The sequence below is a fragment of the Ctenopharyngodon idella genome, chromosome 7 (assembly GCF_019924925.1).
Source record: "Ctenopharyngodon idella isolate HZGC_01 chromosome 7, HZGC01, whole genome shotgun sequence".
In the NCBI taxonomy this organism is placed as follows: Eukaryota; Metazoa; Chordata; class Actinopteri; order Cypriniformes; family Xenocyprididae; genus Ctenopharyngodon; species Ctenopharyngodon idella.
Window position 1 is genome coordinate 46,073,911 of NC_067226.1, and position 112,002 is coordinate 46,185,912.

Here is a 112,002-nt window from a genome sequence, read left to right on the forward strand (position 1 = left end):
AGTTATGGCTTCAGCTATAATATGTAGTCTTGTACCCAGTATTGATCCAGCGCTGCTTCATAACCCATGCAGTATTGCCGTCTGCTGGCACAAACTCTTGTCTCAGACGTAACCTTATGCTCTTTACCGAATGATGGAAATGAATGCAAACGTTTGCACAGATATTTTTGCATTTTGTGCAACTTGGCACAACTTCCCAACAATTATGTATCACACTGGCTCTGTGCAACTCCAAACTCATAAGTGATTTTTTTTATGAGTTGTCCTCAGTAACACTTTGCTTTGTTGGCAATCTTACAAACAATGACATTGCACTCAATAATTTTATACAAATGCAGATAGAGATTAATACACAAACCTTAATCAATAGGCAAAAAATATGAGCTCCTAACAGCACCAAAAACCACATAGCAAATAAACATCAGTGATGGCAACAACAACAGCAGCATAATAACAAATGCAGCAAACAGCAAAAGAATAAGCCTATATAACACCAACTGCATTAATTAGTCATGCAGCAATGCATGCTGGGAGCTCGCAAATCACCAACATTATTCAATACGAACTTGCTTGTTCAGGAAACTGTAGGGGCTGTGAAATATTGTTGGTCCAACATGTGATTCAGAGTAATTAATTCCTTAGTATATGTGATTTAAAAAGCCCCGTAAACTCGATAAACCACACAGATTACTGGAGATTAGCTCATTTAGAGTGTAAGCGTATATGCAGATGAGTGTCCGGTGTGTTTACCTCACAACAACCTGAATGACTCAATGCGCTGTGAACCCTTGCTTGGCATAATACAGTCAAAAATGTGGCAGTTGGTGTTAATAGAAATATTTGTAAAAAATCAAATAGACTTGAATGCACTCAGTTCAGCATTTTTGAATATACTTTGTATACCCTTGTGAAAAAGAAGGCCTACACTTTAGCATACTTTTAAAAAAGTAGGCTACTTATTACAGAAATTATATACTTTAAAATACACAAGCGCAAGTGTTATTTACAATTAAATGACAATGTATTATAGCTTATATTTGTATTAAAGGGGACCTATGCCCCTTTTACAAGATGTAATATAAGTCTCTGGTGTCTCCAGAATGTGTCTGTGAAGTTTCAGCTCAAAATACCCCACAGATCATTTATTATAGCTTGTCAAATTTGCCCCTATTTGGGTGTGAGCAAAAACACACCGTTTTTTGTATGTGTCCCTTTAAACGCAAATGAGCTGCTGCTCCCGGCCCCCTTTCCAGAAGAGGGCGGAGCTTTAACAGCTCACGCTTCGGTTGCTCAACAACAACAAAGCTGGAGAATCTCACGCAGCCAAAATGAGGATTGTCAGTAACGGTGTTCAGCCTTTTTAGTTGCTGTGGAGTTGATTCAACTCATAGACTATCATGTGCCGTCATGTTAATCTTTTGTTCAAATCCAGCGTTGAATTGACCCTCGTTTGTGAAGCAGTCTGGCGTAAAATGACGGCATGGCAACAACACTCTACTACAACAACTCTTCCTCTTCTCTAAAGCAGCTCAACATGGCCCCGCCCCCTTTGTTATGTGTTCCCGGGGGGCTGGGTTTATGTAAATTTTACGGGAAGAAGCTCGTTGTAGTCCCTACCAGCCATTTGTTGTAGTCCTTAAACAGAGAATTCTGTAAAAGAAAATACCTCCCTTTGCATTGAACTTTGAGCGTCGTAACTTTGCAGATGTTGTTTATGCTCAAACACCAACATTACACACTAACTAAAGTTAACAAAGTGAAATAATCAACCATCCCTTTAAATGCAATTAGTTATTTTTGACCCTCTTAAGTAGGACTTAATTAAACCTTTATGCAATTTCATTACTTAGTGTTCTGCCGAATGTACTAACAAGCATTTATGGTAAACTAACATATACTTTAATGTCATTTCGAAACTTGTATGTCATGTATTACACATATTTATAATGATGAAGCTGCAGTTTATTACATTTGAAATATATTAACTTTAAATTATAATCAAGTACTTGATTTAGTATAAATCAACACATCAGTAACGTACTTTAAAGCATGACAAAATATTTTAAAGTCATGAAAGTGGACTCTCGTTAAGTACACTTAAGTGGTCTTTTATTTAATTAATAATACATTATCTGCAAGTACACATTTTATATATATAATAAGTACAGTTTATCACACTTTTCCACACGGGTAGTCATCATTTCATGACTACAACATTTAGGTTATAGCAAATCACTATCTTTATACAGGCCTGTGGGTCTGCTGGCATAGAGCTCAGTCTTATTTGCAAGGAAATTAATCATATGTGACAAAGCATAGGATTTAGCTTCTCACCCATACAGCTGAAGATAAATTATTCATAATGGCAAGCATTTGAAGTGAGTATAATTCATGTAAGCAGCTGTGAGTACAATTTATTATGTTTGCATAGGAGAGTAACAGATTTAATGCATAATTGTGTCCATAGTTTCTCCACTTAAACTTTTTTTCATTGGAACCGAGCTCTTTTGTCCTCTGCTGTGACACAAAACCAATAAACCCTTGTCTCTAATTGTATTTATGGGCTTGTAATAGCGTTTTTTCTGACTTGAATTAAAGGGAGGGTCACTTTGTAAGCAGGTTGACAGGATGAATGGCCCATCTCACTGAATAGCTGCGATCTATCAATCATCTCCTAATGAAACTCTGAAAGAGCACAACAGAAACGCAAAATTATACGCAAGATCTATTCAAACAGTTACAGTGGCCATTCATAAACATTACATTTAGATAATGTATTTAGATTGTCTTCACAGATGTGGATGACGGAGAATTTTACTCAAAAAGAATGACTTTTAAATCTTAAAATAACAGATTGTTATCCCCTAAATTGATTCAAATCAGAAAGAGCAGATAAATAAGGAAGGAAAATCATTAAAAAGTCACTGACCCCATCTGCTGGTTAAATGGAGAAAGTACCTCAGTTCAGCTCAGTCAACATCCAACATCATATAATAGGCCAATAGGCTATCAGGGTTGCCAGGACAGTTTGGTGTGGAAGAACTTGACCCAGAGTCCTGACCTCAACCCCATTGATCACCTTTGGGTTGAACTGGAATGGAGATTGTGAGCCAGGCCTTCTCATCCATCCTCAGTACCTGACTTCACAAATGCTGGATGAATGGGCAAAAATTCCTACAGAACACAAAATCTCATGGAAAGCCTTCCCAGAGGAGTGGAAGCTGTTATAGCTGCAAAGGGGGACCAACTCCATATTAATGTCAATGTATTTAGAATGCGCTGCCATTACAGTCCCTGCTGGTGTAATAGTCAATCGTCCCAATACTTTTGTCCGTTAAGTGTAGGTTGTGTAAATTGAAGGGCCGTTTAATTATTAGAAAAATAATGCACACCAGAGGTGGTGATGCAGGCCGTTACACCTCGGGTGTGCAATATTTTTCAATAATTCAATGGCCTGGAGTCAATTATTCCACTTATACTATGGTTACCACACCTCAAGACATTGTTCAGATTTTGTATTTTAATGTTGTAAGACATTTGTCAGGTTTTTTTCCTTAAAAACGCTCTTGTGTGTGGTACTAATTTCTCATGCATCTCATCCCACGCCTCCATTGCTAATTCCAAAATGCCATTTTAGAGCTAGTAACAGAGGTTTGAGCCATTGATAGCAGAATAATGCAGTTATTAAGGCAGTTATTAGAGAGAGAGAGAGAGATTAAGCGTATGCGATTACCTGCGTCTGTCCGTCTCTCAACAGTGTTCAGCAGCAGTGTTTCTACTAATAGTGAAACTGTAAGTTTATCTGCTTCAAGAACAGTGGCGTTATTACTTGCTAGTGAGAAAAATGTCATGTAGCTTTTAAGTTGTTAAACTATTTTACTGATAAAATCGTCAAGAAAAGCACTGACAACATGTTTCTGTGCGAGTGTGTGTCCATACTGTGTGTGTGTGTGTGTGTGTGTGTGTGTGTGTGTGTGTTTGTGTTTGAGTGGGAGAGCGAGCGGGAGAAAGAGAGGAGCCTATGGCTCACCACCACCCATTGGCTTTAGGAAAACAGTGAACAGTGGGCGGCATGCATGTAAGCGAGTAAATACAGGAGAATTGTGGCAAAGTCATTTCAAAGTGCCACACTTCCTGCTGTCAACAGGTGGTGCTTTGACTGTAACTGAATATTGCCATGTAGATGTCTTAAGGCCAGGACTATTATTAAATGTGAAGTTTGGAGCAGATCGGACATCGTATGCCTGAGTTACAACAACTTACTGTTTCTTGGCGTTAATCGCATACTTTAGCACTTAGTCAAGTGTTGCATGATTTAACGTGTTTCTAGTATGTTTGGTACTTTGTGGCATATTGAAATGTGTTTCTAGGAGTGAATTACAGTGTAAAGCATGCCATTTCCTGTTGACAACAGGTGGCGCTATGACTAAGTGAATATTTGCGTGTAGATGTCTTAAGGCCAGGACACACATGCAAAGCTTGGGGCAGGCTGGACATTGTATACCCGAGTTACAACAACTTCCTGTTTCATGGCAAAACATCAAAATTTGTCAGGCTGCCACGGACACACCCTTCAGCAAAAACTCAAGATCTTTGATATTTATCATCGCTAAGCCCTTATACAGATCAAATATGATGCGCCCTTCAGCGAAAACTCAAGATCTTCACAATTTAACATCGTAGAGGCCTTTAGATTAGACTGACCAAATATGATGTTGATCTAATTAAAGCTCTAGGAGGAGTTTGTCAAAGTACAACATCTGGAAGTGGCAAAAAGTGCAAAAATTTTGCAGGGAAAATTCTAAATATCTCACTTCCTGTTGGTTTTCAGATTTTGCACCCAGTGACTTTTTTGTAGGTATTGGGCTGTTACATGTGTCTACCAAATTTCATACCTGTACATGAAACGTAGCGCGAAGGGCGCCTATTTGAAATTTTGTAGGTGGCGCTATCGAGCCATTTTGCCACACCTAATTCTGAAACCCATATCAGACGTAAATTTTCACCACTTCTGACGCGTGTGCAAAGTTTCATGAGTTTTCGAGCATGTTTAGGCCCTTTAAAAATGCGATTCATTTCGGAGAAGAATAATTGGCAGAGCAATTACAATAGGGTCCCTAATAAATCTGTCTTTGTGTTAGCCAGTCAATAAACTTGGAGATAGTTCTCAAAGGTGTGAGTGTGGGGGTTCCAAAGTATGGATCTGTCCCAATACCCACACCTGCAGTCTTGGCCACTTGAGAACACATGTACGCGACGGCAGTAAATGCGAGACTGTCCCAGGTCTGGAAAATGCCAAAGCTCAGTGCTCTTAATGAACACTAAATCATTAGTACTATCCACACTGTCTATATAGTACCACTTCACAGTCAGCACTGTCATTCATCATGAGCACATGTGCCCTGAAAATGCAAGATTTCAAGGAAAACTTTTCAGTGAAAGTTGAATTAATTAGAAATCAAATATAATTTATATATAAAAGACCACAAGTATGGGTATTGAAACAGACCATATACTTCCTTGTTTATGTGCACACTAGAGTATATGTACAGTGCGCATGCTGTAAATTTCATTATCTGCATATTATGTGTAGGCTATTTATGTATGCATCTAGAATTGAGCTGAGCGTACAAAGCATGTGCGGTTAAAAATTGGCCTGTGTACACAACAGTAGGCTACTCACAAACTATGCTAATGTGCATAATCTGCATCATGTGCACTGAACGCATACCCTAGCATACATGTAAAACCCAAAGAATACTTTGGCCTTCATTGTGGGCTTGGCAGAAGTGTGCATCATCGAGGGCACACTTCTGAAACCTAAACTGACAAACAGAACACCCTATAGTGCACATGAAGTGTGCCATTTGAATGTGAAAAAATACTGATGTGCTTAAACACTTCTTGTCTCTTAGTAAACACACAAATTATAGGATAATATGACTTGTTTTGATTGACACTGTGTTTAATGAATCGGTTAATGATTCGATGACTCACTCAAAAGAATCGATGCCACCAGAGAACAAGATTTATAACATGTATTTAGAAATCAGGGTGAATTTTTATATTTAATGCCGACTTTAAAGTTGCCATGAAACAGAAGTTGCGACAGTCTTTTTTTCCCTGTTGTGACGTATATCTGAAGCAGGGTTGGCAGGTTTTCACAAAAAAACAAGCCAACTTGCTACTCAAAACTAGCCCAAATGCATTTCATGGGGGTTTCCCTGGTAAAAATCGCGTTCTGGTGGGTAAAATCTGCGTTTTTGGCGGGGTTCCTTTGGTAAAATTCACATTCCAGGGGCTAAATATCAGGTTATTTGGGGTAGCTTCAACCCGCGGACGTGAAAAACAACCTGCAGCAACAGTGTTAAAGTAGCCCAATTCCACAGGAAAACCGTGGACTTATGCCGCATTCCAGGCAACCCGTAACCTGTGTTTTTCCAACCTTCTACCCGTGAAAGTGCACTGGAACGGCGTCAAACCCTTGACTTCCCACCCGTGAACTCGTACTAGATCGATGTACTCCCAGTTCCATGCTCTGACGTCACATAGCCCGCGAAACAGCCCCTACAGATGCAGTGTTTATGCAAGTGCACGGTAAAATAACGTAAAATAAAAGGTATAACAGCTTCTCTTGCCTTATGCGCCGTTTTTCCTCCTCCGATTCCCTCAAATAAGCAAGGAGTAAGCACCTTTGGTGATAGAAATAATTGTAAATGAGCATAAGCCCCGTATGGTCCGCCATGCTGGTTTGTTTACACTCAGGCAGTTTGGCGTGACCTGCCTGGAACGCTACAAAGTCGTGGTTTGAAGTCGTGACTTACTGGCTCAAAAACCTGCCAGGAACGCAGCATTAGCAACACTGATCTGAGGGATACGGCTTCTCGAACAAGAAAAAAAATGTAGGGTGGGACTTGATTTTGTCTATCAGGAATTTATTGGATTGTTGGATTATTGTGGTTTGCGATTGCTGGAATCTCATGTGAGTGACAGGTTGTCCCATCCTTGTGCCAAGAGAAGAGATGTTGCAAGGTGGGAGGGGAAGTTATTTTGATTAAAGATTATGAAGGCACATGAATTACAAACCCGATTCCAAAAAAGTTGGGAGACTGTACAAATTGTGAATAAAAAAGGAATGCAATGATGTGGAAGTTTCAAATTTCAATATTTTATTCAGAATACAACATAGATGACATATCAAATGTTTAAACTGAGAAAATGTATCATTTTAAGGGGAAAAAAAGTTGATTTTAAATTTCATGGCATCAACACATCTCAAAAAAGTTGGGACAAGGCCATGTTTACCACTGTGTGGCATCCCCTCTTCTTTTTATAACAGTCTGCAAACGTCTGGGGACTGAGGAGACAAGTTGCTCAAGTTTAGGAATAGGAATGTTGTCCCATTCTTGTCTAATACAGGCTTCTAGTTGCTCAACTGTCTTAGGTCTTCTTTGTCGCATCTTCCTCTTTATGATGCGCCAAATGTTTTCTATGGGTGAAAGATCTGGACTGCAGGCTGGCCATTTCAGTACCCGGATCCTTCTTCTACGCAGCCATGATGTTGTAATTGATGCAGTATGTGGACTGGCATTGTCATGTTGGAAAATGCAAGGTCTTCCCTGAAAGAGACGACATCTGGATGGGAGCATATGTTGTTCTAGAACTTGGATATACCTTTCAGCATTGATGGTGCCTTTCCAGATGTGTAAGCTGCCCATGCCACACGCACTCATGCAACCCCAATACCATCAGAGATGCAGGCTTCTGAACTGAGCGCTGATAACAACTTGGGTAGTCCTTGTCCTCTTTAGTCCAGATGACATGGCGTCCCAGTTTTCCAAAAAGAACTTCAAATTTTGATTCGTCTGACCACAGAACAGTTTTCCACTTTGCCACAGTCCATTTTAAATGAGCCTTGGCCCAGAGAAAACACCTGCGCTTCTGGATCATGTTTAGATATGGCTTCTTTTTTGACCTATAGAGTTTTAGCCAGCAACGGTGAATGGCACGGTGGATTGTGTTCACCGACAATGTTTTCTGGAAGTATTCCTGAGCCCATGTTGTGATTTCCATTACAGTAGCATTCCTGTATGTGATGCAGTGCCGTCTAAGGGCCGTCTACGGCCTTGACCCTTCCGCCCAGAGATTGTCCCAGATTCTCTGAATCTTTGGATGATATTATGCACTTCAAACTCTTTGCAATTTTTCTCTGAGAAACTCCTTTCTGATATTGCTCCACTATTTTTCGCCGCAGCATTGGGGGAATTGGTGATCCTCTGCCCATCTTGACTTCTGAGAGACACTGCCACTCTGAGAGGCTCTTTTTATACCCAATCATGTTGCCAGTTGACCTAATAAGTTGCAAATTGGTCCTCCACCTGTTCCTCATATGTACATTTAACTTTTCCGGCCTCTTATTGCTACCTGTCCCAACTTTTTTGGAATGTGTAGCTCTCATGAAATCCAAAATGAGCCATTTGGCATGACATTTCAAAATGTCTCACTTTCAACATTTGATATGTTATCTATATTCTATTGTGAATAAAATATAAGTTTTGTAAATTATTGCATTCCTTTTTTATTCACAATTTGTACAGTGTCCCAACTTTTTTGGAATCGGGTTTGTAAAATAAAATAATAAATTAATTAAAAAAAAGCTTACAGCACAAGTGAAAAATGAAGTGCACGGATTAATAATTTATAATGAACACTGCAATATTCCATAAAATGTTTCAACTTTAATTTCATGGTGACTTTAACGAAGTAAATGATTCAATGGCTCGCTCAAAAGACTCGTCGCCACCTACTGGCGAAACGATAACCTGCAGGAAAAAGACCACTGAACGAATCTCAGCGGATCTTCTTGATGATCGAGCTCGAGTCACTGAGGAGAATCAAAATCCCCAACACCTCTACTCGGCATCCTAATTTTTTTGTCAAGTGTATGTGCATCGAAACTTGATGATGACGTGCCATCCAGCATGTTTGACGCGTCACGTGAATAAAGTTGCGGCTGTCCGTGACGTCAGACCACACAGTTGTCCTCCTCATACCGGTGCGGCCAGTTATCTCAGGCGCACTGTTCTTTAACCATACTATTATTAACGTTTAAGTAGAAATCGTTTCTTTTTCTCATCTTTTTTCCTTTCCTTTTTGGTAACCCAACACCATCAAAGCTGAAGTTCTTTTAGAAAAGGTAAGATTATTCTGACTTACATTAGCCAGTGGGCTGCTGCTGTAAAATGGCTCCGATTGCTTGCATGTTCTTGCTTTCTACCTTTACTAGACTATAACCGCTTCCAGTCAATTATCCAGGTGAACTGACCGCCGTTACCGGGTTAAACCTAGAGGTGTAGTGCTGTATGTGAGATACTGTGTGTTTATATGTTAATTGTTACTGACTCGCTTTATGATCGCTTATGAGAAAATGGCGTCTGGTTATTAAATCAGCTGTTCTCGCGCACCACCCTGCCGGTAAACCGCACATTTGACCATAAACCGGCAAATATTATAACACCAAGTGATCCGTTATCAAACTTGATGCCTGGTTTTAGTTTCCACTTGTTTATTGAGCTTACTTTAAACGTTGGATGCCCCAATCGTGGCTGTTTTCTTGTGTGATAATTAGCCTCAATGCTAATGGCACGAGAAAAGCTCTATGACAACAACCCAGTGTGATTTAATTGTTGTGTATCATCATCATTGTTGTCATAAAATTTTAATTATTTTATTGCTCAGATGCCGGATTTATTAATTGATCATAAACTTTTAAATAAACACAATTCATAATGCCGCTCAGTGTGTAATGTTTAATAAATCAAGGCTCTTTTGTGAAATCTGAGCTCATGGCAGAGGCCTTGGGCTTTGTTCAGATTTGATGGCAGTTCAGTTCTTTACATTTAACCGCATTGACATTTTTTCCACAATATCTGAAGAACCCTTTAATCTCTGCTATGTTTTAGTTCACGTTCAATGCGTGTCATTTCCATTTATCGTGTAAATCTATTAAATGAAGTGTTTTTCCTCCCTCAGGCCGTGTTTCTACACCCCCACCCTTTCACTCATTCTTTTTGAGGATCTTTCATTGTCAAGCCGCCAAAGTGGAGAGTGTGATTGCAGAGGGGGGTGCTTCTCGTTTCAGGTACACATTTTGCGTCTTATACATTGTTTTTGATGGATTTTATGCCATTTGAGAAGACCATTAATTTAGCTAAAGCTAAATTAGTGAGGAGGTACATATTTGTAGCTTTTTAATTAAGCTGAATGTCTGAAAGAACATGTACATCATACATAGATTCCTGGGGGTGTGCGGTATAAGGAGTTGCAGTTATTTCAATTGAGATCTCAAAACACCAATTTTCACTTTTATAGTGCTTCTTCGGGCGGAGGAGGAGGTAGGGGTGCACCTCAGCACTATCCCAAGTCTGTCGGCAACAGGTACGTTCGGAGAACTTGGTTTATTTTGAAGAGACTGTGCTGTAGACATTGAATAATTTGTAAAAAGCTGTTTGTGTATTACAGGGTTTTCTTTTTTTATTTTATTCTGAGGAAGCAAGGGAGACAGTGCCTCATTATTAGAAAGAGGGGGAAAACGGAAACAGAAGTATTATGAAATTTAACATTGAAACGTGTGTATTTTTATTCATTCATTTTAATTAACACTTTCCAAAAGTGAAGCCTGCAGCTTGGTCACAGTGTCTACACCTGACGCGAACGGCACAACGTGACAAAAGTAAATAGAGCCCATTATAATCAGTGATGCTGTCTACACTGGATGTGATGCAACACGACAAATTCCTGACAGTAAACTGATGACCCATTTTATTTGACGTACTTCAAGAGCTCGCAAAACTGACACGAAGAACAAATTTAATTTGCAACATTCACTTTGTCGCGTCCGACAAAGTCTCAATCTGTTGCAATACGACATGATAACTTTCGCATCCTGTGTAGACATGGTGTCAGAGTGTAATCTTTAATAAAAATAACTTCCCCTCCCCCTTGCAACGACACTTCTGTGTTTACTGGTGCAAAGGTGGGACGGTTACCTGTCACTCTCATGAGATCACAGCAATGGCAAACGGCCTATGAGCCAATCAAATTCTGATGGACAAAATCAAGTCACGCCCTACTTTTTTTTCTTTTCTTTTTTTTTTTTTTTTTCTTCTAATTCAAGAAGCCGTTTTACTCAGATGTGTCACATTAGGAAAGAAAAGATGGACAAACTTGCGGTTAATGCCAACTCTAAAGTGCCCCATTATGCTTTTCAGATATTGCCTTTCATGCAGTGTGTAATACAGCTGTTTGTGAATGTAAAAGGTCTGCAAAGATCAAAGCGTACGATAAATGGAGTTATTGTCTCCCAGAAAGTGGGCAACCAATTTTTTTTGTATCTTTTTATTTATTTTTTGCTGCGGCAGCCAGGGAGTGATTGGGGGTTGGGTACCTTGCTCAGAGCACCTTAGTTGTGGGTAATGAGTGGAAGAGAGCACTGTTCATCCACTTCCCCCACTGACATTTCCCGCCAGCACTGAGACTCGAACCCGCAACCTTCCGGTCCGACTCTCTAACGATTAGGCCACAACTGCCCTGCGTTCCTGAAGCAAGTCGTCAGTAATTCGTCTCACTTCCTGCACAAACCTGTTACAAACCTACAAACGTAGATTTTCATAATGCCCGCCTATGGTCTTCATTGGTTGCCTGTGAACAAAGTCTACTTTGACCCGCCCTCAAACACAATGCATGCACTTCAAAAAAAAAAAAAAAAAAAGGGGCTCGGGCTAGAGTTGCTAAAATAAAACTGACTCCATTGTTCCAAATGCTGAGAAAGAGCTGTAATTCAGATACGGTAATGAGCGTTTGAGCGTTTCATTTCCGACTCGTGCTGTAAACGGTAGACTGATCACAACAAACTGGGCTATCTGACCAATCAGAGTAGGAAAGACAGGGTTTAGGCAAAGTAAGTTTATTTATATAGCACATTTCATACACAATGGTGATTCGAAGTGCTTTACATGAAAAGGAAACAAATGCATAAGAATAAAAATGGAATGTATAAGAAATAAAAATAACAAAAGCAGAGAATACTCTTATCTGGCTGGAAGAGTCAGAGTTTCAGTGAGAATATTTGTCAGGTAGCTGTGCGTTTAAACGGTACCCTTGCTCTGGGACTTCCCCATATTGGCTGTCTTTCTCTGTGGTTTAGAGAGACTGAATCCTTTATTGAACCGTTTTAGAGAACATGAGAAAAGAGCTGATGCTGCACTGAGAAAACGAAAGTGTTTTTTGACCTTGGCTGCATGTAAACTATTAGGAAACCTCCAAAACAAAATTAGGCACCTTTAAAATAGCATAATAGTGGCACTTTAATGTCTTGTTACGAAGTCACATGTTAATTTTAAATATAAACATTATTAGTAGCTTGGTGTCAGGTAAAATGGCTGAGCAGGTTGAGCCCATGTGATAAAACACTAGAGAAGGCATTTAAGTGTCTTTTAGTCATCTCAGGGTAGAATCCTTTCTGACTGGCACAAAGATATTTCAGTAGTGATGTTTTATGTCTGTTTTTATGTTAGTAAGTCACTGAAGATTTTCAAAACAATAACCATGTGGCATTGTTTTCTAGCGAGTTCCTGGGGAAAACCCCAGGGCCTAGCGTTCAGAGATGGGTTCCTTCACGAAGCACTAGACGAGATGTCAACTCCTCCAACGAAAAAGAACGACACGATGCAATCTTCAGGAAAGTGAGAGGGTAAGGCCCTGAAATGAATCGCTTCATTCACCACTGCAGAGATACAGTAGAGTTTGCCCTGATTTAACTTTCAAGACCAATATATTACACTACAGAAAGCAGAATTTGCTCCCTAGTCTTACTGTAAAGTGTACAAGCATCTGGCATAGCAGAACATTTCGTCTTGGATTTGACTATACTTGGTTGCACACACGTGAATTGGCTTTAATACTAGTTGCAATGAAAATTACTGAAGAACTGACCGTTTTGCTTCTGTGTCTTTCTAGCATACTTAATAAACTGACCCCTGAAAAGTTTGACAAGCTATGCCTTGAGCTCCTGAATGTGGGCGTAGATTCAAAGCTCGTCCTCAAAGGAATCATCTTGCTGGTGAGGATTTTGTTCATTATACATGAATAATTTCACAGTACTCAATACCAACTTCAGTTCCACAGCAATATGCAGTAGTATTTGTTATTAAAGGATTAGTTCACTTTCAAATGAAAATTAGCCCAAGCTTTACTCACCCTCAAGCCATCCTTGGTGTGTATGACTTTCTTCTTTCTGATGAACACAATTGGAGATATCTTAATAAATATCCTGACGCATCCGAGCTTTATAATGGCAGTGAACAGGGGTCACAAGTATGAGCTGAAGAAAGTGCATCCATCCACATCCATCAATCATAAATGTGTACTTCACACGGCTCCGGGGGGTTAATAAAGTTTGTGTAAAAAAAAAAAAAATAAATTAAATAAATAACATAAGTTATGAGGTAAAACATCTAGCTTCCGCCAGACCGCCTTCCATATTCAAGTTATTGAGGAAAAAAGAAAAAAAAAATTGAGTTTTTTTGGGTTAACTATCCCTTTTAATATTATTAAATTTAACATGGCAGGTCTGTTTGACTGCATTTACATGGCAAGGCCTAATTCTTATTTTCTTAAGTCGCTTGCCTAAAATACTCAAGCTTTCAAATGATGTTGACCTTTCTACTTGTTCGCTTCAACTAGATTGTAGACAAAGCCCTCGAAGAGCCGAAGTATAGTTCGCTATATGCTCAGCTATGTCTGCGTTTGGCAGAGGATGCTCCAAACTTTGACGGCCCATCAACAGAGATCCAATCATCACAAAAACAGAGCACTGTAAGTAAGAATTTCCCATGTATTCATTCACAAGAAGCTTCAAGTATTGGTACATTTATTTCACCATTTCATCCTGCTCCTACAGACATTCAGGAGACTTCTGATATCCAAACTTCAAGATGAATTTGAGAACCGCACCAGAAATGTTGACAGTAAGGAGACTGTGGAAGTGCTAACATTATTACTGCAGCTGTGCTGAATTGCCAGATATTTACTTATGATTTTATTTATTTTATTTTTAAGTCTATGATAAAAATGACAGCCCTCTCACCTCTGAGGAGGAGGAGCAGCGTGCCATTGCCAAAATCAAAATGCTGGGCAACATCAAATTCATTGGAGAACTGGGCAAACTCGATCTCATTCATGAGTCTATCCTTCATAAATGCATCAAAACAGTGAGTTATCCATAAATGCTCCATTTTAAATATGTGTCAGCTACTCAATTTCCATCCTAATGTTGTTGCGTGTGAAAACTCTAATTAAAGCTTCTGGAAAAGAAGAAAAGAGTCCAACTTAAGGATATGGGGGAGGATTTGGAATGCCTCTGTCAGATAATGAGAACTGTTGGGCCAAGACTAGATCATGAGAAAGCCAAGGTAAGCTGCTTTAAGACTACCGGGACTTTGAATAGTTTAAGACACAGTGTTATTTCCTAACACCCCTCTCTCTCGCAGTCTTTAATGGATCAGTACTTCGGCCGTATGCGATCCTTAATGAACAACAAGGACTTGCCTGCTAGGATTCGTTTCCTGCTTCAGGATACTGTGGAGTTGCGAGAGAATAACTGGGTGCCTCGGAAAGCTTTCATTGATAATGGACCTAAGACTATCAACCAGATCCGTCAGGATGCAGTAAAGGTGAGTGTAGGATGTTACCATTTTAAAACAACACTGCTACTTAAACATGTAGTTCTGTTCCTACATTAGAATTTTCCAAAACTTCTGATTCCAAGAAATTAAGGAGAAAAGTGGGTTTCCAATGCTGATAATTTTTTTTTTTTTTTTTTTTTTTTCTTTCTTTCTTTCTTCCTCACAGGATTTGGGTGTTTTTATTCCACCCATGACTCAAGGAATAAGGACTGACTTCTTTCAAGAAAGCCCTTTCTTGCAGACGAGAATAAAACCTGATCGAGAAACTCTTGGGGGATTAGCGGATATGTTTGGGCAGATGCCAGGTATGTCCTGAAGTGCGTTGACATTTCTGGGACAGGTGGTGCGTGACTGGATCTGCACTATGGTTCATTGCGAGCTTTATAACTCTGTTGTCTGGTTGTAGGCAGCGGGATTGGGACTGGCCCTGGGGTCATTCAGGACAGGTATTCCCCCACCATGGGCCGTCGCACAAACCCTCTTTTCAATGGACATGGTGGTCACATGGCCCCTGCACCCCAGCCTTTCATGAAATCCAACCAGGTAAATGCCAGTCTACCAAAGAACTGTGTCACGGCATCAAAATATTAGTGCAACCTACAAGTGTCTTTTTTTCTTTTCTTTATCAAAGGGGCAGAATCCGCTTTTCCAGAACCAGACTCATTCATCTCAACAGCAAGCTCAGTCCAAGGATATGCCACCACGTTTCATTAAGAAAGGACAGCTAAATGCTGATGAGGTATAAATGATTTTTATTTCAGACGATGAACTTGTATAGCTGTCAATAGCTACGTTTACATGGACACCTTTCGTTCAGTCAGAATTAATTCTTTCTGATTGATGAATCCAAAAGTAGTGTTTACATGAATGCTAAATAAAGTGATTGGGGTGTTGTGCGCATTTGTAAGTCACAAGCTTAAAATCAATTTTTTTTTTTTTTTTTTTTTGACATGCGCCCACTGCAATATACAGAGTTTCCTGCTGTTTGCTTATACTATTTTCCTACATTGCTACTTTTCTTTGTTTTAAAGAGCAGACTTAATATTTATCTATTTCGGGTCCTAATTAGGAGACGACGAGCACATGAACCGTGTTGCTTATATTTATCAAGCAGTAAAAACACCCATTCCTGCGCCCAAAACAAGGCGTCTGTGGATGAGCGTCTGAAACGAGGACTGATGGGGCGTTGTCCTGCTCCGCTTCACAGATGATGAGTGGAATGAGAATTTTAGAATGACACGACAGTCATTTATGACACTTTATTCAACAACAACTGTTCGTTCCATGAGTTACGCATCATTACGCCACCGCTACATCACTGCACATGCGCAGTACTTAGTTTCCAATTTCGGTTTTCAATCCGATCAAGTGTTTACATGTTCTCTCGATCGGATTAGAAAAGGTTTAAACCACCTCTTACAATCCAAATGAAATTTTAATCTGATTTGGCAAATTCATTCCGATTGGCAGGGTTACATGAGACTTCCTTTCTTTTTTTTCTTTTTTTTCTTTTCCTTTTTTTTTTCTTGACTGTGGTACTAGTCCGATTACAGTCGGATTATTAGGGTCCATGTAAACGCAGCTACTGTCTTAAATGGTAACATTTTTAGTAGTTTACACCAATATCCAGGGCTTGACATTAACTTTTTTGCTCATCAGCCACTGTGGCTAGTGGTTTTCCAAAGTTACTAGCCACTCTGCATTTTCAGTGGCCACAATTTTGATATTGATACCATGGGGAAAAACTGCCAAATAATTTTTAATATTATCTCATAATTTGGCAGCAGGTATTTTAGGCTGCTGTCACTTTAAGACCTGACGCACAGATCCATTATCCTGTTACACATGCGTTTTCTTTCTCAACTGTCTACGTTCACTTAAAACAACTGACTCTGTTTATGTGAATACTCACCAAGATTGGCCTTTTAACATTTATTTTGTGTATTTGACTGTTTAAGTGCAATTAGCAGCGAAAAAGAACTCAATTTAGTACTGAGAGGCGGCTTTGTGCGTGCAAATTTGTGTGAGCACAAAATCTGCGGGAATGAGTAAAATTATACGCAATCCCACACCAAAATTCAAGCCCTGTAACACCAATACTCATTTGGAGCAAATTAAATGAGTGAGGGGAGGTGTGTTGACTCAGAGCAGCTGCTATCGTGTGTCTATTCTGCAGAAAATGATTATTGGAAGAGTTTCAGATATTTCAGTATCGATGTATTGAAAAATCCATATTTTTGATAACACTACATTGTACTTAGTTTATTATTTCAGATGTCTTTTTAAAAGACTTCAACTGAAAAATGTATATATTATATAAATTCAGCCTGCCAAAGTGACTGCATTACATGCCACTGCTGAAATCCACCCACATTTGGCGGGTGTTAATGTCAAGCCCTGCTAAAATCAGTGTGTTGGGTACAAAAAAATAAAAATGCAATTGAAGACTCTTATTTTAAATGAGGTTGAAACATTGATTGAGCGGTTACATGATGCACTCAGAATTTGAAAGCGCAGACTTTGTAGCATATCAAAAGTAACAAGTCACAAAGCTTATTGCAGTTATAGAATAATAGGTTTTGTTAATGCATCAACTTAAAGCAGCCTACACTAAAAGATCCTGGTTCATCAAAATGAAGATTGATTTTTAAATGAGACCAATATTGTCAACCCAGCACTTGCAATGCGTCCATCCAGCTGACATGTTTACCTTTTGTCATGTGTGTTCTGTGTAGTCTTGGCTTAATTTGAATAAAAAATGTTTTGTGATATCTACCTGATATTAATGACTTTCTTGCTTCATATTTCAGATTAGCTTGAGACCTGCTCAGTCATTCATCTTGAACAAAAACCAAATGCCAAAGTTGCAGCCGCAGATACCTACCATGATTCCTCCCAGTGCTCAACCTCCACGCACATCCACACCACCACTGGGACAGGTAATGAGTAAAACATTTCACATGGGAACAGGATGTCATCTCTTCGTTTTAAAGGTGCATTTAACCCTTTTGGTTGTTTGCAGCCACCGCAACTTGGCCTGAAAACCAACCCGCCTCCAATTCAGGAGAAGCCACAGAAGACGACTAAGAAGCCACCTCCTGCTAAGGAGGAACTGCTTAAGATGACTGTACGTACCACTCAACATTTTGTTAAAACTATTCACTGAAACTTTTGAGTGAGCTGTTCCATAAATTTATCTGTGTGACTTGGCAGGAAACTGTTGTGACCACTTTCCTGAGCAGCAAAAACATGTACGACGCAGTGAATGGGGTGCGAGAGATGAAAGCTCCCAAACACTTCCTGCCTGAGATGTTGAGTAAGATGATCATGTGCTCACTGGAGAGCCCAGATGAGGACCGAGAGCACGTCAGCACTCTGATCAACACGCTCCGCATGGAGGGACTGGTCACAGGGGAGAACTTTATGCAGGTTTGTGTATACACAATGAAATTTACCCTTACTGCATCTTGACTCAAACTGGGACTCATCCTTTCCTTAAATCGCATGTTTTTACAGGCTTTCCTCAATGTTCTGGACCAGTGTCCCAAGATTGAGTTGGATATTCCTTTGGTGAAATCCTACCTGGCTCAGTTTGCTGCCCGGGCTATCATTGCTGAACTTGTGAGCATGGCAGAGTTGGCCCACCCACTGGAGAACGGCACCCACTTCCCGCTTTTCCTCCTCTGCTTGCAGCAAATGGCCAAGCTGAAAGACCGGGAGTGGTTGACCGACCTGTTCCAACTGAGCAAGGTCAACATGCAGAAGATGCTGCCAGGTCGGTGCTTTTGTGTCCTTCCTGTGTGGAAACGCTTTTCAGTAAAGTCCCATTAGTTAATGTTAGCTAATGCATTAACAGTAACAGTGTTTTGCTCACTGTTAAAGGGATAGTTCACCCAAAAATGAAAATTTGATGTTTATCTGCTTACCCCCAGGGTATCCAAGATGTAGGTGACTGTTTCTTCAGTAGAACACAAATGATGATTTTTAACTCCAACCGTTGCGGTCTGTCAGTCGTATAATGCTTGTCAATGGGAACTTCATCTATAAGAGTCAAAAAACATGCACAAATTCAAATTAAACCAGAGCTAACAGGTGGTTGCAACTACACAGCCCAGCCTAAGATAGGTTTGATATTGGGAGACAGGCCAAATTTGCCTAATTTGCGTGCATCAGGGAGCTTGCATTTTACTTTCGCTTTCAAATTTTTGATCACACATACTCTGTGAATAGGGAGCAGTGGTGCTGAGCACGCATTCTACAAGATGACATTTAGCAGATGCTTTGGCTCTGTTGCGCATTGAATCTTCCGCCATTGTCTTGTCAGTCATCTCGCCAGTGAACTGTGATTCCTGCTGCACTGTGTCTGACTCTGCAGCTCGTGCTGGATGAGCAGAGCAGACGTTTACAATAGGTTACAGCTGAAGCAACGGTTATCCAACTGAATTAAATGGTTCTGTATTTAAAAAAAAAAAAAAAAAGCAAAAAAAAGCAAAACGACAATGGAGGCAGTGCCGCAGTGGGCACCATAATATAATCATAGCTGTGGCATATTCTATGCTAATTTCATCCTCACGCTCCGTCATAGCAATATCGTGAGATGGCTTTTCACCTTTTCAAGTTATGATTGGTCAGGAACCAACGTGTCTTGTCCATGACCCAAGAATTTAGGAGTCAAAATCGCATAATCTGACACAGTGACTATCGTGACAGAAAAATATTATGTAGTCTGAACCCGGCATAATATCAACAAATCTATTCACTTTGAAATGGAAAATGAAATTAATTTCATATGGACTCGTGTTCATTTCCCATATTCCTATCTCTGCCCACAGAAATAGATCAAAACAAAGATCGCATGTTGGAGATTCTGGAGGGGAAGGGCCTGAGCTTCTTATTTCCTCTCATGAAGCTGGAGAAGGAATTGCTGAAGCAGATCAAAGCAGATCCTGCCCCGCAAACCATCTACAAGTGGATAAAGGACAACATTTCTCTGAAACTGCACACTGATAAGGGTTTCGTTAACATTCTGATGACCAGGTATGATCATGGACCTGCTAACTGAAACTATTCTTGTAAAAGCACTTGAAGTTTTATTCTGTGTACACTTGATTAACCCCCCCCCCCCCCCCCCCCAAATTCTTCTAGCTTTTTGCAGTACATTTTCCATGAAATATATTCCACTGAAGGAGAAGACCAATTGTCTGCACCTACGAAAGAGCAGCTTGACCAGGAAAAGCAGCTGCTACTTGCCTTCAAACCGGTGATGCAAAAATTCCTGCATGATCATGTGGACCTTCAAGTCAGTGCACTGTATGCACTGCAAGTCCACTGTAATGCCCATGCTTTTCCCAAAGGTACGTCTAAAAATGCTCCCAGTCTTAGACAACCTGAAATATGAATAAGAATAATTATCTCTCCAGACCTGGAGGAATATCTGTTTATCAGAGAAATGTTTATTTTTTTAGATGTTTATTTTGTTTTTTTTCCTCTTAACCGAAGCTTGTTAATTGATCATTAATGGCAGAAAGTGGCATCCTGTTTGTTTTCTTTATTTTACAAAATCTCGATGTTTTGTTTTTATTATGAGTGTACACACAAGTAAACCCTTGAAAGTTTCAAATGATGGCTTACTGTTATCAGTATGATCATATCACCTCACTCTCACACATATGTACTAGCATTTCTAACTTGATCTTAATCGCAGCGTGTTCATTATTAAAATAAAGTCAACCAAATGTATAAAAAGTTACATTGTTCAACTTAAATAGTCCATAGTAGAATCTGTGCCGAATTATCTCTCAAACTCTATAGAATAGATTTTATTTATTTATGGTAACACTTTACAATAAGGTCTCATTTGTTAACATTAGTTAATGTATTAACTAACATGAACAAACAATGAACAATACATTTGTTACTGTATTTATTAATCTGTTTTAATGTTAATAAATCCAGTTGTTCATGTTAGTTCAGTGCATTAACTGATAACAAATACATTTGATATCCATAATGTACTAGTAAATGTTGAAATTAACATTTAACTAAGATTAATTTAATTCACATTTGTTTGAAACGATTTGTTTTGTGAAAAGCGCTATACAAAGCAGCTTTACAGAGAACGCATGTCAACATTATAATTCAGAGTGATCTGTTATCAGAGTTGACTGTCCAAATTATGTAATTTCAGAAATGTACATAATGCAGTTAGCTAACAATGTGATTAATTAAATTTACAATCACTGTTAGCTAATTAATTTAGGGTAGAAACAATAAGCTTGTGGAAGTAATAAATACATGATAACAATAATTAGGAATATAAAAATTTAGGAATGTGCATGTTGATCCAGAGTTTGCGTCATCTGAAGTCCTCGCAGGTGTAGGCGTTGTCTCTTCACAGGTGTTGGTCATCTGAAATCTTCATAAGAGGCTGGATCCAAACTGAAGCTGATGCAGTCTCTAGTTACCTTGGGACAGGGCGTCCCAAGATGAAACAGAAAAGCAAATGGAGAATAATTAGCGTAGCTGCTGTTCATAACATTAAGCAAAGATAGTCATGTGCAATTGATCTGATATGAGATGCATTTTGTGAACACTTGGCTAAAGAGATGCGTCTAGATTTAATCTAAATTAATAAATGCTGTAGAAGTGCAGTTCATAATTAGTTCATGTTAACTAATGAAACCTTATTGCATATTGTTACCATTCATTTATTTGTTAACCATGCACCAAGCGTTTTCAAAAAATCTTGAAAAATTACTTTTTAAACTGTTTAACCGATAGTATTAATCGGTCTAAATTCTTACTGTCGGCTAACGGTTAACCAGTTAATTATGAGTATCACTATTTTTTTTTATATATATTTTATTAGTTTGTTTTGGTTTAAATTTTAGTTTTTTTTTTTTTTTTTTTTGTATATTTTTTTAAAATGATTTTTATTAAAATATATTAATTTGTTTTGTTTTTTTGTTTTTAGAGTGTGTGTGTGTGTGTGTGTGTGTGTGTAAAATATATACACACACACACACACACACACAACGGGGGGAAAAAAACAAATGTAAATGGCGTGTCTTTATAATGCGGAATAACTGAAATTCATGGCACGTTATTGGTCAAAAGTTGTGGGAACTGTGGAGTTTGCTTTACAGAGATTTGAAGTAATAAGAGGAAATGCTTGTTTTCCTGTTTTTAATCGTCTCTTATCTCCTTAGGAATGTTACTGCGCTACTTTGTCAACTTCTATGATATGGAGATAATTGAAGAAGAGGCCTTCCTAGCATGGAAAGAAGATATTACCCAGGAGTTTCCAGGAAAAGGAAAAGCATTGTTCCAGGTAATGCACCGTGATTATCCTACCGCTGTAAAGAATGACGCCCTTTCATCGGAAGATGCGTCATTTACATAATTTTTTTTTTTTTTTTTTTTCCCTGTCGTTTAGGTGAACCAGTGGCTCACCTGGCTGGAGACGGCAGAAGAGGAAGAGTCTGAGGAGGAAGCTGACTAAACAACCAGCCAAAGCCTTGACGTACTCGCCTGTCATCTCTCCCGTTTAGTTTCACGACCTCCTCTTTCACCTGTATTAACCGCCGCACTGCTGTTTTCTGCAGTGTCAAGCCAACGTATTACTTCACGCTTCTCTTCGGCCTCATCGTTTAAAGCATGTGATGACTAGCGTCTGTTAAGAACCACCACTGATAAATGGTATTAACAGCTTGAAACTGCATCTTTTTTATATGTTTTGCTTTTAAGAACATGTATTTTGCAAGAGCCTTTTCTGCTGCTGTTCATTTCAGCACAAAACTATAGAAATGCACTTTTGCTCAGTGTCATATTTTGAGTTACTGCAATATTCACTTTTGTTTGTTACGAAGAATCCTCAGTAATCATTGGTTACCATCAATGCTTTGTTCATACCTCACAGTAGTGGGCGTAGTATGTGGCGTGTAAATGAAAACTCTCCAGGTCTGCAAGGTGCTCGAGTCTGAAATGGTTTACTTTCCAGTTGTTACATGATTGTAAAATGTCTTTTGGTTGTTTTTTTTGGTTTTTTTTTTTTTTTTTTTTTTTCTTTCCCCTTCCCTCCTAATTCTCATAATGAACAAAGCCATGTGGGAGAGATGAAATTATGCGGCCTTTTATTTCAACCCATGTTCGTCCCCTCCACTACTTGTCAAGCTGATACTTGAATTTTTTTTTTTTTTTTTTTTTTTTTTCTTTACAGCATGTTCAGGGATTACCAAACACAGCCTGTTTAGATGCAACAATTTGATCCAAACAGAAATGTGTAATTTTTTTTTTTAATGCATTTTAATTGGTAAAATAAAGATGAGATGAGAAATTTGGTATGGATGTTCAATTTACAGATCACTGTCTTACAACCTAACAATGATTTTCCCATGATGTGTATTATGGATATTATACATATTTATTTAATCATGGGGGGGGGAGTTGAAGCTTTATCATTAGGTAGGACAACAAATGGTGACCCACTCATGTGGCATCTGTACAATGAGTTGCTATTTAAAGTGTTACTGTAAGGTGCAAGAGCTCCGAATGTTCAATGTACCACTGTTGCTTTCAATAAAGTTACACACCAGCATTTATTTGGCCTTATTGTAATGTGTGCTTGGGCATGAATATGTGGAACAATGAACTTTTGTCATCAACCTCCAGTTAAAAATTAATCGGTGACTTAGAAATGAAAAATGCTGAATTGAATGTTTTAAGGACAAAATTTTAACCTCGATCACATTTATAACACTATACTGGCTTACAGGCCTCAATGTTCAGTTCCTGTTTTTTTTGCTCAAGTTCAAAAACACCGAACACTGAGCTCAGCGTTTAATTCCTTCTGTCACTACTTGTGTGATTCGATAATGTATACTTGCGCAGTGATTCACAAATGTTTCTTTATTCAGGAATGATCAAAAAAACAATAGAATCTAATCAGTTAGAATCTCTAATCGGAAAGGAATTATGATGTTATGGTTGCAAGTCAAAATATACTGTTTTGGTATATGAGATGCCCCATAAATAATGCTTTATGTAATTTTTTAAAGATGTTAATTTTTATCTTGTTTTTTCTGTAGTTCTTATGTATCTTTCTCATTCGTATTGTGCAATGCTTTCCATAGGTAGGCTATTATTGTATTATTGATGCCATGTTGGAAACATTTTCTAATAAAGTATGAGAAAAAAAGGCACACTGGCAGATCTACTATTCAATTAAAAAAAAAAAAAAAAGAAATGATGCTTTATTCAACGAGTATGCATTAAATTGATTAAAAAATTACATTAAAGACATTTATAATGTTCTTTTGAACTTTCTATTTATCAAACAATCCTGAAAAAAAAATATCATGGGTTCCACAAAATATTAAGCAGCACAACTGTTTAACATTGATGATAAACAAAATCAGCATATTAGAATGATTTCTGAAGGATCATGTGACACTGAAGTAGTAATGATGCTGAAATTTCAGCTTTGCATCACAGGAATAAATTACATTTTAACATATATTAAAACAATGCAGTTATTTTAAACTGTAATAATTGTAATAATTTTAAATATTGTTTTCGAGACCGTAGCATATATACAGAGAGAGAAACTGTAGAAATCATATATATATATTAAATTGTTATTATTTCACACTAATGCTAAAACTCTAAGAAATTTACTTTATCAATTAATAAAAATTAAAATATCATCGCTGTTGGGCAGAAATATCGCCATAATTCGTCATTTTTATTTTATTTATTTTCATTAATCACTACTGGTCACCCATTACGTCTGTCTGTGGGTTTTGCAAATATTTAACCAATAAAAAGTATTAAAAAGAGCTTATGGCTAAACCTCGTAACTCCATTGGCTCTTTAAACTGTCGGTTAAACCTTATAACTCCACCCCCCTCTAAAGTGATTGAAGTGCCGCGCTGCCCACGAAGTGCAGCTTTTTCTTTACTCAAGAAACACTATGTATATAAAACATAAAAGCTAATGTTTTATGTATTTGAGGAGCGGAGAAAAATGTATTAGTCTAGTATTTGTCATTGAGTGAAAGCCAATACTGTCTTAAATGGCTTGTTTGAGATTTTGACCAAATGACAGAAAAAAAACAGCTCCCACAGATAGCTACAATAAACATCATAAACCTGTAAGTTGACGAAAACGTAACGCGTTTTTTAAACGCATTTCCTTTGCCCATGTCATAATATGAGGTACATTCAAGTTCAAATGTCTTCACTTATAGTGAAATATTATGACAACCAAATAGTGAGGACAGTTTACTGGTCCTCACTAGTACAGCCAATCAGAATGTATTCTAATTTAAGGGCGCGTTTAAAATGGCGGACGATATTGCAAGAAGTTAAATCGCCGAAGTCCAGCTAAAAGCCACCACTGTTTGACAAGTCAAACCCCCTTTTCAAGGATACTTTAAAGAAAATGGACATATAGAAAACAATCAGTCATACCCTCAGAATAAACGGTGAGAAATATTAACCATTAGATCATTATGCTAGGCTAGCAAACAGAGTAACGTAAAATTACCTCAGGTATCCAGCGCTCATTTCGACGACATTGTCTTGTTTCCTTTGAAGTTGCAGTGGAAAAGACTAGGTTGTTTTTATTCCACTATACATATTCACTGTTAGATTAGATCGATTACACTAGCTATTCACTCGAAACATAGCATGCTGAGGACATCTGCTGGTTAAAGCCCTGTAAATGCAACAAGAACAGCAAAAACATGTTGTACACGCTTTGAAACCGCAGCGCGTGAGCTTAGAATAAACAGATCGTTATCGTTCGTTGGTGTGAACGCAAATATAGTTATCGTTCTTGGTCTGAACCGGCCTTAAGTCGGCCAAAACCTGTTTTTATTTAAATCCAGTGTTTTGCACGTTTCCAATTCGATTCAGTGATTCAATTTTCACTGGCCACATCAAAAAAAAAAAAAAAAAAATATCATAAAAAATAAATAAAACAGTTATTGTTTTTGACCCATGTATACTTATATAGTGATAAATAAGGTTATGACACCCAAAATTTTAGATACCAGTGAAATTTAACAACCATTTTTGAATTTCAAAGATTGAAGACAAGCCAATAATAAAAAAAAACAAATAATTAAACTACAAAATACTTCAAAATACTATTTTTCAAAATACTTTTTATTCAAAGGTATTTCATATTGTACACCAACTCTGAATCACAGCGTGTGATTGTCCCTTCAGACTATAGAGCACAATATTTTTCTGTAATGCTCATCAAAAATGTCTGTTAAAGGGGTTTTGAACATTTCTTACTCAAAAGACTGAACAGAAAACACGTTCTCATTTTTTTTTTTTTTTTTGAAAAAAACAAACAAAAAAAAACTAAAATCAGAGAAACATTATTCTGGATGACATAACTACGTACGCTATGATCTGAACATTACAAGAACAAAAGGCTTTTCTTTTTCCCCAACAGACCGAACGGTCAGTAAATTCAGTCACTGTCATCATCAGATCCTCTGTTGGAGGCTTCATTGTTGGACCCCTCGGGCTCAGAGTCGTTCTCGGACCTCTGCGGAGAGCCCTCGTTCTCTGAGCCACGATCTGACGCGGCGGCTGGAGATCCAGCCTGGGATTCATCGTCAGACCCTTCGGAGCGGCTCTTTTTGCTCTCGTTGTCCGACTGATCAGAGTCGGATTGCTGCTGCTGCGGTCTCCTCCTCTTCACCGGCCGATCACTGCCAGACTCATCCTCGTCTGAGTTTCCGGAGCGCTGGGGGCTGCCGGCCTCACTGCCTGATTGGTTCCGCTCCTCATTGGAATCGCTGTCAGAAGCGATGCGTTTCCTGTGGGCTTCGTTGTCGTTGTCGTCGTCGTCTGAACCCGATCCGCTGTGCCTGGGGTTTCTGGACATAAAATCAACAATGTTAGGAAATAAATATACTTTAAGTTGCGATGAAACTGAAGTAACAACTTTTTTTTTTTATATTGTGACAGTCACTGAGATTTTGCAACGTTATTTCAAACAGCTCCTCCCCTTTTTAAAATAGCCAATAACGTTTAGACAATCACAGCTCAGCCAGAGCCATTGAACTTTGTAAAGCCTCAGTTTCCTCCAAATCATTAACCGTTTTTCCTCCTAATCTCCTCCATATTGCTTTAAAATACAGCATTCTTTGCAGAATTCAAATGGGTCCGGTACATTTTATGGTCTGTGCCGGCTTACGCATATGATCCGCTCTGTGCTATCGTGTTTCTGGACCAGAGCTGCGGAGGTTCACGTGACACTAACGTGAAACCAGACTTCATTTGCCCCAACAGAAAGCATATTAACACTGTCTGAATCATTCCCTGTTCCCTATATAGTGCACTATGTGCCATTCTCCATGTAGAAAACAGTAAATGTGTGAACAAATGACCAATTTCAGCTGCAGCTTCAGTGACTATTTATAATGTAGGAGGCGGGACGCTTTAGATTCTAGAGAGCATTTGATTGGACAGAAATTCCGATGAGAAGCTGAAGTGCAACGTGATGTCATTCAATTAATATGGATTAGTTTTCCAGTCTCTTTATGAACTTTTTGAAGCGCCAAAGTTGCAATTGCGTAGGCTGTCAATGGAGGGACAGAAATCTCTCAGATTTCATCAAAAATATCTTAATTTGTGTTCCGAAGATGGACGAAAGTCTTACAGTTTTGGAACGACATGAGGGTGAGTAATTAATGACAGAATTTTCATTTTTGGGTGAACTAACCCTTTAATAGACACAGGCGAGTCGTTGTCATTTACGAATGAGATTGCTTGGGTGTTTGAGTCGAGATTGCAATCTTTTAACGATTAATCGTGCAGCTCTAATTACAAGCATTTCAGTTCACATCTATGCATGATGGTTAACAGGCAAATTTAAAAACGAAACAAGTGCATGGATGAATCATTCACAATAAGATCAATAACATGCATTTACAAAATAGAGTGAATTTTCAATTCATGCCAACTTCAAGCAAACTCAATTGACCATCTCTCACCTTTCTTCTGCTATTTTCAGGCCATCCTCGTCGGAGGAGGAATCGGAGGATGAAATGATGGCCTTGGACTTGATCTTCCCTTTAAGAGATGGCGGCATGCGCTCCGGCTTGGACTTGGAAAAAAGAAAAAAAGAAAAAGAAAAATACAATTAGATCTAAACCTCTACGTCCAGGTAAAGCTTGCATATTAACCGCAGAGCATCGGTACCTTCTCAATCCTCTTGCGCTCTCTCGGTTTGCGCTGCTTTTTAGGCCTTGAGCTTCCTTCTTCATCATCTGATCCAGCAGGTCTGAGGAAGCAAGAAGAGAAACACAATAAAACTCTAAACATACTAAAACACACTAAATACAATTACAAGTTCAACACTAGATCATATTTTGCATTCAACCACATGAACTCTCTATGAATTCTGTGGATCTGATCTCATTAAAGTTTACCTCCTCCTCTTCTTCCGGGGTTTCTTCTCTCCATCCTCCCCTGCATCCTCAACTTCACTGCCACTCCCGACTTTCTTCTTCTTCTTCTTCTTCATTGGTAGGTCTTCATCAGAGTCATCATTAACAAAGTCATCAAAATCGCCTTTTTTGCGCTAATAAAAAAAGAAAATAAACGTGTAAATACAAAAACAATGTCTTGCATTTTTAAAATTTTTAATTAACCAGATCCCAGCTCTCCAAAAAAAGCTCACCCGTCCACTGCCTCCTTTCCTCTTCTCCTTTGCTGCTTCTTTCATTCCCTCTGAGAAGTTGAGCAGGTTCTTGGTCTTCTCCACATACTGGGCTCTCTGCTCAAGCAGCTTCTTCTGCTCCTCAGCCTCTCTGTTCTTCCTCTCCTCCTGTTCTTTCAGCATTTGCTGCCGCAGTAGGTCTCTCTCCTGCTCCTGTTTGGCGCGGTGCTCCTTCTCCTCCTCATCTTGTTTACGAGCTCGGGCCACATGGTATTGAGCCTGGCTTAGCAAGTCAGAGCATTGCCTGAGAGAGAAAACATACATTTATACTGATCAGATCATTCAAAAGCCTTGCTGTTCCAAGAACGACACAAAGAACAAACAAAGAAATCAATGAAGAATGGAAGGAAGGTAGGAACAAACAAACAATGATGGATGGAAGAAAAGAAAGAAGGAAGTATGGAAGGAATGAATGAACAAACGATGACTGATAGAAGGAAGGAAAGAAGGAAGTATGGAAGTAATGAACAAACGAACGTTGATGATGGATGGATGGATGGATGGATGGATGGAAGGAACTAACGAACAATGATGGATGGAAGGAAGGCCAAAATATGGATGGTTGGAAGTATGTAAGGAACAAACAAATGAAGGATGGATGGAGGGAGGGATGGAAAAAAAGAAAGAAGCAAGTATGGAAGTAATGAACGAACAAACGATGATGGATAGAAGGAAGGAAGTATGGAAGTAATGAACGAACGAACATTGATGATGGATGGATGGATGGATTGATGGAACGAACGAACGAACGAACGATGGATGGATGGATGGAAAGAAGGCAGAACAAAGGAATGAACGAAGGAAGGATGAAGGGATGATGGGAGGAGGAAGTTTGGAAGGAAGAAACAAACAAATGATGATGTATAAAAGCAAGGCTGAAGAAGGATGGAACGAACGAAGGATGGATGGATGGATGAATGAACAGGATGGATGGATAGATGGAAGGAACGGATGAACAAAGGATGGATGATGGATGGACAGAACGAACAAACAATGGATGGATGGAAGGAATAAACGAAAGAAGGATGGATGGATGGATGGATGAAAAGAACAGAGAAATGAATGATGGATGAAGGAAGGAACAAACGAAGGATAGATGAGTGGAAGGAAGGATCAAACAAAAGATGGATGGATGGAAGGAATGGACGAACAAAGAAAGGATGGATGGATGAAAAAAACAAATGAATGATGGATGAAGGAAGAAAGGAAGGAACAAACAAAAGATGGATGGACGAAGGCAGGAAGGATGGCAGGAGTGGACGAACAAAGTATGGATGATGGATGGAAGGAAGGAAGGAAGGAATAAAGGATGGATGATTGATGGATGAAAAGAACAGAAATGAATGATGGATGAAGGTAGAAAGGAAGGAACAAACAAAGGAAGGATGGAAGGAAGGAGGGAGGGAAGAAAGGATGGAAAGAATGAACAAATGAATGATGGATGAAGGAAGGGTGGAAGGAAGAACAGCCAAGCATATGATGGATGGATGGAGTGTGTGTGCGTTTGTGTAAACAAATGATTTCAGACTGGCTGGGATTCTGTTGTCAAGCAGTTTTTGGCAGTTGTCGAATCACATTTGTCTGTGTCATGCTGTAAGAGGAAACTTTCAGAACAAAAGTCAAATCTGGAAAAGCAACCGTACCTGGCTTCGCTCGCGGCCAGCGCAAGGTCAAATCTCATTTTGTCTCCAGCCTTACTGAGGTAGCTGAAGTACCTGTGAGAACAATAACAGAGAGTTATGAAAGCAGCATATGAGAGCCTCAGGCTGGAGTGCGTCAAATGCTGGAGGTCATGGAGTTCACGTACCTGTGAGCCAACTCCAGCTCCTTCACCGCACTCAACACAGCCTTCAGATTACTCTTCTCATCCTTCAGCACCAGCGTGGCCAACCTCTGCAGCACCAGCGCCACATTGAACATCAGAACAGTGTCACTGGGAGCCACATGCCGAGCCTGGAAATCAAAGAAACAGAAAAAGAAGTCAGAAACATTTATAATTAGGACAAAATCTCGACCCCCATTCACTACCATTATAAAGGCTCCAGTGGGTTAATAAAGGCCTTCTGAAGCTAAGCGATTGGTTTTTGTAATTAAACATTTTTATAACTTTATAAACTGTAATGACTAGCTTCCGGTAACAGAGGATAGAGCAAAACAAAACGCCGGTCACGAACTAGAAGTCACCACTTTTTCGACAGGTCAACCCCTCTTTTCAAGGATACTTTAAAGAAAATGTATATATGGAAAACAATCGGTCATACCCTCAGAATAAATGGTGAGAAGTATTAATGATAAGATCATTATGCTAGGCTAGCAAACAGTGTAACAAAAAATTACCTCAGGTATCCAGCGCTAGTTTCAACAACATTGTCTTGCTTCCTTTGAAGTTGCAGTGAAAAAGACCAGGTGTTGTTTTTATTTCACTATATTGACTTTGTCAGCTAAATTCACTATTAGATTAGATCGATTACACTAGCTATTCACTCCAAACATAGCAGGCTGACGACATCTGCTGGTTAAAGCCGCATAAATGCAACAAGAACAGCAAAAACATGTTGTACACACTTTGAAACCGCAGTACGTTATCGTTCATTGGTGTGAACGCAAATATACTTGTCGTTATAGTTATCTTTATAGTTATCGTTCTTGATGTGAACGGGCCTTAAAATGAGAAGTTTTAAAGAAAAATGTCGGAGGATTACAATATAAGAGAAGTCATCAGAGGTCAACCTTTCGCTGGAACTCAACTCGTGAACGCGCGAACGGCAGTTACCAGAAGCTAGTATATTTTTTAATACAACTCAGATTGTGTTCGGCTGAAAGAAGAAAGTCATATACACCTAGGATGGCTTGAAGGTGAGCAAATTATGGGATCATTTTCATTTTTGGGTGAACTATCCCTTTAATATGCAACACGTCAAATTAATTGTTCAATACTATTTACTGAATTATGCAACATATTAAATAAACTATATTATTATGCTGAATAATGTTATTAGGCATATTAATTATTAGGGCTGGGACAATACTATCGATGCATCACGATTCGTGGATCATTTCTGATATATTCCAAGTGCATCACAAATCAATTCTGAGTTTAGTTTTTAACAGCAGATGGCGCTCTAGGCTAGTTTTAACCACATGCTCAAATGCTCACAAAGAAGAGCACTTGTGCATTCGGCTGAGTCTGAGAATGTATGTGCACCTCAGAATGCTTTTATTTTCTATACATTTAGATTAATGTAAACGGCCCACTGCAAACACCCTTTTCGAACTTTATGGATGATTATTTTATAGAAGGTTCAAGTGGTGTGTGTAAGGAATTGGAAGCAAGCAGAGTACGGCTGTTCCTAAAGCACGCAGTGCCATCTGCTGTAGAAAACTAAGCTCAGAATCGATTTCAGAGAGAATCACGGTACATACGGAAAATATTAGAATCGATCCATTATTTTCATTTTTTATTTTTATGACTTAATTATTTGCTTTTCATAAACTTTCAGGAAAGCCTGCAGTAAAGAAAAGAAAATGCATTAAGATTTTCCCACCCTGAGAAGAGTCTGTTTGCACTCCTGCAGCTTGCCACATTTGAAGAGCGCTCGGGCCAGATACAGCAGCACCTCTGTGTTCTGATATTTGTAGAATTTCTTCAAGCAGTTTTCATACTGAAGAGAAAAACAGTATGTGAGTAACAGATCCAGAGCAAAACCCTTCCTGTTCAGAGGAGTTTGTTCATTCTCTCACCATCTGCACAGCACTGATGTACTGCTTCTGCTCCACATAGATGTGTGCAAGATTCAGCCAGACATCACTGATCTCCGCCGTGGCCTCTCTGACCTGGGCAAAGACATCCCGTGCCTCTCGGAAATAACCCTTATGTGCCAACACAGCACCTACGTCACACAGAAAAAAGAAGCTTACGATGAGCGGGAGGAGCTGAAGCAATATGATGGGTAAACACAAGTAAAGTTGGCAAGTCTGGCCTTGCATTAAAAAGCAGATAAAGCACCTATGCCATTGGCAGCATACAGATTTTTGGCATCATTCCTCAGAACTTGTTTGTAGATCGCCAAAGCTCGATCCTGGTGCCGCTTTTCCTGGAAAAAAAAAAGGAGCAAATAAATAGAACAGACAAATTCCAACAGCACATGATGGTTTGTCAACTGAATATTGTGAGGCACCTTTTCTCGGTCTCTAGTGGGCTGGTGTAGCGTCTGAAGCCACACGTTTCCCAGCGCAAGCATAGAGTAGGTGTCGTTCTGAGTTGAGGGCTGTTTAAGGATGCGTTCAAACTTCTTCTGGCCGGGACCCCACTCCTGTTTGGCCAAGTGCAGGTTACCAATCAGCGACCAGGCGTCAGGGTGGTCCTGCAAAACACATTTTATTAATACAGATCTGAAGAAATGACCAAAAACTCAGCGCTCCTAAAAACGTCCAAAAAGTCTAGGTTCGTAAGCCACAAACTTGTTTGAAAAGTTGCAAAAAAGGCCCACACAATATAAAGCATAAAAAAAGACAACAAAAAAGCAAATGTGAGATAAAAACCACAGCTTTAATGAGAAACAGCAAACGTTTCAGTCACAACATGACCTTTCTCAATGCTAAATACTATATATATTATACAGGGCTTGAATTTCGGCATGGGATTGCACATATTAAGCATAATTTTACTCATTCCCACTCACACCCAAACTGCTACCTCTCAGTACTAAATTAAGTTATTTTTTGCTGCTTATTGCGCAGTCAAATACACAAAATAATGCCGGTCTTGGCGAGTATTCACGTGAACACAGTCAGTTGTTTTAAGTGAACATAAAGAGTTGAGAAAGAAAACGCATGTGTAACAGTATAATGGATCTGTGCATCAGGTCTTAAAGTGACAGCAGCCTAATATACCTGCTGCTACCTGGCACTGTAATTAAGCACTGATTATTTAGATTGATACAGATCTAGAAGAATGACAATATATGTATGTATATCTACCTGATTGATCTGAAGGGCTTCTTTAAACCAGTCAGAAGCTTCGTAGAAATTTCCCTTGTCACGTGCCATTGCTCCAAGACGCAAGTAACCTGTTACAAATTCAAATAAATCAAATGAACTGTTTCCTGAAAAAAAAAAAAAAAAAAAAAAAAAAAAAAACACACACAAAATTAACACTGTGATGATGCATACAGTCCACATAGTTGGGATGCTCTCTCAAGATGTTCTTGTAGAGTTTCTCGGCCTCGTGAAACTCGCACATGGCTTCATAGAGTCTGGCCAGGTTATAGGAGGTTGTGACAGAGATGGCGTTGTAGTAGTGCTCATCGTGCTCGCCCTCAGCTTTTGCCCTCTCCAAAGAAGCCAGGAAGTATTTCTACAAAGAAATTGAGATGTATGATTGACTTATTTAATGCATTTCTGATGTTTTTTTTTCCCACAACCAACCAACCTTACTTTCATGTTATAAGTTAATTGTTCATTGACTACTATTATTATGCCATTCATGGGTTTATCTCCTCCAAAAGTGTAAATATTGAGCCTCCCAGGAACCATCTAAACATTGAGAATGGTCCACTGAGGTCCGTCAATCTCATTTCCAGCTCAACCAATAGCGAGAGTTTGGGGCATGGCTACTGTAGCAGGTTGAGAGTTTGGGGCATGGCTACTGTAGCAGGTTGAGAGTTTGGGGCGTGGCTACTGTAGCAGGCAGAGAGTTTGGGCGTGGCTACTGTAGCAGGTTGAGAGTTTAGGGCGTGGCTACTGTAGCAGGCAGAGAGTTTGGGCGTGGCTACTGTAGCAGGTTGAGAGTTTAGGGCGTGGCTACTGTAGCAGGCAGAGAGTTTGGGCGTGGCTACTGTAGCAGGCAGAGAGTTTGGGCGTGGCTACTGTAGCAGGCGGAACCAGAGGGTGTTTAACCAGTGAGGGACCATGACTGACGCGTTACATGGAAAAAGAAATTCAGCTTCAGGTACAGGAGTGCAAGCCAAATTTCCACCTTCAAAGACTAATCAGGTCATGAACATGTCAAAGCGAACGGGGCATTGAGATACAATGTGCTACACTAGACGCTTCAATACCTTGCAACACCATCATGCACTCATTCAGAAAGACAATTGTACAGTTCATAATTGTACAGTCCCAGCCTTTTTATTTATTAATCAAAAATTCCGTGTTATAGAGTCAATTCCATTTTTATGACTGGATTCGTGATTCCGCCCTTCTGTCCGATTCTGCATCGCAGAAATACTAGGGCCCTAGTTTATATAAGACACTTGCGTTCACTCTAGAGAGTTTTTAGCCTACTCAGTTGCTTACTCATGACACATAGCAACACAGCTAAAAGTACTCCTAATATGTTAGACCATTTATTGAAAGTAGCCTACTTTTGCCTGAGACATGCCTTCACAACCACCCGTAAGAGCTGTTTGTGATGTTTGAGCTGGGAAAGGAGCGATGCGCGAAAGGGGTGTTTGCAAGGTTATTGGAAAATATGCTTTATTTTTGTAATTCCACTAGGTGCCACTAGTGTCGCAGAAACTACATACTTCACCTTTAATTTGAGCCAAAAATTTCTCTTTACCTTGGCCTCGCCGAGGTTTCCCAATCTGAAGTGTAAAGCCCCCAAATTATTGAGGATCTCAGGAGGAACATCAGCCTGGACCTTCTCCTGAAGGATGCGAGTGGCAGTGCCATATGCAGAAAGAGCACCCTGCAGGAAAGATGGGCGATTCACAGTGAGGTGTACGTTACACAAGTCAAAACACAGACGCATGTAGAAACAGCACTGTTACCTGAATGTCTGTTTGTTCCAAAATTTGGGCCAGCTCGATCCAGGCTTCCACATCGTCGGAATATTGTACTGTGACTTTTTTCAGATGTTCCTATGAGTAAAAAAAAACAAAAAAAAAACAGCCTTATCTCTGAGAAAAACATTTTTTGTAATTCAATTTTTTTAAATATAACAAATGTCATACTTTAGCAATGTCTCTCTTCTCCTGGTCATCCGATGTGGCATAAAGTGACCCAAGGATTTTCATGGTTTCATAATTGTTGGGATATGCCTTCAGGACCTTTTCAAAGCACTGCGCAGCATTCTCCTTGTCTCTACGATACACATACATCTGGCCCAGGCCAAAGAAGGGCAGTACAAAAGTAGATGAAGCAAACTGAGTGGCCTGATAGTAGTACTGGAAGGCTTGGTCGTAGTCCTCCTAAAAGCAAAGACGTGCAAGTTTATTACCATTTGTCTGAGACATTACAGGAAATTTCAGTTGACATAATTGGCCAGGTCGATTCATGTTTGGCCCCAGTCCCCAGTCTTCAAAATATTTCAAAGTAAATTTTGAATAAATATTACAGTTAATTCTTAAGTTTTTGTAAAACTTATGTATGTATGCATGTATATACATATATATATATATATATATATATATATATATATATATATATATATATATATATATATATATCACACTAATAGCACATATCACAGTGCGTAAAGTGTGTAAATACATAAGAAACAAAAACTGAGTGTTTTTTTAAAAACCCTCTTTTGTGCAGAACTACTTCCTTCTACCAGATTAAAATCTCAAATTGACAGTTTAACAGTTCAGCCCAAGCCTCCGTTACTAATTCTAAAACATCACTTTAGAACTAGTAATGAAGGAACGTTGAGTCACTTCATTGAAGCTTATTGTATTATGTAGTGTATTATAAGAGAGAGATCGACTAAACGAGTGTATTACCTGCATCTGATATAGCATTCATTCCTCAGGTTGATGTCCATAATATATCCATTATAAAAAGTTTGTTTGAATGTCCACTGAGGAAATCGATATCTTTGTCCTTTTAAAAGTAAAGAGGATTTCCCAGTTTTTTTCCCCTCACTCATAAAGACAGTCTTTGCCGCCATCTAATGCCGTAATAATGTAACTTTCACTGAAGTCCGTATCACGATCACTAACAGACCCTTTCTCAATACCAAATACGGCATATTATTTATACAAAATAACATTTATTGAACAGCATTTAAATTAACAATAATAGCCATTATAAAAGACAATAAGAAATAAACACACGCAAACAATTAAGTAAAACATACAAAAGCAGTGCTCTAGTACAGGATTTAAGTTAAATATAGCCTAAATATAAAGTTATGAATCTTAATTTTTCCCCTTAACCCAAATCGATTTGCTCTGGAACACGTAATAAATTAATAAGACCAAAGATTGCCTGTTTGATACACCCCAAATGAATTATTTCTCATGTTTAACCACTATCTGCATAAGAGCCAGCGGCAAATTCCCGAAGGACTGGTCGAGATGAAGCTGTTCTCTGCGGGTACATGAGCGCTGAACGGCCGCTGACGGCCTGGAGCTCGCATCTGTGAAAACGTCTAAACAAATTGTAAAATAGGCCCTATGTTTATATGAGTCACATATTTGAGGTCTAAATAACTACATTCTCACCTAAAATACTCTTAAAACTACTTTTCGTGACACAACAACAGTAGTATTTTTTAAATATGCTGGATTTGCTCGACTGCCATGACAGTCGTTGCAAGCGGAGTGATACAAACGGTGAAATGGTTCCAGTGCTGATACTGGAATCTAAAAATCAGTTCCGGAAACTAAAATAAAGCTGAAATAAAAAAATTAAATATAAATATTTACAACTACCTGAAATAAATAAATGTAAGCATTAAAATTACTACAATTAAAATAAACATTAATTAAAGCAATATAACCCTAAAACCCTTCAGAAATCAACAAAAGCAATTAACGAAATGACAAACTATAATATTAATAAATATAAAAATAAAAGTCAATTTAAAATACGTGTTATATTTCTCATATACGAAATATATACCCATACTGGTTATACACTATTTCTCAAATTAAAGTCTCTTTCTCACCTGGACATGGAAGGAACGAGCTAACTGATAGCAGCTCTCTGCTTGCATAGCCTCCACTTCTGTGTTGTGAAAAGCATGAAGAGCCAGATGCTGCACTTTGCTGTAGTCCTGAAAAACACAAAGTACATTTAAAGTACAAGATCTCCAATTCTAAACGGTAGATCACAAGAGGGATCTAGCTTTACCTTTTTGAAGAAGAAATGATTGGCGAGGTGATTGAGCACCATAGGATTGCTGGGGTCAATGGTGTAGGCTCTGGAAAGCAGCTGCACGCCGTTCTTGATGGAGTCGGCCTCTTTATTGTTGAGCTCCAGCACAGCCAAACCCACCAGTGCTCCCACACATTTGGAGTTGAGCTCCAGAGCTCTGCCAAACGCCAAGCGAGCCTTCTCTAGTTTGTTGAGCTTGACAAAGCAGTGGCCCATGCCTAGTCTCACCTCAGGCTGCAACAAGACAATTACAAAGAAATGAGCTCTGTCAGGCTTGACTAGGACTGGGCAAAAAATGTGTTTTTTTTCGATGAATCGTTTTTTTAAAATGTGGTCGATTCAATATCGAATCTTCAAAACCTACGGATCGATCTTTTTTCCGTATTTATAACAGTGAACATAATATCTGATTGACGCTAAATTCATTACTAGATGTCATGTGACAGAGACAGAATTGAAAGATTTCATTAGTATAAATTGATCTACTATCACTATCTAGGAAGTGGTCAAGATTCAAGGAAAGGATAATAGTATTTTCAACTCACCTGGACAGCCAGGGTTTGTGCGAAGAGCTTTTTTGTAGTAGGCTAGAGCTCCCCTGTAATCCTTTTTGTTGAAGGAGATACACGCCTTACCTGTTAAAGGACATAAACATATTCATAACAAGACAACATCTATCAATAACCATGAAACAGCATTCACACCCAATTTAACTTCAATATTCCGCTTGAATAACAATGTGACTAATGTGAACCGCTAACAGCACAATAAGACCAGGAACATGTATTACAGGATATCTAGACTTTTTAAGAGCTGCATAAATAAATTTAATAACGCGTCCATACAAAACAAACCTAAAGAATCTCAAAACAAATCATGTACACTATCAGTCAAAAGTTTGGAATAATTAAGATTCTTCAATGTTTTTGAAAGAAGTCTCTTATGCTCACCAGGACTGCATATTTGATTAAAAATACAGCTAAAACAGTAATATTGTGAAATACTATTACAATTTAACAGAACTGTTTTCTATGTGAATATATAGTAAAATGTAATTTATTTCTGTGATCAAAGCTGAATTTTCAGCATCATTACTCCAGTCTTCAGTGTCACATGATCCGTCAGAAATCATTCTAATATGATTATTTGCTGCACTATTATTATTATTATTATCAGTGTTGAAAACAGTTGTGCTACTTAATATTTTTCTGTGGAAACCATGATTCAAAACTTTAGGGTAAGTAAGATTTTTCCCAAAAAAAAAAAAAAAAACTAATAATATAAATTAAAAAAAATAATAATACTTTTATTCAGCAAGAACGCATCAAATTTATCAAAAGTGACAGTAAAGACATTTGTAATGTTACAAAACATTTCTATTTCAAATAAATGCTGTTCTTTTGAACTTTATATTCATCAAAGAATCCTGAAAAAAAAAAATGTATCATGGTTTCCATAAAAATATTAAGCAGCACAAGCAAAGCTGAAGGATCATGTGACACTGAAGACTGGAGTAATGATGCTGAAAATTCATAACTATTTTAAACTGTAATGATATTTCACAATATTACTGTTTTCACTGTATTTTTGATCAAATAATGCAGCCTTGGTGAGCAAGAGACTTCTTTCAAAAACATTAAAAAAATCTTAATTATTACAATCACGACAAGAGCGCTGTGTTTTGACTTTGAGCATGCAGCGCTCACAGTTATTTTAATTCAATACGCTCATATAATATGAAGTTTAATAATCACATTAGGCTATATCGAAACTGTCCCCAAATTTAAGATATAATCTAAGAACTCCTAAAATGATAATTTACCAAATTTAAAACTTTTTACAATCTCATATCAGATCAATCTGTATTTAAGACATATTGAGGTCCCGTGGGAAGCCTGTATTAGGTAAGTATGTAATGATCATGTGACTTTTACCCAGGAGTGCAGGGATGTTGTTTGTCGACTGGTTAAGAACGAACTGGAACTGAGCATCTGCTTGATCCATCTTATCTCCTTCCAGGAGACAAAAGCAAGCTCTTCCCAGCAGATGGTTCTGTAGAAATGAGAAATAGCATCATTAGTTATAAAAACATAAAAACACTAACAGTGATTGCTACGATATGACTATGCAGCCTTCATTTACCTGATCGTACATGATGATCTTGTCTGCCATGGTGTACAGAAGAGTGGACTGGTTGATGAGGTCCTTCTTCGCATCCTTGTTCTTCTCTTTTCGAGCCTGTTGGACATAATAAGCTGCTAGTGTGTCCAAACACGTCATCTGGTCCTTCTCATGGTCTCTGTAATCCAGGTTTCCATCGATGCGTGCCGCCTCCAGCAACTTGACAAAATCTTCTGTCTTGCCTTGTTTGTAGTACTCCAACTAAAAAGAAAGAAATAGTACTGAGGATTTTATGCACCAGAAACCCTAACAAAGTCACCGTACATGAGCTTGACACTTACTGCGAGAGCGATCCATATGTGCAGCTGTGTGTGCTCCTGTTTGAGGATACTGATGACTTCATCTCCTTCAGGAAGCTGATCGAAGTCGAGCTCAATAACCTGAGAAAGAAACGACATATATGAACTCAGTGAGTGCGAACCATTAATGAGGATGAGAACAGGAAAATAATAATATAATAATAAAAATCTTTATTTTATAACCAACACTACAAAGTGCTTTACAAGAATCAAATACAAGTTATAAAATAATTGATTTAAAACAATTTCGACCATTTAAAACATGAAGGCAGGTGACACAACACACATTTGAGAAATAAAAGTCATTTCCAAAATTGTAATTCAAATAAATTTTGAGTTGATTTAAAAGAGTTCACTTTTAAAAATAAGATCAAATTCCAACCAGTGAGTTTTGCTGAAATGGACAGTAGAGCTAAAATAGCTGCAATAAATAATAATAAAATAATAATAAAAACATTTTATATATTATCAGTTCACGTGGAAGATGTTTTTGTAAAAATGCCCCTGAGACATGTTACACGGCATGACAAATTAATAATAATGATGACAAATATACAATGATATGATAATAATAATTGTCTAAAATTATTATAAAATATTATATCATATGTGTGTGTGTATATTTATATATATATATATATATATACACACACACAATTTTTTTTTTAAAAGAATTTAAAAATTTCTTTACGAAAAGAAGCGAAGCTTGTTAATTTGCCAATGTGATGTTAAGATATTTCTCATTGGATGGTGATAAAAATGCAGTATTTATATTTGATTTAATTATTAGAATTGTGGGTTATTATAGTCAAATTGAATAAACAAAAAATACCTATGCTTGAACAATTTACATTAAATGCATTTGGAAACAATATCTAAACGTAAACAAGTACGAACTACAGCAATACAAACTATGCAGCTGTTTAATATGTACAATGTTTTTCTGTTGTAAAACTACAATTGTTGTTTTGTACTTTCTGGCTTGATTCTAAATTAAAAAAAAATAATAATAATAATAAATATATCAAAATATATCATACAGACAAACTTCAAAGGAAAAGGCTTAAATATGCTTGGATGATGTTTCTTGGCAGAACCATAAACTAAAGTATTTTTATATCATTGTATAATGATTGCATAATTATGACTGTGTAGCCCAAGACTCTCGGAAGCACTTCTTTCATTCGCCTTTGTTAGTTCATTAATTTTACGTAAACTTATCAAAAGCGCGTAAATGATAGCATGTTAGCAGAAGATAGCTATCCACAGAGCTGTAATAAAACTACACTCAGCATCACACAGAGATAAAACGAGTCCAAACCTCATCTGTGTCCCGCAGAGGGATTTCAATGGATCCCCGAGACATGGTTGCGACTCGAGCCTAAAACCCAATATTGCAGGTTTTGGTTTGTACTTGTCCGTATCCAGCAGCAGCAGCCGCACACACTCACCAACTGAACATGAACAACAAAATACAGTACACTTCCGGGTTAGCGGTCAGACGCTTCAAATTAAAAGTCCTCAGAAACGTGTGCTTGGTTCGTCCATGGATTTTTCTTTAAATCAACAAAACTATCTCAACATTTTAGTTATTTTTCTGTCTTTATTAGTTATTTTTTGTAATAATCCTGCGCTGAGACAAATTATAAACAAATACAAACATAAGTAAAAGTAAGGTAAAAAATAGTTGGGTATACCATAGACATTATAATAAACAATGTCTATGGGGTATACCATGTTACACAGCACGACAAATTAATAATATAATTAATTAATAATATAATATATTAACCATATCTAAAGGTATTATATAATATTAAATAGATAAATAATAACAATAAGAATGATCATAATCAAATTGTAATATAGTAATATAAAGATAAATCATATTCATAATAAACATATAATGTGATAATAGTATAATTATATCTAAAATTATTAGATAAATATAGATAAATAATAAGAAGAAATATACAATTAAATGAAATGATAATGTATAATTATATATGAAATTGCAATATTATATATATATATATATATATATATATATAATTTTTTATTATAATAAAATTCATACATATATTATATTATAATAGTTTATATACAGTGCTCAGCGTAAATGAGTACACCCCCTTTGAAAAGTAACATTTTAAACAATATCTCAGTGAACACAAAAACAATTTCCAAAATGTTGACAAGACTAAGTTTTATATAACATCTGTTTAACTTATAACATGAAAGTAAGGTTAATAATATAACTTAGAGAACAAAATTTTCAGTTTTACTCAAATTAGGGTGATGCAAAAATGAGTACACCCCACTGAAAGTCTTTGGAGCAAAGCTAAATTTTAGACTACAAATGTCTAATTTAACAAGAATTCAACCACAGGTGAGTCTAATTATTCATTACACAGGTGTCCAGCAGACAGCTGACTATAAAAGTGTGTTAAAACCCTTTCCCATTTCATGCTGTCAGCAATGGCACCACATGGAAGAGAAATGTCACAAGACCTGAGAAAGAAAATAATTTCTTTACACCAGAAAGGTGAAGGCTACAAGAAGTTCAGCAAAGCTTTACATATCAGTCAGAATACTGTAGCAAAAGTGGTACAAAAAAAAAAAAAAAAGGAACTGCAACCATCTCACAGAGACGTCCAGGTCGTCCACGGAAGTTAACACCTCGACAGGAGCGTCTTCTGATGAGAAGGGTTGAAGAAAATCGGCATGCAAGTTCACTGCAGTTATCTAAAGAAGTAGAAAGCCAAACTGGGCTGACTATTTCCCGTGACACAATACGGCGTACACTGCAGAGGAATGGCATGCATGGGTGCCGTCCACGAAAGAAGCCTCTCCTAAAGCCCAGGCACAAAAAAGCCTGCCTAGAGTTTGCCAGGGCCCATACTGACAAAGATGAAGACTACTGGGACTCTATACTCTGGAGTGATGAGACCAAGATAAATGTTTTTGGAACTGATGGCTTCAAAACTGTATGGTGTCTCAAAGGTGAGGAATACAAAGAAAAATGCATGGTGCCTACAGTGAAACATGGTGGTGGCAGTGTCCTTATGTGGGGCTGCATGAGTGCTGCTGGTGTCGGGGAGCTGCATTTCATTGATGGCATCATGAATTCACAGATGTACTGCTCTATACTGAAAGAGAAGATGCTACCATCACTCTGTGCCCTTGGTCGTCGTGCACTTTTCCAACATGACAGTGATCCTAAACACACATCTAAGGCCACTCTCCATCCAGCATCCAGTCTCTAAAAGAGGTCATTCTTGAAGAATGAAAAAAGACAGATGTTGCAAAATGTCACCAACTTGTTCATTCCATGCCTAGAAGACTTGGTGCTGTCATTAAAAATCATGGAGGCCTTACAAAGTACTAGATGTAGTAGTTTTTGTTGTGGGGTGTACTCATTTTTGCATCACCCTAATTTGAGTAAAACTGAAAAATGTGTAATCTAAGTTATAACATGACAGTAAGGTTAATAATATAAGTTAAACAGATGTTATATAAAACTTAGTCTTGTCAACATTTTGGAAATTGTTTTTGTGTTCATTGAGATATTGTTTAAAATGTTACTTTTCAAAGGGGGTGTACTCATTTACGCTGAACACTGTATATCTAAAATTATAGTATTATTTATATATATATATATATATATATGTATGTATACGAGTACTACTACTAATAATAATATAACAAATAAAACAATATGATAATAGTAAAATTATATCTAAAATTATAATATATTTTTATATATAAATAATAATAACAACAACAATAATGTTGTTATTATTCTATTACATTTAGAAATGAGATTTTCTGACTGAGAGAAATGCTTTGGAGGTTGAATATGTTTGAAGAAATGGACAAGGACAATTAGTGGGTGGTGCTAATAGTGACGAGTGCTGGCCTTGAATCATTTGATATGGAAAACTGCCGAATGTTAATTAAAATGGTCCATTACAACATTGTTGTGTCCTGCTAGAAGCACACAGGCAGTGAATGGAGGGCGTTTGGGGGGAGGCAGCCATGTCATCTGGTTTTGATGTGTGCCAGTGATGATGAAAAGAGGCGAAGGCTCTCTAAAGATCAGCTGTTGCTTTTAGAAGCACTGAGATCTACAAGCAACAACAGTGGAACTGGGACTAAGAATGAAAAAAGGGTATGTAATTTTCCATTGTATTTTATGCCAATAACGAGTATATATATATATACATCATTCTATTATTTCTGATGTTTCAGCTGTTGTCTTTATCATATTTCAGTAAAACAATGAAACGGAAGAACACATTAATCGATCTTCACTAGTTCTGGAAAATGTAAGTATGCGTCTTAATGAAATTAAGTGTATTGTGATATGATTGGAGTAAGGGTTTCTTTTCTCTGGTTGTCAGAGACTATGGCCTCAGAGAAGCCAAATGGACACCAGAGATCTTTGGAGGAAGACGTCGGGCCCCATCTGCCCTCTCTCAGGCTCGTATCACAAAATCATGGCTGTCATGGATGCAGCGTCCCAAGCCTTTCCATTGACTCTGGAACATATTCACTGGAGCCCTGCCATGTGCTTGAGAGCAGTGAAGGTGATCTGATGCTTTATTTCGTTAGTGTGTTTTCTTAGTGTGTGTGTGCAGCTGTAATTACAGTCATCTTACTTGCGACTTGACATTGCTTCAGATTTTACATCAGAGAGGGCTCTGTGGGATTGTGCTGAAACAAATGGCTTTTCAGAGGAAGAGCTTCTGAATATAACTTTTGAAGCATGTGACACTACTGGCAAAGGTAAGACCTTCTCTTTCAACTGCGCTATAGATGAAAAGTTGCACATCTTACACACTACTGTTCAAAAGTTTAGGGTCAGTATAATTTGCATCTGTGACAATGAGGTGTCATGAAAAATCGAGTGATTTCATGACATTTAGCTTCAGTTATATACTAGTATATAAACCATGTAATTTAAAATACATTAATGGTCATTATAACACATTTTAAACGATATAAAAAAATTGAAGTAGTAATGTTCGATTCTTGCACGGCATGTTTAGTATGCGACATGCGCGGGAACAGATCAAAAGTACAAAAGTAACAAAACTTTACGTTCAACTTTCAATAAAAAGAGTTGTATATAACCCATAATGTTAAGAGATCTTTTTTATGGCATACATGCTAAGTGGTCAGAATATAATAATAGTCTAAATGTCTTTTTAAAAGAAAATGAAGGTGTATGTACCTCAGCCAATGAGAAAAAGTAACACAAAAGTATCATTACATTACTTTACATTAAAAGTAACAGAATTAGTAACGCAATATTGTAACAAATTACTTTTGAAAGTAACTTTCCCCAACACTGATCAAAAGTGACAGTAAAGACATTTATATTGTTATGTTTCAGATAAACGCTCTTCTTTTGAAGTTTCTCAAAGATTCCTGAAGAAAGTATCATGGTTTGCACAAAAATATGAAGCAGCACAACTGTTTTTAACATTGATGATAATTAGAAATGTTTCTTGAGCATCAAATCAGCATATTAGAATGATTTCTGAAGGATCATGTGACACTGAAGACTGGAGTAATGATGCTGAAAATTCAGCTTTGATCACAGGAATATATTATATTTTAAAATATGTTAAAACAGTTATTTAAAATTTTAATAATACTGACTCCAAACACTTGAACGGTAGTGTACATCTCTCTGTTCCCTATAGGAGAGGTTCAGGCCTCCAACGTGGTGCAGTATCTCCAGGCCATGACGCTCCAAAGCTCCGGCCAGGAAAAGTTGACCACTTTACGACACATGTTGGACCCAGAGGACCAGGACCCACCTGTTAGCAGGGATGTGTTTCATGCCACCATGAGAGAGTGGATCGCTCAGTGCTGCCAAGATGGGTGAGAGATACGGGCAAACACAATGTTAGGGTTGTGACTCTGTATGATGTGATAACTTTAAGAAGATATTATAAAGTGTACTAAACATTAAATTTCATATACAGAACTCCCGTGGATAAAAACCAGGCAACAGGATCAGCATTAAGAAAATTATCTAGTAAGTGAATAATAGCGAATGCTTACACCTCCATTTAAAACTTTTTTTTTTTTTTTTTTTGTCTCTTCTGCTCACCAAGGCTGCATTTATTTGATCAAAAATACACTAAGAATAGTAATATTGTGAAATATTATTACAATTTTAAAGAACAGTTTTCTGTTTTAATAATTTTTAAAAATGCAATTTATTCCTGTGATGGTAAAGCATCATTACTCCAGTCTTCAGTGTCACAATGATCCAACAGAAATCATTCTAATATGATGATTTGCTGCTCAAGAAACATTTATTATTATTATCAATGTTGAAAACAGTTTTTGATAATTTGATCAAATTGATCAAATTATATTTATAACATTATAAATATCTTTACAGTCACATTTGAACAGTTTAATACATCCTTTGCTGAATATTAAGAATAAAAATCTTACTGACTCCAAACTTTTGAATAGTAGTGTTAAGTTAATAAATGTTAATACTGTATTTAACATTTGTAACTGTGACATTTTAAACTTAAACCAGTCTCATTCTGTTCCATAGGGACTGAATATCATCTTCCTTTAAATGAGGCCACGTTCACAGACGGAGCTGAATGTCATTGGTTAGTACATTTTAAAGCCACACTCATTTTGATTTCATTGGGTCTTTATGAGCATTAGAGCTGCACGATTCTGGATAAATCAAGAATCACGTTTTTTTTTTTTTTTTTTTTTTTTTTTTTAAATAGAGATCACGATTCTAAACAAACAGACAACTAAACAAAATAACATGTAAATTGAGAGAGGTTCTGACAAAATTGTTGCAGTCTATTTAAAATTTTTAATTAATTTGAAAGAATTATTTTTAAAACATCCGTTTGAATGAATGATTCAATGACTCACTCATAAATACTTTGCTTGTTTCATTACTGGATGAATCAGCCTTTCAGAACAAATCTCTTGAATGAATGATTCAATGGAAAATCCATTTTTTAACAGTCACTCGTCACCACCTAGTGGCGTAACGATGTAATCAATACAAAAACATGCTTTGGTAAATCTTAATTACGACAAAAAAAAACAAAAAACAATTATGACATAAAATGTCTAAATTATGGCATATAAAGCATAATTATGACATACTAAGTCGTAATTATGAGATAAAAAGCCAAAATTATGACATTAAGTCGAAAGTATGAAATAAAAAGTTGAAATTATGGCATATTAAGTCATTATGAGATAAAAAGTCAAAAGTATGAGATAAAAAGCTGAAATTATGGCATATTAAGTCATTATGAGATAAAAAGTCGAAAATATGAAATAAAAGCTGAAATTATGGCATATTAAGTCATTATGAGATAAAAAGTCGAAAATATGAGATAAAAGCTGAAATTATGGCATATTAAGTCATGAGATAAAAAGTCGAAAATATGAGACAAAAAGCTGAAATTATGGCATATTAAGTCATTATGAGGTAAAAAGTTCAAAATTATGGCATATTAAGTCATTATGAGATAAAAAGTCGAAAATATGAGATAAAAGCTGAAATTATGGCATATTAAGTCATGAGATAAAAAGTCGAAAATATGAGACAAAAAGCTGAAATTATGGCATATTAAGTCATTATGAGGTAAAAAGTTCAAAATTATGGCATATTAAGTCATTATGAGATAAAAAGTCGAAAATATGAGATAAAAGGTGAAATTATGGCATATTAAGTCATTATGAGATAAAAAGTTCAAAATTATGGCATATTAAGTCATAATTATGAGATTAAACTAATTATAACATATAAAGTCATAATTATGAGATTAAAAAGTTGAAATTATGAGATAAAAATCAAAATGATGTCATATGAATTTTTATGTTATATTTAGAATTTTTTCGAAATATGTCAATACAATTGTTATTTGAAGCGCCAAGTTACTTCAAAAGGTGATTTGCTCTATTATAATCGCTTCTGTAGACATCAGTGTTTATATCTGAACTATAACTGAACTTTTTTGATCATTTAAATATTTTCAAAACAGAAATAAGGTTACTGTGTGGTTGAAAAGACTGTTTCACACCTATAACTACATGATAACTGCTCTATCTGGGTCAACGGCAGCACAAACATAAATTTCAATGTTCCGGTGTGATTATGTTAGAGGTTTGATAGACACAAGCGAATCAGTGTCCTTTATCGTGTGATCGTGTGGTTGTTTGAATGGAGATGCCGATCTTTTAATGATTAATCGTGCAGCTGTTAATGAGCATCTGCGAACAGTCTCTGATTCTGTTTGTTTTCAGTGAGTCTGGAGATTTGTCAGGTTTAGTGGCTGAGCTCAAGCACACGCAGCACAGGTTGAGGGAGCAGAACAGCAGCCTGCTGAGGAGCGTTTCTCAGTGTGAGGACACCATCCTACAGCTCAGTCTGGAGGTGTCAGAGCTGCACACCAAACTGGCCAGGTATCCGCTCTAACCACAAAGCTATCTACTGTAAGTTAGCATATGTGTGCATAAAATACCTGACAGATATCACCAACTGTGTAGCGGAAGTTACTGTAAAAAAGTAATTAATTACTAGCTACTAATGACATCTTCAACAGTGTAATTAGATTCCTGTACTAATTACTCTCTCTAAAAAGTATTGCATTACTTATTACTTTCAATTATCCATCGCACTAGCCATTTACAATATAACTGATATAATGTAATAAATATTCAATACAATATAATAAAAATGTTTACATTTATTCATTTTGTCTTGGTTAATGTCACCAGTGCGCAGCTGTTTGTGGTAAGAGCGCGGTCCCTCTCAGAGGAGCTTGATGAAAGCAGAAGTGCACTGAGGGAGAGCCAGGACAGAGCCGCAAGAGCACAGGCCAGCAACTCTGCATTAGTATGAATCATTATGCTAATGGAGTTATTAATACTGATGAATTTGGTTTTATAAATAACTATTCTTACTCAATAACTTGACATTTGTCTTTTAGATAAAGGAAAGTGAACGCTTGAAAGCTTTAATCCAAATAACTGAAGAAAAGGTATTGACTCTGTCTTTGATAGAATCATATATTGTGAACCAGAGGTGTTTCTAGACTGTCACCAGTACTGGGGCACAGGCCCCCATCAAAAAAGCGTGTCCATATTTTGATACTCTCTCTTCTTTTTTTTTTTTTTTTTGTATATATAATATTCACCTCATCCAGTGCTATTTTTGTTTTCTATCTTATAAAATACCCTGTTAATATTTCAGAAATATTTTGAGAAATAGCTGCAGACGAATCAAACTGAAACTAACAGTTTCAGACCTTTTTTGCAAACACGTTTATTTAACGATTAGATTGGAAACCCATTTCCGACCACATCAGAAAAAAAAAACATGCTTTGATAAATATTAACTACAAAAAATAAATAAATAAATAAATAATCACAACTATGACATAAAAAGTCTAAATTATGACATGTTAAGTCATAATTATTAATTATGAGATATAAAAGTTGAAATTATGGCATATTAAGTCATAATTATGACATATTAAGTCATAATTATGACATACTAAGTCGTAATTACGAGATAAAAAGCCTAAATCGTGACATTCAGTCATAATTATGAGATAAAAGTTAAAATTAAGGCATATTAAGTCATAATTATGAGATAAAAAGTTGAAAGTATGAAATAAAAAGTCTAAATTATGACATGTTAAGTCATAATTATTGATTATGAGATATAAAAGTTAAAATTACGGCATATTAAGTCATAATTATGAGATAAAAAGTCAAAAGTATGAAATAAGAAGTTGAAATTATGGCACATTAAGTCATGACATAAAAAGTTGAAAGTATGAAATAAAAAGTTGAAATTATGACATATTAAGTCATGAGATAAAAAGTCTAAAGTATGAAATAAGTTGTAATTATGCCATATTAAGTCATTATGAGATAAAAAGTCGAAAGTATGAAATAAAAAGTTGAAATTATGGCATATTAAGTCATTATGAGATAAAAAGTCGGAAGTATGAAATAAAAAGTTGAAATCATGGCATATTAAATCATTATGAGATAAAAGATGAAATTATGGCATATTAAGTCATTATGAGATAAAAAAGTCGAAAGTATGAGATAAAAAATGAAATTATGACAAAAGTTAAAAATATGAGAAGTCGAAATTGACAAATTAAGTTATAAACTAATTATGAAGAAAGAAAGAAAGAAAGAAAGAAAGAAAGAAAGAAAGAAAGATTATGACATTAAGTTATAATTGTGAGGTTAAAAAGTTGAAATTATGAGATAAAAAACATCATAAAAATTGTCATAATTATGATTTGTTTATGTTATATTTCGAGTTTTTGTCATAATTTCAATTTAGTATGTCAAAATTTCAACTTTTTAATGTCATAATAATGACTTTTTAAGTCATAATTTCGACTTTTTGGTAATAATTTCGACTTTTTATGTCGTAGCTTTTACTTTTTAAGCCATAATTTAGATTTAGTGTCATAATTTCAACTTTTCATCTCTTAAATATGACTATGGCATAATTTTGACTTTTCATCTCATAATTATGATTTTTCTTTTCTTATGTTTTCTTAATTGACGAATCTGGCATTGCTACATTGGCATTTAAAACACACATGACATAATTTCTGAAATAATATCAGGTAAAATGATTCTCTGGTCAGTGTACGGTAATCTCCATAAACACAGTGATTTCTCAGTAATACTTCACTGGAACACTGCTGTATTTTTGCCACAGTAAAATGGATCTAGTGACGCCCCTGTAATGTGAACTACTACTTCTGAATAATTCTGTTATTTATTAAATCACAGTATCTTCCACAGAATGAAAAATTAACCCTTGAGAAGAACCTTGCTGAAGATCGAATCAACAAACTTAGAAGAGAAAACTCTGAATTAAGGGTGAGAGAATACTAAAGTGTGCAGTTAGTTTACTGGCCACAGGGGGAGCTACATTAACACTGTCTGATAACATTTACAGGGAGAATTAGAAGAATCTCATATGGTTCTGGCTGTGAAAAACAGGGACCTTACAAAGGTGATGATTGATTTTAGTCCTAGGAACAGTGTTAGCTACATTTGTGTCTTTCTTTATGGCATTTGTTCTTTATTCCACACAGAAAAACATCCTGCTGGAAAAGCTGAAGGACACTCACTTTGAAAGTCACAAAATTATCGAGGTATTCCATTGTTGAGTCCATTGGGAACATGTGAAAGAATGGTTTGACTGTTCAGTAATGGTGTTGTGTTGTCTGCTAATGCATCTGAAGGGCCTGCAGTCAGAATTGATGAGACTACAAGAGCACTCACAGCAAGCACTCTTCAGGTAAACTCCACAGATGCACCTGTCTGTCGCTCAATAGCAGGAACATTTAATTGGTACTTGTGAAAAGCAGCAAAAATGAGCCATTGTTTATGCTCTAAATCAGGAGGTTTCAAACTGGTGTCCGGGGACTCGTAGGGGGCCACAGTGCAAAAGTCTAGAGAAAAACTGTATAAAAAAAAAAAAAAAAAAAAAAATTAATACATAATATGATTAAAATAAATGTAAACAATGTAATGTAAACAAATAGATTAACATAAATAAATAAAATTTAAACTGTGATTAGATTCAATTAGATTATTAATAGATTGTTATAGATTAAAATTTTGATTAATATAAATAAATACAAAATTTGATTAAAATTAAATAAATAACAAACAAATAAATAAATAATACATTTAACAGTACATTAGTGAGTAGGAAAATTTATAATAATAGAACTTAATTGAAATAAATTTTAGAGTTATAATATTAATATATCGTAATTATTAGATAAAAAGCCAAAATTATGACATTGTCATAGTTATGAGATAAAAAGTTGAAATCATGGCATATTAAGTTATAATTATAAGATGATAAGCTGAAATTAGGAGATAAAAAGAAATTATGAGATAAAAAGTTTAAATTATGGGATATTAAGTCATAATTATGACATACTAAATTGTAATTATGAGATAAAAAGTTGAAATTTTGGCATATTAAGTCATTATGACAAGTCAAATTAAGACATACTAGTAAATAATTTTGACTTTTTATGTCATTATTACATAAAAAGTTGAAAATATGAGATATAAGTCGAAATTGACAAATTAAATTATAAACTAATGATAGAAGAAAGAAATATAAACTAATTATAACATTAAGTCATAATTATGAGATTAAAATCTAAAATGATGAGAAAAATTTTGATTAATATGAATAAAAATTTGATTTAAATTAAATAAACAAACAAAAAAATAAATAATACGTTTAACAATACATTACTATAGTGAGTAGGAAAAAATATAATAGTGGAACTTAATTGAAACTAATTTTAGATTTTATAATATTAATATATCAGTGTATAAATTGGGTGTTTATAAAAAATTTTAGATTGAGGGTCTCTCACGCGAGGATGATCGTTTTTGGGGGGTCTGTGACCTAAAACATTGAAAACCCCTGCTCTAAATGACAATTAAAATTTCTCAGAAACATCAAATGTTTGATTGTGTTGCTAAAACAATACATTTAGCTTCCGTGTTTTGAGAGACAAAACATCCACCTAATTTTTACTAGTCATTTTTCCCTGTGATAATAGAGTATTGAACATTTTTTCTTAATTGTGTTATTAAAAGTAACTAAATCATCTTACATAATGAGTGGATTCATAGTTTTGTTTCATGGCTTTGTTTAAATGTTATGCTTTTTTGTAAATGCATTTTTAAATGATTTTTGTCAGGTTAAATAAATACCACATCATCTCTCGTGGTCCACAGAGGACGGGTGTGACAAACCATCAGTCTCTGCACCATGAGATTCAGGAAGCTCAACCGGTAACAGTTCATTACACACAGTATACTGCTGGATCATCCGCTTACAGTAGATTAACCCTCTGAAGAATGAATCAATACATTCATGAACTCTTTTAAATGATGTATTTTTAAGTTACACCCTAGTGGACAACTTGCATTTTGTGTTACTTAATATAAAGTCTCTTTTAAACTACTGTTTTAGAAGATTTTAAATAACATACTATAATATGATCTTTACCTAGAAAATACAGATTCTGTTAGTGATGTTTACAAGGAAGAGATGTTTAAAAGACCCTTGTGAAAAAGAAGTGTACTACAGGTGCATTGTAGTGTACTTCAAATTACCATTCAGTCAACTTCAGTCTCTCTTTCTGCAAGTTAAATCTTTCCGCCAGTAGGTGGCGATAAGTGACTGTCTTTATGATCATACCTCTTTTATATAACCAGTGAATCATTCCGTTCAAAACCACTGATTCATTCAGAAATGAAGCACTGAATTGATTCTGTTTTGGCTCTGCTTCGAACAGTACTTCAGGTGGCCCAAAACAGACTAAGAACTGGAAATATGTCCTTGAAATGTAAGATACTTGACTTATTGTGTATTAGACTGTTGCTTAAAAGCAATATCACACCTATAATCATGGTTTTGATCTGATTACCTAGTAGCCGGCCATTGAACTTTCAAACAGAATTGTCTGTGGTGGTTTAGATGCAGAATCGCACGGTGAATGGTTAAAAAGCCATTTAGTTTTAAACAGTTTTACACGTAGACACAAAATGGATGTAGTAGCTGTACAGTATATGTCCTCTCTTTTCTTTCAGTCCCAGAATGTGGCCATGGAGTTGATTAGTGGCTCCCTCAGCCAGATCTTACCCACCGTCCCCCAGAGAGCAGACATCCAGAACCTCCACAAGATCAAGCCTGTAGAGTTGTCCCATATACTGCATGCACAACTCTCAGAGACTGTGAGAAACATGCACACAACTTCAACATAATATACTGCTGGTGTTTCCTCTCAAATGACTAAAATAATAACAGAGAATGGAAGTTATTGTACAGTTTATTCGTTTTATTATTCAGTTCCACCAGAACTTCTTCTAGTTTTGGTACTTAAAATTGCTTAATTAGCTGTGGCTTATTTCAAAAACTGCAGCGTTATTTGGAGTATTTTTTTTGCGTGTTGTGTGTTGTCCAGTGAAAACCCATCATGGTGTACTTTTAATTAGTGACATTAAGAATACTATTACCTGTATTTTTTGTGCATAATGACTCAAAATGTGGTCCTGTACAATATATAATCTGACACATTTAAATATGTTTTTACAATTTATTAACTGTAATTGTCATTTTTCACAATTATATCATTGTCCTTTTTCTTCAAATTAATATTATTTTTTACAATAGTATTATCAGTGACTGCATTTATTTGATATGTTAAAAAAGTGCACATCGTATTTCTTTAAATGTAATCTACCGGTAAAATCAGGCATTATGAGGAGTAATATTCATGATATTAAGTATTACTATATATATATATATATATATATATATATATATATATATAGTATCATTAAACCTTTATAAGCTTATTAGGATAAGACAATATTTGGCCGAGATACAACTATTTGAAAATCTGGAATCTGAGGGTGCAAAAAAATCTAAATATTGAGAAAATCGCCTTTAAAGTTGTCCATATGAAGTCCTTAGCAATGCATATCCACTCACAAAAAATATATATTTTTGATATATTTACGGTAGGAAATTTACAAAATATCTTCATGGAACATGATCTTTACTTAATATCCTAAGGATTTTTGGCATAAAAGAAAAATCAATAATTTTGACCCATACTATGTATTGTTGGCTATTGCTAAAAATATACACGTGGGTCTTGTGACTGGTTTTGTGGTCCAGGGTCATATATATATATATATATATATATTCTTATCTGCTGAATCAGACCTTAAAGGGATAGTCGACCAGGGTTATTATGGTTAACTAAAACCATAAAAAAATTGTTACTTGAAATTAAATGCATGTTAACTAAAAATAAAATAAAATATACAAAACTACAGTATTATCTCAATAGGGCTTTTCACACTGCGCTTAACCCTGGGTTATCGTCGTTCTAAATACCACTTTTAACCCCGGGTAAAGGAACTTTTCACACTTGTAATTTAGAAGCAGAGTTAGCACCGCTTTTTACCCAGGGTTATGAAACCCATGCTCTGGAGCAAGGCTAGCACCGCTTTTGCGGCGGTAACCCCACATTGCGGTGCCAGACTTGTACAGTTTGAAGCAATACAGTATTAGAATGTTACAGCTAGCGTGCTGCGTTTATCCAATCAATGACACTGACCCCGCAAATATGCAAATAAGAACTTTAACCCAGGGTTTAGAAATCTGCAATGAATACCCAGGATTAATTGTTAACCCCGGGTAAATTATGAGCAGTGTGAAACGTGAAGCAAGATAACCCAGGATTACCCGGGGTTTAGAATGACCCAGGGTTAACTATTTCAATTGCAAAAAGCCCTAATGATACTAGAATAACACTGTAGTCGACCCCTAAAATTAAAGTACTGTTTTTTTCAAACATGCAGTACTTTCTTACTTTGTATTATCTGCTCTTCAGGACAAAGTTGGCAACAGTGCAAGTGAGAAGTTACAGAGACTCTCTCTGCAGGAACAACAACAGCATGGAAGCTCTAGGCATCAGCTGGTGACACTGTAAGGAATCATTTCCATTATCCTCTGCCATTGCTTTCATTGCATAATGTGTTGTCCATCTGTTTTCCAGTCTAAAAGAGCTGGAGCTTCTTGAAGCTCCGCTGGTGGCGCAAGGACAGCACAAGACCAAGAGTCAGACGCAGGAAGCCCACATAGCGGCCGCCATCACCTGGTGGAGGGGCCAGACTAAGGAGGCCAAGAAAAGCCAGACTGCCAAAGATCCACAAGAGGCTGTGGTGGACATGCAGAAACAGAACCAAAGTCTAGAGGTTGATAGAGAGTCTAAGCGTGGCATGAGGGTGCTTCTCCAAGACCAGGGAACGAGCACGCAGGAAGATGCTCAGATTCAGTTTAGGGATGTGGCTGTGATCACTGATTCATCAGCAGAGCATTTGGCCGAAGAAGACCTGCTGAAGTCCCTGAGGAAAGTGGAGGACATGGTGGCACAGGCCTTACGGGCAGCCCACGTGCTTATGGCCAGCGAGAAGAGGATGAAGGAGAGGATAGAGGCCATCAGCATGAGGGTGGAGAGAGTGTTGAGCAGAGCTGAAACAACTGAGGGTAAACTCAATGCCCTGGAGGCCACGATCTCTGCTAAGACACAGGTGTGGACTGACACAGAATTACTGGCGCCAAATGCATTTATACTACCAATCAAAAGTTTGGAATAATTAAGATTTTTACTGTATTTTTTATCAAATAAATGCAGCTTTAGTGAGCATAAGACACTTTTGAATGGTAGTATATATAAAGTATCTGCATACTGTGCAGTAACCTGCATACTATGGTTATAATTCATCTAACATGTTCTTTGTTTTGTTCTAGTCATTAATTATGTCTCAATCTATGGCTACTGGCATCCTGGATTGTAGCTCAGATGCTGTCACATCTTTTCCCACACCAAAGCCTCTCACTCAGGAAAGCGCCCTCACTCCATTTTCATCCAAATACGGTATTGTTTACCTCTGAAGTTACTAAAAACATTTCAAATGACAATCTCTGAAGCATGATGGCAACTTTTAAGTTTTTGGTTGAACGATAAGTCCTTGAATTTATTGGTTGAGTTCTTGTTTGTTTGTTTTAGTCAGTGGTTGAAGGTCAGAATAGCATACTAGCGTATTACACCATGTCCTAACCAGACATGATGCGATAAGATTCCAGCGACTAGAAATTTGTCTGTCCACAACTGACGCGACACGACTACGAGACGTGACAAAATCAATCAAAAATCACAACCAATCAGAAGAGTGTGTGGGCGGAGTCTCTCTGCAATTGCACTGCACTCGCAATCAAATAGATAAGTACGTACTCAATTTCATAAACATTACAACATTTTAACATTATTAAAAGTACATACTGAGTGACTTTGTCATAGAATACACGTATTTGTTCACACTGAGTTCAGTTTGAATGTTCTTGTTTCCTTTCAATTATTTTCAAGATCTGAGATGAATTATCCATTGTCGCTCTCAGTATGACTATAAAGGTCGCACAAAATGATATTCAAACTCACAGTAGACACTTTTAATATGAAATAAAGCACATAAACATTACCTCAGATTATCATACTTTGTATGTTGTTGTTCCAGTTGTGACGTTGCAGAAATAGAATCCGTTTCTAAAAGGGCCTTTGCACCGAAGGAATGTTTTCATAGTTCCTATAACTATTGGCGGAAGTACCTACTTTTTTGCATGTTCGCACTGCAGGAACCGGGAACGATTTTTGTTATAAGGCTAGGATGGCTAAGGCTATTCGCACCGCAAGAAGGAACTCTGAAGTGATGTAAGCCATTCTTGCTGGTTGTTGTGCAAGACTTCTATTTTGACGGCACTGAGAACGCCAGAGCCTGAGCGCACAATGCTCCCATTCTCCATCTTCATTTGTTTTCAATCTGTTTTACAGTCCTATCTAATATGATATTAGATTAAACTGTTAAACAAAAAAAAAGGAAACATACTCGGTTACTAACATAACCTCTGTTCCCTTAGATACGGAACGAGTACTGCGTCGTCTACCTTTAGGCAAGACGCAACAATGAAACTCCTATTTTCACCGATTTCTGAAGCCTTTTTCAATCACGCAATGAAACTGCATGGCCATTGGTTCGCGGAGTTCAAGTAAATGAACCGGCTGAGACATGCGAGCCAATGGTGAGCTCGCTCGCTCGAGCCTGCCAAAATGGGTGGGGTATCGGGCTATATAAGCGGCCGTCTCACCTTGGCAAACTGATTTAACTTGACCGAAGCAACGACATGAGGCGTCCTACGAATAGCACGGCAAAGTACGCAGTACTCATTCTGTATCTAAGGGAACCGAGGTTATGTTAGTAACCGAGTGCATTCCCTTTCGATACTACACTCGTACTGTGTCGTCTGCCGTGCTATGAAGGGGGACGACAGAGCATTCGAGCAGAGAACTAAGAAGGGCTTGCAGCGGATGCACATAGTATAATGCACCCCAGAAAAAGCTGGGGACACTGTAGTCATCCTCCCATTGCCATACAGCCTAGGAACCCCATGGGGCCTAGAGCATATATAGGGAACAGAAAAATACATAACTACCCGGACTTGGTCAGGACCGTAGACAAAGGTTCATAAGCTGGTCACATTGATGAAGCTTATGCAGAGAGAACCTGCGTTTGCAACGCAGGAACGTCTAGGTTATAAAACCTGACAAACGTGGACGGCGATGCCCAGCTGGCCACCATACAGATTTCCGTGATGGACACGCCAGTGGACCATGCCCAAAAAGAGGTCATGCCTCTTGTGGAGTGCGCTTTAACGCCTATAGGACATTGCAGGCCTAAGGAGGAGTAAGCGAGCCCTATAGCATCAACTATTCATCTGGATAACCTGGGCTTCGTGACCGGAAGACTTTTCGTGCGGCCACCGAAGCAGACAAAAAGTTGTTCCGACTGACGAAAAGAGGCAGAACGATCGATGTAGGTCCTCAGGGCCCTGACAGGACAGAGTAGGTTCAACTCCTGATCATCCTGGGAAGGAGGAAGTGCAGAGAGAATGACCATCTGCGCCCTAAAAGAGGTGGATAGGACCTTCGGGACATATCCATGTCTTGGTTTCAGGACGACTTTGGAGTCATTAGGCCCGAATTCAAGACAGGAGGGGCTCACAGAGAGCGCCTGCAAACCCCCACTCGCTTAACCAATGCTAAGGCTAGCAATAAGGCAGTTTTTAGCGATAGGGGACGTATGTCGGCAGTCTGGAGTAGTTCAAAAGGAGGGCCCTTAAGACCTCTAAGAACCAAAGACAGGTCCCAGGTAGGAACTGTGCGGGGGCGAGGAGGGTTTATTCTCCTAGATCCCTTTAGGAAGCAAACAACAAGGTTGTTTCTCCCTACTGACTGCCCTGCTACGGGAGCATGGGAGGCCGCTATAGCAGTGACATAGACTTTAAGGGTAGAGGGAGTACGGCCCCTATCCAAGTCTTGAAGGAAGGACAATATCAGGGATATGTCACAAGTAAATGGGTCTTCGTTCCGGGCTGTACACCAGGCAGAAAAGACTGACTATTTTAGGGAGTAGAGCCGTCTCGTTGACGGAGCTCTAGCTTGTGAGATAGTGTTTTGGACGTTCTCAGGGAGGTTTGAAGGCTCCCGTCGAGAAACCACACATGGAGATCCCACAGCTCCCTCTTGCAGGTCGAGTCGAGAATTATCCCCAGGAACGAGATACGTTGGCTGGGAGATAATGAGCTCTTGGGAAAATTGACCCTGAGCCCCAAGCACTCTAAGTGGCTGAGGAGGAGGGACCTGTGTGACAGCAGCTCCACCTCCGACTGGGCCAGAATGAGCCAGTCGTCGAGGTAGTTGAGTATGTGTACGCTCATCTGTCTCAGAGGGGAGAGAGCCGCATCCATGCACTTCGTAAAAGTGCCAGGAGCCAGAGACAGCCCGAACGGAAGGACCGTGTATTGATACGCCACCCCTTTGAAGGCGAATCTCAAGAATTGTCTGTGATGGGGGGATATCTAGATGTGAAAGTAAGCATCTTGGGCGAATTTGCGAGAAGATCTGTTTCAAAGTGATCATTTTGAATGAGCGCTTTATTAGGGCCCGATTCAAACATCTGAGGTCGAGAATGGGTCCGAGACCACCATCCTTTTTGGGAACGAGGAAGTATCAGCTGTAGAAGCCTGACTCACTGAATGCCGGGGGAACCACTTCTGTGGCTCCTTTTTCCAGCATATTGTTCACCTCGGAGCACAGGACGTGCACGTCCTTGCTTTCTACAGAGATTTGGACCAATCCGTTAAATAACGGGGTCCGTTGAGTGCATAACCTCATTTTTACTATGTTTAGCACCCAAGTTGACACTCCAGGAGGGTGTCCGGCCGCGGTGGGACTTAGCCTCCTCCTCTTCCTTATCTGCGCATCAGGCCAACTTCTGAGGTGCAGGGTCCAGCGCTATTTTGGGCCGGGGTCCCTGTCGCTTCGGAGGGGGGTGGTGCCTAGCGGAGCGAGAGCTCTGTCTGTGCTCAGGCCGTGGCGTGGGCTGAGTAGCAGGCGGCGCAGACTTAGGTGGCTGCTGCGTTGGCGCAGGTTTAGGGTGGCTCGAAGCAGAGGAGCTGGAGCGTTTTGGCAGGAAGTGTCGCATGGCCTGGGACGACTTCTGCGCGGCGGTGAAACGTTCAGCGAACCCATCCACAGCAGGGCCAAAGAGACCAGTGGGTAAGACAGGCAGGTCAAGAAAGATGGCTTTGTCTGCATCCTTGATCTCGGTCAAGTTTACCACCAGGCTGGCCATCGAATGCCCAATAGCCTGAGCCATGGTCTTGGTGGCACGCAGGGCCAGGTCTGTATATTTATATATTATATATTTTTATTATATAGCATTATTATTTCAAAATATTCATATATAAATAATACAAAAATAAAATGTCTAAAATAATACTAAAATAAATTTTCTTACATAGAAAATGATGGCACCCTTCACCTTATCAAGTACTTTATGAATTTTTTTTTATTAATCCCATGTTTTTATTACATTTTTTGCAGATATATAAAAGGTGTTATGGCAGTTAAGAGATAGGGTTTCTAAAAAAGAGAAGAAACACAACAGAAACTACACACACACACAAAAAAAAACAAAAAAAAAAACATAAACCACCACCAGCCAATGCAATCGTCGTGTTATGGAGGAAAACCATGCATCCATTTAAAGAGGATGATACGCCTGGCCAGAAAGGTGCTAAAGGCAATGACGCAGTGCACTGTGGTTGATATAATCGGGGTTGGGAGAAAGACAAACAGGCCAGTCAAAGAATTAATAATGGAATTGAGGGCCTGTGAGAGTGTTCTAATAATGTCAGACCAGTAGTCCGTTAGCATTAGGTATTATTATTTATTATTTAATAATTGATTATTATTTATTATTAATAATCAATTATTATTATTATTCATTTTTTTAACAGTATATATTTTAAGTGTGCACTATGGCATCTGCTTTTTAAACATAACCGTGAATGAGTTTTTCTTTATGTGCAGTATTTTTGTGTGTTCTCTCATGGCGTAACCTCCTTCCTGCTGTGTCTCTAGGGAGCTCTGTGGCTTTGGCCTAAATGCAGATGCTGTTTAGAGTTGAAGAAAATAGAGATTCTCAGTTCATACATGCGGTATAGGCCCTTAATCGTGTTTAATCATTTGATAAATGTAGACTTTGTAGAATAGCAAGTTGCTGTGCTTGTTTTCTCACTAAACAAAAGCAGATGTCTGTGTAAGTGTGTATATCTGATACAGACACTGTTTTCACAGGCTTTTTCTCTCTGCTTATTTGTGGATGACAAAAAGTGTTGCATTTGCTTATCAAATGAGTAGTCCAAAGTGAAGTGAAACAGACATGCTATAATATGACTGACCACGCAGCCCGCCTGGTAGTCTCTCATATGTTTTGTATTTTATGACTGGTGTCTATAACTGCTTCATGGAGATAACATTGTGTACAGTTAGTGTGTTTCAAAAACAATATGTTTAATCACACTCGCTCAGGAAAAGAGCACAGTTACATAAAATAATCTGCATAAAATTGTTTTGATAAACCCGACTTCAAAGTCAAGAGTTTGTGTAAACAGTGGTTTGACATTAAAAATATACACTACCGTTCAAAAGTTTTTGGTTTTTGACTTTTATGCTCACCAAGGCTGCATTTGTTTGATCTAAAATACAGTAAAATCAGTAATATTGTGAAATATTATTACAATTTAAATGAACTGTTTTCTATTGTAATATATGTTAAAATGTAATTTATTCATGTGACGCAAAGCTGAGTTTTCAGCGTCATTGCTCCAGTCTTCAGTGTCACATGATCCTTCAAAAATCATACTAATTTTCTGCTCAAAAAAACATTTCTTATTATTACATAATGTTGAAAACAGTTGTGCTGTTTAATATGTTTATGAAAACCATAATATATTTATTCTGTATTCTTTAATGAAGATTCATAAGAACAGCATTTATTTGAAATAGAAAACTTTTGTAGCAATATAAAGTTTTTTTACTGTAATTTTTGGTAAATTTAATGGACAATTGAACAGTACACTCTAAAAAATGATGTATTAAAAACAACCCAAGTTGGGTTGAAAATGGACAAACCCAGCGGTTGGGTTAAATGTTTGACCCAACCTGCTGGGTAGTTTTATTTAACTCAACTATTTTTTAAAAATGCCTGTATTGCTTTAAATGAACCAAAATAAGTTGGAAATTAATATTTATTAATAGCCAATGTTTAATAAATGAACATTTATTAATAAGTTTAATGAATAATAATTAAACAATAAACATTTATTAAATTGCTAATTAATAAATGTTCATATTTTGATTATTATTATTGCCTCTAGTAATTATGTGTCTGATTTTTAATTTCCATCCTTATTTTGGGTTCATTTTAAGCCAGCCATATAGTCATTTTTAAACAATAGTTGAGTTAAATAAAACTGCCCAGCACATTGGTTAAACATTTAACCCAACCGCTGGGTTTGTCCATTTTTAAGCCAACTTGGGTTGTTTTTAAGTATTTTTTTAGTGTGCAGTCCCCCCGCCCCCTTATTGTTTATGCATATTACTACCATACTGATATTTTATTCTGCATGATCATATTTTACATCCCTTAATCGTACCCAACACCTAAACTTAACAACTACCTAACTAACTATTAATAAGCAGTAAATTAGGGGTTTATTGAGGCAAAAGTCATAGTTAATAGTGAATATGTGTTCCCCAAACTAAAGTATGACCAGAAAAATTTGAATTTCCAAACCTGTATGACTTGACATTTTTCTAGAAAACTCATTTTGTACTCCACTCAAGAAAGAAAGTAATACAGGTTTGGAACAATATTAAAAAAAGACTTTTATAATATTTCAATATTATTGTGTCATCATTAACTTTTTATGCTTACTCTCTCAAAGGATGTTTGTGTGGTTTTATAACTTGCAAATGTTTGCAGCATGCCATAAAGCACCTACACAGAACTGAACAAAATTCTAGAGAAGTTTTATGGCTGAGAAAGATGCTCAATGCAAAGCATTTACTAGATTATTTTACCGTACAGAAAAGCCTGTTCCTCTGGGAGGACATTTGCATTTGGTGTAGCGTTTAGCAGTTGTGGTATGTTTTGCAATCTTTAATGAAGTTCCTCTTTGTCATGATCTTTAGTTTTAGTTTTAGTTTCTTGGTCATGTAATCAATAATTGCACATTGATATTTATTCATTTAGCAGGCTCTTCATCCGAAGCGACATTATACAATTAGATCAATTTGTTTATTACCAGCACAAACAAAGTTATCATGCATTGCTGTAGTCATTGTAATAGGAAATGTCAGCATAACAGTTCTCATTTTGAGCTGCTCATCTCAATCTCATCGCTGTACGTCACAGTCCGTAATAAAGAATGGAATGAATGACAGTCAGTATTCATCAGCTTAAAACACTATCCTCACAACACTCTGAATAAATAACAGCTGCTGTAAGTCCTTCAGCTTGTTTTCTTCTTCTGAAGCACTAAAAGTGGATATGTAAGTGATTAATGTTGCAGTGAAGGGGCTCGTTTTTACCACGATTTGTAGTGCATCACTGAACCTTTTTACGACTGCAAGACTGCCGTCCAATTGATACATGCTTCTAAAGGAAGTGAAACAATGAGTCTGTGCCTCGCCAAGTGCTTTCAACCAGAGGATCAAGCTCCTCATGTAAATGGTTGCCAGGTTATTGTTGCCCTTAGATATGGAGGCAGGGAGGGAGGGGGAGAGAGAGGCTGAAGGAAGTATTGAAAACTCTGCTGTCAATCAAGCGCTACGCCTCCTTTGGTGCGTCATGCTGTTGGATGGCCGACTATTTAATGTGCATTTTAACACTTGTGCATTTGCATGACAGAACCGTGACTTGCAAATAAGCCTGGATCTCTCTTGCTGCTTTCAAACAGGTGGTTGTCTTCTGTACACGCGAGCAGAGGACCGCAGCAACAAGGTAAAAAGAAAAAAGCTCTCTATATTGATTATATTGTTTTGGTTTGTTCATTATTCTCTTTTCAGTTTTGACCGTAATGTTAAATCTTGAAATATCCCAGAGTATCTCCACAGCAGATTACTTGTCTTTTTGCAACATTAGTTGTGCTTGCTAAGGTGAACCTCACTGTTACTATTGCTAACACTTAGGTTTGGGGATTGTTTGTTAAACTTTGGTGTGTAACTCATTTGTTTTATGGATAAATTATACCATAAAATAAATGCCACATAAAATCATGCAGATTATTGAAGATAGTTGTGCTAATACGTTGTTTTGTTTTGTTTTGCCACCCCGAGATATTAAATTAAGTATCCGAGTCATATCTAGGGACCAGAATGTACCACAGGCCTAGTTTCTAAATAATAACCTTGGTTCCTAAATAAAAATGAGAGCGAGCAAATTAAAATAATAAATATGATTCCAGTAGCTGTTTTAGTTTGTTTTAAATCATGTTTTGTCTCATTTTAAATAAATTAAAGTCAACTTGAGGCCCCCCGGTTGAGAACAACTGTCCTACCATGCTAGCAATACGTCTCGCATGGTGAAGCACCACACAAACTGGCTTCATAAAATGTAAAAATCTAGTTTATCTTTTCTTGTTGCTGATGAGGGGGTCAATTTTCTCTCTTATAATCATGGGGTGCGTCTCAATCAGCTCCCTAGTTCACTAGTCAGGGCACTGATCAGGGAGTCGGCCATTTTAAGTTCTGTCTCAATCATGAAATCCTTCCAGTGCACTGAAAAGTTTGCTTCCTAAAAAAGTCCCACAATGCACTGTGAAAACCACGGAGCATCGATGCTCACTACATTCCCTTAACAGAAGTTCTGAAGCGTGAAACATAAATCACGAGCTAACTCACTACACATAATGACTCACGATAGATGTTTTTTAATATACAAACCATTGTTTAATTTTATACTACAAGGCTGTTGAATGCTTGAATCTGATTGGTTGCTGAACGTTCTAAGGTGTGCAATTATTTTCAGGGAAACGAATGGCTAAAGTAGTTCCAGGCAGGTCTTGACCGCATTACAGTTCAATATCGCTTCGCCAAATGATTTCAGTTATTTCAAAGGTCCTTACAGCCTACAACAGCGAAAGAACCAAAACCCACAACAACACTGACCAATCAAATATATATAGTAAACAATAGCATAAAAACAACCAATAATTTCCATGTTTTTTTGCAACAGAATTATATTTTATTATGTACGGAAAGCACATACTCTCTTTCTCCCGGTCAAACGCACACACCCTTGCACAGAAACGTGTTGTCAGCTCTGCTCTGACGATTTTATCAGTACAATAGTTTAACAACTTCAAAGCTATATAACATTTATGTCTAGCGAGGTTATAATGGCGCTGTTCTTGGAGCAGATAAACTTACAGTTTCACTATTAGTAGAGACGCTGCTGCCGAACACTGTTGATAGTCGCACAGACTCAGGTAATCGCATGCGCTTAATCTCTCTCTCTCTCTCTCTCTCTCTATAGCTGCATTAATAACTGCATTATTCTGCTATCAATGGCTCAAACCTCTGTTACTAGCTCTAAAATGACGTTTTGGAATTGCAACGGAGTCTTGGGATTAGATGCGCAAGAAATTAATTCTTACACACAAGAGCATTTTAAGGACAAAAACCTGACAAATATCTTGAAATACAACATCTGAACAATGTCTTGAGGTGTGGTAACCTTAGTAAAAGTGGAATAATTGACTCCGTCGTCAATTATTCCTTACATATATCAGCATAAACATACATCGCTAGCAGTGTTGCCAAGTCCGCGGTTTTCCCTCGGAATTGGGCTACTTTAACACTATTGCCGCACGTTGTTTTTCATGTTCGCGGGTTAAAGCGACCCAAATAACATGATATTTAGCCCCTGGAATATGAATTTTACCAGGGGAACCCCACCAAAAAGGTGATTTGGCTAGTTTTGGGCTAGTTTTCTGTAGCAATTGGCCGTTTTTTTATTTATTTTTATTTTGTGAAAACCTGGCAGCCTTGATCGCTAGACAGGTACATAGTCTAGCTAACATTTATAATTTATTTACGGCTGAAATGTTGCACGTATATGTAACAAGCAAAGTATTTAAGATAATGTACTTTAAATAACATTAAAAAATAATGTCAGAAAGATATCAGTTCTGCTGTTGTTCATAAATACCAGTAGGGATGTTGTACAATGAGGACGTTGTCATGTCGCAGGAAATAGAGTCATCATGTGTAGTTGTGCCTTACTGTCCTTACCTGTGCCCGAATTAGTGTACACGATATACTGATTCACGACCTAGGAAGCTAGGGAGCTGATTGAGACGCACCCAATGGACTAGTATAAGTAGGACTCCAATCTTAATTCTCTGGTAGATAAAATGAAAGACTGTCAAAGCACTAAGTGTATATACTGTACAGCATTCCACTGTACCATTCGTGTGAAAAATACCATTCAAAACAGAGCATAGGAATGTTAAGGGCAGATGTCACACAGTATTTGCATATTCAGATGGATTAAAAAAATCTTTACTTCCTCTTAAGAGGCATGTTTATGCTGAAGTTCAGATGCTGCTTGTTAAACGTGTATGTGTGTGTGTTCATTACCAATATTAAATTCTGTCATCAATTTCTCACCCTCATGACGTTCCACGCCTGTAAGACCTTCATTCATCTTCAGAACACAAATTAAGATATTTTTGATGAAATCCGATGGCTCAGTGAGGCCTCCATTGACAGCAAGTTAATTTAGACTTTCAAACGCCCAGAAAGCTACTAAAGACATATTTAAAACAGTTCATGTGACTGCAGTGGTTCACCTTAATATTATGAAGCGATGAGAATACTTTTTGTGTACCAAAAAAACAAAATAACGACTTTATTCAACAATTTCTAGTGATAGGCGATTTCAAAACACTGCTTCATGAAGCTTCGAAGCTTTACGAATCTTTTGTTTCGAATCAGTGGTTCGGAGCGTGTATCAAACTGCCAAAGTCACGCCCCCCAGTGGTGAACCACTGACATTTTGAAACACTTATGACGTAACAAAGCTTCGTTTACATCTGACTTTCACGCTCCGAAACACTGATTCGAAACAAAAGATTTGTGAAAGTGTTAATTATCTTGCTGGCAATGAAGGCCTCACTGAGCCATCTGATTTTATCAAAAATATTTGTGTTCTGAAGATGAAGGTCTTACGGGTGTGAAACAACATGAGGGTGAGTAATTAATGACAGAATTTTCATTTTTGGGTGAACTAACCCTTGTACTGTAGTAATGTAGATTACTGTCATTAAAGGGATAGTTCACCCAAAAATGAAAATTATCCCATAATTTACTTAACCTCAAGCCATCCTAGGTGTAAATGACTATCTTCTTTCAGAGAAACACAATCAGAGATATATTTAAAAATATCCTGGCTCTTCCAAGCTTTATAATGGGAGTGAATAGTAACTGAGATTTTGAAGCCCAAAAAAAGCGCATCCATCCATCATAAAAGTAATCCATACAACTCCAGGGGGTTAATAAAGGCTTACTGAAGCGAAACGATGCGTTTTTGTAAGAAAAATATCCATCCGCACGTAGTAGACGCCTCTCGCGGTTCAAACAAATAGGGCTGGGCAACAAACTCAAGCTCCTCCAACATTTATCTTTAAAAATGTTCGTTTTAGGCTTGTATTGATTTGTGACTGGTGTTTTTTTGTTTTGTTTTTTCTCTATCCTCTGTGCTTCCGTGTTTATCAATACGTCATGGGTCGGGTCAGAGGTCACTCTTCTGCAGGAACTCGACTTGCGTACGGAAGCCAGTGATTCTTGTTTATAAAGTTATAAATATGGATATTTTTCTTACCAAAACCCATCGGTTTGCTTCAGAAGGCTTTTATTAACCCCCTGGAGTCGTATTACTTTAATGATGGACGGATGCGCTTTTTTGGGCTTCAAAATCTCAGATACCTTTCACTCCCTTATAAAGGTACCTTTCACTTATAAAGCTTGGAAGAGCCAGAATATTATTTAAAATAACTCTGGTTGTGTTGGACTGAAATAAGAAAGTCATATACACTTAGGATGGCTTGAGGTTGAGTAAATCATGGGATAATTTTCATTTTTGGGTGAACTAACTCTTTAACAGGGTGCTGAAGACAAACCAGTTTCCTACTCATCCATAAAATTTTAGTAACTAAATCTAAATCAGAAAGAGGCAGAGGTCCAAAACACACGGGCTGAGAAGGACAGGCTCATTCTTCAGCTGCAGCTCATTGGAGCATCAGGCAGAAACTGCACACACACATACACACTGCAGTAGCAGCCCGGAGAAGCATGAGAAGGCTTCTCCTTAAATGGTCAAAGCTCCCAGGAGTCACAGGGAGGCTGGTGCAGGGAAAAAAGTCAGGGAGAGGAAAAGAGAGAGGACGCTGACGATTGTGGAGCTTTGAGGAAAAATATCCACAGCACAAATACAAAGAGGGCTTTGAAGGAAATAGTGTGCTGTTGAGAGAGCATCTTTCATCCTTGTTGGCCAATCAGGTAGAGTTTCAGCAAGTTTTTCTTTGCATGGATTGATTTGTTCTCTTGAGACGAGAGCTTGCGGCGGACACTTCCAGGGAGAAGCACTTTAAAGTACACAACATGGTTTCCTGGGAGGTGTGACATTATTTTGTGTATGAAAATGTGGAATCTGATGGCCTGAAATGCACTTTTATGATGTACAAATTGACACACGTTCCTTTCATGCATACGGCGGGGTTCAAAAGTCTGAGACCACATTTAAAATCTGGCGTTCAGTAATCATTTAATTTAAACATGGACATAAACAAAGTTTTAGATTCTGCACTATTTCTAGGTCACTAATCAAATAAGCATATTTGTGACAATTGATCATGTGACTCCACTTTGACTCCATGGTCAAATGTTCTTGTTCCACTGCAGCTCAAGCTGCTCTTTGGATGATGCTGGATAACATGATCATCAGATTTTACACAAACTTGTGGCGTTTATGTCAGATTGCATGCTGCTGTCATTAAAGGTAATAAATAAACCAAATAGTATGCAAAAAAAAGTGGTAACTTGAAATTAACAGCTATTTATGCCTGATCTAACCGTTTAATTTACTTTTGCTGATTGTAGTTTTCAAAAGTTTGCGTTTTCAGGCCCCCAAAACACTGTCGTATAATTGAATGGTTAAAACACAAAGTTTTACGGTTTTAGTAGAAAACTTTGTCACATAAACGGCCCCTTAGGTTCATTCTTTGATGTATTATTTTTTTATTTTAATTAAGTCTATTAATTTATGTTACCACATTTAACATTTTCTTCAGTGTATGATGTTCTAGAATTCGTGACAATTTTTTGATGCAACTTTTCACTTAAATTGTTATGCTGATAATACAATTGAAATAGTGAAAAGAGTACATTCAATTAAAAAAGAAAATCCAAAATGCATTTCCGCTAGTGGTCCCATACTTTTCTACCTCTTTGTATTCTTCACCATCTTTCTCAAAAGATGTTGTAAAGGTAAATTTCTAAAAATGGCCTTTATCAGTCCATGCTTTTCTTTTGTGCACCAAAAGCATGAAGAAAACTAGTTTATGAAGATCCCCAGTTAGTTGCTGTTCATGGCAGGTTTTTGGTGATGCCCACCTGAATCGCTTGTTTCTCAAATCTTTTACATCTTTTACAGTGACTGTATAGCAACCACTTCCTATTTCATGCAACCAAACTTTCAGCAAATCTGGCTCACTGTATCTGTGTTACATAACCAGTGAAGGGAGGGGGGCACTTTTCTCATGCAGCCGTGTCAGAGCTTTTGCCGTGAGGTAAAGCTGAGGTCATCAGGGTCCCGGAGGGACCTGCCACCAAGATGGCCTTCCATCCTCCCCAAAATTTATAAGAGTTGAGCTCTTCTTGCTGGTGACAGTCAAAGGCCAATTAAAAATAGATCCGGTCAGTGAGAAGAGAGCATTCACTGACCACAGAGAGAGAGAGAAAGTTCACAAATAGACTTGTAGCCAGCAGGAAATAATCAGGGTGATTCGATTACACTGCAATATTCATCTGCATGTCATGCTCTGCGGGGGAACGGGCTGCAGGACTCCTGCTGTCTGGCCTCCCTGTACGACTGATGGATCGCTGAAATCATTTAGAGTGCCCTTCCATCTCATTATCTTTATATAAATTGCATATATTAAAACTATGCTTTTTCAGATTTACCGTATTCTTGTAATTATGATATTGCTATAATGCCCCTCTGGTGTCCCCAGAATGTGTCTGTTAAGTTTCAGCTCAAAATACCCCACAGATAATTTATTATAGCTTGTCAAATTTGCCCCTATTTGGGTGTGAGCAAAAACAAGCCGTTTTTTGTGTGTGTCCCTTTAAATGCAAATGAGCTGCTGCTCCCAGCCCGCTTTCCAGAAGAGGGCGGAGCTTTAACAGCTCGTGCTTTGGTTGCTCAACAACAACAAAGCTGGAGAATCTCACACAGCCAAAATGAGGATTGTCAGTAACGGTGTTCAGCCTTACATTGTTCAAACCGGAGTCGACACTGATGGAGAGACTCAGGAAGAAGTTACAACTTTTAGGACGTTTCTGAATGGTTAGTGGATAAATTTATGTAGCTGCTGTGGAGTTGATTCAACTCATCGACTAGCATGTGCCGTCATGTTAATCTTTTGTTCAAATCCAGCGTTGAACTGACCCTCGTTTGTGAAGCAGTCCGGCGTAAAATGGCGGCATGGCAACAACACTCTACTACAACAACTCTTCCTCTTCTCTAAAGCAGCCCAACATGGCCCCGCCCCCTTTATTGCATGTTCTGGGGGGCGGGGTTCATGTAAATTTTAGGGTTAGTGATGTCACCAACCTGGGAAGAAGTTCTTTGTAGTCCCTACCAGCCGTTTGTTGTAGTCCTTAAAAAGTGATTTCTGTAAAAGAAAATATCTCCCTTTGCATTGAACTTTGAGCGTTGTAACTTTGCAGATGTTGTTTATGCTCAAACAGCAACATTACACACTAACTAAAGGTAAAAAAGTGAAATCATAATCAACCACCCCTTTAAAGTGCTGACATTGAATCTGGCTCGTTGGACACTACCATGCAAAAGTTTGGGGTGTCTTTGAAAGAAGCTTCTTATGCTCACCAAGCCTGCATAAATTTGATCAAACAGTAACATTGTGAAATATTATAACAATTTAAAATAACCATTTTCTATTTTAATACATTTTAAAATGTAATGGCAAAGCTGAATTTTCAGAAGCCATTACTCCAGTCTTCAGTGTCACATGATGTTTCATACACATTTCTTATTATCAGTGTTGTGGTGATATAAATTTTTGTGGAAACCGTGATAAATATTTTTCAGGACTCATTGATGAATAGAGAAGTTTAAAAGAGCAGCATTTATTTGATTATTTTTGTTTTTGTAACAATGTAAGTCTTTGCTGTCACCTTTGATCAGTTTGATGCATAAAAAACATCATATTGACCCCAAACTTTTGGATGGTAGGGTAAAAATAGAATTGCATGGTGATTGAAAAGTTGTTATTGGTGAGAGAGGGATCAGAGACGTTGCAGGCTGGACTTGAACCTGCATAACCCACATGAGCACCAGAGCTCAACATGCCTGGAGCATGATGTGCAAGATGCTGATTTTATTGCTCAAAGTTTGCTATTTCTTAGGAGACATAATGAAGATTTCATTTTCTTATATGTTAACAGGAAGGGTAATTTGTAATTATTTACAGTAAGGGTATATGGAGCTATAAACAGCTCAGATAATGCATTTGGAAGAATTGATTGGAAATGTTTCAGTTTACATTGAAATCTTTTGAGTTTTGGTTGCAGACTTAGGAATATTGGCCAATATAAGCATGTTTGAGACAGGAGACGTGAGAGATTACTGGGATCTTTTCTCAGGAAAAAAAAATCTCAAGAGCAGGAATTTAAGAAAAAGTCTCCATCTCATTGATATCTTAAAGAAACAATTGAGAACTCATTTGGGAATTCTCTTTTCCTATGAATAGGAAAATGGGAAAAGATGACTTTGTGCTTTTGTGTCTCTTGTGAAATACGTTTAATCGCAAAACATGATTCATACATTCCCATAAAAATCAAGCCAATATAAATCATTGTAGTGCTCTGAGATTTCACAAGTCCTCTGTAGATTGTGGAAAAGATTGCTTTGATGTTGTACATTTAAACCCATTATCTCTTCCTCCCAGAACTAAAGAACACACTCTCTTATTTTAGTCAAAGTATTAGGGAAATCCTTTTGATATAATCTCTTTTAAATGTCAGTGATATTTTGAATGGCCTTTTCTGATAAGAAAATAACACACAGAGTACAACAGAACAGAGGAAAGATTCTTGAACTTCATCTGGCATAAAATCACCATTGAATATGTGTATATTGTGTTTTTGTCTTTTTCGTTAAGGTCAACAAAATCCCAGATGCAACCCTCCTAGTTCAGGACCCTGGTTCACTATCTGAGCTTTGGCTGAAACGCGCTGACAGTGTTTGTTCTGAGCCTGTGTCTGCAGGTAAATTTGACCACAGTTTGAGACTTGTAAATTCTAGAGGCAGCACATGTCTTCTTCACATTAGAGAAGATTCCAAGAGTCTCCATTTGGTCTCAATTTAATCTGATTGCTCTCTAGGAAACATAAGTGCAACAGACCTAATTGAGGTATTTGAGAGATCTCATTGTCTGCTTAACAGTACTGGTTCCTCTCCATCAGGTCTTCCATCTTTGAGTCCTGATTTACTCTGTACCAAGAGCTCATTGCCGGAACCGTCAGCCTGTGAAGATCCCACGCCACACAACAGACAGGAGAATGTAGCTGGGTCAGTGTTTACATTCCTTTACTTCTTACAGGACAAGGCTTGTGTGTGTTTATGTAAAATCCTCACACAAAGATGATCCAGCGTGAGGTGAGACTGTGCAGGAACCAGAGTTTATACTGTCACCCACCGTGGCCCCTATAAATTACTTTGACTCCCAACTGGTACATGTAAACTCTTTTAGTGTGGACCGAAAATCCCAAGGACACTTGCTTCTTGGGTAATGCAATAGGAAATGTCTATTTCCAATATTATTTTTCTGTATTTGTACAAATATTTAGGGACCATAATAAATATATTTGAATTGGTTAATCTTGCATAATGTTGGTATAAAACTGAATAGGTTACGTTCTCTTAAGTGAGTTTTGTTATTGTTTTCCTATAGTTTAGACCGGCCAGCAAGCAGTGACAGCTTCTTCCCAGAGTCAGAGGCAAGTGGGAGCACCTTAGTCTCAAACGAGGAAACGTGCAGGAGTCCGAATAAAGAAGAGGCTGGGTGTCAAGGAACTGAGCTACAAAACAGCAGAGGACAAACAGAGAGTTGCCAAAAATCAGACTGTTGCGGTAGAACAGAGGCCTTAAAACTTTTGAACCAAGGACAGTCTTCCAAGTCAGTGGACAATTGGGATAACCAAGGATTCAGTTCATCAGGGGAGAACCAAGTAGAGGATATTGGGAGGTGTCAAGAGGGTACTGAGGAGTCAGATTGCGCTGGGAGGAGTCAAGAGGAATCTGAGTACAGTGGAAAAAGTCAAGCAAGGACAGGGAACAGTGAGACTCAAGAGGAACCCAAAACAAGTGACTCATTAAAGAGACGAAGTGTCCAAGCCACTGATCTTGCTCACACTCCAGGGGTGAGTTATATTCATTATCAAACACTTTGTTGAACCATGTCATTTTATCTGGTTTTGATTCAATGTCCACAAGGAGCTGTGCACCTTGGATATATTTACTGAAAGAAAAAAAACACATTGTTTACTGAAAATTCCCATTTAATTTCCATTACACAATCCAATTGCCAAAAACCTGTTATTCTCCTTCCTACTTTTAACCTGGACTCAAGAATGTTTTTCCCATTTAAGGAATGCATCCTTTCCAGTGTTTTGGTTCTCATATTCTGCCAATTGAGGGAGAAGTGTAAATATATTTTTGTATCTAAGACAGGGGTGACTAATCCTGTTCCTGGAGGACCAACCCCAATTTAACACACCTGAACCAAATAATAATAGTCCTCAGGAACTTACTGAAAACTTCCAGGCAGGGTGGGTTACATCTGAACTTTGCAGGACATTGGGTCTCCAGAAGCAGGATTGGACACCTGTGATCTTGGACCAGTAAGGGTTCACAAAAGGGACATCCCTGAAAACATCTCAATCTTTCTTGCACATCTATTGATGCCATTTTGAGAGACCTGACTTATGATCACCTGGCAGGCAATTAAACATTCAAAAAGACCCTAAACGATTTTTAAAGACCAGAGTCAGTCATTTCTATTACCATTTTAATGCATGTTTTAGGATATTGCATAAAAATGCTGAATGAAAACAGCAAGATGCAAAAAAAAAAAAAAAAAAAAAAAAACATATCCTCAGTTGATGCAAAAAAAAAAAAAAAAAAAACAATTTAGGTAATAAGACATGCAGACCTATGATGAAAACACATTTATTAAATAAATTCCTTGATGTGCAACAAAAACTTCATGTGACTGAATAATTAGTCAGAATTTGAATAATTCTGAATCCAAAGACTTCCAACAAATAAGCAATATCACACTCGTAGCCATGCGATACTGTATCAGCACGGCTATGATTCGCCATAGGTAATCACAGAGTGCTGATATACAGCCATATCGCACAGCTACGATATTGATATCGTATATCAATATCGTATCGATATTGATATGTGATATTGCGTTTATACAACGGTTCAACGACACAAGCATGTAAATAAATAAGAAACAACAACAGAGTGTCTTTAAAAACCCTCTTTTGTGCAGAACTACTTCCTTCCACCACGGATTCAAATCTCAAGTTGACAGTTTAACAGTTCAGCCCAAGCCTCCGTTACAAATTCTACAACATCACTTTTGGACTATTAACGAAGAAAAACGTTGAGTCGCTTCATTGATGCTTATTGTATTATGTAGAGTATTATGGTATTATGAGAGAGAGATCGACTAAACGAGTGTATTACCTGCATCTGATATAACATTCATTCTTCAGGTCCATGTCCATAATATTATATCCATTATAAAAAATCAGTTTGAATGTCCTCAGAGGAAAGTGATATTTTTGTCCTTTTCCCATGACAGCGCTAAAACAACTTCCTTGTTATCAACCAGTATCTTTCAATTTGCTACTGACTCACTCATAAAGACAGTCTTTGCCGCCATCTAATGGCGTAATAATGTAACTTTTAAGTCCATATTGCGATCACTAATGGACCCTTTCTCAATACCAAATACGCCATATTATTGATATAAAATAATATTTAAATTAACAATAATAGCCATTATAAAAGTCAATAGGAAATAAACACAAGCAAACAATTCAGTCAAACGTACAAAAGCAGCGCTCTAGTACAGGATTTTAGTTAAATATAGCCTACGTATAAAGTTATGAAACTTAATTTTCCTCTTAACCCAAATTGATTTGCTCTGGAACAAGTAATAGATTAATAAGACCAAAGATTGCCTGTTTGATATACCCCAAATTAATTATATCTCATGTTTAACCACTATCTACATAAGAGCCAGCAGCAAATTCCCAAAGGACTGGCCGAGATGAAGCTGTTCTCTGTGGGTATGAGCGCTAAAAAAGGACGCTGACAGCCTGGAGATTGCATCTGCGAAAGCGTCTAAACAAGTTGTAAAATAGGCGCTATGTTTACATTTATATTCACATATTTGAGGTCTAAATAACATCTCGGTTACAACTGTAACCTTGGTTCCCTGAAAAGGGACTGAGACACTGCATCGAGAATTGATGGTGTGGGAACAATATTCTTCTTCGGAACGATAAAATACCATCTGTAAACCCGGACTCTCTGTCAGGGGGAGGACATGTTCTATGGCCTCCTTCCCCAGCAAAGTTTTTACATCTTGTTCCATAACCAGAGCCTACTCGGGGCCTACCACTGTGGACAGGACCCCCCTGTGTGCAGGACCCATTGAGATATATTTGGCAGTAGTTTCCACGCTGCCAAAAAATCTACTAAGGGAACCAGTCTCTTGAGACTGGTCTCTGGTGTTACTCGAGTGATCAATCCTGTGCCCTGAAGCGGCGAACTGGCAGGGAACAACCGAACTGATTGCTCTGAGACCCTCCTCAGAGGGGGCAAGCATCCCAGCGCCGCTGGGCGGAGACTGAAACTAGAACTTGCTGGAGACCTCTGCGCCTCAAAGCACACGAGGTGACGAAGTTGGCAGAACGACCCCCTGATGACATCGACGGGAGATGGGCACCGTATAATGAGGTGTTATCCATTTCTTTCTGGAGGGGTCTGTCCTCAGAGGTCTGGCACCACTGGCATCAGGACCTCTTCGCCTAAGCCTTCTTCGAGATAACGACTTCCTCAAATACGTCTTAGCCCGAAAAGACTTCAGCTGAGAACACTGCCCTGACCCCCAGACTTTTTGTGAGATGGGCACCGTATGATGAGGTGTTTCCAGCCAGTGGACACGCACCATAAGGCTCTGTTGCACTACGAATCCTCCGCCATGGTCTTACCAGTCATCTCGCCTTACTCTCGTCACGAGATTGGTGAACTGTGATTCTTTCTGCACTGTGTGCGACTCTGCAGCTCGTGTTGGATGAGCAGAGCAGACGTTTACAATAGTTTACAATTGAAGCAACTGTTATGTAACTGAATTAAATGGTTTTTATTTCTATAAAAGCAAAACAACAGTGGAGGCGCGCCGTCATGGTGATATCGTGCGCTAGATCTTGTGGCATTGTTTGGTCTGGGTGCGCTTTATAGCTTCCTGGTCATGAAGGAACGTCATAGGCGGGTAACATCATTGATTTCACTGATTTCACAAGTGCTTCAAGACGGAATCACGCAGAGACATTCCCACAGCGTGAATTCACGACGCAGCACAAGTTCCCTCGAAAGGGAACTACATTCTCACCTTAAAAAACTCTTAAAACTGCATTCCGTGACACAACAACAGTAGTATTTGTAAACAGTATATGGATTTGCTTGACCGCCATGACAGTTGCCGCAAGCAGAGAGATACAAATGTTCCAGATACTGGGGGAATATAGCACGGCTGGAAAAGGCTCTCAGCCAATCAGATTCGAGAACCAGAACAAAAATAGAAAATGGAGCTACTGTTGATTGCTTGCAAACAGAAGGTTGATGAGAACTTTTTTTAATGTGCAAACTCCAAGCTGCAAATAGTTTATTATATTGGACAAATAAGTCACTGAATCTTTTACTGTGGCTACAACTTCCATTTACGTTGATATTCTGCATCAGTCTCTCTGGAAATGACTGCTTTGTTTTCTTCAACCCACTGGATGGAAACAATGTTTTAACAGAAATGGCTTTTGCAAAATTCTAATTGTTCACATAAATAAAATGTACAACTTTGGTGGAAACCTGTCCATTTCGATTTGGGGGTGGGATCTTTTGACTTTATCCAGAAAGTAACCACCTAGAACTATCTAGCAACCATACAGCAACTTTAGAAACTGAATAGCAACACCCTGGCCACCGTAGGATTGTGTCGGTGAGTTTTGTACAGGCACCACTCACATTTTCTTCAGAAAATGTAAAAATCAGGCTTAGTGATACTGTAGTTGCAGTGAGATTTCCAGTCATTATTTCATTAGTCATTAATGCGATTCCAATGTTATGAAGATGCGTGGGATGAGTGATGTAGGGTTTATTTGTGCTTGTTACTAAAGAGTCTATTTTCCTCTATACAATCATAATGACTCAAATGCGAATTCTCTGCTGGAGCCTTTCACAACATGTAAACACTGTACAGTTTCTCTTTCCTTATAAGACATTCACTAAAATAGCATTTGTCTCTGAAATTGTCTCCTGTTTTGTTTGGGTGTACAGGAAGCCAAAGATAGCTTTTGTAGCGTTTAGATGAGATGAGAATGGATTTAGATGAATATGGAATGCATTCCTTTGGGAGAATGAAGGAGTCTCCTTTCCCCTCGATCGGTATCTTGAGACCAAGCTGTGTTTATACAACAACTCGACAGACAAATGGCTTTACACAATTGAAACCGCAAGCCCCATTATGATTTGCTGCATTAATGACTCATGCATATTTTTTTTTTAGACGTGTGTTTATGGTAGAGATAAGATGTTAGAGGTAATATAAATAAGCAAATACTCCACTGTTGATGTTGTTCACACATTTATTCTGCAAATAAGAATTTTTCATCTCTTTATGATGACCTTTTTAGTTGTTCTTGTTGGCACTGGTCATCACTGTAGGAGTATTTTCATCATCACTCTGTATGAGATAATACTGTTATTTTTCTGAAGGGAAACATTTCCTCTTGAACCTCTTTGAGAGGCAGGAACATAAGATAGGGCTTTGTGATAGGACAAATGCCAGTGGGGGAAACATGCATACATTTTGCCATGAAGATACGCATAAGCAATTTCACATTGTGGGTACGAGGTTGCTTTACCAATAACCAAAAGTGTGTGTAAATATATGTATATAATTTTAAAACTTACAAAAACACACATTGCTGGATGTGGTTATACTGTGGTATTATTTAGTGTTCTCTTGGTGTTCTAGGGATTCTCATTTAGCGGTCAACCAATATGAGTTGTTGACAACAGATGACAACGTTGTCAAAACGATCCCTATTCACATGGATCAATGAAAATGCTGTATTATGCGTGCCAGGCCAGTAGTTGGCGATGTAACTTTCTAAATGTATTATTACCAAACTGAAATTATATGCTCTAAACAGTTTGTTTTGCATTTTTCTCATATTGTACAATACAAACATCAATTGTCTGTATTTTTATAAAATGACCCAAATTGCATAAAAATCTATTCCAAATGATACTAAAATAAAGTACTTTACGTATATAAATCATCAATTGACTATAAAAGCACAAAAACATCCAATCTAGGACATACATCCATCATGGGAAACACTCTGCAGTGGTCGCACCACATGATTTTAGGTGGCACCACATGATAATTTCAAATTCAGTCAAAATTTACAGGCACAGAATTGGCCACCTAAACAAAACAAGCTAGCTTCCCACAAAAGGTCGCTATGAAATTTGTAATAAAAGTATATATTTGCAGAAATAATTCAATATTGATTGTTTTTTTTTGAGGTCATACCACATGATATCCAAATGTGGGACCTACATACCAGCTGTTAAAAAGGTTTTTTTTTCCAAATTTAAGACAGAGTTACAAACCTGCTTGCTGCTTCCATGGGTCCTTCGCAAATTGGTAAATGATGCAACTTCCTGTCTTTGAATGGGTTTCAATATGAAAGTCTCAAAGTGGTAGTTTTTTAATGGTCGCACCACATGATATTTCATAAAATGGACATCATCGGACAACGTTTGTTTGTATATTATGATAGAAATATCAATACAAATTTTGTACAGGATTACAAAACATGTTGGAAATCATGCCAAATAGTGCAGAAAATTAATTCGAATAGAGTAATTTCAAAGACATTTCCAAAACAGAAGTTATGGCCGAATGGTCGCACCACATGTTTTGACACTTTAAATAACAGAAAATTACAGATAACTAATGTTTTTTGAAAAGTTAAAGTGAGTAAATTCACGGGTGAGGTACTACATATATATGGTACACTGTAAAAAGTAATACGCTATATCTACTCCATAAAATTTTGGCAACAGATTACAAGCAGTATTATTAATTAAATTCAACAAATAGAATTGAGTTAGAATTAATCAAATGAATTCCTTAGATGTCAACCATTTAAAACGAGTAAAAAATTGTTTGCCAACATTGAAGACACCTGATGATCACTGAAGAATGATCTGAAGAATCACTGAAGGAAAGAGAAACAAAAGAATTAACAGAGGTTAAATGTTGATGTTGATTTTATTGAAAATGTTTGGTCGCTATTATGGTGATCAGTGTTTCATTTAGTTGGCCAGTTTGACTCTTTGCTTTTTATGTCAGTTTGTGGGTTTTTGTAATGGCGTTTGCTAATTTTACAGATTTTAAATGCTTGACTTTTAAGGAATTAATTTGATTAATTCTAACTCAATTTTTATATGTTGAATTTAATTAATAATATTGCTTATACAATTGTACAATCTGTTGCTACAATTGTATTGAGTAGATAGAGCGTATTACTTTTCACAGTGTATCTTTTTATGCATTTAAACCAAATTTTAACTGAAAAAAATGCAATCGGACAGAAAATTTAGGTGTCATGTCATTGACCCACATATATGAATATGGTAATTGTTCAGTGCCATGATATTAACATCAATGTACCCTGGTACTGCTACAGACAGTACTGTTTTGAAAGAGACAGTATAAGACAAGTTTTTTGTGTGTTATGTTGTGGTTTGTGTCTGTACAGGACCAAGAGGACCCATCTGCTGTATGTCAGCTCACACGCTCACGGGGTGAGCAAACTTCACTAAAGAGAGCCCATAGTTTCGTGACAGAGTTTGTCACCCCTTTTATCTTCCCTCACACACGCTCTCGGCCCCCTCTCACCCCTGCCATGCCCACCCTGCCCGAGGAAGAGGAAGACTCCCCGGAGGAGCTCGACAGTACATCCAGCTCGCCCTCCACAGTGAGTCAAACTATATTTTTCACATCACAGCTGATGCCTTCTCATCTCAGGTCCAGATCGGGCTTTTCACAATAGGAAATGTTTAATGGTCTAAAGATATGTAGTAATGGCACATCTGGGAGGATAGGCTGACATTTTGGTTAAATCTTGACTTTTGGTCAAAATGTGACCTGATTGGTGGTGCATGGGTTCTGATATATTGTGTAGGCACATTATGTTGACGACCCAAGATGGAATCCAACTTACTTGCTGGAGAATCTATCTGAAAGCTATGTTCACACCAACACGAATGTTCGGCATTTGTCTGTTCAGATCAATGTGGAAAAACAGCAGGGCAACGTTGTGCAACTTCCTGACATCCGTTTGTCATGGAGAACAAAGGAAGCCAAACAGTATTTACTGTCGCTTAGCAAAATAGTCTTTTCGTTAATGCCACCAAGTCATTGTTTTATTTTACGGCATGTGACTACAAGTGTGAATCTTAAGGCCATGACACACCAAGCCGGCCAAAGTTTGGCTGTATTTGAGCAGATTTTGCACCGTCTGTGGCTGTTTGGCCGCAGTTGAATTGGTGTCAGTCAGTTGGTGAAACAGATCACTCTGATTGGCTGTATAAGTTAAAGGGATAGTTCACCCAAAAATGAAAATTATCCCATGATTTACTCACCCTCAAGCCATCCTAGCCCTACTCTTGTGGTGCAAGTCAACTTGCACAGTATGCGTATGGTCATCTGCCAGAAGATAGTTATTTTAGTTTATAAAGTTTTAAATATGGATAATTTTCTTAAAAAACCCATCGCTTCACTTCAGAATGCCCCCTGGAGTCGTATGGATTATTTTTATGATGGATGGATGCATTTTTTGGGGGGGGTTTAAAATCTCAACCCCCATTCACAACCATTTTAAAGCTTGGTAGAGCCAGGATATTTTTAAATATATCTCTGATTGTGTTCGTCTGAAAGAAGATAGTCATATACACCTAGGATGGCTTGAGGGTTAGTAAATCATGGGATAATTTTCATTTTTGGGTGAACTATCCCTTTAACGAACCAGTGCATAAGAAAAAAATGGACGTGATGAAAGCAAGCAAATGATAAAGTCAAGAGTGCACACACAGAAGGCTCTTCTAATTTTACATCTTCACCTTATGAAGTAAGGAATGAAATGAAGTAAGTGAAGACCAACTGATCAACGTGATTTATATTCAGAATGGTAAGCAAGTGCTGCATTGTTTATGGTTTGTATGTCCGTAGTCCTTGTTTCAGTTTTCCTTTTTGAGTGATGGATATAGACTACTGCAACCTGCTGGTGTAGACAGTTATTTCCTCTCACGCAGGTGCCAGCTAGTTGGCCGTTGGCTGTAGTCTACTTTTCAGTCGAGATGCAGGCGACACGAGTCAACATCACAGTGTGCTTTCGTTACTGCTTGTTCTTTGATGTCGGTTTGGTGTGTCACGGACTTTATTGGTTGACCAGCTTTATTCACCGTGCGATGACATAAGATTAGGACACCTCTCAGTAAAAATTTCTGTGACATTTATGCCATGTAAATATTAGTTTTGGTCTGAACAGGCCAATATAAGTTGTTTATGAGACCAAAGTTTCATACTAAATATTTGTCTTGGTGTGAACAGGCCTTAAATCTAATATTCCAGCAAAGTTGTGTCAATTTTTATTCTAACTCTCTACCCCCCTTCCCCCATTGTTTCTTGTCCAGTCTCTGACTGGTTGGTCAAACAGTCCTGTCTCAAACTCATGTCAGTATTTGAGATACAACAGACCCAATCTGACCGCTATGGGGTGTAAGACTTACAGCATGACTTACACCGTTAAAGGGTTAGTTCACCCAAAAATGAAAATTCTATCATCATTTACTTCGGAACACAAATGAAGATATTTCTAATAAAATCTGAGCGATGTATGTCCCTCCATTGACAGCTACGCAACTGACACTTCAAAAAGTTTATAAAGAGATCGTAAAAATAATCCATTTGAAATGAGCGGTTTAGTCCAAATTTTCTGAAGACACAATCACTAAATATGATGAACAGATTGAATTTAGGATTTTTATTCACATATAAACATTTATCAGCAAACATAAACAGAAGCTCAACCAAACCTCTTGCAGAAGCTCAAATGTGCTGCGTAACACGAGAATGAACCTCATTGGTTCTTGCTGAAACTCAAACGTGCTGCGTAACACAAGAATGAACCTCATTGGTTCTTGCTGAAACTCAAACGTGCTGCGTAACACAAGAATGAACCTCATTGGTTCTTGTGGAAGCTCAAATGTGCTGCGTAACGAGAATAAACCTCATTGGTTCTTGCAGAAGCTCAAACGTGCTGTGTAACACGAGAATGAACCTCATTGGTTCTTGCAGAAGCTCAAACTTTCTGCGTAACACACGAGAATGAACCTCATTGGTTCTCGCACGTATCAAGCAAACATGCTTGAGCTTCTGTTTATCATAACTGATGTGTGAGTTGATGAATGTTTATATGCAAATCAAAGCCTAAATTCAGTCTGTTCATCATATAAAGCGATCGATTCTCTTCCGAAAATTTGGACTAAACCATTCAATTCATATGGATTATTTTTATGATCTCTTTATGAACTTTTTGAAGTGTCAAAGTTCCGTAGCTGTCTATGGAGGGACATAAATCGCTCAGATTTTATTAAAAATATCTTCATTTGTGTTCCGAAGATGAACAAAAGTCTTACGGATTTGGAATGACATGAGGATGAGTAATTAATGACAGCATTTTCATTTCTGGGTGAACTATTTCTTTAAACCTACCCATGCCACCGAACCTGTCCCTAACCTTATCCATATCCCACCTCAATAGCAGCACAAGTGTTTTGCAATACATTAAGTACATTGTACCTAACAACATGTTTTTTATGTAAATACATAGAGGTGAAAGACACCAAACATAAAGTGTAAAAAAAATAAAAGCAATAACCATATCACCTCTGACATATGATCCCTAGATCAGCTGAGGAGAAAGAAAATAACTAATCTTTTCCTGAAAGACAACATTTCATTCTCAATTAGGTTTCACATATTATCAGAACCCTAATGTTCACAGAATGGATATTTGAAAATGTCACGTTACACAGTTACGAATGTCTCTGTCATGGCCTGTGATTGAGAAGAACTATTGCTCCACTGAAGACAAGCTTCAGGACACGAGCAGGATTTACTGTTCTGTTTTCCTTTTGGAGACCACAGACCGTTTGAACATCAAAGCCTGTCAGGGGTTGTTGTTTCATTATAGCCATTATGTTATTCTTGAGTGAGTTCAATCCACTCTTGCAGTGACTCATAAAAGGTTGGGACTCAGATAAGACCACTCTTTAAAATCATATTACACTTCAGTAATCTAATCCCAAAATAAAGGCCAAACAAAAAAAGCTTCCACTCTGTACCGAACGGCTGCAAGGACTTGCGTGATGTGTATGAAAGTGTGATAGCACTTGATGTTACGTGCCATGTTGTAAATCTCTGTCAGTGAGCGCTACAGAGAATGAAATTTTTATAATAGAATGATTCTTTAACTATGGGCAGATTGCAGTCCTGCAATTATTTATAGTATTATTTATAGTATTTAAATACAGAAATATAGATCTGTAAAATATAGATCAAAAGTCATCACAGATCAATTATAGATCAACAGTAGCTACAGAATCACACAATATTGAGGGAAAAAAAAGAAGAAGAAAAAAAACAGTGTAATTGGACGACTGCAAAGACTAATATTTTGCTTCCTCTCTTAAAGGGGATGTTATCAGAGCATGTCGTTTTTCCCATGGGATAAAGCTAAGTGTTTTGAGTTGGTATGGGTTTGATTTTCTTTTCAGGGGCTAAAAAAGTAGAGCTGCTGCTGCGGCGCAGTACAGTTGGAATGTTTTCCATAATTCCTCAGGACTGATTCAGAGTTTGCTCTTAATGTCTCTACTTTTCCACTACAAAAATCATAATTAGTCTTGTTTTACCGTAAAAAAAAAAAAAAAAAAAAATTAAAGGAAGATCTTTTTTCTTTAGAAGCAAAATTGCTTACAATATTCAGACTTCTTTCAGATTTTATATCTTGAATTTAGTTTAAGTGTTATTGTGTTGCATTTTTTTCTTTTTTCAAGCTCAAATCTAGTACAATTTATCTGCATTTATGATTTAAGGTGGTCGTATGTTTTTTTTATGTCTTTAGTGTGTAATGTTGCTGTTTGAGCATGAAAAATGTCTGCAAAGTTGCAAAGCACAAAGTCACTCCAAAGGGAGTTATTCTCCATATCAGTTTCTGAACCCTGAAACACCTCAATTGTAGTCTCGAGTTTTCTTCCGGAACGAACGTGTCACAATATATTACTCATTTAAATAATTCCTGCCATATGCAAAAAAAAGGGGGTGAGGCCTGGTTGAGTTGCGTTAGTAGTGTGTTGTCACCATGTCCAAGAGATGCTGTTTTTTCCACCCTGGATCTAACCCTCTTTTTTCGGCCTTCCTAAGGCGGATGTACTTAGGAAACGCTGGTTAAAATATATTTTTAACACTTCCTCAGCAGTATACAACCACAACCTTTTGTTGTGTTCTCACCATTTTTCTAACGACTGCTTCCTGAAACATGCATCAGGCCATATGATATAAATGACAGTTATAACTTCACATCTTAAATGTAAGAAAGGTATAAAATGAAGTATTACCACTGTGTAACATTGTGCTCAGGCAGGAAGATGAAGACAGATGAATCGATCCAAAATACTCCAAGTTTAATTACAATAATACAACAGGCAGGGTGAACACAACATAACGCAACATAGATCGGACAGAGACTGAATGTGAAGGTACAACTTAAGTAGTGGACATAATGAGGATAATGACTAACACACAGCTGACACATATGAACTAATAACGATGGTAACCGGGGAGACAGACAAGTGGTAGGAAACAGAACAAATACATACAAAGTGAAAGTCCAATCAAACTGAAACTGAACAGTACTGAACATGACAGTTCGCCCCCCTTTCGGCAAGGCCCTTTGGAGGAGGACGAGGTGATGGAGAAGAGATGGTGAGAGGCAGACGAGGAGGGATGATGGCTGGATGTGGTGAAAGGATGGTGATGGTGGGACGACGATCATGTCGTCGAAGATGGTGATTGGCCGATGGCACAGACCCAGAGCTCCCCAGTGCCGACAGCCCATGGTGGAGATGAGGTAGGGAGGAGTCCAGGTGGTGACGAGGCCGACGACAGCTCGGGGACGACCAACGGAGACAGAGCCGGTGGATCCGCAGGCACAGACCAGGGGTCGAGGGAGCTGAGCGACATCGCTGATGCAGGAGACCCAGGTGATGTCACGGCGACGAGCGTCATACCTGAGTACCTGAGGACAGGGACGACGCTGGTGAGACCGAGGACAGAGGTGACCCCGGAGGGAGGAAGGAGCCCGATGTAGCTGTAGGGGAGGAGGGACAGAGCGCAGCAGATGGCCCGGATGTCCATGGCTTAAGCAGAGTGACGACAGAACAAGGGGGAGCCGGCGGGACGAGGGAACCCAGTGGAATCACTCGGACGAGGGTCTCTGGAGGAGCCGAAGGTGGGAGGAGCCAGGGCGGAGCCATCGGGTCGATGAACCGAGATTGAACGAAGGGATCCGAGGCCAGAGGCGGAGCCGCTGGATCCTCCTTAAAAGGCCCTGCTGGTGGTTGCTTGACCTGCGGGTCAACGTCCTGGCGGGGTGTCCCCAGAGACGACATAAGACTGCAATCATCCAAAAGCGATAGGGCTGGAGGACTGGCTGAGCTCTGTGTTGGTGGAAGTGACAGGAGACTAAACGATGATGATGTCCTTAAACAATGATGAAGATTCAGATATCGGGTGGGATAGGGTGGGAGTTGTCAAGTCCCTGTTGAAGTCGATCAGCCAGTCCTCTGCTTCCGTTCCCTTGTCCACTGGTGTCATGGGCTCACAGTCCTGGTCAGAACCACGCTGGGTCAGTGCATCCGGGGCGATGGCAAGCTCTGTTCCCTTATCCTCGGGCTCTGGCTCGCTCCTTGCTGTGGGTGGTGCCACACAGTTCACATGACTTCTCTGTGGTCGCTGGTGGTAAAACGGACTCTGGGTCTGGCTGTGCTCTGAATCGGAGCGCAATGCTCTCCAGACACCTGATGACATTCTCTCTCCAGTTCAGTCCTGTGGTGTCTGAGAGGTCGATATGGTGGTGGAAAGATGCCCTGATCCAGAACAGGGTCTTCAGAGTCTCGTCATCGAGGGGGCTAGTGACGGCATGATGACAAAAGTTAATTGAAAAGTTCAAAAAATTGGTGCTCTCTTGAGCAATGACAACAATTTTGGCCCATTCGTCCATCTTGGGCGGTCCGATCTTCTGTAACGTTGTGCTCAGGCAGGAAGATGAAGACCGACAAATCGATCCAAAATACTCCAAGTTTAATTACAATAATACAACAGGCAGGGTGAACACAACATAATGCAATGTAGGTTGGACAGAGACTGAAGGTGAAGGTACAACTTAAGTAGTGGACATAATGAGGATAATGACTAACACACAGCTGACACATATGAACTAATAACGATGGTAACCTGGGAGACAGACAAGTGGCAGGAAAAAAATCAAACGAACATGTGACAGATACAAATAAACTGAAAGTCCAATCAAACTGAAAATAACAATACTAATGTGACACACTGAAACATCCTGCACAAGTCATGCGTGTGAAGGTGGTTTGACTTGATCAGCTTGTTCTTCTTGACTGTCATATCAGACCATATCAGACTGCGGACTATCAGCTCAAACTGTTTGAACAAAACGGATGACATAGAGTAGTTACAGTAGGGTTTACAGCGCCTCACGAAGCACCCGGAGCTGATACACACCCTATTATGGTAAGGGACGTTAAATTTTCAACACAAGCTAAGAAGTTTTTTTTTTTTTAAAGATGAAATTTTCATTATTTTCATAAATGACGTAAATGTATTCTAGTAGACCCAATAAACTAAAGGACACTCTAAAAAATGCTGGGTTGTTTCAAACCCAGCATTTTTTAGAGTGTATGAACTTGTAAATTAGCATAATATGACCCCTTTAAACAGCAAAAACAAAAAGCTATTAGCCAATAAAGTAAGAATTCAAGATATATACGCTGTGTTTGAAATCGACTACTTCCCTACGATATATAGTATGCCAAAAGAGTAGTACATGTCCAAATACATAGTAAACAAGTAAAAAGTCCATGAATGACCTACTACTTCTGGCGAGATTCTGAAGTGCACATTTGATGGACAATTTACTATCCCATGAGGCCACAGGAGAGGATTTATGAATGGAAGTTAAGCGACGCAAGCTGACGCCGGTAGGTCATGTGACAGTAACAACATGGCAGATGTAGTACGTTCAAATTTCATTCATACTCTCCACATTCAAACAATATAGAGCATACTTTTTTAACAGCCGCGAAGTAAATTTAAATTTAAATGTAGTATCCACTCAGACAGAACATGATTTCAGACGCAGTGATAGTCTCTGAATGTCGCGATGCATCGATATTGAAATTCTGGATAATTAAAACTAGAAAATGATTTGGAATCATAATGAATTTTTAACATAAACAGAAACAATTAAATATTGACTGTTAAAAATATCCAATATCGGCCTCTACTGAAAAAACACTGATATCAGCCAGTAACCGATATAATTAAAAATTGCTTCTCTTAAATGTATCTTGTTCTAAAAAAAAGTTTTACTGGAAATTAACACGACAAAAAATATTTTGCACTGTGCTTCTCAAGTTTCTTATGTTCAAGGTTTTGTCACTTTTGACATCCTGATTTTGACATCTGATTATTCTATAAAGATACATTTTCATCACACCTCCTTTTGCATTCGGGTCCATTCTGACCTGGAAGAGATACAGAAGAAGTGTGTTAAGACTGTCATTTTTATTTTATTTTATTTTATTTTATTTTATTTTATTTTATTTTATTTTATTTTATTTTATTTTATTTTATTTTATTTATTTATTTATTTATTTATTTTTTATTTTATTTATTTTTTATTTATTGTTGTTCAAAAAAATGTAAGAGATATAACCATTTAAACTAAACTGTTACACCTTTTTGCGTTCGGGTCCGTTTTGTCCCGAAAGTGAACATTTACACATGAAATTACACGTTTTTTGTTTTTTTTAATATATCTGTTAGTTAGATTTGTCTCGAATTATTTCTGTAACAGACATTTAGCCTCTTTCCTACACTCACACACATTGTTTTGTTAGAAAAAGAATATGTAGGTTTCATAAATTTAGACTGTTTCGAGCAGTCATGAGTTATAAGTTTCAAATGAACTTAATTAAATCCACTGAAGTCAATGGAGTTCATACTGGTAATTATGATATTATATGTTCTTATAAATTTCATCTAATGATATATTCAAATAAAATTTCTCAGGAATATTGATAAAAATATATCTTTTCTTGCATCACACTGGTTTTTGCTGTAGTTCTTGAAAAATGTGAAACTTCAAAGAATTTCTCAATTTTTTAATTAATAAAAAGGGGGTAAATGAAGTAATAGCATGGTAAAAACATGGTAACATTCAAAGCTTTTCAACTTTTGTTCATACACTAATTAATGAAAACATGCTTTTTAACATTTTTTGAACTGGAAGAAGTGCCTTGGATTCTTTGTTTTTGTTATAAAATACAAGTTTGAAACCCAACCAAAGAGCACCTTCTGGGATTACTAAACGGAGGTCCTTCCAGCAAGCAGCGCTCCAAGATGTTTTTCTTGATCTGACAATATGGGCTCAGCTGAAAAATATTAAGTTATGTCTGTTTTATAAGCCAAACAGACCCGGGAATACAAAAGGTGTACACAGTTTTTAATGCATTAGGACAGGAACAGGCAGGATTACATTTTAGTTTAATGGGAACATTCCCCAACTAGTCTTAAATTAACATTATCATGCCAAATGTGAACAATTAGCTAAATATTTTGAACTCTGCAAAGTAAAAGTGTCCGCTTTTAAAAATGTAAAACCCTCTGCCTCACCGCTCTCCAAGAATGTGACCAAAAAAATTACAGCCAGCCAGTGAAGCAAACTTGTGTTTCTTTTGCAGTACGCTCCAGTCGAAAGCAAGATAAATGTAACCATGACTCCACCAGCTATTGTGCTTCCAAGACAAGTCAGCAAGCCGGAGTCCTGTCCTGTTGAGAAAGCAAGGTATCCATTAAAGGATTTCTAAAAATCTCTTTTTATTTATCAGTCTTTAAACAGCAGTATCAGTAATCCAATCAGTGTAAAAGCTGTTAAAAGAAGTCACTGTTTGTACTTGTGCTGAATGTGAACTTCTTCAGTGTTGGTATAATGTGATTTTAATCTGTGTGTGTCAGACCACACAGCCCTAGGCCTCGTCTCTCCCGAAACTCTGCATCATCATGTCCAATCACCACAGTGGGTATGTGCAACTATACATGTAAAGATACTGTTTTAGACATTTTGTATTATTTAGAGATAAGTTTTCACATGGCATAATATGCAATCGGTATGTAATGTAACTTTATGTGTTTAAATTTGATTAATTCTTATATTATACATTATGGATGACTGCAATAGAAGGAAGTATAAAAAATAACTGGAATGCTCCTACTTTGATAACTTTGTTTCTCCCTTGAGATGAGTTGGCGGGGTGGTGTGTTTTACAGCTGTGCTTAGGTTGTGTGTGTTCACTTGTGTTTGAGATGATGATGGTCACGTGATAGACCTGGTGAAGGATCCACTTCCTGAGCTGAAGTTATCTGAAGAGGACCGTCAGAAGAATCTGGAGCTGCTCGAGGAGGCCAAGAAAGTCAGCGATCGCTTCCTGCAGCGCAGGGGCCGCCGCTCCACCTGTAGCCTTTCTGACTCCCCCACAGGTACAACATGATCACACCTCCAGTTAGGACAGTGCTTCTCAACCAGGGGACCATAGAGGGCCTTTAAATTTAAACTAGGGCTGTCAAAATTTACGCATTAACACATGTGATTAATTTTTTCAGTTTAACGTGTTAAACATCTGTCATAATTTGGCTAGCGTTACATTATGTGATCACGCTCTTATTCATGCTTTTAAACCTTTCAAGTGCCACAAGACAATCGAGAAGGCGCTGTCTGTGAATGTTGTGTCATGGTGTCCTCAGTGACTCAGATGCCGGGAGTCTATGGAGACTCTTATGTTCATTGTTTACACACTGAGGACAGACATCTGTGTTCAAACACCTTATTAACATGCATTTTGCATAATAGGTCCCCTTTAAATACACAAGGGAAGATCATAAACAGAACAAGGAACAGGTGTGTAACTCAATTAAAAACCAAAGCAACTAACAATGAACAAGAAGCAAAACAGCAACAGGGAAAATAATGAAAACGAAACCAAAACACAATGAAACTAAACATTAACATCAACAATGACTTGTTTATTTCTGATTAAAGCAATACAATGTCATGTATTAAAATAATCTAACTTAATTAAAATGCTTAAAAATTTAAATTGCAGTCATATTTTTCCCCTCACCAACTTTTGTTTTTATTGACGAACATACAGTTCTTAAAACTTCTGGAATCACAAAATTAATTGTGTTTGGTTAATTTAGTTTATCTCCCTGTTAAAAGGGGAAAAAAAGCATTCTTGTTATTAATTACAACAGAAGTATAATAATTTATTTAGCCTATATTGGGGGCCTTCGTGTTTTGTGTTGGACAGTAAGGGGCTTTTGAGTTAAACGGGTTGAGAACCACTGATCTAGGATCAATTCATTATAATAATTTAATATTTTGAAGTTTAACAAAAGATTTCCTTCAACAATAATGTTTCAGTTTCAGTCATGCAGTGCTTTTCTAGGCTGTTGTGTGTTAACAATGAATTTTCCTCCATATACAGTCCCTTTCTAGTATCCTTGCATATAATATGTGAAAATTACAGGGTTTAACATGTATAATGTCTTGTTTCTATAGCTTAGAACTGTGTATTTTATTGTTTATCCCGGTCACACCCCATAGACTTCCATTGTAAATGCAATACTAATTTGTAAACACCGTTGTCATCTGAGCAATGAAGAATTACTTGGTTGTATAAAAAATAATTTCCCATTGATATTAAAAATGAAGAGAACTTCTTCCAAGTGGTGAATGTTTTTGTTGCGATCTTGAAATGTTTATTTCAGAAGCGGGTTGTTTATTTTCAGCTTTTGCGACTTCCTTGCTTATCAGACTTTAACATCATGTCCGCATGTCCTCAAATGTCTTGAGCACCAGCCAAAATTCCTCCTTTATCCTGTACAACAGCTACAGCATACTGACTTGAGCATATTCTCAGGTTGAAAAGAGATAAAGCGAAGTAATATCCAAACTTTGTCCAAAAATGGCTAACGTTGTCTTTGGGCTACAGCTCTCTCCCCGAACCCAACGCCATGCTCCTCCCCCAGACCATCCAGAAGCAGTTCCCTCTCTGCACCCTCACAACTAGGTACCATGCTGTGCTTTCAGTCACGTTTGCCTGCAGAGTTTCTTTCCATGGTTGATCTAAGCTAAATGGTTTTGTTTGCTCCACCAGGTCCTGAGGTCACCGCAACTCCCCCAGCAAGTCCCTCCATAATTCAGGTGAGCGTCGCTTCTATATTGTGTTAATATTGTGTCCCCCTGGTGATAATAAATATTTGATTGTTTTTATTTGTGTATATGGTCAGCATCTGGAGGTACCATCTACCCATGACCAAGAGGATACGAGTAAGCCGGAGCAGGAGGTTTGTGTAACTAATGTTATTCTTTCTGCTCTTCTCACTTTAATCTTCCTTAAGTCTTCATATTATTCTTTTTGCCTTTTCATTGTAACCTATAATGTTAGTCAAGTCCCAATTTAGTTCATCATGACCTTTACCTTTCTAATGGAGTCTTAAAAAGTCATTTTTTATGGAAGCTTGTTTCTGCCATGGAATAAAAAAAAAAACAAAGACAATTGCAAATTTACATCTCACAATTCTGACTTTCTCAGAATTGCGTGATATAAAGTCACAATTGCAAGATATAAACTAGCAATTCTGACTTTTTTACTTGCAATTGCAAGTTTATATCTCACAATTCTGACTTTTTTTTCCTCAATTCTGACTTTTTTCTCGCAATTGTGAGTTATAAAGTCCAATTCTAAGGGGAAAAAAGAATTGTGAGTTTATATTTTGCAATTCTGACTTTATAACTCGCAATTGCAACTTTATATCACAAATTCTGAGAATGTAAACTCGCAATTGTGAGAAAATAGTCTGGATTGCGAGCAAAAAAGTCAGAATTGTGAGATAAAAAGTCACAATTACCTTTTTTATTTTTATTCAGTGGTGGAAACAAGCTTCCATAATTTTTGTACATGTGAAATGAGTAACAACAATGTTTTACTGCATTTACTTACAAAGTCTCACAAAATCTGCATTACATTGAGAAGTGGCGGCTGGTCAATAGGGGGCGCTGCTGCGCCGCCCCCTTCAAGTTAGCCAGAGAAGAAGGCTCCTTCAACATGTTACAAAAAATGTTGGTCCCACTTTATATTAGGTGGCCTTAACTACTATGTACTTACATTTAAAGTAATCATTTGATACAATGCACTTATTGTGTACATACATATTTTTACATTGTACTTATATTTTAAAAAATACCTGCATGTAATTGCATCTGTGATTAATTTCTGTAATTACATTTATAATTACACCGTTGACCCATCCCTTAGACCTTAACCCACCCTTAAACCGACCCATACTACAAATCCTGTCCCTTACCTTTTCCGTACCCCATCTCAATAGCAGCAAAAGTGTTTACAATATGAACACAATAAGTACATTGTACTTATTTTTTGATGTAAGTACATAGTAGTTAAGGCCACCTAATATAAAGTGGAAACAAAATGTTAAATATATATTGCAAAATAATTATGAAATAACATTATTTAGTCATACTATTCGACTGATAGTTATGTTAGCACCTATTAAAAAAAAAAAAAAAAAATTGTATTTCGTTCGTTTTGTGTGTGCGGTCCGTAAAGTTTTGAAACGCATGTGACTTGAGGCTGAGCTCTAATTGGCTTGTTTCAGAGTGTCCACGGGGCGCCCCTCCTTGATTTTAAATTTAATGAATCAATATTGGTAAACTGCTGACTGGAGGTCTCCAAAATGGGGCGTGAACTCCCAAAGTGGGCAGAACCTCCAAAATGGGGCGGGGTCTCCACGCGTAAAGACTTTCACCATTGGCTCTGGCTTCAGCCAATTGTCACAAAGCTCGTGGCCAGTGGCGTTTGGACTGGAGTTTGAACCTCCGTTCAATTATATAATGCCCCGCAAGCTCTCCCGCGAGCCGTCCCGGAGCAGCACGTGGGAAAGTTTTCACTCTTTCGCTTTGTTCTAAGCAATGGGGGCGCCCCGGGGCTATGTGTCCGACGTTGTGAAAAGCGATACCATTGTGCTGCATTTAACTCAGTAAGTTGACCGAGTGGATCTCTGAGCTGCCGTGAGCACGTGAAGGCGGGGCTAATTTGCATATTCATTGATCCGCGTATATTAAATGAGGCAAGGGTGTAGAGTTACATTAAAGCTATTTTAAGGCATGAAGAATTTTTTTTCTCAGGAAAAAAAAACTTTTAAATATGCCATTTTGATGATTAAAGATGAGTTTTAAGGGATAAAATTATTGACTGCAGGGGGACTTTAAACTTTTATGAAACTATATGAAACTATAATGGATTTATATGCAATGTTTTACTACAAGTCAATTTATTGAACAATTTTCACAGTCTTTAAACTGAGATCTTAAAGGAATATGCTATCCTGTGTCTCCCTCTAGAGGACAACATTAGTATTATGGCCTCTGTCTCTGAATCGCAATGATATAAATGGCTGATAATTTTCAATGATTTCTTTATTACTGATAACATACCCACATTAAACTCAAAATCATCCGTGGTACCTTATTTCATGCTTTAACAGTTGAATTTTCAACTTCCATTTTTTTTTAGCTATGTAACTTGTTAAATAGTTATTTAACAATTACATTCAGTCCTGCAGTGTGATTCAGTTTGTTTGCGCCCCCTCAAAAAAAATGTTTAGCACCAGCTGCCACTGACATTGAGTATTGCAAAAACAGTTCAAACTGACTTTTCGACTGAAATGATTGGGTCCATTGTGAAAAGAAGTACACATTAGCATATTTTTAGTAACTTATTAAAGAAAGAATATACTTAAGTGTGAACTGAATGAAACTGTAACACAGTTTGTAGTGTGGGGAAGAAGGAAGTGGGAACCAGCTAATCTTTAACATGAATTTTAATGACAAATTCAAATTCAAAACTAAAAGCAAAAGGTGCTACAGCCACTTTTCAGCGGACTGCCGCACATGAACACAAAAGAAACAACATAAATACCACACATCTGTGACATGCACTTCATGCACTTGTTCTTTCCTTAATCATTAAATTCACTCTTTTGTTTTGTTCTTCCTCAGACCTTCACGAGGCTAGTGGAGTGGATGCCTAGCGACAAGAGAAAGGTGTCCTCTGGAACTTTAACCCCGCGTTATGCCACCGCTGTACCAGCCAGAGATCCCGCTGTGGTTCAAGAGAAGCCAGAGCATCATGGAGCAGTGGACAAGGGGAAGAGCTCTGAACACACATCACAGAAAAAGGAGGAGACTCCTGGCCGTGGTGTCAGTCAACCTCCAGCTACAGGGGTCGCCAAACCCGTCCCCCGGCCGCCCACACAGCAAGCCCCGTGCACGGCCGAAATCAAAACAATAGGGGCCTTCCCACCTCTGATGAGAGCCGTCTCCTGGGACACGGTGGGCTCCATGAACAAGAGGAATGCTGCTCCCAAAGGCGAGGAGAGTCTGTCCTTCCCTGACAAATCAAGGGAGTCTCTGTTTAAGTCCTCCGGGTACAAGGACTTCCCTGTGCCACCTGTGAACGTTCAGAAACTGTCCACATTGCGTGAGGTAATCCTTTGTTTTCTTTGGCTGACCTGGTAACCAATTCAGTAGTTTAATGTGGCTTTCTCTGAGATTTGAGCCCAGTTGGCAGAGTAAAGGGAAAGTTATGTCCCTGATTTAGCAATTTGAAAGTTGGTTCATGGTTTTCATTCCTCTTCTAGGAGCACAAACTGATGCGTAACCAGAGCATCTCCAGCTCAAAGCTTCCTGAACTGAGTGAAACAGCCGAGCAGGAACGAGGTGCAATCATCTTGAGTCAGTCTGTGCATAAGCTTATTGCAGCTTACTTTTGTATATATTGTTGGTTTATAGGGATAGTTCACCCAAAATGAAAATACAGTTTACTAGGGCTGTCATTAATGATTACTTTGGTAATTGAGTAATTGGTCGATTGTTTTGAATCTTTTTTTTTTTTTTTTTTTTTTGTGGTAATAAAAATAGACCTAAGACTTTAAAATGACTTAAAATACATATATAATAACAAATGAGGATATAATATTTGGTTCAAATAAAGTATCAAAAGCAAGTAATCATATGGTTTTATAGAACAACACTGTTATATACATAATACAAACGAAATCATCTTATGTACATTATTATATATTATCACAAATGCCTGCAGAGGGCGCCAACGGCCTGGTGTTGTTGCACTTTACAGCAGATCAAATCCTTGTTTAAAATTGGGCAAACGACATTTAATTCAAATGTTTACTTAATCTTTAATATTTGACAACTTCTTCATGATAGAAATGCTACAGCCACTGTGATTTCTTGAACAAGAACATGAGGACATCAAAACATGCAAACTAAGAGCGAGGGGTTTAAACTTTTAATTTTGAAATGGCGATAAACAGTTCACATATTTAGAAACATATTGATGCATTCTCCTGTTTTGGCGTAGGTTTATAAATGATTTACCTTACAAATCTGATGAATTGCTGCACATTATGTTCCGAGATGAACGTTATAAGCGACCCAAAATCACAGCATATGAAGAGATGGAGTTTGAGACGTGCTCCATGTAAATGATAACAGTTCATGTGGAGCAGCATTTACTGTGAACAGAGCCGCTGTGAGACGCACGAAACCAACACGCATGTAAATAAAGCACATATCAGAATATCGTTAAAATAGGGCCCATTGTCTCTATTTTAAGGTGAAATACAGCTTTAATCGAAACGTAATAAAAAAAAAAGTATCATAATTATTGCATAAATATTAATTAGTATCATGAATTTCTCTCAAAATACAAAAGAAAAAATATTATTGAACAAAAATATATTGCATTGATTTTACTGAAAATAAAAAAACGTTACGTTTCAGGTGTTCGGTCACTTTTGACCGTGAACAACACACGTGTGACCCCCAAATGAACAACACCAGAGGGTTAAATATGCTGCGTTGATCCTAGTAATTGGTTCATCTTTCAGGTCCACCCTCTCCACTCACAAGCTCTCCCAGTGAAGAGGAGGCCAAAGAGAAACCTGACGCTATGCCCAACATTTCAGATGTCATGCTACGCAAGCTCAAACTGCACAGAGGTTTACCTGGCTGGTACGCTCATAAATCCATCATTTAAACAGAGAAATAACCCCCCCCCAAAAAAGTCTTATAACCATAACATTTTGTCTCTTCTGTTCCCCTCTTTGTTGCAGTGCACCCCCGCTCTCAGAGAAGGAAGTTGAGGTGTGTATTTTCTTGATATATATATATGTGTGTGTTTGTGTGTGTGTGTAAAATTGTATTTAGATTTATTTTTATTTTAAAAAACATCCCTATGACAATGAGATTATTCAGCAATGTTTACTGGTTTGGCCCTTGTTAATTTTGGACTCCATATATAATCAAAGAAAATACAGTCCAGGGGTGCAGGAATCATTATGTTGTCATAACTGCATCACTGCAGTAGTTTTCCAGAATGAGGCTGTTTTGATATGTAAGTGAAGGCCGTGGCTGAGCCTGGATTAGGACATGGCAATTTGATGGGTTTTAGTGAGTTCCTGTCCCCTGTGAGGAAACTAACATGCCTTTGTGAATACAATCTGCTCCCAGGATGACGCTAGTGAGGGTCAAGGGCAGGACGTATTTTCCTCTCTAATATTCAGACAATACAGGCTTTACTGCTGCTGCACTCTTTGATCCTGACAGTAAAGTTCCCGTGATATTGCTGCTTTCCTTAGTCCTGCTCCAGTCATATGCAGATTGTTTTTAAAAGCACAACCTCATGTAAAGTCAGGTTCATCTGTGATGTGTATTAGAGAAGTCTGTGTATTAAACCCTACAAAATCGACAAGTTAAATGTACGGTACAGGGTTCGGTACAGTATTTTTTTAAAGAAAGAAAGAAGGGAAAAAAATTATAATTTTATTCAGCAAGGACACAATAAATTGATCAAAAGTTTCCACAAAAATATGAAAAAAATATGTAATTGAGCAGAAATGTTTCTTGAGCAGCAAATCATCATATTAGAATGATTTCTGAAGGATCATGTGACACTGAAAACTGGAGTAATGATGCTGAAAATTCAGCTTTGATCACAAGAATAAATTGCATTTGAACATATATTCACATAGAAAACAGGTCTTTCAAATTGTAATAATATTTCACAAATTTACAGTTTTCACTATACTTTTGATTAAATAAATGCAGCCTTGGTGAGACTTCTTTCAAAAACCGAACAGTAGTGTATTTTTCACAATAACAATTATATTTGAAATCTTAAATCATATTTTTTTATATAATCTGTAAAAGTTATAGGTCATGCTCAGGGTCATGGTTTATGCCTGAATAGTATTTAATATTATTATTATTATTACCCCAATTTTGAAAACACCACATTATTTATTAACTTTTTTATATATATAATTTTTTAAATAATTCTGAATTTTCTCAGAAATATTAGCATTTAAAGAAAAACTACAGACAGTGGAAGCATGGTGTTTAATTATCATTTTCAATGTAATTTTTTTTACATATATATTTTTTTTATTTTAGTTTATTTTTACTGTATCTATCCATGTCTTTAAAGGGGTCATGAATTGAGAAATTAAATTTTCCTTGAGCTTTGAGCAATTTTTTTCAACAATGTGAATGTCTCAGTTGAGCTTTATTTATTTGTATTCGGTATATTTCTCTGTGGATTCTTTGGTAAATCAATCGCATTTCGGCGCAGGCTTTGCAAACTTTTATGACATTGACTCGACAGTAATGCAACAACATGTAAGAAACTGTGTTAATTCTAATGCCTGATCTGATATATAATGATTCATGTACAGTCAGATGTTCTTTGTCTGTTTGTCAGTAAATCAAACCAGTGACTAAACGGTCAACTTCATGTAGTTTCTCTTAGTAGGATGAAAATAATCTGTTATTTAAACAGTGATTAAATTATATTAAAGCGAACAAAGAACGCTCCCTTTACAATCGCTGGAGCTGTCAATCAAACAGCCAAAACTCGCTTTTTATTCAACGAATCTCTTAGTTACATCGAGTTTGCACTGTTAGTTATGATGAAAGCATTCGTTAGTGTGCAGAAATTGAGTTGCAATGATGAGATCACTGCTTTCATGCGCTCAACAACATGTCTGTGATCGGCTACAATGTTCTTCACTGCAACCTTTCATGCCACAATCTAAATATAATGCCACAGATCTAAATGTAATGCTATAATCAACACTTTTCACGATTAGTTAACCTTGAGAGCTGTAATAGTAAAAATGTGCTAAAAGTTTTCAAGAGAATAATACTTAGCTATTTCATATGGAAAGATGTCAGCCAATCACAGCAGTGGGCGTTTACACTGAAGTCTCACAGCAGACACGCCCCTTAAAACAGAGCATTCAAATCAGAGGGCTAAAATCAGGGTAGGAAAAATGCCTTTTATTTCTAAATTATGACAATTTTTGATGTAAAAATCATACTAACATGATAAGTGCACCCCATGAGACATTATAAAATAATAAAACAATGCAGTTCATGACCCCTTTAAAATGCACATCATTTTTCTGATAAAATTAACATTGTGTTAATTAAAAAATCTTTTGCATTACAAACTAAGTCAAATGACTCAATTAATGTGACTAAATTCAATATCCTGTTAAATATAAGACACATAGCACATACTGAAAATGACATTTATGTAAAGTAACTACTTTACTGAATGATTTCTGCATTTATCTTTTCCACTGTGCTAGAGGATTATTGACTCATAAACATGTGAAAACAAATGGATCAGTTGATGCAAGTGTTTTCACAGTGACAAACACTTTCACAGTGAATTGATGTGTTTGCTGTCTTCTCCCTGCAGAACGCCTTTGTGCAGCTGTCCCTGGCATTCCGCAATGACAATTACACGCTGGAGTCGCGGCTGAAACAGGCGGAAAGGGAGCGCAGCCTGACTGAGGAAAACACGGAGAAGGAACTGGAAGAGTTTAAAAGCAGTTTCAAGGTCAGACCTGAATGCAAGGAGCCCACATAAACACATGTTGGGAATAAACTGGAATATAGCTTGATTTTTTTTGTTTGTCTGCATCCCATTCCAGAGAACTTTGTCACTGTGGCAGAATATTGATCAGCGTGAGTTTTACCAGCAACTCTTAGAAACCATCACCGTATTGCATCGCCTGACCAACCGCCTCTCCAGCAGGGCCGAAATGGTCGGAGCCGTGCGGCAGGTGAGATGCTCATCATTGTAGCGTCATAAAGCCTGCGTTCACAAATTTTGCAGGCAAAAAAACTCAATAGTTCGATAGTGTAGCGATGTATGAAGCACAGCTCACACAGAAGTCACTTTCAAGCCAAGCAGCTTTTTGTTGGCCAAAGTGGCGAATTCACGTAACCAACTGAACCCGATGCGGAATCTGAGTGAGGAACATTTTCACCCTCAAGATATGGTCACATTAGCAAAATTTTGCATGCCAAAACAGATCTGTTGTCAATAGCATAGAGATATATGAAGTTCAGCTGCACTGAACAAACATGCATGAAATCTGCATGGGAAACTTTTTCACCCTCACATGACACTCTCGAATCCACAGATTCCTATTGAAATGACTGGATTTCGCCCATGAGCAACAGAAAATGCAGGGCTCGACAATAAAGACTGACCGATGGCCCGGAGCCAGCATGAAAGACTCTCGGGCCAGTTAACAGAACTGTTACTTGCCTGATCGGGCCAGTGCTGCATCGTCACAGAAGTTGATCATTTGTGCATTTATAATCCTTTCCAATTTAAATATTCAAGCGCACAAAGACGTAAAAGAACAGTGTCTCTCAGTTTGGTTCTCAAACGCTGCGTCTCACAGCGCGTGAATGCTCTTTCGCGACTTCCTGAGCTTGAACGGACATATTCACACAAAATTATGTCAAAATGCTGTCTTGTCGAGGATCATCGTAGACATAGTCGGTTATGTCTTAGGTAAACACAAACGTGAGCGATAAAGTGCGTGTGTAACAGTATATTGGATCCGTGCAGCTCTTAAAGTGACAGCAGCCTAATAAACCTGCTGCCGTCTGTTTTTATGTTAATCAAACCAAAGACAGATAAAACGCACACTGCTCTTGACTGGACTTTAATAAGGATTAATCTATATATTTTTACATTGAAGACTATGCAGTGATATTTTACATTTGATTACTCTTTCTGTATGTGAAAATCTAGTTTAGACCTACATAAAAAAACTGAAAAGAACTGTTTTATTTCTGTTTGTCCTGTTGTATTTATTTGTGCTATTGCTTGTAATTGATTATTTGTTCTTATTTTATTACTTATTTTATTTTTTATTTTATTATGTTGAGCCCTTAAATGTGACCACACCTCCACGCGAAACTCTCCATCACATAGATTCCTATTGAAATGACAGGTTTTTTCTCTTAAATATTTGCCAAACAATGGTAAATGTTACCCGCAACTTTACCATTGCTCTGCAAAATTTTCCAGGGCAAAATCCAGTTATTTCAATACAAATCCACGTAATCAGGAGTATTGTGTGAAGGTGTGGTCACATTTACCATTGCTCACCAAAATTTAGTGGATAAAATCCAGTCATTCCAATAGGGATCCACTCAACTGGGAGTTTTGCGTGGAGTTCCCACATGTTCAAGGTGGTGGCACAAATTCACTGCATTGACCAACAGAAAGCTATTTGGTTTGAAAGTGACTTGCTTCATACATCCCTACACTATTGACAATGGACCTTTTTTAGCACAAGAGATTTTGCATAAGTTTTCCTTCAGGCTCTTTCTCGGCCGCCCATTTCAAGTGCTCTTCATGTTTTCATGAGAACTATCATTTGTCTTGGTGGAGCAGAGGGGGCACTAGATGGGAATGTTTATTTTTCAGCAGATAAGATATGTTTGTGATAGATTTAGCTAAGTGTCATGCTTGCCCTTAGGTTAATGTGCAAGCCAAAGTAAAGCAAGTTAACAGAGAAGGACTCAGCGGTACGTCTATTGCTAGTGGAGACACCTGCATGTGTTCACTGCAAGCATCATTACCTCAACTTACCATGCCTTGCTCTTACATCCATTAACTTAATAGTGACTGATATGAATATTTTTGAGGGTGTTGCTGATGCCTTAAATTAGAATGATCATCTCATTAACACCCTTAATACACATAACATTTATTTTAACAAATGCATATTAAGTCTACTTTTGCATAGTAGATACCAGTTAAGTAACCTGACAACCATACTGACCTAAAATGAGTGTGAGTCATGGATTAAATGTTTGATAATTTGCTTAACATCATTTAAGACATGACCCTGAATTAACATCCTTACTAGTCCAGCAACAAAATTAACCAGTGACCTTAGCAATACTATATCCTTTTTATTTGAATATCATCTTGTATGGAAGCTTGTTTCCGCCATGGAATAAAAAATAAAATAGGTAATTGTAACTTTTTTACCTCAAAACTGAGGTAAATTACAATTGTGAATTTATATCTCACAATTCTGACTTTTTTCTCATTTATATCTCGCAATTCTGAGAAAAAAAGTCAGAAATCTAACATAAAAAGTTCCAGTTACCTTTTTTATTTTTTGACCAAAAAACCCAGTGGATTGTGCATATGATAATTTGCCCTTGCTTCGGCCGTGGCAGGAGAAGAGAATGAACAAGGCCACTGAGGTTATGATGCAGTATGTGGAGAATCTGAAGAGGACGTATGAGAAGGACCACGCTGAGCTGATGGAGTTTAAGAAGCTCGCCAACCAAAACTCTAACCGCTGCTACGCTGGTTCAATAGACACTGGAGGTAAACCATCATCCAGGGCTTCAAAACCACAATTGTTTTTCCCCAAAAACTTACTTACAAGCCTCACTTATGCATTTCCTACAGATGATGGTGTTCCACGTACATCAAGATCAATGTCTCTGCAAATGGGAAAGGTAGGCAGAAGTCTGTTCCTAAAAGCAACAAATCTCCAATTTTTTCATGGGATCTTTAAGTTTCATGGTTCATAGAAAACCTGGAGATGCCAAGAACCATGTTTGGCTTCACTTTTCTTCTGATAACAAGTACACTGATCTGAAGAACCTGTAATGTAACACAAACTTTTTTAAATCTCTGAAAAGATGATTTCTGAACCAAAGGTGGTGCAAACAACCATTGAAAATCCTTTATTTTTAATCATGTACCAATAATGTAGATCAGAGAGGAAGAGAACGTGAATAACAGTGTTCATATGATGAAGTATTCAGTTTCAGAAGTGTGTCTTTGTCTCTCTAAGGCTTTGCCCAGACGGAGAGTCAGTGTAGCTGTAGTTCCCAAGTTTAATCTACTGAACATCCCTGGGCAGACGCCAGCCACCGCTGGCCCTACACCGGGTGCACTTCCTGCGTTGGTGAGTCCTATCTCAAGCACACTTCCTCGTCAGCTATTATGTTGTAGCCTGTCAGCAGACACGTGTAATTAATGATGCTTTATCTTTAAGTCTCCTACATGTGACATATTTTCAAGGTGACCATTTGAGGCCAAAGCCATTCATCAAAATGAGACCTTCAGGATTTTTTACTTGTTTGTATTCTACTTTTTTTTTTAAGTGTGAGGCAAACACCATTAAGAATGGCAGTTCATCAGACCCTACACAACAAGATGTGCCTGACAAACCGTAAGTCACTGCCTTTCTCAACTTTGTCATAATCACGCATTCATCAAGTTATGCTTTGGAAATGTACTGTATTCCTAGACAACCTAGGTCACCTCAGTTTTATTAAAACATTGCATCAATTTGAGCCTTATCAATATATTCACATCAGGAGATGTGAATGTTTACACGGTGGATAGAAAGCCCTTCTAAAGAAGCTTATTCCAGGTTCCTAATAGGGCTGGGAAAATAAATCGATGCATCGCGACTCGAGAAATGGTTCTGGATTGATTCTGAGATTTTTAGAATGCATCGCGATTCTCTCTCGAATCGATTCTGAGCTTAGTTTTACATAACAGCAGATGGCGCTGTGTGCTTAAGAAACAGCCGTACTCTGCTTGCTTCCAGTACCTTTACACACACCTTCTATAAAATAATCCTTCATAAAGTTCGAAAAGGTTGAAGCGAATTACAAAAATGTTTGCAGTGGGCTGTTTACATTGATCTCATGTCATAAAAGCATTCTGAGGCGCAAGTACATTCTCAGACTCAGCCGAATGCACGAGTGCTCTTCTTCATGAGCATTTGAGTGTGTGGTTAAAAACTAGCCTAGAGCAGCATCTGCTGTTAAAAATTAAGCTCAGAATCGATTCGAGAGAGAATTGCGAAGCATTCGGAAAATCTGATGGTGCGTTCACACCAGACGCAAATGAAGCGTTAAGCGTGAGTGATTTACATGTTAAGTCAATGCAAAGACGCGAATAGACATCCTGCGGGGCGCAAATTGAGCGTTTCAGGCATTTGACGTGCGTAACGCGTGATTCGCGCAAATCGCGCAAGTTGAAAAATCTGAACTTTGGCAAATATTCGCGCTGCGTTAACCAATCAGGAGCTTGCTCTAGTAGTGACGTGATTACGACGTAGCGAGCGGAGGCAGAAATCCGAAACAACAATGGAGGACAAAATCATCATTGCTGTACGATACATCTTCGTACTTTTATAGAAACAGGAATAAAAAGGATCTTGCTTGGAAGAAAGTGAGTGAGGAGGTCGGACAATCTGGTAAGTTGTAAAAAACGGTCTTTACTTGATTTGAGATATATATATATATATATATATATATATATATATATATATATATACATATTGAGACTACAAGCTAGCTAAAGCCGGCAAATTGAGCTTATTCGCCCTATTTTACAACTACTTTCCCACTGACGAGTTGTGTTTATTCAGAGGAAGTGTGCAGAAAGAAGTGGAAGAGTCTGAGGGACACGTATTTAAAGGAGAGGGAGAGCCCCTCTCATGACGCGAATTCGCGTCTGTTGTGAAGTGAATTTCACGTGCGAATGAAGCGAATTTCACGTGCGAATGAAGTAGGTAAACTCAAAATGTTCAAGCGTCCAACTACGCGTGAATAGCGCAATTTATTTGCGCAAGTCGCATCTGGTGTGAACGCCCCATCAGAATCGATCCACGAATCGAGAAGCATCGATTTGTCGCAGCCCTAGTTCCTAAAGGGAGTTTTTGCAGAGATGCCATAAAATAACTATTTGGGGTTCTCCAGGGAACCGTGATACACCAAGCCAACGGTCGGCCTTCAGCCAACGTCAGGCAATCTGTGAGCATCAGTTGGGCTAGTTTCCACACGTCAGCTGTAGTTGGGCTCACATTGGCAGCTGTTTGCATGATTCAGCATGTTGAATCGGCATCAGGTCGTCGGTGAAAGAGATCACTCTGATTGGCTGTTCATATTAGCGAATGAGTCAGTGCTCGAGAATAAAAGAAAATGTGATGAAAGCGAGCAAGTCTGTTCTAAATTTGTCATCGTACCTGAGCATTCCAATATGCTAATAATTTGATAACATGAGCCTCCTGGAATAAAGATTGTGATAAGCATGATTGATATTCAAAATGGTAAGCAAGCGCTGCTTTGGGTACGGTTGGTAAATCTACAGTCCTAGTTTCTGTTTCTCTTTTCGAATGATGAAAATACCCCTTATCACGCTAAAAACAGTCACTCATGTTATGAATCATCACGTCTGCCTGCTATCACTCTTGATTGGCTAAAGGCCCATTCACACCAAGGACTTAAATTCTATCAGGTTATTGGCTTGTTGCTTAAGGCTATCTGGGTATCAGCAACATGCTTGTTGCTTAAAGGCCCATTCACACCAAGAACAATAACTATATAGATAACGATAAAGATATAGTTCTAAAAATCGTTCTAAATATAAATAGAATAGCAGTGTCCACACCACAGCTATATTGAATATATGGAAAACAATCGGTCATACCCTCGGAATAATGCTGAGAAGATGGAGATGAGATCATTATGTCAGGCTAGCAAACAGTGTAACATAAAATTTTCTTAGGTATCCAGCGCTAGTTTCGACAACATTGTCTTGCTTCCTTTGAAGTTGCAGTGAAAAAGAATATACGTTTTTTTTATTCCACTATGTTGACTACGTCAGCTAAATTCACTGTTAGATTAGATCGATTACACTAGCTATTCACTCCAAACATAGCATGCTGAGGACATCTGCTGGTTAAAGTCCTGTAAATGCAACAAGAACAGCAAAACATGTTTAATGTTGTACAGTACACACTTTGAAACTGCAGCGTGCAAGCTTAGAATAAACAGGTCGTAACATGTCTTTGCAGTGTGTTCAAGCACAGCTTTTTGGCCCAGATGCAGCCAACGCGAGACAACAACACAGTTGGTTATCGTCCCCATTACTTCTTTGACGTCATCTTGGTGTGTCACTGCCTTAAGTGAACACTTCTTAAAAGAACCATTTTTTATGTGCAGAACTTAATAAATAATCTAAAGAAACTTTTTCCACTATAAAGAACCTTTTGTGCAATGGAAAAAAAAGGTTCTTCAGATTATTAAAATGTTCTCCACACTAAGAAAAATATGGTTCTTTTAAAAAATGTTCACTTGAACATTTGGTGGTTCTATGGTATTGCTGTGAAAACCCCCTTTTGGAACCTTTATTTTTAAGAGTGGTTCCACCTTTATTTGAACCTTTATTTGCATGGCAAATGAAAGATTGTAACTTACCCAACCTTCTTGTTTTTTCTGTGTGCTTAAAATAGCACACAAGAATCCCACAAAAGTCCCATCTGCAGTCAATTTTACATCCTATTTTGTGATTAAATCTAAACATTTGGACAGGAACGTTTGACAAAAAGCAGTCATCAGTGTCCGACCATATTGTTTTAGTAAGAAAAGGCAAAGAGCTCGTCACCATACTGTCATATCCAAATGCCGGGTTTTAACTCAAAGACAGACAGACAATAACAATCTGGTAACATGCGTGCTATTCTAAAGCGAGTGATGTTTAAAGACCTCCCAAAGGACATGTTTAAACATTTCATGTCTCACCTTTCTCAGAGCTGCAGTGGAATGTGTGCCATGTACCTTTCAGTGGCATTTAAGAATCTCCTTTAGGGCAGAGGTTATTTTTGTTATTACCCGTGGTTATGAACTGAGAGAGCCAGTTCTGTTGTTCGCACACATCTGCGTAATGGCAATTTTTTTTTATTGCTCCATCCCTGTCTCTCCTTTCCTATGTGAAACAAAGCAGTGGAAACCCTCTGACAGAGCAGGAAAGTGAAGCAACGCCAACCAAAGTTGTCTGCAGTCCAGAGAAGATTACAGATGAGATCAAAGCCAAGATTGAAGAAGCGTATAATAAAGGGTAACACCCCTGACACTACTGAATGCTTGAATGAATCTGTGCGGCCGCACAGTGAATAGTAACATATCATACAGTTGCATAATTGCAAAACATTCTCTGAAAACAGTGTAATTTTTATCACTTCTTTTGAAAACCAAGTTAACCAATCTAGAATAAGTTGGTTAGTAGAATAAGTTGACATGTACTTAGTAGAAAGTCTGTTGAGGAGCATCAGAATAAAGTGTTAAGTGCAGATGTTAAGCTGACAATCTACTAATACTCTAATGACTGCTAGTTGACATACAGTTGCAAAGTTACTTATAGTTAGTAGAATGTCTAAAGTGGACCATCTAAATAAAGTGTAACCCAGTTATAGCACTGCATGATTATTATTAATATCATTATTATTATTATGCAAAAAAATTGAACAATTGAGCTTGATGAGACAAATATACACCGATCAGGCATAACATTATGAGCACCTTTCTAATATTGTGTTGGTCCCCCTTTTGCTGCCAAAACAGCCCTGACCCGTCGAGGCATGGACTCCACTAGACCCCTGAAGGTGTGCTGTGGTATCTGCACCAAGATGTTAGCAGCAGATCCTTTAAGTCCTGTAAGCTGCGAGGTGGAGCCTCCATGGATCAGACTTGTTTGTTCAGCACATCCACAGATGCTCGATTGGATTGAGATCTGGGGAATTTGGAGGCCAAGTCAACACCTCAAACTCGTTGTTGTGCTCCTCAAACCATTCCTGAAACATTTTTGCTTTGTGGCAGGACGCATTATCCTGCTGAAAGAGGCCACAGCCACCAGGGAATACTGTTTCCATGAAAGGGTGTACATGGTCTGCAACAATGCTTAGGTAGGTGGTACGAGTCAAAGTAACATCCACATGGATGGCAGGACCCAAGGTTTCCCAGCAGAATGTTGCCCAAAGCATCACACTGCCTCCGCCGGCTTGCCTTCTTCCCATAGTGCATCCTGGTGCCATGTGTTCCTCCATGTGATGTAAAAGAAAACGTGATTCATCAGACCAGGCCACCTTCTTCCATTGCTCCGTGGTCCAGTTCTGATGCTCATGTGCCCACTGTTGGCTCTTTCGGCGGTGGACAGGGGTCAGCATGGACACCCTGACTGGTCTGCGGCTATGCAGCCCCATACGCAACAAACTGTGATGTACTGTGTATTCTGACACCTTTCTATCAGAACCAGCATTAACTTCTTCAGCAATTTGAGCTACAGTAGCTCGTCTGTTGGATCGGACCACACGGGTCAGCCTTCGCTCCCCACGTGCATCAATGAGCCTCGGCCGCCTATGACCCTGTCGCCGGTTCACCACTGTTCCTTCCTTGGATCACTTTTGATAGATACTGACCACTGCAGACCGGGAACACCCCACAAGAGCTGCAGTTTTGGAGATGCTCTGACCCAGTCGTCTAGCCATCACAATTTGGTCCTTGTCAAACTCGCTCAAATCCTTACGCTTGCCCATTTTTTCCTGCTTCTAACACATCAACTTTGAGGACAAAATGTTCACTTGGGGACACTTGACTTGACATTTTGATATTCAACAGTGCTTTGATCTGCCTGCATTGACACTATTCTTTAAGAGCTGCTGTGCAGCCAAACAATGTACCAGTTATCAATGTAAAGCTGCTTTGACACAATCTACATTGTAAAAAGCGCTATATAAATAAAGGTGACTTGACTTGACTTGACTTGCTGCCTAATATATCCCACCCACTAACAGGTGCTGTGATGAAGAGATAATCAGTGTTATTCACTTCAGCTGTCAGTGCTCATAATGTTATGCCTGATCGATGTACACTAGTGTTCTAAAGTTTGGGGTTGGTCAGATTTTTTTTAATGTTTTTGAAAGAAGTCTCTTCTGCTCACCAAGGCTGCATTTATTTGATACAGTAAAAACAGTAATTTTGTTAAATATTATTACAATTACCCAAGTTGGGTTGAAAATGGACAAACCCAGTGGTTGGGTTAAATGTTTGCCCAACGTGCTGGGCAGTTTTATTTAACTCAACTGTTGTTTAAAAATGACTATATGGCTGGCTTAAAATGAACCCAAAATAGGTTGAAAATTAAAAATCAGACACATAATTACTAGAGGCAACAATAATAATCAAAAGGTGAACATTTATTATTAAACATATTAATAAATGTTAATTTCCAACCTATTTTAGGTTCATTTTAAACGAGCAATATAGTCATTTTTAAACAATAAAGCAAACATTTAACCCAACCCAACTTAATCACTGGGTTTGTCCATTTTCAACCCAACTTGGGTTGTTTTTAAACCAGCATTTTTTAATCTGCTGTATTATAATTAACTTCACTGTAGATACCAAGAAGGACTTAAGAAATCTAAAGAAATCCAGGAGCTGAAGGAGGAGCAAGAGAAAGCAGAAGAGAAGCAGGAATCTGAAGAGGAAACTAGAGGAAATACTGATAAAGACAGGAAGTCGAACAGGTAACTCTGACTTCAAAGTGTTTGGCTGTCACTTCATCTTCAGTAAATCTCTAGTCATGTTGCTTTTGTTCTTTATTCCAGCAGGTTTGAGGAGGCACTAGAGGTCGTTGACCGGATATGCCCAAAATTCTTCCGACGAAACCGGGCGCTTTGGATCGTCCTCACGCTGTTCTTCGCTTCGTTTATATTCGTCAACATCATAAACTTCTTGAGTAGCTGCTACAGTGAGAGCGGAGACATGTCTGCAGAGAAGTCCGCCGTTCCAGGCAAGAAGAAGTTTTTTGGACTGAACGTAGGGTCGAAGACTCCCGCCCCAGAATGACATGATTCTCTAAACACGGCTCATGTTGTTTCTGCCAGTCTTTCACACTGCATTTAGTAAATAGCAGAACTACCTGTTATTGTTTAGGGACCAAGTGTGCTTAGATGAGATTTGCATTGTAAACTAAATCCATAAGTTATATTACTTGAGGTTGGGAAAGTTATCGCAGAGAAACGTTTTATGCGACTAATGTCACATTTGCTATATGATTATACCACTCAAACCTTATGATTAAACTTCTCAGGTTTTGTGAAATATATATTTGAAACATTAACTACGATATTTAATACAGAATTTGGTACAGTATGTTTTAAATTCTTTGCATTTGTCTCTGTTGTTTATTTGAATTGACATTCCAAGGTAGATCCTGAAGTGCAATATTTGGCAGCGTGTAGATGACGGTTGTGTGGGGTTGTGCCTTCAGAGCACTGACTTTACTAGTACAGAATTTTTCACAATTTTGAAGAGCACTTTTAACTAGCATGAAAGAATTCATATTTGCACATGTGTGCTTGTGTTTACTGTTGTGCCACTTCACCTTGAATAAAGGTGTTTGAAAATCACACGTGTTTGTTTCTAGAGAACATGCTCCATGAACGTGTCTTTAGTGCTCCAGTTCTTCACAATACAGTAAATTGAGGAATTTCACAACAAAAAATTCTACCTGTCATATGTCACACACAAAAAAAAATAATAATAATAATAATTATGCATAAAGTCATAATTATGAGATAACGCATAATTTCAACATAAGTTTATATTATGAGATAAAAAGTTATAAGTATGCCAATTATGTATAATCAAACTTTTTATCTAATAATTTCGACTTTTTATGTCGCATTTGTGACATAATTATGATTTTTTTTCTTATGTGGTGGAAATGGGCTTCCAAAGTGATCAGTTTATCTCATAATTTCAACTTTTTATGCCATAATTATGACTTTTACTCACTTAAAAGTGTTTGAATTTCAGTTTGTTTTATAATAATTTTGACTTAGTAGCTCATTATTTCGACTTCTTATGTCATTATTATGATTTGTAGCTCATAATTTTGACTTTTTATGTCATAATTATGACTTTTTATTTCTTGTATAGTGAAAATGGGCTTCATTAGTGATCAGTTTATCTCATAATTTTGACTTTTGTCATAATTTTGAATTTTTATGACAATTATGATTTACCCAAGCTTTTTTTCTTATGCTTTTCTTCCATGTCATAATTTTGAATTTTACTTAATATCTCATAATTCTGACTTTTTTATTTTTGACATAATTATGAGATAAGTCAGAATTACAACATAAGTTTAAATTATGAGATAAAAAGTAATAATTATATACAATCATACTTTTTATCTCATAATTTCAACTTTTTGTTGCATTTATGACGTTTTTTTTTTTTTCTTATGTGGATGAAATGGTCTTCCAAAGTGCTCAGTTTATCTCATAAACTTATCTCAAACAAATTACAAATAATTATATCATAAGTATGCCAATTATGTATAATCAAACTTTTTATCTCACAATTTTGACTTTTTATGTCGTAATTATGACTTTTTATGACAATATGATCTGCTAACTAAAGTATGATTTTTTTTCTTATGTG

General features: G+C 37.7%; 3 protein-coding genes across 9 annotated transcripts; 2 read left to right on the top strand and 1 right to left on the bottom strand.

Moving 5' to 3' along the window:
• Positions 1–9,788: 9,788 nt before the first annotated feature.
• On the top strand, positions 9,789–23,340 carry eif4g2a (eukaryotic translation initiation factor 4, gamma 2a). Its single transcript, XM_051899549.1, has 21 exons — positions 9,789–9,798; positions 10,033–10,141; positions 10,372–10,437; positions 12,626–12,751; positions 13,018–13,120; positions 13,744–13,875; positions 13,961–14,027; positions 14,119–14,270; positions 14,361–14,471; positions 14,550–14,732; positions 14,911–15,049; positions 15,151–15,287; positions 15,376–15,483; positions 17,555–17,683; positions 17,767–17,871; positions 17,958–18,173; positions 18,261–18,519; positions 19,577–19,781; positions 19,890–20,098; positions 21,953–22,074; positions 22,180–23,340. The coding sequence occupies exons 1-21, from the start codon at positions 9,789–9,791 to the stop codon at positions 22,243–22,245; spliced, it is 2,754 nt and encodes a 917-aa protein (XP_051755509.1). The 3' UTR covers positions 22,246–23,340.
• Positions 22,767–41,561, bottom strand: ctr9 (CTR9 homolog, Paf1/RNA polymerase II complex component). Its single transcript, XM_051899150.1, has 23 exons — positions 41,394–41,561; positions 40,055–40,153; positions 39,735–39,974; positions 39,527–39,644; positions 38,138–38,227; positions 37,569–37,825; positions 37,384–37,491; positions 35,444–35,680; positions 35,261–35,350; positions 35,050–35,178; positions 33,660–33,843; positions 33,468–33,556; positions 32,666–32,851; positions 32,494–32,581; positions 32,229–32,377; positions 32,033–32,149; positions 30,295–30,440; positions 30,131–30,202; positions 28,449–28,731; positions 28,198–28,349; positions 27,968–28,049; positions 27,760–27,872; positions 22,767–26,640 (listed from the first exon to the last, which is right to left on the bottom strand). The coding sequence occupies exons 1-23, from the start codon at positions 41,436–41,438 to the stop codon at positions 26,229–26,231; spliced, it is 3,486 nt and encodes a 1,161-aa protein (XP_051755110.1). The 5' UTR covers positions 41,439–41,561; the 3' UTR covers positions 22,767–26,228.
• Positions 41,562–44,475: 2,914 nt separating this feature from the next.
• Positions 44,476–110,963, top strand: mrvi1 (murine retrovirus integration site 1 homolog). Of its 7 annotated transcripts, XM_051899092.1 has the most exons (42): positions 44,476–44,661; positions 44,756–44,860; positions 45,784–45,964; positions 46,069–46,121; positions 46,659–46,719; positions 48,389–48,547; positions 48,863–48,980; positions 49,075–49,125; positions 50,924–51,001; positions 51,081–51,137; positions 51,220–51,279; positions 51,370–51,425; positions 52,861–52,954; positions 53,756–53,899; positions 55,570–55,664; positions 55,735–55,925; positions 55,977–56,269; positions 56,490–56,616; positions 64,101–64,144; positions 72,609–72,714; positions 72,913–73,018; positions 73,401–73,869; positions 80,584–80,802; positions 89,936–90,039; positions 90,210–90,274; positions 90,558–90,731; positions 92,246–92,323; positions 92,411–92,457; positions 92,544–92,600; positions 95,335–95,820; positions 95,976–96,069; positions 97,245–97,368; positions 97,470–97,500; positions 100,121–100,261; positions 100,356–100,487; positions 102,919–103,072; positions 103,157–103,206; positions 103,548–103,661; positions 103,861–103,928; positions 107,495–107,611; positions 109,950–110,078; positions 110,160–110,963. In XM_051899092.1, the coding sequence occupies exons 1-42, from the start codon at positions 44,481–44,483 to the stop codon at positions 110,398–110,400; spliced, it is 5,454 nt and encodes a 1,817-aa protein (XP_051755052.1). In that variant the 5' UTR covers positions 44,476–44,480; the 3' UTR covers positions 110,401–110,963. The 7 variants fall into 7 exon arrangements, with proteins under 7 accessions (XP_051755052.1, XP_051755048.1, XP_051755050.1 ...); XM_051899088.1 differs by having other exon boundaries at positions 55,735–56,269; XM_051899090.1 differs by having other exon boundaries at positions 55,735–56,269; positions 110,163–110,963.
• Positions 110,964–112,002: the final 1,039 nt, after the last annotated feature.

Excerpts from the sequence above, each read along its gene's own strand:
- eif4g2a (XM_051899549.1), top strand. Across the intron at positions 12,752-13,017 it reads ATCTTCAGGAAAGTGAGAGG|CATACTTAATAAACTGACCC; the intron begins GTAAGGCCCTGA and ends GTGTCTTTCTAG. Across the intron at positions 17,684-17,766 it reads CCACACCACCACTGGGACAG|CCACCGCAACTTGGCCTGAA; the intron begins GTAATGAGTAAA and ends GGTTGTTTGCAG.
- ctr9 (XM_051899150.1), bottom strand. The coding sequence starts at position 41,438 with ATGTCTCGGGGATCCATTGAAATCCCTCTGCGGGACACAGATGAG. Across the intron at positions 37,492-37,568 it reads ATCATTTCTTCTTCAAAAAG|GACTACAGCAAAGTGCAGCA; the intron begins GTAAAGCTAGAT and ends TGTGTTTTTCAG. Across the intron at positions 30,203-30,294 it reads GAGCTGGAGTTGGCTCACAG|GTACTTCAGCTACCTCAGTA; the intron begins GTACGTGAACTC and ends TTGTTCTCACAG.
- mrvi1 (XM_051899088.1), top strand. The coding sequence starts at position 44,481 with ATGGCCTCAGAGAAGCCAAATGGACACCAGAGATCTTTGGAGGAAGAC. Across the intron at positions 46,122-46,658 it reads AGCATTAAGAAAATTATCTA|GGACTGAATATCATCTTCCT; the intron begins GTAAGTGAATAA and ends TCTGTTCCATAG. Across the intron at positions 92,601-95,334 it reads CGAGTAAGCCGGAGCAGGAG|ACCTTCACGAGGCTAGTGGA; the intron begins GTTTGTGTAACT and ends GTTCTTCCTCAG.